At 32.3% G+C, this 132249-nt stretch overlaps 7 protein-coding genes, 1 long non-coding RNA gene, 1 other non-coding gene and 1 pseudogene across 12 annotated transcripts; 4 read left to right on the forward strand and 6 right to left on the reverse strand.

Annotated features, from left to right (window-relative positions):
* Positions 1-3192: 3192 nt before the first annotated feature.
* Positions 3193-3299, reverse strand: LOC112323923 (small nucleolar RNA R71). The gene has a single exon (XR_002977468.2). It is a non-coding gene; the product is annotated as a small nucleolar RNA R71 (small nucleolar RNA).
* Positions 3300-23795: 20496 nt separating this feature from the next.
* On the reverse strand, positions 23796-25020 carry LOC127904176 (uncharacterized). Its single transcript, XR_008057067.1, has 2 exons — positions 24769-25020; positions 23796-24214 (listed from the first exon to the last, which is right to left on the reverse strand). It is a non-coding gene; the product is annotated as an uncharacterized LOC127904176 (long non-coding RNA).
* Positions 25021-28023: 3003 nt separating this feature from the next.
* On the reverse strand, positions 28024-34368 carry LOC18104328 (putative methyltransferase At1g22800, mitochondrial; annotated as a pseudogene).
* A 12599-nt stretch (positions 34369-46967) lies between these two features.
* LOC18104327 (uncharacterized) lies at positions 46968-53051 on the forward strand. Its single transcript, XM_006376088.3, has 10 exons — positions 46968-47565; positions 47906-47944; positions 48212-48338; positions 48682-48743; positions 49708-49775; positions 50141-50190; positions 51231-51300; positions 51378-51501; positions 52154-52270; positions 52644-53051. Exons 1-10 carry the CDS (start codon positions 47263-47265, stop codon positions 52740-52742), a joined length of 1059 nt encoding a protein of 352 aa, XP_006376150.3. The 5' UTR covers positions 46968-47262; the 3' UTR covers positions 52743-53051.
* A 383-nt stretch (positions 53052-53434) lies between these two features.
* On the forward strand, positions 53435-54398 carry LOC18104326 (peroxiredoxin-2E, chloroplastic). Its single transcript, XM_006376087.3, has one exon. The coding sequence runs from the start codon at positions 53506-53508 to the stop codon at positions 54160-54162; it is 657 nt and encodes a 218-aa protein (XP_006376149.1). The 5' UTR covers positions 53435-53505; the 3' UTR covers positions 54163-54398.
* Positions 54399-59596: 5198 nt separating this feature from the next.
* LOC18104325 (glucuronoxylan 4-O-methyltransferase 3) lies at positions 59597-60903 on the forward strand. Its single transcript, XM_006376086.3, has one exon. It carries the CDS (start codon positions 59822-59824, stop codon positions 60734-60736), a length of 915 nt encoding a protein of 304 aa, XP_006376148.3. The 5' UTR covers positions 59597-59821; the 3' UTR covers positions 60737-60903.
* An 8478-nt stretch (positions 60904-69381) lies between these two features.
* Positions 69382-73361, reverse strand: LOC18104324 (uncharacterized). Of its 3 annotated transcripts, XR_008057166.1 has the most exons (8): positions 73162-73361; positions 72981-73029; positions 72615-72691; positions 72137-72284; positions 71239-71385; positions 70881-71105; positions 69633-69869; positions 69382-69472 (listed from the first exon to the last, which is right to left on the reverse strand). XR_008057166.1 is itself a non-coding variant. In XM_052446689.1 (7 exons), exons 1-7 carry the CDS (start codon positions 73251-73253, stop codon positions 69729-69731), a joined length of 879 nt encoding a protein of 292 aa, XP_052302649.1. In that variant the 5' UTR covers positions 73254-73361; the 3' UTR covers positions 69382-69728. The 3 variants fall into 3 exon arrangements, 2 of the variants coding, with proteins under 2 accessions (XP_052302649.1, XP_006376147.3); XM_052446689.1 differs by having other exon boundaries at positions 69382-69869; XM_006376085.3 differs by having other exon boundaries at positions 69382-69869; positions 71239-71367; positions 73162-73357.
* A 12324-nt stretch (positions 73362-85685) lies between these two features.
* On the forward strand, positions 85686-87556 carry LOC18104323 (GDSL esterase/lipase At1g33811). Its single transcript, XM_024583498.2, has 5 exons — positions 85686-86010; positions 86141-86265; positions 86393-86641; positions 86721-86979; positions 87079-87556. The coding sequence occupies exons 1-5, from the start codon at positions 85758-85760 to the stop codon at positions 87294-87296; spliced, it is 1104 nt and encodes a 367-aa protein (XP_024439266.1). The 5' UTR covers positions 85686-85757; the 3' UTR covers positions 87297-87556.
* A 709-nt stretch (positions 87557-88265) lies between these two features.
* LOC18104322 (GDSL esterase/lipase At1g71691) lies at positions 88266-90651 on the reverse strand. Its single transcript, XM_006376083.3, has 4 exons — positions 90302-90651; positions 89669-89790; positions 88745-89237; positions 88266-88652 (listed from the first exon to the last, which is right to left on the reverse strand). The coding sequence occupies exons 1-4, from the start codon at positions 90570-90572 to the stop codon at positions 88417-88419; spliced, it is 1122 nt and encodes a 373-aa protein (XP_006376145.1). The 5' UTR covers positions 90573-90651; the 3' UTR covers positions 88266-88416.
* A 9041-nt stretch (positions 90652-99692) lies between these two features.
* LOC18104321 (agamous-like MADS-box protein AGL12) lies at positions 99693-110891 on the reverse strand. Of its 2 annotated transcripts, XM_006376082.3 has the most exons (7): positions 110546-110890; positions 110186-110273; positions 102743-102804; positions 100942-101041; positions 100805-100846; positions 100047-100088; positions 99693-99958 (listed from the first exon to the last, which is right to left on the reverse strand). In XM_006376082.3, the coding sequence occupies exons 1-7, from the start codon at positions 110725-110727 to the stop codon at positions 99866-99868; spliced, it is 609 nt and encodes a 202-aa protein (XP_006376144.2). In that variant the 5' UTR covers positions 110728-110890; the 3' UTR covers positions 99693-99865. The 2 variants fall into 2 exon arrangements, with proteins under 2 accessions (XP_006376144.2, XP_024439180.1); XM_024583412.2 differs by lacking the exon at positions 100047-100088 and having other exon boundaries at positions 110546-110891.
* Between the last annotated feature and the right edge of the window lie 21358 nt (positions 110892-132249).

The raw sequence follows: 132249 nt of genomic DNA on the forward strand, positions 1-132249 counted from the left end.
TATTATTATTAAATCCTAATTTTCATATAATTGAAGATAAAACGAATAAAAATAAGAGTGGACATTTCCAAGGAACTCAGGGAACATATTCAAGACTAGCGCGCACGACATCCACCGAATGATCCAAGCTCATGAAACGCCCACATGAGCTCATTGTGTAAAATAATTTTTCTAACATTGAGGATAGAAAAAGAATAAAAACTAACAGAGAAAGTCAGGTGTACTTTTCCAAATAAATTACTAAACAATAAACACTAAAGGAGGCCCTGCCATGAACTTATTATCTAGATGCACTAAACACACTAACTTTGGCTACGACTTGCATGTAATAACAATCCCTCTATGTTTGATTTTTTTTTTATTAAATCCTAACTTTCATATAATTGAAGATAAAAAGAATAAAAATAAGTGTGGACATCTCCAAGGAACTCATGTAACATTTTCAAGACCAATGCGCCCGCCTTCCGCCGGATGATCCAGGCTCTTATTGAACGCTCGCATGAGCTCATTGTGTGAAATACTTTTTCTAACATTGAGGATAGAAAATAATAAAAACTAACAGAGAAAGTCGGGTGTACGTTTCCAAAGAAATCACTAAACAATAAACATTAAAGTAGGCTATGCCAAGAATTCATTGTGGAGATGCACTAAACACAATAACAGCGGATACGACTTGCGTGTAATAGCAATCCCCCTTTGTTCAATTTTTTTTAATTAAATCCTAATTTTTATATAATTGAAGTTAACAAGAATAAAAATAAGCGTGAACATTTCTAAGGAACTCAGAGAATGATGCAACCATATTATTTGATAGTTTCACCTATATTTAACTAGTGTTTTGCCTTTGTTATATATATAAAATGCCTTGATATTCTTTGTTTTATGTTTTGAATGCACGATGAAAGATGCAAAAAAGAGTAAATTGGAGGTAATTGGTAGATTTGACCTTCAGTTGATGTTTTTGTGCTGAATGTGAGCTCTAGAGGTCGAAATGAAGTGATTCTAATGACATTAAAAAGCTAACATCCATACCTTTTTGGAAATCTAAGGCAAGAAAATAAAATAATGAAGAGCATGGAAATCGCAGCCTTAAAAGTCAAATCTCGCAATCTGCCAGTGTTGACCTTTGATCATTCTAACTTGAATATCTTGAGCTACAGAAGTTCATTTGATGCAAACTCAATTTTGTTGGATTTCTGACTCAAAGACCTATCCACGTACCAAATGTTTAGCCAAAAATGATCTCATATGAGGGAAATGTGATTTTTCTAAGATGACAAATGAATTCTGCCAGCAAATTATGTCCCAAAGCATCCAAACCAACATCCAAGTTTTTATTTTAGTAATTTAGCTCCTCTAAGTCAAAGCTCGGAGATTTCATATAAACTAATTATTGAAGTACTTAAATGTAAACTATCTACTTAAGAGGATTATTTTGTAAAATAGAGACTAGGGTTTTCTAGGATATAAAAAGAATGAGAGATGAGAAGGAGGGCATCCAGCCAAATGAGAAAAAAATGCCCCTTCTCCTCCACAAACCTGAAATCATGTTTTCTTCTTTCTTTTTGATTAGTTGTTCAACAAATATGCAAGGTTAAACTCTTTTTCTTGGTTGCAAGGATATAGAAACCTTCGGATTTCAAGAACTGTGAGATTTATTCCACCTTTTCTTTTCAGTTTATATTATAAATGAATATGTTTGTTCTCCTATGCTTATTTCCTATGATTGCTTATTTTAATTGCTAGAGCGGACTCTAAGTTATTATTATGAACAATTTATTGCTAAGTTTGCTTTCAAAACCGGAGTTGTGGTATATAAACTTGTGAAGCAACTAAGATTAATAATTATGGCGAATCCAGATTAGTAATTTTAGGGAGAGCATTCGATTGATCAAAGCAAACATGGACTGCGAACAATTATGTTTTCTAGATTAATCAACTCATTTAGTTCTTAAGGCTGCCATTAAATTAAATTACTAGTGCGGACACTGTGGTTATTTGATGGTTAGGATTAGTTATATAAAGGAATATGTTAACTAATCAACATAAGAAAAGATAGATATTCAAAGTATAAATTGACGTTTCGTTTCTATGACCAGTTCTGATTTCTGTAGGTGGATGTTTACTTGCGACTAAGGTTTGTTCTCTTGATAATTTTTTGATTTTATTTCTATTTTCTTTTGCTTTAGCGTAGATAACGTCCACCCCCCCCTAAATTGCATATCATGTAGCATAAAAATCTGATTTGAACCTTCCTTGTGGGATTGACCCCTTGCTTGCTCTATACTATCTTGTGTGTTGTGTTTTAAGCTAGAATAATTAATTTGTGCGATCATGACATCGCAACAAATTTTGGCGTTGTTGTTGGGGAGATGATTTTAGTTGTTTCTTGTGCTGTGATTTTTATTTGTTGTGATTGTTATTTCTTTTGTTGAGAAAAAAAAGAGATTTTTTCTTGCGGTAGTACTGTACAGTATGGTACAGTTACTGTTCAAAACCAATTTTTTAGTGGAATTAGGTATCGGCCTTTTGTTTTCTAAAGGGAAACAACGTTCTGAACAGGACTAGTGCTTATAGCCACTAGCCCCACCCTATCGAGGCCAAATTCCACTGTTTTCTAGGGTTTTTAGGCACTTTTAGTTTTCTAGCGTAGGATTTTTGTTCAATTTAGATTGTTTTCAATCTCTTATGTGGCTGGTTTCTTTTGAGTTTCCTTGACGATTTATGCCTATAACCCGTTCTACTAATCAGAGTCAAGTGCAGGTAGATCTTGAAATAGAAAACACTTTACATGGGTTATGAAAGGAAGCTCGCGTCAACACTATGGTTATTGCACGACAACAGACACTTAAGGAGCTTCCTACTCCTAATATGAAAAATCAATCATTATGCATAAACATCGACAACAATGTCAACTTCGAGCTCAAGTCCGGTTTTATACATTTGCTACTAACATTCAATAGACTTGTAGGAGAAGATCCTCATACTCATCTCAAGAAGTTCCATATGGTTTGTGTTGGTATGAAACCAAATGGAATTGATGAAGAACAGGTTAAGTTGAAAGCTTTCCCTTTCTCTCTAAAAGGGACATCAAAGACATGACTTTTCTCTATTCTCCCAGGTTCCATTGGAACTTGGAATGGCATGAAGAAGATTTTTCTTGAGAAGTATTTCCCAGCCTCTTGATTTGCCAACATAAGGAAAGAAATATGTGGGATTTGACAGTCTCATGGGGAGACACTCTCCGAGTATTGGGAAAGATTTGAGCAACTATGCATTCAATGCCCTCATCATTAGATATCCGATTAACTGCTCATTCAATATTTCTATGAAGGACCGATGCCTACTGACCGCAGTATCATTGATGCGACAAGTAGAGGGGCATTGGTAGATAAGACACCTGAGGTAGCACGCCAATTAATCTCAAATATGGCAACCAACTCGAAACAATTTGGCACATGTGGAGACTTCTCAGGCAAACGAGTAAATGAGGTAAGTATTTCTAACCTTGAGAATAAAGTTAATGATCTTACTTCTCTTGTGCGTTCTTTGGCTTGTGGAAATATACAGTAGGTGAAAGTTTGTAGCATATGCTCCTTACAAGGACATGCTTCGGATATGTGCCCAACAATGCAAAAAGATTACATTGAACAAGCTAATGCAGTTGATGGAGCATTCAATGGACAACCCCAGTATAAGTATGATCCCTTTTCCAGCATGTATAATCCCGGATGGAGAGATCATCCCAACTTAAGCTATGGGAACCCGCCTCAACAAGGTAATCAAGGCCGACAGTTCCATCCCCATGGATTTCAGTCCCAACAGAATTATCAAGCGAGACAGCAACCACCTCTATTCACAAACTCCAATGTTATGGGGTCGTCATCCAGTGATGATCTTCGTTAGATGATGAAAAATTTGGCTTCTAATACAATGACATTGCAACAAAATGTCATGTCTTTTCAACAGGAAACAAGGTCAAGTATTCACAACTTAGAGAAGCAAATGGGGCAAATAGCTTCTAGTATAGAGAAATTGAAAACACAAATGAATGAAAATTACCCTCCCAAACATTGAATCCAAAAGAGAATGTTAGTACGATCATGTTGCGAAGTGGGAAAGAACTTGAAGAGCAAAGGTCGAAACAAATTGAGATGGAGGAAGAAGAGGAGATAGAAACCGAATTAAATATAAAGAAGAAACATCCTCCTCCTTCACAAATTGAAACCACGACCAACACTCCAAAGGTAAGTCCTCACTCAATGAATTCTAGTTTTAAAACAATTCCACCCTTTCCTGTGAGTTCTTCTAAGTCTAAGAAAGAGGATAAAGACAAAACATTTTTAGAGGTTTTCAAGAAAGTAGAACTCAACATTCCTTTAACTGATGCTATCAAGCAAATTCCCAAGTATGCCAAATTCTTGAAGGAATTGTGTACCACCAAGAGAGCCTACAAGCTAAAAGGCCACAAAATGGTAAGTATGGGTGAAGTTGTATATGTTGTTGTTCAAAAGAATATGTCTTTGAAGCAAAAAAAAACCCAGGTGTGTTTACTATCCCATGTATTATTGGTAATGCTAGTTTTAAAAGCGCCTTATATGATTTATGTGAATCTATTAATGTTATGCCTAAGCATATTTATGATTTTTTTTATTCTTGAGTCTTTGAATAAAACTAGTATTGTAATACAACTTGCAGATCGTAGTTTTGTTTATCCACTTGGTGTGATAGAAGATGTCCTAGTCAAGATTGATAGTTTGGTTATTCCATGTGACTTTTATATTCTTGATATGGAACATGATTCTTGTGATTCATCAAACAACACTCATATATTGTTTGGGAGACCATTCTTGAAAACTACCAATACAAAAATTGATTGTGGTAAGGATACTTTGTCCATGGAAGTAGGAGATAAAAAGATTGAATTTAATTTTTATGATGCAATGAAATATCCTTATAGCAATGTTTATTCTATCACATACTATGACCAAGTTGATAAGTGTGTACAACAAGTTTTTGATTTTGATTGCGAGGATGGATTAAGCGTGACTTTGAGCTATGGCTATGATTTTACTGAGATAGAAGAGATGGAAAGGCACATATATGTTCCCTAAAATATGCACGAATCAACATTGACTTTGAGCTATGGCTATGATTATGGTAATGATACTTTGTCCATGGAAGTAGGAGATGAAAAGATTGAATTTAATTTTTATGATGCAATGAAATATCCTTATAGCAATGTTTATTCTATCACATGCTATGACCAAGTTGATAAGTGTGTGCAACAAGTTTTTGATTTTGATTGCGAGGATGGATTAAGCGTGACTTTGAGCTATGGCTATGATTTTACTGAGATTTAAGAGATGGAAAGGCACATATATGTTCCTCAAAATATGCACGAATCAGCATTGGCTTTGCAAGCTTTGCAAATTGTTCCTATGATAATGTTTTTGTTGATTTAGTACTTTCACATAAAAAGCTTTTGCCATCTATTTTACAGGCCCCCGAGTTAGAATTGAAATCTTTGTCCGATAATTTGAAGTATGTATTCATTGGCGACAATAATACACTTCCCGTTATCATAGCAAAAGGTTTGACAAATGCCCAAGAGTAAAAACTTGTGAAGTTGTTGTGCGATCACAAAACAACCATTGGATGGACTTTAGCCGACATCAAGAGCATTAGTCCCTCGATGTGTATGCATCACATACTATTGGAGGACAATGCGAAACCAATGAGGGAAATGCAAAGGAGGTTGAATCCGTTTATGATGGAGGTAGTGAAAGCTGAGATTTTGAAATTATTAGATGCGGGAATCATTTACTCCATCACGGATAGTAAATGGGTGACGCCAATCCATGTGGTGCCCAAAAAGACCGGAATCACGTTGGTAAAGAACAAAAATGATGAACTCATTCCGACTCGCATCTCGAGTAGATGAAAAATGTGTGTTGATTATAGAAAGTTTAATCTTTCTACACGTAAAGATCATTTCCCATTATCATTCATGGACCAAATGCTTAAACGCCTGACATGTAAGTCTTTTTATTGCTTTCTTGATGGATATAGTGGATATAATTAGATTGTTATTAATCCTAAAGATAAAGAAATAACTACATTTACATGTCCATTTGGTACATATGCATATAGGAAAATGCCTTTTGGTCTTTGTAATGCACCTGCAACTTTTCAAAGATGCATGATGAGTATTTTTTCTAATTATGTTGAAAGAATAATTGAGGTTTTCATTGATGATTTCACGGTGTATGGTGATTCTTTTTATAAGTGTTTAGAAAATTTATCTTTGGTCTTGAAAAGATGCATTGAAACTAACCTTGTCTTGAACTATGAAAAGTGTTATTTTATAGTAGAATAAGGAATAGTTCTTGGGCATCTTGTGTCTTCGCGTGGATTAGAGGTTGATAAAGCTAAAATAGATGTCATTTCGTCATTGCTTTACCCTTCATGCGTGAGGGAAGTTCGCTCTTTTCTAGGCCATGCAGGTTTCTATCGACGCTTTATCAAAGATTTCTTGAAGATTACGACATCCTTGTGTAAATTATTGTCTTGAAAAGATGCATTGAAACTAACCTTGTCTTGAACTATGAAAAGTGTTATTTTATGGTAGAACAAGGAATAGTTATTGGGTATATTGTGTCTTCGCGTGGATTAGAGGTTGATAAAGTTAAAATAGATGTCTCGTTTCATCATTGCCTTACCCTTCATGCGTGAGGGAAGTTTGCTCTTTTCTAGGCCATGTAGGTTTCTATCGACGCTTTATCAAAAATTTCTTGAAGATTATGGCATCTTTGTGCAAATTATTAACAAAAAAAAAATGGATTTTGTATTTGATCAAGCATGTAAAAATGCTCATGATGAGCTTAAGAGGCGTGCCACATCTACCCTTATCATCCAACCACCAAATTAGGATGACCCTTTTGAAATAATGTGCGATGCGAGTGATTTTGTGATAAGGGTTATGTTAGGGCAAAGAATTGGGAAGAATTTGCTTGTGATCGCATATGCGCCCCGCATGTTGGACATAGTGCAATGCAATTACCATACAACTGAAAATGAACCTTTTGCTGTGGTGTTTGCTCTTGAAAAATTCAGGTCATATTTACTTGGTAGAAAAGTTGTTGTATATACTGACCATGCAACTTTAAGGTATATTTTGAAGAAAAAGGAGTCCAAACCAAGATTAATTAGGTGGATCTTGTTTTTACAAGAATTTGATCTTGATATCAAAGACAAAAAAGGTGCCGAAAACCATGTGGCTGATCACTTGAGCCGATTGAGGACCGAGGATATACCCACCGAAACAATAACAGAGACATTTCCCGATGAGCAGCTGTATGTGTTACATTCCTCTACAAGACCATGGTATGCTGATTTGGTGAACTATTTAGTCACCAAAGAATTCCTTTCAGATTTGTCTACATCCCAAAAAGACAAGTTACGAGCTGATGCTAAATATTATTTTTAGGACACTTTTTATCTGTAGAAATTTTATGTGGATCAAGTATTTAGGAGATGTGTACCACAAGATGAATTTCATTCCATTCTTAATTTTTGTCATTCTTATTTTTGTGGTGGGCATTTTGGAGAAAAAAGAACGGCCCACAAGGTACTTAAAAATGGTCTTTGTTGGCCTTCTATTTTTAAAGATGCATATCACTTTTGCAAATCATGTGAAAAATGCCAAAGAACAGGTAATATCACTCATAAGAATTAAATGTCTTTAACGAATATTCTTGTAAGTGAAATTTTTTATGTTCGAGGTATTGATTTTATGGGTCCCTTTTCTTCTTCTTTGGTAATCTTTATATCCTTCTTGCTGTTGATTATGTGTTCAAATGGATTAATGCAAAAGTTGCACGAACTAACGATGCTAAGTTTGTTTTAGATTTTGTTAGGACTCACATATTAGACAGGTTTGGAATTCCTAAAGGTATCATTAGTGATCATGGCACTCATTTTTGCAATCATTCAATGGAAGCATTACTCCGCAAATACCATGTGACTCATCAGACTTCCACAACCTACCATCCTCAAATGAATGGTGAAACTGAAATTTCAAATCGAGAAATTATGTTCATTTAAGAGAAAACAGTGCAACCTAACCGATGAAATTGGAGTCTATGACTTGGTGATGCACTTTGGGCTTATCGGACTGCATACAAATCACCTATAGGAATGTCACCTTATAGGATGATTTATGAAAAAGCATGCCATCTACCGGTGGAGGTTGAACATAAAGCTTTTTGGGCCATTAAACAATGTAACATGGATTATGATGCCGCTGGGATTGCGAGAAAGTTGCAATTGCAAGAGTTGGAAGATATACAAAATGATGCTTATGAGAATGCAATGATTTACAAAGAAAAGACTAAGAGTCTTCATGATCGAATGATACGAGAAAAGAGTTTCATGTTGGAGACAAAGTCCTCCTTTATCATTCGCGTTTGAAACTATTTCCCTGGAAAGTTGCGCTCTCGTTGGATTGGACCCTTTGTTGTTTCTAATGTTTTTTCTTATAGTGCAATTGAAATTATGAGTTTAGAAACAAACAAAATGCTCAAAGTCAATGGGCATCGCTTGAAACCTTTCTATGAAGGTTGAACGACAGAACTCACCACTTCTGTGGAGTGAGCTGAACCAATCTATGAAGAATGAGCATGCCACATGTTGAGCCAATGAAATAAAAAAAAAGGCGCTTACTAGGAGGCAACGCAGCACAAAAAGAAAAAAAGAATCAGATTTGCTTTCTTTTTCCCTTATCTTATATTTTTCACATTTTACTTTATTTTTGTCCTTCTCTTATATTCTTTTTCTTTTATTTCAACATTGAGGACAATGTTGTGTTTAAAGTGTGGGGGTATTGAGAGAATTTTGTTTTTTTTATTGCGTAAAAAAAACAAAAAAAAATCCATGTTTGATCTTTTTGAACTCCCATTGGTTTATGAGAATATGAGTATTATGTATGAGAATTAGTTGAGATAGATGAAGATATAAATTGAATGAATGAGTGTGCATGCAAGTTTTAACGTTTAATTGGTTTAAGGATTGACTTTGAAAATATGTCATGTTGACTTTATAGTGTTATACCAATGTAAACTTTTGAGCCTTTAACATTATATTCTTTGATTGTGCATTCTTTTAATGATATGTATCTTTAGAACTTGCTTTGTATCTTATTGATATTACATTCACATTACATGTGTGCATGAAGATGATAAAGGATATTAGGAATTTTAACCACTAGAGCCAAAAAGCTAACCTAAAGCATATTATCATTAGTGAGCCCCTTTTGACCTTGTTTATCTTTTATTTGCTTAACCCATGTGTAAGCCTTAACTTTTTATATGTTTTCCTTTTCCCCTGGCTAAGGATTAGTAGAGCATATACTTGTTGATATCTCATGGATTATGGTTGGAAATTATGTGAAAAGAAAAAAAAAGTGATGCTTGATGAAAAGATGGGCAAAGTTGCCAAAGGTGAAAGAAAAAGAAAAAGAAAAGAAAAAAATAGAAAAAAAAGTGGTCCTTTTAGTTCTTAAAATTTTATGTTAATGGAGCTTAAAATCAAATGAAGTTAAGTATTGGTGCTTAAAGATGGAAAATCTATGTGCTTTGATGGGATATCTTGTTTGAAAAATCAATTTTTTTTAGAATGCTTTACTTCCTTTGGTTTTAGCCTTTTGTTTTCCTTTCTTTTACCTCATCTTAACCTTAGCCCCATTGCAACTGAAAAGTAAGACCTTTTGATTCATGCATTGCTTGTAAAATTTTAATAATGGAGATGAGATTGAAGAGCAAGCTTATGGTAGAACATATTCATTGATTGCATTTGAGAGATTTAAATACATAAGTCCTAAACACATAAGTGTTGGAGTGTATATCAATGAGAGGACCTATCACTTTGACATGACATAGATTCATTTAAATCCCAATGATTAATTGAGTTTTGAAGTTTGCATATAAATGAATTCATGAAAATCTATACTCTCTATCCTTCTTGATTGTATTCTTGTTTATAATGCATATATTCTTGACATATATTCTTGGACATTGATGGGAGATTAAGAGATTGATCATATTTATTTTCAATTTGATTTTATTGATAATTTAGAACAAAAAATGAGATGGGTTAGTTAAAATAAAATAAAATGGAATAGTATTGAATTATTAGAAAAGAAATTTTAGAGAGGGAGATTTTTCATATGGTATTTTAAAAACGGACTGAGAAAAGGCATTTGGTTGAACGAAAAAGGTACCCAAACTTGATATAAGGGTGTTGTAGTAAATATGGATATATTTTCTATATAAATACAAAATTATGATGAAAATACCTAGGACGACTGAATGAAATGAAGAGAGAGAGAGAGAGTACCTTGAGAGCAGAATCGCAAACGGCCATATCTCTATATTTCACCATTGAATTGAGTTAGGGTTTGGATATATTATGCTCCTCACCACCCTCTAACATCGGACTGTTGGGATTTGAAGGCTCTGGTTTAGTGTGAGAGATATAACCCTCGCAACATTTCAAGGAAAACCTGTCTGCGGGCCAATCACGTCGCTAGCGGTTTCCTTCTCCGTCCACCATTGGATCCTACTCAATTTTGGATATGTTGGTCATATTGATGAGCTCTACGTTTTGCACGGTGGAGATCGGGATTAGAAAATCCAACAAGTAGTTATTTATTGGTGAACAATATATTGTCAATTTTCAGTTCAGTTCAGTTTTGTTCCGATCTAGGAAGATCTATCCGTTAACATGCTCTTATTTGTTGGTATGTGTTGCATGAGATAATGATGGTTAACTTCACCGTTTGGATTGTAATAGTTCTGATTGAGTTAGGAGAAACTTTAACCTTACTAAAATGTATGTTTAAATTGGGTTAAAAAGAATGAAATAAATGGAAAATGAAATGAAAATATGGTGATGAATTCATGTGAATGATATTGTAATAGTATGAGAACGCACATTGTGATAAAATTATAAGAGGGTACTGATTGTATCTCTTGATTCTCAAATAGAAGAGATGTCTGAAGCAGGGTCGTCAATAGTTGAAGGGAAACAGGTAGGTGCATCGTGCCTTGTCTTTTTAATTTGTGTAAACTTATTGATAAATTTTAGAATTTATTATTTTATTGCTTCGATAAATATTAGAATGAATATGAGTACCTTACGTATATTGATGTGTATCAACTAGTTATGATATAATTGGAATGAATATAAGTACCTTACGTACAATAATATGTATCAAACTTGTGATGATATTATTGGAATGAATAAGAGTATCTTTTATGTACAACAGTATAGATAAATTAATTAGGATAATGTTTAAATGAACATGTGTATCTTGCGTAAAAAATTAGATCATGTTAGTTAGATTAATATTTGAACGAACATGAGTATCGTGTGTGCATTGTTATGTATCAAATTAATTATGTTATTATTAGAATAAGTACAATTACCTTGCATATATTGATAGGTATCGAATTAGTCATGATAACTTTGAAATATACGTGATTATCTTACATACCTCGGTATGGATTGGGTATACACAATGACTTAGAGATTAGAGTAGAAATGATAGATAGGTAGTCACCATTGTGTCAGTTGCTAAGAATACATTACGATGATACTTAGCACCATGATGAGGGTGGCTAACGGCATAAATTGATACTTGGCATTGTGATGAGGGTGGCTAACAACATAAATTGATACTTGGCATTGTGATGAGGATGGCCAAGGTTATGTGAATGATGTTTAGTGACCGTAGTATCAGTAACTAAGGTTGTATGTGAATGATACTTGGCAACCGTGGTTACAATATATATGATATTAATAAGAAAAATGAAAAGGGATCGGTATGAATGGAAGGTTGAGAAGACATTCATTAGCTATCCAGGTTTGGATAGCAAATGGAATCAATAGGGTTCCATTGGTACCGGCATTTCAGATGACATTGATTAGCTATCCGGGTTTGGATAGCTAATGGTATTAATGAGGTTTCATTGGTACTAGCATTTCAGATGACATTCATTAGATATCCGAGTTTAGATAGCTAATGGTATCATTGGTGTTCCATTAGTGCTGACATTCCTTAAATTGATTGGTCGATCCCGAGTAATTGGGTGACTTATGATGTTTGTAAAGATTTCTAACATCGGCATGGTTTCTCCTGGTTAAAGGAAAAAGATAAGTTGATCAACTATTCTGGATCAGGAATAGTTAATGATATCAATGAGTCACATGGTATCGACAACCATTTCTGGTGTGATTAGCTACTCTAGGTAAGGGGGCTAATGATGTCAATGGTTTTTGACATCAACAACTCTGATGGTAAATCAAATGTGAATAATAATTTATTAACTATTTCGGGGTAGGAATGGTTAATGATATCAATCGGTTGTATTGATATCGGCACTTGAATGAAATTGATTTGTCTAACCCGATATTGGTAGACTAATGATACTAATGAGATTCATTAGTATCGACAATTACCTTCTGAAAAATAAAATAAAAAGTATTGATTAGTTATCCCAAAGGAATGAGATAAGCTAATAATACCAAGAGAGGAAAATCTTGGTATCAAGTGAGAATTGATTCATAAGGAGATGGTATTTGAAACCATCGAGTTGTGATGAGATTTTCAAGATGAAATTATTCTCAGCAAATGGAATAGAATATTAGATGGATATTGGTAATAGATGAAAAATGTATGTTGTAAAAGAGGTTTATGCTTAATTTTATGTATCAAAAGAAATTCCATGAAAATTATTACCTATAATTATTTGTTACAATCGTTTTATATTTATATGTATATGTTAATTTCTATTTTCAAATCCATCAAGGTTGCGTTAGGAGTAAACTTAGTTTAGTTACCTTTTGCTTTCAACCATGTAATTATTTATAAATTAAGAGACTTATCTCCTAAAATTTGAAATGTAATATTAACCTGTAAATTTGAATGTATGACTTTAATCTAATGCTTGTAATTCTAAATACCTATTTAACCATGCATTTTATAGTTGAAATCAAATCCTTCACTTGAATTACATTATATGATGTTATTATGCAAAATATAGTTTATATGATGATATTATGTGACAATTGAATTATGCATTGTTATTTTGTGAACTTAAATTGTATAATGTTATTGAATAAGACTTGTTATGTTGATGATGATAAGTTGGGTTGAGATCCAAGATGATTGAATCGGGTTGTGAAATAAAATTGAAAATATAATATAATTTTATCGATAACTTGGGACCTCCCAATATAGGGAAAACTCTACTGAATTTTTTGTAGAAATTTCGATGGAACTTGTATAAAAATAAAATTACTGAAAATTTCCAATATATCGTGAAAAAATGATGTAGAAAATCAGGGTTGTTACATTACTGCAGGTGTAGGTCTACTTGACTCCTCGTGTCTTCATGAATTATTCGTGTCTGAAAGAATAAAAATTTATATTAGCTTGAGTAATACTTTGTTAGTTGTATTTTTATACAATTTTAATAACTTACCCAAATCATGTTGTCATGTATGATTACTTTCTTGGAGCTGATATCCCTTTTCTTTCTTTATCTTCTAACAAGAGACAACAAAATACATAGATGACTTGCACAGATTTACGTAAATTATCCTTGCATATTCCATTGAAGTAACAAACAGGTTTAATTAGTGATACACTTACACTATTTGCAATAGATTTTTCATTTAGGACGTCGAAAAAGTCTTCCAATGATAAAAATTTCTTCCACATTTCTTCTCTCATCCATATACAATTGTTGTAACCCAACATTGTTAATGAAACAATAAGACAATTCAAAAGTCGACAATGATAGTTTAAAACTAAGAGAGTAACAGTTCAAAATTAAGACTGTAATAGTTTAAAAGTTAGATTTTATTAGCAGTAACAGTTCAAAACTAAGACATTAACAGTCAGATATTATAAACAGTACCAGATCAAAATTAAGAGAGTACAAGTTCAAAATTAAAACAGTAATAGTTCATATTTTGCTACCATGTTTTGTACTTGTCCTGTTGAATTTTGTCAATCAAATTCAATGTGTTTTTCTTCAAAAGTTTCACTAGTTAAAGATCTTTATTCAGTTGTGGTAGCTTAGTTTTTATGATGTCTTCATCCTTTTTAGTTTTTGTTTTTCCTTCCTTCCTTTTTTTCCTTTATCTTCATTTCTCTAACAACGCTTACCATTGATATGGTTTTAGAGACTTTTAGGGATAACTCCTTTTCAACTTGCTTTTCTTTTTTTGCCATTTCAAAAGTTATTTAAGGATGGATGCTTGCCCAAATGTTTTCTTGGTGGGCCTTTTCATGGTGTTCTCGGAGGTGAAGTAGGCAACGTGGGAGGTGGAGGCAGCATCATTGGGGCGGCGGCAGCCGGAGGGGGGGCAACATCCATGTCGAGATCAACTACATTCATTGGGACCTCTCTCAAAATGATGAAATCAATGTGCTTTGCACCACTGGACAATAAAAACAAATTCATCAAATTAATATAAGCAAAACTGCACATCATAAACAACATGCCAATATAAGAAAAATAGCAGCAACTTACTTTTGTTCCGAGAATGTCTGCAATGAGATGCTCCTAGGACATCTCTCAGGTAGGACTACCACATGTCCTCTTATCAAGCTTTTTTCATTGGTTATTTCAAGCTCCCCATTGTGAAAACAAATTGTATCTTCCAATAAAAATGGTAGAAAAACTAGAAGAAGCTTCTACCATTTGAAAATAATATAATATGAATTCAAATGAACTGAAATTACAAAAGACACCACTTTGTCGCGCCTTAACATAGATTGAAACAATGACAAAACAAAAGCTCAGATTTCTTGTGAGAAAAGATTGAAAAAACACAATCGATAACATCTAGAAGGAATGATTCACAAGACAAAACAAAAGCTCACCAATCTCTCTATAACACCTCTGCACAGACAGTGATACAGAAGAAATTACTTTGCTCATCGTCCCAGATTTCTTGTGATCATTACTGATCATGCTCTCTTAGCGTTACTGTTGTGTTCCTTAGTCATTGTGAAAAGTGGTGAATAATATATGAAATTTATTGGTTAAGGGAGAAATTAGGAGATACCAGTTATTGAAAAATTGAAGCTGTAGTGGTGATAGAGGGCTTTATCACCTCTGCAACTTTAATTTTTCAATAGCCGGCGCCTAACATATACTAGATGATCCAGGCTCATGAAACGCCCACTGGTCGAGATTGACATGAGCTCATTGTGTAAAATATTTTTTGTAAAATTTAAGATAGAAAGAATAAAGAATAACAAAGTAGGGTGGATGTTTCCAAAGAAATCACTAAACAATAAACATTAAAGGAGGCTTGCCATGAACTCATTGTGTAGATGCACTAAACACATTAACATCGGCTACGACTTGCGTGAAATAGCAATCCCTCTATGTTTGATTTTTTTTAAAATCCTAATTTTCATATAATTAAAGATAAAAAGAATAAAAATAAGAGTGGACATTTCCAAAGGAACTCGGGGAACATATTCAAGACCAGTGCGCACTACATCCACTAAATGATTCAGGCTCATGAAATGCCTGCATAAGCTCATTATGTAAAATAATTTTTCTAACATTAAGGATAGAAAAGAATAAAAACTAACAGAAAAAGTAGGGTGTATGTTTGCAAAAAAAAAAAATCACAAAACACTAAACACTAAAGTAGACTACCATGAACTACTTATGTAGATGCACTAAATACACTAACATCGTCTACGACTTGCGTGTAATAGAAATCCCCATATGTTCGAATTTTTTTAATAAATCCTAATTTTCATATAATTGAAGATAAAAAGAATAAAAATAAGAGTGGACATTTCCAAGGAACTCAGGGAACATATTCAAGACTAGCGCGCATGACATCTACTGAATGATCCAAGCTCATAAAATGCCTACATGAGCTCATTGTGTAAAATAATTTTTCTAACATTGAGGATAGAAAAGAATAAAAACTAACAGAGAAAGTCGGGTGTATGTTTCCAAAGAAATTACTAAACAATAAACACTAAATGAGGCCCTGCCATGAACACATTGTATAGATGCACTAAACACTAATTTTGGCTACAACTTGCGTGTAATAGCAATCCCTCTACGTTCAATTTTTTTTTATTAAATCCTAATTTTCATATAATTGAAGATAAAAAGAATAAAAATAAGTTTAGACATCTCCAAGGAACTCATGTAACATATTCAAGACCAATGCGTGCGCCTTCCGCTGGATGATCCAGGCTCATGAAACGCCCGTATGAGCTCAGTGTGTGAAATACTTTTTCTAACATTGAGGATGGGAAAGAATAAAAACTAACAGAGAAAGTCGGGTGTACGTTTCCAAAGAAATCACTAAACAATAAACATTAAAGTAGGCTATGCCAAGAATTCATTGTGTAGATGCACTAAACATAATAACAGCGGCTATGACTTGCGTGTAATAACAATCCCCCTATGTTCAAATTTTTTAATTAAATCCCAATTTTTATATAATTGAAGTTAACAAGAATAAAAATAAGCGTTGACATTTCTAAGGAACTCAACGAACATATTCAAGACCAGTGTGCACGACATCCGCCAAATGATCCAGTCTCATGAAACGCCTGCATGAGCTCATTGTGTAAAATAATTTTTCTAATATTAAGGATATAAAAGAATAAAAACTAACAGAGAAAGTAGGGTGTTTGTTTCAAAAGAATTCAATAAACAATCAGCACTAAATAAGGCCATGCAATGAACTAATTATGTAGATGAACTAAACACACTAACATCGGTTACGACTTGCGTGTAATAGCAATCCCCTTGTGTTTGAATTTTTTATTATTGAATCCTAGTTTTCATATAATTAAAGATAAAAATAATAAAAATAAGCATGGACATTTTCAAGGAACTAAGGGAACATATTCAAGACAAGTGTGCACGACTTTCGCCGGATAATCCATGCTTATGAAATGCCCACATGAGCTCATTGTATAAATAACATTGAGGATAAAAGAGAATAAAAAGTAATAAAGAATGTAGGGTGTTTGTTTCAAAATAAATCAATAAACAATTAGCACTAAAGGAGGCCCTGCAATGAAAACATTGTGTAGATGCATTAAACACACTAACATCGGCTACAACTTGCGTGTAATAGCAATCCTCCTGTGTTTGAATTTTTTATTATTAAATCCTAATTTTCATATAATTGAAGATAAAAAGAATAAAAATAAGCGTGGACATTTCCAAGGAACTCAAGGGAACATATTCAAAGTAGAGGCTCTGTCATGAATTCATTGTGTAGATGCACTAAACACATTAACATCGGTTACGACTTGCGTGTAATAGCAATCCCTCTTTGTTCAATTTTTTTTTATTCAATCCTAATTTTAATATAATTGAAGATAAAAAGAATAAAAATAAGTGTGAACATTTCCAAGGAACTCAGGGAATATATTTAAGACTAGTGCGCACTACATCTACCGGATGATCCAGTCTCATGAAATACCCATATGAGCTCATTGTGTGAAATAATTTTTCTAACATTGAGGATAGAAAAGAATAAAAAGTAACAAAGAAAGTATGGTGTACATTTCCAAAGAAATCACTGAACAATCAACACTAAAAGAAGCCCTACCATGAACTCATTGTGTAGATACAGTAAACACATTAACATCGGCTAAGACTTTCATGTAATAACAATCCCCCTGTGTTTAAATTTTTTTTTTATTAAAACCTAATTTTCATAAAATTAAAGATAAAAATAATAAAAATAAGCTTGGACATTTCCTAGGAACTCAAGGAATATATTCAAGACTAGAGCGCACGATTTTCGCCAGATGATCCAGGCTCATGAAACGCTCGCATGAGCTCATTATGTAAAATAATTTATCTAACATTGAGGATACAAAATAATAAAAAGTTACAGAGAAAGTAGGGTGCACATTTTCGTAGAAATCAATAATCAATAAACACCAAAGTACGCTCTACCATGAACTCATTATGTATATACACTAAACACACCAACATCGGCTACGACTTATGTGTAATAGAAATCCCCCGGTGTTTGATTTTTTTATTAAATCCTAATTTTCATTTAATTAAAGATAAAAAGAATAAAAATAAGCGTGAAAATTTCCAATGAACTCAGGGAACATATTCAAGACCAGTGTGCACGATATCCACTAGATGATCCAGGCTCATGAAATACTCGTATGAGCTCTTTGTGTAAAATAAGTTTTCTAACATTGAGGATAAAAAAGAATAAAACGTAATAGAGAAAGTAGAGTGTGCGTTTCCAAAGAAATCACTAAACAATAAACACTACTTTCTCTAAATGTGCGTTTCCAAGAAATTACTAAACAATAAAACACTACTTTCTCTAAAACAATAGCCTACTTTAATGTTTCTTGTTTAGTGATTTCTTCTAAAACATACACCCTACTTTCTCTGTTACTTTTTATTCTTTTCTATCCTCAATGTTAGAAAAATTATTTTACACAATAAGCTCATGCAGGCATTTCATGAGCCTGGATCATCAGCTATGACTTTCGTGTAATAGCAATCCCCTTGTGTTCGGATTTTTTTTATTAAATCCTAATTTTCATATAATTGAAGGTAATAAGAAAAAAAAAATAAGCATGGACATTTCCAAAGAACTCAAGGAACATATTCAAGACAAGTGCACACGATATAAATCGGATGATCCAGGCTCATGAGATGCCTGCTGGTGGGGACTGACATCAGCTTATTGTGTCAAATAACTTTTGTAAAATTTAGGATAGAAAAGAATAAAAACTAAAAGATAAAGTACGGTGGACGTTTCTAAAAAATCACTAAACAATAAACACTAAAGGAGGCCCTATCATGAACTCATTGCATAGATGCACTAAACACACGAACATTGGCTACGACTTGCGTGTAATAGCAATCCTCCTGTGTTCGAATTTATTTTATTAAATCCTAATTTTCATATAATTGAAGATAAAAAGAATAAAAATAAGCGTGGACATTTCTAAGGAACTCAGATAACATATTCAAGACCAATGTGCATGATATAAACTAGATGATCCAGGCTCATGAAACGCCTGTTGGTCGGGACTAACATGAGCTCAGTGTGTTAAATAATTTTTGTAAAATTTAGGATGGAAAAGAATAAAAACTAACAGAGAAAGTAGAGAGGACGTTTCCAAAGAAATCACTAAACAATAAACACTAAATGAGGCCCTGTCATGAACTTATTGTGTAGATGCACTAAACACAGTAACATCGGCTACGACTTGCATGTAATAACAATCCCCTGTGTTTGAATTTTTTTTATTAAATCCTATTTTTCATTTAATTGAAGATAAAAAGAATAAAAATATGTATGAACATTTCCAAAGAACTCAGGTATTTCATTTTTTTCAACTAAAACAAGGAAAATGGCAGGTCATGGGGTTCTTTGTCACCCTTATAAAATATTTAGCAAGTTAGCACTGTTTATCTTAAATATCTTATGCTAATTTTATGTAACTAAAACAAGGAAAAATACAAATGCACTGTCAAATTTTATCAGTTACTATGTCTTTTGAATTGTTACTGTTTTATTGTTTAAGGGTTTCTACTTCATGTATTTCATTTTTTTCAACTAAAACAAGGAAAATGGCAAGTTTATAGGGTTCCCTGTTACTCTTATAAAATATTTTACAATCCAACACTCTTTATCTGAAATATCTTATGCTTATTTTATGTAAATAAAACTAGAAAACATACAAGCGTTACTATCAAATTTCATCTGTTACTCTCTATCTTTTGAGTTGTTATTGTTTTATTGTTTAAGGGTTTCTACTTCCTGTATTTCAAGTTTTTCACGTAAAACAAGGAAAATAGCAATGATGGGGTTCCTTGTTACCCTTATAAAATATTTAGCAATCTAGCATTCTTTATTTGAAATATCTTATTCTCATTTTGTGTAACTAAAACAAGGAAAAATACAATTTTTACTGTTAAATTTTATTTGTTACTGTTGGTCCTTTGAACTGTTTCTGTTTTATTGTTTAAGGGTTTCGACTTCATGTATTTAACTTTTTTCAACTAAAACAAGGAAAATGGTAGGTTATGAGGTTCCTTGTCACCCTTATAAAATATTTAGTAATCTAGCATTGTTTATCTGAAATATCTTATGCTCATTTTGTATAACTGAAACTAGGAAAATTATAATTGTTACCGTCAAATTTCATCTGTTACAGTCTGACTTTTGAAATGTTATTATTTTATTATTTAAGGGTTTCTACTTCATGTATTTTATTTTTTTCAACTAAAACAAGGAAAATGGTATCTTATGCTCATTTTATGGAATTCATTATTTTCTTTTTTCTTCTCATATTAATCTATATGCTTTAGAAAATATATGCAAAATGAAGAGTGAGGGTTGAGAAAATATAGAAAATATAGAATGTCAATTCAAATTCATAGAAAATTCATAAAAATCCATATAATAAAATTTATTTGTTAAAATATTTAAGAATGGATGTTTGCCAAAAAATTTCTTGGTGGGCCTTTTCATGGTGTGCTTGAAGGTGAAGTAGGCAGCACAGGAGGCAAAGGCAGCATCATGGGGGGCGGCGACAACCAGAGGGGGGCAACATCCATGTCAAGATCAACTACATTCATTAGGACCTCTCTCGGAATGATGAAATCAGTGCGCTTTGCACCACTGGACAATAAAAATAAATTCATCAATTAATAGAAGCAAAATTGCAAAATCATAAACATACCAATAGAAGAAAAATGACAGTAACTTACTTTTGTTCCGAGAATGTCTACAATAAGATGCTTCTAAGACATCTCTCAGGTAGGCCTCTCACATGTTCTCTTATCAAGCATTTTTCATTGGTTATTTTAAGCTCCGCATTGTGAAAACAAATTGTTTCTTCCAATAAAAATGGTAGAAAAACTAGAAGAAGCTTCTTCCATTTGAAAATAATATAATCTGAATCCAAATGAACTGAAATTAGAAAAGACACCACTTTGTCGGGCCTTAACTTAGATTGAGACAAAGGCAAAACAAAAGCTCAAATTTCTTGTGAGCAAAGATTGAAAAAACACAATCGATAACATCCAGAAGGAAAGATTCACAAGGCAAAACAAAAGCTCACCACTCTCTATAACACCTCTGCACAGACAATGATACAGAAGAAATTACCTTGCTCATCGTCCCAGATTTCTTGTGATCGTTACCGATCGTGCTCTCTTAGTGTTATTGTTGTGTTCCTTAGTCATTGTGAAAAGTTGGGAATAATATATGAAATTTATTGGGTTAAGGGAGAAATTAGGAGACACCGGCTATTGAAATATTAAAGCTGCAAGGGTAATGGAGGGAACATGTAGAGATGTTATTAGCACATGTAGGTTATTGATTATTGCTCTCTTATTGTTATTGTTGTGTTGCTTAGTCATTGTAAATAAAAATTGAGGAATAATATATGAAATTTATTGGGTAAAGGGAAAAGTTGGGAGATGCCAGCTATTAAAAAATGGAAAAGCTGCAGAGATGATGGGATGAAAACTGCAATGGAATGGAGGTGATGGATGGAACACGTAGAGATGTTATTAGCACATGTAGGTTATTAATTGGTTATTACTAGATACTTGACCTGCGTTTCGCCATAGGTTAGATATTGTTTTCTAAAAAAAAACTTTATACTCAAGCTTCTTCAACACGGTTTTGTATTTAAGAAATTCTAAATGAAAAATAAATATACATACATGTGATCAAATAAATTGAGAACTGCTATCAAATTTCATTCATTGCTCTCTGTCTTTTAAACTGTTACTGTTTTATTGTTTAAGGGTTTTTACTTTATGTATTCCATGTTTTTTTAACTAAAACAAGGAAAATGAAAGGTTATGAGGTTCCCTATCACCCCTATAAAATATTTTAGTAACCTAGCATTGTTTATCTGAAATATCTTATGCTCATTTTATGTCAATAAAACAAGAAAAAATACAAGCGTTACTGTCAAATTTCATTTGTTACTCTGTCTTTTGAACTGTTACTGTTTTATTGTTTAAGGATTTCTACTTCCTATTTTTCAACTAAAACAAGGAAAATGGAAGGTTATAAGGTTCCTCATCTGATGCGATCCAAGCACCAAAAGATCCATTGGAGGTTCTAGTTGGCCTAGTTACAAGGCTTAGAGCTAAGAGGTTCAAAGAGGTTTTCAATGGACTTCTTCAAGATTCGTGGGCTAAGGTGGAGTTCAAGAGGATATTAAATAATAAGGAGCAAGCCGTGATTAATTTGATTCATGTTTAAGAGGGGCTTGTTGGTGGAACCAAGATCATTACACAAGGATTGGGAGAAGAAGACTAAATTCAGTCAGTTTGACCTTTCGATACCTTTTTTATCATAACTGGAGCTACATGTCAAATTTTGAGGCGATTCTAATTGGGATGGAAATTAGACTTCCATATCTTTTCAACGATATTAAATATGGGTGGCACACCTTCTAATTCTTTAAGATGAGAGGGAACCATCCATTTGAAGTTGGGTTTTGCTGCTGCCTGACAGAATACAAAAATAACCAAACGTGTCTTATTAAATTAGATGGTCTATTAAATTTTCTTTATTTTGTGAGGAAACACTTGTTTGGGTTTCAAACTTGTTTATTTTATTTATTTTAATTAGTTTAGGCTAGTTTTAACATGAGTTGATTATTATTTAAATTGGGTTTATATGTGACCCATTAGGAAAACTAAGGTTTTTGGCTTGGGGTATAAATATTCTTGAGAATAATTTTCAGATTAGTTTTTGGCTAATAATATTATGATTTTGCCGACTTTTGGTTGTCAATCTTGGTTCTTGATTGAACTTTAAACTCTACAAAGAATTGACCAATCTTTGTTGTGAATTTATACTCCTTTTGCTCGTCTCCAGGTGTAGGCGTTGTGGTTGAGTTGGTATATAGTCTTGTAGCCTTGGAGCATGTCTTCCATTGTGATAAGTTCATCTTATTTTCAGCAAACTTGGATTAGATAGATCTTGGGTTCGTGAATTCCATTTAATTTTGCTAGGATTCACATCACTGTCACCTTTATAAAATATTTAGCAATTTAACATTGTTTATCTGAAATATCTTATGCTCATTTTGTGTAACTAAAACAAGGAAAAATACAAGCGTTACTGTTAAATTTCATCTGTTATTGTTGGTCTTTTGAACAATTTTTGTTTTATTGTTTAAGGGTTTCTACTTCATGTATTTTACTTTTTCAACTAAAATAAGAAAAATGGCAAGTTATGAGGTTCTTTATCACTCTTATAAATTATTTAGCAATCTAACATTGTTTATCTGAAATATATTATGCTCATTTTATGTAAATAAAACAAGGAAAAATACAAGTGTTATTGTCAAATTTCATTTATTACTCTATGTCTTTTGAATTGATATTGTTTTATTGTTTAAGAGTTTCTACTTAATGTATTTCATGTTTTTCACGTAAAGCAAGGAAAATGGCAGGTTATGGGGTTTCCTGTCACCCTTATAAAATATTTAGCAATGTAGCATTGTTTATTTAAAATATCTTATGCTCATTTTGTGTAACTAAAACAAGGAAAAATACAAGTGTTCCTGTCAAATTTCATTCATTATGGTCGGTCCTTTGATTTGTTTCTGTTTTATTGTTTAAAGGTTTCAACTTCATGTATTTCATTTTTTTCAACTAAAACAATGAAAATGCTAGGTTATTGGGATTCCCTATCACCCTTATAAAATATTTAGCAATCTAGCATTGTTTATCTCAAAATATCTTATAATCATTTTGTGTAACTAAAACAAGATAAAATACAAGTATTACTGTCAAATCTAGCATTGTTTAAAGGTTTCTACTTCATGTCATTGAGTGATAGGAGTTGTTTAACTTACGATGAAATTAATAAGACTAATTTGATGGTCGCTTACTTAATAACAGGACTGAAAGTCTTAGAGTAATCAATGTTTTCTTGCAGAGTAAAACCTTTAGCAACTAATCCTGCCTTATATTGCTCAATGTTGCCATCCACATAGCGTTTTATCCTATACACCCACCAACTGCCAATAACATTCATTGAAGGATGTAAAGAATCCAAGGACCAGGTGTTGTTAGAGCGTAAGACTTGAATTTCATCTCGCATAGCACCATACCAAGCCTCATACCTGTCAGCATCAGAGAATGCAATGGGTTCATAGTTAGGGGAAGACATTACTTGACATATAGGAGCAGCAGAGGTGGCTTCAGACGCTGTTAGAAGGGCGATCTTTGGCTATGAAACTCCAGAAATTTATAATTTAAATATTTAAATATACGGATGACTCGGTGGTAACTTTGTGAAACCCCAACAAAAGACTTCACCGTGACGAATTGAATAGCGATAAATAAAATAAAAATGGTGGTAAATTGTAAAGCCCCGATCAAATTTTATAATGTTAATAAAATTATTGAAAATTTAGAACCAGAAATGAGATGGGTTAGTTAAAATAAAATAAAATGAAATAGTATTGAATTATTAGAAAAGAAATTTTAGAGAGAGATTTTTCGCATGGTATTTTAAAAGCGGACTGAGAAAAGACATTTGGTTGAACGAAAAAGATACCCAAACTTGATATAAGGGTGTTGTAGTAAATATGGATAGATTTGCTATATAAATAGCAAAATTATGATGAAAATACCTAGGACGGTCGAATGAAAGGAAGAGAGAGAGAGAGAGTACCTTGAGAGCAGAATCACAAACGGCTATATCTATGTATTTCACCGTTGAATTGAGTTAGGGTTTCAATATATTATGCTCCTCACCACCCTCTAACATCGAACTGTTGGGATTTGAAGGCTCTAGTTTAGTGAGGGATATAACCCTCGCAACATTTCAAGGAAAACCTGTCTACGGGTCAGTCATGATCGCTGGCGGTTTCCTTCTTCGTCCACCGTTAGATCCTGCTCAATTTTGGATATTTGATCATATTGATGAGCTCTACATTCTACACGGTGGAGATCGGGATTAAAAAATCCTACGAGAAGTTATTCATTGGTAAACAATATATTGTCAATTTTCAATTTTGTTCTGTTTTGTTTCGATCTATGAAGATCTATCCCTTAACATACTCTTATTTGTTGGTATGTGTCTCATGATATAATGATGGTTAACTTCATCGTTTGGATTGTATTAGTTCTAATTGAGTTAGGAGAAACTTTAACCTTACTGAAACGTATGTTTAAATTGGGTTAGCAAGAATGAAATGAAAATATGGTGATGAATTCATGTGAATGATATTGCAATAGTATGAGAACGCACATTCTGATAAAATTATAAAAGGATACTGATTGTATCTCTTGATTCTCAAATAGAAAAGATGTCTAAAGCAGGGTTGTTAGTAGTTGAAGGGACTCAGTCAGTTGGGGAAACAGGTAGGTGCATCACACCTTGTCTTTTTAATTTTTGTAAACTTATTGATAAATTTCAAAATTTATTGTTTTATTGTTTCGATAAATATTAGAAAGAATATGAGTACCTTATGTACATTGATGTGTATCAACTAGTTATGATATAATTAGAATGGATACAAGTACCTTACGTACAATGATATGTATCAAACTTGTGATGATATTATTGGAATGAATAAGAGTAATGTACACCAATATAGATCAATTAATTAGGATAATGTTTGAATGAACATGTGTATCTTGGGTACAATGATATGGATCAAGTTAGTTAGGTTAATATTTGAACGAATATGAGTACCTTGTGTGCATTGTTATATATCAAATTAATTATGTTATTTTAGAATAGGTACGATTACCTTGCATACATTGATAGGTATCGAATTAGCCATGATAACTTTGAAATAGACATGATTATCTTACATACCTCGATATGGATTGGTTATACACAATGACTCAAATATTAAAGTAGAAATGATAGATAACTAGTCACTATAGTGTCAGTTGCTAAGAATACATTACGATGATACTTAGCATCATGATGAGGGTAGCTAAGGGCATAAATTGGTGCTTGGCACTGTGATGAGGGTGACCAAGGTTATGTGAATGATGCTTAGTGACCGTAGTATCGGTAACTAAGGTTGTGTATGAATGATACCTGGCAACCGTGGTTACAATGTATATGATGTTAATAAGAAAAATGAAAAGGGATCAGTATGAATGGAAGGTTGAGAAGACATTGATTAGCTATCCAGATTTGAATAGCTAATGGTATCGTTTGGGTTCCATTGGTGCCAACATTCCTTAAATTGATTAGTCGATCCCGAGTAATTAAGTGACTAATGATGTTTGTAAAGATTTCTAACATTGGCATAGTTTCTCTTGGTTAAATGAAAAAGATAAGTTGATCAACTATTCTAGATCAGGAGTAATTAATGATATCAACAACCATTTCTGGTGTGATTAGCTACTCTAGGTAAGGAAGCTAATGATGTCAATGGTTCTTGACATTGACAACTTTGATGGTAAACCAAATATGAATAAGAATTAATTAATTATTTCGATGTAAGAATGGTTAATGATATCAATCGGTTCTATTGATATCGGCACTTGAATGAAATTGATTAGTCTACCCCGATATTGGGAGACTAATGATACTAATGAGATTCATTAGTATCGGCAATTACCTTCTGAAAAATAAGAAAGAAAGTATTGATTAGTTATCTCGAAGGAATGAGATAAACTAATAATACCAAGAGAGAAAAATCTTGGTATCAAGTGAGAATTGATTCATAAGTAGATGGTATTTGAAACCATTGAGTTGTGATGAGATTTTCAAGATGAAATTATTCTCAACAAATAGAATAGAATATTATATGGATATTGGTAATAGATTGAAAATATATGTAATAAAAGAGGTCTATGCCTAATTTTATATATCAAAAGAAATTCAATGAAAATTATTATCTATCATTATTTGTTACTACCGTTTTATATTTTATATGGCCATGTTAATTTCTATATTTCTAATCCATCAAGGTCACATTAGAAGTAAACTTAGTTTAGTTAGTTTTTGCTTTCAACCATGTAATTATTTTTAAATTAAGAAACTTATCTTCTAAAACTTGAAATGTAATATTAACATGTAAATTTGGATATATGACTTTAATCTAATGCTTGTAATTCTATGTACCTCTTTAGCCATGTATGTTTATAGTTGAAATCAAATCCTTCACTTGAATTACGTTATATGATGTTATTATGCAAGATATAGTTTATATAATGATATTATAACAATTGAATTATGCATTGTTTATTTTGTGAATTTAAATTGTATAATGTTATTGAATGAAACGTGTTATGTTGATAATGATGAGTTGGGTTAAGATACAGGATGATTGGATCGAGTTGTGAAATAAAATTGAAAATGTAATATAATTTTGTCGATAACTTGGGACCTCCTAGTATAGAAAACATTTTGCTGAAATTTTGGTAGAAATTTCAGTGGAACTTGTATAAAAAAAATTTACTGAAAATTTCCAATATATCACGAAAAATACGATGTAGAAAATCAGGGTTGTTACATTATTGCAGGTGTAGGTCTACTTCACTCCTCGTGTCTTCATGAATTATTCGTGTCTGAAAGAATAATAATTTATGTTAGCTTGAGTAATACTTTGTTAATTTTATCTTTTCATATAATTTAATAACTTACCCAAATCATGTTGTCATGTATGATTACTTTCCTTGGAGCTGATACCCCTTTTCTTTCTTTATCTCCTAACAAGAGATAACAAAATACATCGATGATCTGCACAGATGTACGTAAATTATCCATACATATTCCATTTAAGTAACAAACAGGTTTTAAGTAGTGATACACTATTTGCGATGGATTTTTCATTTAAGACGTCGAAATGGTCTTCCAATGATAAAAATTTCTTCTACATTTCTTCTCTCATCCATATACAATTGTTGTAACGCAACAGTTTTAATGAGACAATAAGATAGTTCAAAATTAAGACTGTAATAGTTCAAAAGTTAGATTTTATTGGCAGTAACAGTTCAAAATTAAGACATTAACAGTCAGATATTATAGACAGTAACATATCAAAATTAAAAGAGTATAGATTCAAAATTAAGATAATAACATTTCAAAAGTCGGACATTATTGATAGTAACAATTCAGATTTTGCTACCATGTTTTGTACTTGTCCTGTTGAATTTTGCTAATCAAATTCAATGCATTTTTCTTCAACAGTTTCACTAGTTAAAGATCATTATTCAGTTATGGTAGCTTAGATTTTATGACGTTTTCATCCTTTTTAGCTTCTCTTTTTTCTTTCCTTCCTTTTCATTTCTCTAACAATGTTTACCATTGATCTAGTTTTAGGAACTTCTAGGGATAACTCTTTTTCAGCTTGCTTTTCTTTTTTTGCCATTTCAAAAGTTATTTTTGTTAACTGGCCTTCAAAGTCCTTCCTCTTTGCTTTTATTTGAGCATTCTCCTTGATGCATTTATGATTCTCCTATATTCTATTCATAGCTTTTCAATTTCTGCATTTTAAAAATCCTTTTTCTTTTCAAGTCTCTTGACCTCTTATTCGGCCTTTTTGAGTTGATCTTTTAATTTCTAATTTTCACATTTCAACTCATTCTTCTTGTTTAATGCTTTTATGATTTCCATATATTCTCATCGTAGCTTTTTAATTTTTGCATTTTGGAAATCCTTTTTCTTTTCAAATATCTTGACCTTTTCTTCAGTCTTTTTGAGTTGATCTTTTAATTTCTGATTTTCACATTTCAACTCTCTTATCTCTTTTTTCTTCTTATCCTCATGTTCAGCAGAAAAAAAGCTTGCGCCACATTTCTTCTTCCAACAGCTCCACAACTTTTTGAACACCTAACAACAAATCAAATTCAAATCAAATCAAATTTTTTTGCGATAGTCAGGGAGTTTGAGAGTGCAAACATCACAGAAAGACTAAAAAATGAACTCATTAAAACACCATTCTGAACACTGATAGAAAATATCTTGGAAGGGAGTATAGACAAGCATCTATGCAGAAAAAATGACCTGACTACATATCAGATTTTGCAAACATTCGTCAAAGATGAAGAGGTTTTCAGGATTAAGAATAAAGACGTGAAAATATATGCACATGACATCAAATTGATACTTGGAATCAGAGATGAAAACAGGCAAATAGATCTCAATAAGCATAAGGCTGCAAGGATGAGAAACAAGACAGTTTTTGAAATAAGGAGTTTTCTAAAAGTAGAAAGGTTGACAAAGGAAGAAATAAATAATGTGTTTAAAAGACTAAAAAACATAGAAAGTAAAAAAACTCACCAATGAAAATGTTCGAGACATGTGCAGAGTTTTGGTCCTGAAAATTCTTGTGTCCCTTTTCCTGTCAAACAATGGAAGCAATCTCCCATTTGCATACTTGGAATATGTTGAAGACATGAATAGCATTGCGGAATACAACTGGACAGAGCATATGTTTGATTTTTTCAAAAAATCATTGGATGAAAAAGAGGCATCCGAAGTAATTAGTTGCATGATGATGATTCCGGTAAGAAAAACAAAAATTCAAATATTAATTGCTTTTGTTCAAATATAATTCAATAACATTGAAAATTCAAATGAGCAGTATTGGTTTTGCGAGCACACAAAAATCATTGAACCAATTGAAGAAGGAAGAATATCAAGGTGTGCAAAATGGAATTTACTGCATTTGGAAGTAGAATTAAGGAAAAAACCATTCATAAACACAAGTGTAAGCAAGAATTTCAGAGTTTTGAACTTTTACTGTCTGATTGTAAATGTCAATCTGATCTAATTTTTAAATGTCAATCTGTATTAATATATTAATACCTCAACCTCATGCATTACAATCTCAACCTGATCAGTTACCTTTTCAATTTCATCTGTTACTGTATCATTAATAATGTTACAGTCTACACATTCATGCAGTTTTCAGTTATACTTAGAGCCCACAGAAGAAAAAGTTTTGTTGTTGGGTGTTCAAAAAGTTGTGGAGCTGTTGGAAGAAGAAATGTGGCGCAAGCTTTTTTTCTGCTGAACATGAGGATAAGAAGAAAAAAGAGATAAGAGAGTTGAAATGTGAAAATCAGAAATTAAAAGATCAACTCAAAAAGACTGAAGAAAAGGTCAAGATATTTGAAAAGAAAAAGGATTTCCAAAATGCAAAAATTAAAAAGCTACGATGAGAATATATGAAAATCATAAAAGCATTAAACAAGAAGAATGAGTTGAAATGTGAAAATCAGAAATTAAAAGATCAACTCAAAAAGACTGAAGAAAAGGTCAAGATATTTGAAAAGAAAAAGGATTTTCAAAATGCAAAAATTGAAAAGTTACGAAAAGAATATATGAAAATCATAAAAGCATTAAACAAGAAGAATGAGTTAAAATGTGAAAATCAGAAATTGAAAGATCAACTCAAAAGAGCCGAATAAGTGGTCAAGAGACTTGAAAAGAAAAAGAATTTCCAAAATGCAGAAATTGAAAAGTTGTGAAAAGAATATATGGGAATCATAAATGCATTAAGCAAGGAGAATGCTCAAATAAAAGCAAAGAGGAAGGACTTCGAAGGCCAGGTAACAAAAATAACTTTTGAAATGGCAAAAAAAGAAAAATAAGCTCAAAAAAAATTATCCTTAGAAGTCCCTAAAACCAGATCAATGGTAAACATTGTTAGAGAAATGACGATGAAGGAAATAGATAAGGAAAAGGAGGAAGGAAAAAACAGAAACTAAAAAGGATGAAAACGTCATAAAAACTAAGCTACCATAACTGAATAATGATCTTTAACTAGTGAAACTTTTGAAGAAAAACACATTGAATTTGATTAACAAAATTCAACAGGACAAGTACAAAACATGATAACAAAATCTGACCTTTTACTGTGTATAATGTCTAACTTTTGAACTGTTACTGTCTTAATTTTGAACTTATACTCTCTTAATTTTGATTTGTTACTGTCTATAATATCCGACTTTTGAACTGTTAATGTCTTAATTTTAAATTGTTATTGTTTTAATTTTGAACTGTTATTGGCAATAATATCTTATTTTTGAACTATTACAATCTTAATTTTGAACTGTTACTCAATTTTAAGCTATCACTGTCTATAATATCTGACTTTTGAATTATTACTCTCTTAATTTTGAATTGTTTATTGTTTCATTAACAATGTTGCGTTACAATGATTGTATATGAATGAGAGAAGAAATGTGGAAGAAATTTTTATCATTGGAAGACCTTTTCGACGTCATAAATGAAAAATCCATCGCAAATAATATAAGTGTATCACTACTTAAACTTGTTTGTTACTTCAATAGAATATGCATGGATAATTTACGTACACCTATGCAGGTCATCGATGTATTTTGTTATCTCCTATTAGAAGATAAAGAAAGAAAAGGGGTATCACCTCCAAGAAAAGTAATCATACATTGAATCATAAATTGCTGCAATACCAAGGGTTGTTTGTCTCATTAGGACCTGGTTTCATTCACAAACAAAAAGAATTTCCAATAAGATTTGATGATTGAATCCAATTTTACGACGCAAAAGGAAAACTTCAATTGTTACACGTCTTACATTGTTCCTTTGCAGAAGAGCATTAGTTTCACCCATTGCGCAGGTGCTATATCAGCTCCAGAGCTATACCACAGTTAACAAGAATGAAAGAGCACTTTATAACAATGACTAGAGGTGGAGAATTTATTCAAATGAAAAACCATTGCGTTGAAACTAAAATTAATATTCCATGCAGTTAAAAAAGAGACATGTTAGTTCTAGCATAGATCATCAAGCATGCTTGGCTAGTAAAACTACAAGACAATATGTTGAGAGATTTTCTCACCACTGTTATACCTAACTACGTATTCATCAACATCAACTCCAGGAAGGGTGAAGCCTGCCCTGGTCAAAAGATTGCCTGCATCGCAGACCTGAATGATACAAAAAATAAGTTGGCTCAGTGATACCATTTTAGGGTAGATGTTACCCTCTCAAGATATGTATGCAACACAACCATGTGTTTAGTTTCCTAAGGATATATGTACCCCTTATCTCAAGAAGTTCACAAATGGTAATTACCAAGTGACAACATACATACTTGAGCCAGAGGTTGAGCCAGAGGTGATATGCGAGGACTAATGCCTCCTTCACGCTCCATTTGAGCCACAGTGCATGCTATTCTAAGCTCCCTACACATATGTCAGCAAGCAGAAAAATCAGTAGGCAAACTTATTGGTTAACATACTGTTTACTTTCAATCAAAATATAAAAAAGAAGAGACAACTTCAAGGTTTCTCCACCCAAAATAGCTGCTAAAAATAGGCCATCCGGCTTCAATTCTAGTTTACACTGTCATGAAAACCAATGAAATGGACAAGTGTCATAGACATGACCACATCAGGATTTCAAACAAAATGACAAGTAGAGAGATTTCATCACGATAACAACCAAACACAGCTATAAAGAGAGGAGCAATAAGGTTTACACGTCTACTGCTCTGTGTGTGTGGTTGTTGTAGACATCCATTGTACTTTCATTAAAAGTGGATGCCCTTTCAGACTACTGTTGGTGGTCTGAAATGTCAAATTATTTATGATGAAGTACAGCTTTGGTCTTATTTTACAGTCTTATAACTTGATTTATCAAGAGATTATTCTCCTATGCTTCAGAGAATAAAAAAATAGAAAAGTTTTTGGAGTTATAATTAAATTGAAGATAACTTTCAGAGTAGCGCATAGAAAGCACTTCTATATCTTACTATCTGCATGGCAAACATGTATGCTTCATTTTTTTCTCCTTGGGTTAATAATTCTAATGGTTTCCATCTCCTAATGTCACATGCATTTACAAATTCTGGAGGATATCATGGATGAAAAAGATGCTAACGCTGAAAGAAAGTCATAATAAAGAAGTGCATACCTGTATCATGGCTCCTGGAAGATCATTTGTCCAATGGAGTCCCAAGCAACTGATAACCAAATCTACCGAACTTCATAGTCAAATACAAAACATAACATTTAAAACCAGTTCTTCCTGATGACTAGTTTTCACAAGAACCAAATAGATGAAATCCACTTACAGACCTTTCTTTTATAGGTAGAAACTCCTCATCTCCCACCACAAAGGATGTTTCGATATTCTGATTTGAATCTTGTTGAGCAGCTTCAGCATCCTTCCATAATTGAACCATGTCATTTGAAGTGTCCATCATGACAAGCTTTTCAATGGAGCCTGGCATTTAAAGTGGCTACAAGATTAAAGTTTAATATTTATGATATAATTTACAAGATCATGCCTAGCGAAGGAAAATGAGTAGAGAAAGAATAGCAGCTTTTCCTATGTGTATGCTCATTTTCAAATACCACTTTGTGGCATCAAAAACGTGTTTCGAGTATTGTCTTATCAACTGCCAAAATCTCTGATTAGACTTCCATTCAACCGAATCCCTCCCCTCTTTTGAACCTCTTAATTCATGATCACTCAACCTCACAGTTAGTGCTGAACACCCATGTCTCAAAAATTTTGAAATACAACCTTAAAAATTTTCAAATTATCTTCTATAGTTATTGAAACACATAAATAGCAGGAAAAGTCTTAAAATCGATTCTCACCACGACCACGTAACAAACGTCTGACAGCTTCCGAAGAACCTCCTAAACACAGCGCGGTAGGAAATGTTTTCTTGCAATCCTGCAAAACACAAACACACAACAAACGGAATCAACAATCTGGAACTAAGCAAAACTCATCAAACTTCAAAATTTAAACTTCTCAAACTCACCACGACTAGAAAATGCAACTTCACAAAAATTAAAACCTCTCATTTCTTAATACTATAGCATTCTAAACATACTTAAAAACAACAGTAGACAAGAAGGTAACTAGTTACTACCTCCAAGCGATCCAACAAATTGTCAGCAACAGCATCCACAAAAGGATCACTTGGCCTCATCAACCACGCAGCTCGGTCACGCTGCAGCCACCCCACAATTGGACCAATACCCAGAAGCAGATATACAATATCGAATTTGAAAACAAGCAAAAAACACAAAAACAAAAATACCACAATACCACAATACCAAAATGTTCAAATCATAAATTTACAGAGAAAGACTGGATTTTTACCTGTTTTCGTTTGAATTCCCGATCGAAAATCTTGACCCTTGGACTTTGTGGCCCATCGATGGTCTTATTGTCAATGTTTGTGCAATAAGAAATTGAGGGGATGAGAGTGTCGGTCTCTTTTGTTGTTCTTCTTCTTCCTCTAAGTAGCAACTGTGAAGTCCTCTGACACAGAGACAGGGGCCTCTCATTTTCTTTAAAGTTTCAGAAGCTAATGTGGACTGAAGCTAATGTGGACTGAAGTCCTCTGACACAGAGACAGGGGGCCTCTCATTTTCTTTAAAGTTTCAGAAGCTTTTAAAGTTTCAGAAGCTAATGTGGACTGAAGCTAATGTGGACTGAAGTCCTCTGACACAGGGACGGGGTGCCTCTCATTTTCTTTAAGTTTCAGAAGCTTATGTGTGTGGACTGAAGGTTCAAAAACCTCAATAAAAATCTGATTAATTTATTTTGTATTTTTATATTGTTTAACATATTAATATTAAAATAAATTTTAAAAATAAAAAAATATATTATTTTAATATATTTATAAGTAAAAAATAATTTAAAAAATAATATTAATAAGTACACTCAACTTTCTATTAAAACTTAGTTGGAATAAACCTATTAAGAGCTCATTTTATATTTAAAAAAAATTAATTTTTTTAAATTAATTTTTTATTGTGTTTGAATTTTTTTATATGCTGATATCAAAATTAATTTTTTAAAAAAATATATTTTTATATAAAAATCACTTTAAAAAATAATTGTTACTACAATAACATACTATCTAACTCATTCTTGTTTTACTAGCTATCAACAATATATAAAACTAAGAATTTAAATGAGTTTGCTAATTTTCAAATGTTTCATTTGAATTCTCAAACTCTTTGTATATTTGTGTTGCCACGAGAGTATGCATAAGTTTTTGGTCCACTGAACCAACAAATGGACAAAATTAAAGGTAAAAAGAATAAAAAAATAAGCATGTACATTTATAAGGAACTTAGAGAACATATTCAAGACAAATATGCACAATATATGTTGGATGATCTAGGCTCATGAAATATCCGCTAGTCAAGACTGGCATAAGCTCATTGTGTAAAATATTTTTTGTAAAATTTAAGATAGAAAGAATAAAGACAAACAAAGAAAGTTGGGTGGATGTTTTCAAAAAAATCACTAAACAATAAACACTAAAGGAGGTCATGTCACGAACTTATTGTGTCGATATACTAAACACACTAACATCGGCTACGACTTGCGTGAAATAACAATCCCCTATGTTTGAATTTTTTAAAAACAAATCTTAATTTTCATATAATTAAAGATAAAAAGAATAAAAATAAGAATGAACATTCTCAAAGAACTCAGGGAACATATTCTAGAACAATTCACACAACATCTGCTAAATGATCTAGGCTCGTGAAACGCCCACATGAGCTTATTGTGTGAAATAATTTTTCTAACTTTGAGGATACAAAATAATAAAAAGTAACAAAAAAAAGTAGGGTGTATATTTCCAAAGAAATCACTAAACAATCAACACTAAAGGAGGTCATATCATGAGCTCATTGTGTAGATGCACAAAACACACTGGCATCGCTATGACTTGCATGTAATAGCAATCCCCCTGTGTTCAATTTTTTTTTAATTAAATCCTAATTTTCATATAATTGAAGATAAAAAGAATAAAAATCAGAGTGGACATTTCCAAGGAACTCAGGGAACATATTCAAGACTAGTGCGCACGACATCCGCAAGAAGATCCAGGCTCATGAAACGCCCACGTGAGCTTATTGTGTGAAATAATTTTTCTAACTTTGAGGATAGAAAAGAATTAAAAGTAACAAAGAAAGTAAGGTGTACGTTTTCAAAAAAATCACTAAACAATCAACACTAAAAGAGGTCATGTCCTGAACTTATTGTGTAGATGCACAAAACACACTAGCATCGGTTATGACTTGCATGTAATAGCAATCCCCTTGTGTTCATTTTTTTTATTAAATCCTAATTTTCATATAATTGAAGATAAAAGGAATAAAAATTAGAGTAGACATTTCCAAGGAACTCAGGAAACATATTCAAGACAATGTGCACGACATCCACTAGAAAATCTAGGCTCATGAAATGCCCACGGGTTGGACCTGACATGAGCTCATTGTGTAGAATAATTTTTGTACAATTTAGGATAGAAAAGAATAAAAACTAACACAAAAAGTAGGGTGGACATTTCCAAAGAAATCATTAAACAATCAATATTAAAGGAGGTCATGTCATGAACCCATTGTGTAGAAGCAATAAACACACTAACATCAACTACGACTTGCATGAAATAGCAATCCCCCTATGTTCAATTTTTTTTAAAATCCTAATTGTCATATAATTAAAGATAAAATGAATAAAAATAAGAGTGGACATTTCCAAGGAATTGAGGGAACATATACAATATCATTGCGCACGACATCTACCAGATGATCCAGGCTCATGAAAGGCCCTCATGAGCTCATTTTATAAAATAATTTTTCTAATATTAAGGATAGAAAAGAATAAAAACTAACAAAGAAAGTAGGGTGTATGTTTCTAAAAAATCACAAAACAATAAAACACCAAAGTAGACTCTATTATGAACTAATTGTGTACATGCACTAGACACACTAACATCAACTACGACTTGCGTGTAATAGAAATCCCTCTATTTTCGAGTTTTTTTTATTAAATCCTAATTTTCATATAATTGTAGATAAAAAGAATAAAAATAAAAGTGGACATTTTGAAGGAACTCGAGGAACATATTCAAGACTAACACGCATGACATCCACCGGATGATCCAGGCTCATGAAACGCCCGTATGAGCTTATTGTGTAAAATAAATTTTCTAACATTGAGGATAGAAAAGAATTAAAAGTAACAGAGAAAGTAGGTTGTACATTTCCAAAGAAATCACTAAATAGTCAACACTAAATGAGGCCCTGCCATGAACTCATTGTATAGAGGAACTAAACACACTAACTTCGGCTATGACTTACATCTAATAACAATTCCTTTGTGTTTGAATTTTTTTATTATACTAATTTTCATATAATTGAAGATAAAAAGAATAAAAATAAGGGTGAACATCTTCAAGGAACTCAAAGAACATATTCAAGACCAATGCGCATGACTTCTGCCGGATGATCCAGGCTTATAAAACACCTCACATGAGCTCATTATGTGAAATAATTTTTCTAACATTGAGAATAGAAAAGAATAAAAACTAACAGAGAAAGTAAGATGTATGTTTCCAAAGAAATCACTGAACAATAAACACTAGAGAATGCTAAGCCAAGAATTCATTGTATAGATGCACTAAACACAATAACAACGGCTACGACTTGCATGTAATAGCAATCCTCTTTTTTTCAATTTTTTTTTAATTAAATCCTAATTTTTATATAATTGAATTTAACAAGAATAAAAATAAATGGGACATTTTCAAGGAACTCAAGGAACATATTCAAGACTAGTGTGCACAATTTCTGCCGGATGATACAGGCTCATGAAACGCCCATATGAGCTCATTATGTGAAATAATTTTTCTAACATTAAGGATAGAAAAGAATAAAAACTAACAGGGAAAGTAGGGTGTACGTTTTCAAAGAAATCACTAAACAATAAACACTAAAGGAGGCCCTGCCATGAACTTATGGTGTAGATGCACTAAACACACTAACATCAGCTATACTTGCGTGTATTAGCAATCCCCCTATGTTCGATTTTTTTATTAAATCCTAATTTTCATATAATTAAAGGTAAAAAGAAAAAAAATAAGCGTGGACATTTCCAAGAAACTTAGGGAACATATTCAAGACCAAAACACACGATATAAACCAGATGATCCAAGCTCATGAAACACCTGCTGGTCAGGATTGACATGAGCTCATTATGTAAAATATTTTTTGTAAAATTTAAGATTGAAAAAATAAAGACTGATAGATAAAGTAGTATGAACATTTCCAAAAAAATCACTAAACAATAAATGAGGCCCTGCCATGAATTCATTGTGTAATCTCACTAAACACATTAAAGTCAGGTTCAACATAAGTGTAACTAGTTTCCAAAAAAATCAGTAAATAATAAATACTAAAGTAGGCTTTTCCATGAACTCATTGTGGAGACGCACTAAATACACTAACATTGGCTACGACTTGCATGTAATAGCAATCTCCTTGTGTTCCAATTTTTTATTTATTAAATCCTAATTTCATATAATTGAAGATAAAAAGAATAAAAATAAACGTGGACATTTCCAAGGAACTAAGGGAACATATTCGAGACCAATACGCATGACATCAATCGGATGATCCAGGCTTATGAAATGCCCAAAGGTCGGGACTGACATAAGTTCATTGTGTCAAATAAATTTTGTAAAATTTAGGATAGAAAAGAATAAAAACTAACAGAGAAAGTAGAGTAGACGTTTTTAAAGAAATCACTAAGTAATAAACACTAAAGGAGGCTCTGTCATGAACTCATTGTGCAGATACATTAAACCTATTAACATCGACTATGACTTGCGTGCAATAACAATCCTTCTATGTTTGAATTTTTTTTATTAAATCCTAATTTTCATATAATTGAAGATAAAAAGAATTAAAATAAGCATGAACATTTCCAAGGAACTCACGGAACATATTCAAAACCACTGCACACAACTTCCATCGGATGATCCAGACTCATGAAACGCCGACAAGAGCTCATTGTATGAAATAATCTTTCTAACATTGAGGATAGAAAAGAATAGAAAGTAACACAGAAAGTATGGTGTATGTTTTCAAAGAAATCACTAAACAATAAACATTAAATGAGACCCTACCATGAACTCATTATAAAAATGCACTAAACACACTACCATCGAATCTCACTTGCATGTAATTGCAATCCCCTTGTGTTCAATTTTTTATTAAATCCTAATTTTCATAAAATTGAAGATAAAAAAATAAAAATAAGCGTGAACATTTCCAAGGAACCTAGGGAATATATTCAAGAATTGTTCGCACGACATCCGCCAGATGATCCAGGCTCATGAAAAGCCCGCATGAGCTCATTGTGTAAAATAATTTTTCTAACATTAAGGATAGAAAAGAATAAAACTAACATAGAAAGTAGGGTGTACGTTTCCAAAGAAATCACTAAAAAATAAACATTAAAGTACGCTCTTCCATGAACTCATTATGTAGATGCATTACACAAACTGACATCGGCTACGACTTTCGTGTAATTGCAATCCCCTTGTGTTTGATTTTTTTATTAAATTCAAATTTTCATATAATTGAACATAAAAAAAATTAAAAATAAGCATGAACATTTCTAAGAAACGCAGGGAACATATTCAATATAAGCGCACACAACTTCTGCCAGATGATCCAGGCTCATGAATCACCCGTATGAGCTCATTGTGTAAAATAATTTTTCTAACATTGAGGATAGAACTAAATAAAAACTAACAATGAAAATAGGGTGTACGTTTCCAAAGAAATCACTAAACAATAAACACTAAAGGAGGCCCTAACATGAACTCATTATATAGATGCACTAAACACACTACACATCAGCTACGACTTGCGTGTAATAGCAATCCCCCTGTGTTCTAATTTTTTTTTATTAAATCCTAATTTTCATATAATTCAAGTTAAAAAGAATAAAAATAAGAGTGAACATTTCCAAGGAACTCAGGGAATATATTTAAGACTAGTGCGCATGACATCCGTTGGATGATCCAGGCTCATGAAATGTGCACGAGCTCATTGTGTAAAATAATTTTTCTTACATTGAGGATAGAAAGAATGAAAACTAACACAAAAAGAAGGGTGTATGTTTCCAAAGAAATCATAAAACAATCAACATTAAAGGAGGCCCTGCCATAAACTTATTATGTAGATGCACTAAATACACGAACATCGGTTACGATTTGAGTGTAATAGCAATCCGCTTATGTTTGAAATTTTGTTTATTAAATTTTTTTTCATATAATTGAAGATAAAAAGATTAAAAATGAGTGTGGACATTTCCAAGGTACTCAGGTAACATATTTAAGACTAGTACGCATGACATCCATCGGATGTTCCGGACTCATAAAACGCTCGCATGAGCTCATTGTGTAAAAAACTTTTCTAACATTGAGGATAGAAAAGAATAAAAGTAACAGAGAAAGTAGGGTGGACGTTTTAAAAGAAATCACTAAACAAGAAACACTAAAGTAGGCTTTGCAATGAACTCATTGTGTAGATGCACTAAACACATTAACATCGACTACGACTTGCGTGTAATAGCAATCCCCTTTGTTCCTTTTTTTTATTAAATCCTAATTTTTATATAATTGAAGAGAAGAATAATAAAAATAAGCGTGAACATTTCTAAGAAACTCAGGGAACATATTCAAGACCAGTGCACACGACATCCGTCTTTTGAACTATTACTGATTTTTTATTTAAGGGTTTCTATTTTATGTATTTGTTTTTTCTCAACTAAAACATGGAAAATGGTATTTTATGCTCATTTTATGTAGTTCATTTTGTTTTTTTTTATTCTTTTATTATTCTGTATGATTCAGAAAATATATGTAAAGTGAATAGTGAGGGATGAGAAAATATAAAAAATACAGCATCTTAACTCAAAATTCCTAGAAAATTCACAGAAATCCATATTATAAAATTTATTTGTTAAAATATTTAAGGATGGATGCTTGCCCATAATTTGGTGGGCCTTTTCATTGTGCACTTGGAGGTGAAGTAGGTAGTGCGAGAGGGGGGCAATAACATATATGTCAAGATCCGCCATGTTCATTAGGACCTCTTTTGGAATGATGAAATCAGTGCGCTTAATAAAAACAAATTCATTAATTAATAGAAGCAAAATTACAGTAACATAAACAACATACCAGTAGAAGAAAAACAACATCAACTTACTCTTGTTCCGAGAATGTTTACAATGAGATGCTCCTAGGACATCTCTCAAGTAGGACTGTCACATGTCCTCTTATCAAGCATTTTTCATTGGTTATTTCAAGCTCTGTATTGTAAAAACAAATCGTACGTTTTCTTCCAGTAAAAACGGTAGACAAACTAGAAGAAGCTTCTTCCATTTGAAAATAATATAATCTGAATCCAAATGAATTGAAATTACAAAAGACACCACTTTGTCGCGCCTTAACTTAGATTCAGATAAAGACAAAACAAAAGCTCAAATTTCTTGTGAGAAAAGATTGAAAAAACACAATCGATAACATATAGAAGGAAAGATTCACAAGACAAAACAAAAGTTCACCACTCTTTATATAACACCTCTACATAGACAGTGATATAGAAAAAATTACTTTGCTCATCATCCTAGATTTCTTGTGATCGTTGCTAATCATGCTCTCTTATTATTATTGTTGTGTTCTGTAGTCATTATGTAAAGTGTGGAATATTATATGAAATTTATTGGGTTAAGAGAAAAATTAAGAGACACTGACTATTAAAAAATAGAAGCTGCAAATGTGATGAGATGGAAGCTGTAATGGAATGGAGGAGATGAAGAGAACACGTAGAGATGTTATTAGCACAGATAGGTTATTAATTATTGTTGTCTTATTGTTATTGTTGTGTTACTTAGTCATTATGAAGAAAAAAAAGAAAATAATAAATGAAATTTATTGGGTGAAGGGAAAAGTTGGGAGACGTCGACTATTGAAAAATAAAAACGTTGCAGAGGTGATGGGATGGAAGTTGTAATAGAATAGAGGTGATGGACGGAACACGTAGAGATGTTTTTAGCACAGGTAGGTTATTAATTAGTTATTACTAGATACTTAACTTGCGTTTCACCATAGTTTAGATATTGTTTTTTTAAAAAAAACTTTATACTCAAACTTTTTTGACATGTTTTTGTATTTAAAAAATTCTAAGTGAAAAAAAAGATTATACATATAACAAATCAAATAAATCAAGAACTACTATGAAATTTCATCTGTTACTCTTTATCTTTTGAACTGTTACTATTTTATTGTTTAAGGATTTCTATTTCATGTATTTCATTTTTTTCAACTAAAACAAGAAAAATGACAAGTCATAGGGTTCCATGTCACCCATATAAAATATTTAGCAATCTAACATTGTTTATCTAAAATATCTTCTACTCGTTTTATTTAACTAAAACAAGGAAAAAAAGAGGCGTTCCTATCAAATTTCATCTATTACTCTCTGTCTTTTGAACTACTACTGTTTTATTATTTAAGAGTATCTACTTCATGTTTTTCATGTTTTTCAACTAAAATAAGAAAAATGAAATGTTATGGGTTCCTATCAACCCTATAAAATATTTAGCAATCTAGCACTCTTTATCTGAAATATCTTATACTTATTCTATGTAACTAAAACAAGGAAAAATAAAAGCTTTATTGTCAAATCTCATCCTTTATTGTCTGTCTTTAGAACAATTTCTATTTTGTTATTTAAGGGTTTCACTTCATATGTTTCATTTTTTTCAACTAAAACAAAGAAAATAGCAAGTTATAGGTTCCCTGTCACTCTTATAAAATATTTAGCAATCTAGCAATATTTATCTGAAATATCTTATGCTTATTTTGTGTAAATAAAACAAGGAAAAATACAAGCGTTACCATCAAATTTTATCCATCACTGTATGTCTTTTTAATTGTTACTGTTTTATTGTTTACTGGTTTCTACTTCATGTATTTCATTTTTTTCAACTAAAACAAGAAAAATGACAGGTTATTGAGTTCCCTGTCACCCTTAATTTTTTTTTTAGCAAACTAGCATTGTTTATCTGAAATATCTTATGCTCATTTTGTGTAACTAAAACAATAAAGAATATAAGCATTACTGTCAAATTTTATTCGTTAATGTATGTCTTTTGAACTATTACTGTTTTATTATTTATGGGTTTCGACTTTATGTATTTCATTTTTTTCAACTAAAACAAAGAAAATAGCAGGTTATGGGGTTTCCTGTCACTCTTATAAATTTTTTAACAATCTAGCATTACTTATATGAAGATATCTTATGTTTATTTTTTGTAACTAAAACAAGAAAAATACAAGTATTATTGTCTGTCTTTTGAACTGTTACTTTTTAATTGTTTAAGGGTTTCTACTTCATGTACTTCATTTTTTTCAACTAAAACAAGGAAAATGACAGGTTATTGGGTTTCCTGTCATCCATATAAAATATTTAGCAATCTAGCACTGTTTATCTGAAATATCTTATGTTCATTTTAAATAAATAAAACAAGGAAAATACAAGCGTTACTATCAATTTTCATCTGTTACTCTCTGTCCTTTGAACTATTTCTGTTTTATTGTTTAAGGGTTTCCACTTCATGTATTTCATGTTTTTCAACGGAAACAAGGAAAATGAAAGGTTACAGAGTTCCCTCTCAACCTTATAAAATATTTAGCAATCTTGCACTGTTTATCTGAAATATCTTATGTTTATTTTGTGTAACTAAAACAAGGCAAAATAAAAGCGTTATTGTCAAATTTCTTTTTTTATTGTCGGTCTTTAGAACAATTTCTGTTTTATTGTTTGAGGGTTTCTAATTCATGTGTTTTATTTTTTTTCAAATAAAACAAAGAAAATGGCAAGTTATGGAGTTCCCTGTCACTCTTATAAAATATTTAGCAATCTAGCACTATTTATCTAAAATATCTTATGCTCATTTTAAATAAATAAAACAAGGAAAAAAATAATTGTTACTGTTAATTTTCATCCGTTACTCTCTGTCTTTTGAACTCTTATTGTTTTTATTGTTTAAGTGTTTCTTTTTCATGTATTTCATTTTTTTTCAACTAAAAATAAGAAAAATAGAGGCCATATGGTTCTCTATCACCCTTATAAAATATTTAGCAATCTAGCACTATTTATCTGAAATATCTTATGCTCATTTTATGTAAATAAATAAGGAAAAATACAAGCATTACTGTCAAATTTCATATGCTACTCAATGTCTTTTGAACTCTTACTGTTTTATTATTTACCGGTTTCTACTTCATCTATTTTATTTTTTCAACTAAAACAAGAAAATGGCAGGTTATTGGGTTCCTTGCCACCTTTATTTTTTTTTTAGCAATTTAGCATTGTTTATCTGAAAATATCTTATGCTCATTTTGTGTAACTAAAACAAGAAAAAATAAAAGTCTTATTGTCAAATTTCATTAGTTCTTGTTTGTATTTTGAATTGTTATTGTTTTATTGTATAAGGGTTTCTACTTCATGTATTTCATTTTTTTTTAACTAAAACAAGGAAAATGCACTTCATAGGGATCCTTATCACCCTTATAAAATATTTAGCAATCTAGCACTATTTATCTGAAATATCTTATACTCATTTTATATAAATAAAACAAGGAAAAATACCAACATTGCTGTCAAATTTCATCTGTTATTATATGTCTTCTAAACTCTTACTGTTTTATTATGTATGAGTTTTTACTTCATGTATTTCATTTTTTTCCAACTAAAACAAGGAAAATGGCAGGTTATTGGGTTCTTTATCACCCTTAATTTTATTTTTTTTAGCAATCTAACACTGTTTATCTGAAATATCTTATGCTCATTTTGTGTAAATAAAATAAAAAAAATATAATCGTTACTATCAAATTTCATCCGTTAATATCTGTCTTTTGAAATGTTATTGTTTTATTATTTAAGGGTTTCTACTTCATGTATTTCATTTTTTTTTTTAACTAAAACAAGGAAAATAGCAGGTTATAGGGTTCTCTATCACTCTTATAAAAATTTTAACAATCTAGCATTGTTTATTTGAAATATTTTATGCTTATTTTTTGTAACTAAAACAAGGAAAAATATAAACGTTACTGTCTGTTTTTTGAACTATTATTTTTTTATTATTTAAGGGTTTCTACTTCATATGTGTCATTTTTTTCAACTAAAACTAGGAAAATGGTAGGTTATTGGGTTCTTTGTCACCCATATAAAATATTTAGCAATCTAGCACTAATTATCTAAAATATCTTTTGCTCATTTTATCTAACTAGTACAAGCATTATTGTCAAATTTTATTCATTACCCTCTCTCTTTTGAACTTTTACCGTTTCATTGTTTAAGATTTTCTACTTCATGTGTTTCATGTTTTTCAACTAAAACAAGGAAAATGAAAGGTTATGGGTTCCCTGTCAACCTTGTAAAATATTTAGCAATCTAGCACTATTTATCTGAAATATCTTATACTCATTTTGTGTAACTAAAATAAAAAAAATAAAACTGTTATTGTCAAATGTCATCCTTTACTATCGGTTTTTAGAACAATTTCTATTTTATTGCTTAAGAGTTTCTACTTCATGTGTTTTATTTTTTTCAACTAAAAGAAAGAAAATGGCAGGTTATGAGATTTCTTGTCTCTCTTATAAAATATTTAGCAATCTAGCACTATTTATCTGAAATATCTTATACTCATTTTATATAAATAAAACAAGAAAAATGTCAAATTTTATCTGTTACTCTCTGTCTTTTGAACTCTTATTGTTTTTATTGTTTAAGTGTTTCTTTTTCATGTATTTCATTTTTTTCAACTAAAATAAGGAAAATGCAAGTCATAGGGTTCTCTATCACCCTTATAAAATATTTAGTAATCTAGCACTATTTATCTGAAATATCTTATGCTCATTTTATATAAATAAATAAGGAAAAATACAAGCATTATTGTCAAATTTTATCTTTTACTCTCTGTCTTCTGAACTCTTATTGTTTTATTGTTTAAGGGTTTCTTCTTCATGTATTTTATTTTTTTTCAACTAAAACAAGGAAAATGCAAGTCATAGGGTTCCCTATCACCCTTATAAAATATTTAGCAATCTAATATTATTTATGTAAAATATCTTATGCTCATTTTATATAAATAAAACAAGAAAAATATCAGCGTTACTATCAAATTTCATTTGTTACTCTCTGTTCTTTGAACTTTTACTGTTTTATTGTTTAAATGTTTTTGCTTCATTTATTTCATGTTTTTCACCTAAAACTAGAAAAATGGAAGGTTATGGGTTCTTTATCGCCCTTATAAAATATTTAGCAATCTAGCATTATTTATCTGAAATATCTTATGCTTATTTTGTGTAAATAAAACAAGGAAAAATACAAGTGTTACTGTCAAATTTTATTTGTTACTGTATGTCTTTTTAACTGTTATTGTTTTATTGTTTATGAGTTTCTACTTAATGTATTTCATTTTTTTCAACTAAAATAAAAAAAATGGCAAATTATTAGGTTCCTTGTCACTCTTAATTTTTTTTTAGCAATTTAACTTTATTCATCTAAAATATCTTATGTTTATTTTGTGAAACTAAAACAATAAAAAATATATATATTAAACGCTTCAAGTTACTCTAGAAATTAAGTTAGTTTTATGATAAATTTTTCATTTTAAGAATCATTAACCAGGTCTTTTAAAGTGATATAAAGATTATAAATATTAAAATGAATAACAATTAGATCGATATATTAATTAATGAAATCATATAGATTAAAGGCTAATTAATATCAACTTATCACTCATACACCACCCTAGTTATAAGATTCGGCTTTGGCTTAACATGTCAATCCGGTAACTTAAGGCTCGGCTTGTGGCGAGTGGCTCACGGCAAGTCAGTGAAAAAACATATTTTTTGCTTCTTTTTTTTAAAAAATAAAACTGAATTAACCCTGAACCCAGGTGGTGTTCGTCACATGGCATAAATTTAATTACCAGAAACTGTATATTATAAAAAAAAAAAAAAAAAAAAATTTGAAGGATTTTATTTGAAAAGTGATAATTGCATTAAGAGCATTTCAACCTTTTAAGAATTTTTAGTATTAATCAATTGAATTCATGATTTCTATTGTTTTGCCATAAAAGTGATCGTTGGTCAAATGCATTTGGTTCCTTAAACCAGTAATGAAACATCTGATTTGTTTTCGGGACAATAACAATCCAAGTTTTTCGTTGTTTCATTTGCACTTTCTTGTTTCCATGGCTGGTTTTTGCTCTGCATAAAAATCTTCTCACCTGGGCCTACTTCGTGAGTATCTTTCTTCCATGTTTGGTCCGCTTTCAGCATAACCACCACACAAAATCATGTCCTTGTTATCTCCAAAATCCTCTCCTTTCTCCCTCCATCCCTCCACCACTTCACCCGCCCCAAACAATAGTTTTTCTTTCCCACTCACTTCAATTCCAGTTTCCACACTAAACCACAAACACCCACTTAAATTCTTCAGCAATAGGAACTGGGTTTCTCTCAGAAAAAGATTTCATGTCAAATCTCCTGATTCTGATACAACTGAAAGTGTCTCAGCTTCAAGTGATGGCTCATCATCATCATCATCAAGTACAAATAGTTTCTTGTCTTTTCTTTGCCCTCTTCTCAAGCTCTTTTCTGTAAGTGTCTTCAACAGCTCCTAACTAAAGATATCAACATTTTCGTTTCACTTGTTCAACATTTTACATGGATTATGCTGAAACTCTCATGTTATTTACTAAACTGGATTGGAACATGAAAGTTTTGATCTTGGCTATGAAGGTTGAAACTTTTTCTTTTTGTTGGTCCATGTGCAATATATAAGAAAACTTGTGTTTTTATAGTGTATGCAATACATACTTCTGTTGGGATTGAAATTTTATCGTGTATGGGCATAATCCTTATAATCATTCAGAAATTTAGGGGTTTAAAATGATCTTTTTGTGCTTCATTTTATTAGGGTCTGGTTCTTTCTTGCAGGGAGGTGATCCTTCTCAAGAACGGAATTATACTTTAGAGGTAATCTCTTCGGACAGTTCCCTTGTTTTAGCATCCATTGCTTGCTGTTAACAGTTCATTAACAATAATTATCTCTTTTAGCCCCGTCGCTATTGTTGGTTTCAGTCGATATTCCTGCTCAATTTGTATTAGAAGTGTTTGAAATGACATGCACCATAGTCTCAAATTTTTTTATGGAACTTTCCAGTGTAGGAATTGAATGCATGATTAGGAAATGCTTAAATTCCTGAACAATTTTATTTATTCGTATTTGTTGTTTAATAGTAGGTAGCAACGTCTTCCTTGTCTACCTTGGCACGACTTCCATGGGGATCAAGATCGTTATCAGAGAATTTGAACAACCAAGAGACAACCATTTCAGATCCTCCTAAACCTTTGCAACTGTATGAATTTGGTATGTTTCGTTCCAAGTGCATGGTCAGCATTCCAATAACACTGTTGTTCATACTGCATGATATGTAGAGAATGTACCTTTTCTTCCTCTTTTTAAGTGGATCAACAATATTTAACCATATGATCTGTGCCATTGTAGTGTATAATCGATAGACCATGACTAAGTAGCAAATTATTTACACATCAGATTCTAGTATGTGCTAGGACTTGCATGCTTCTAACTCTTTTTTTATGCTATGTAGTACATTTATGATTAGTGATGGCTTAATATTTTGAAAAGGGTTATTGCTTGTTTTGTTAGGATTGGGATTTTCAAATTAAAATCGAATGTTCTTTTTGTACAGAAGCATGCCCCTTTTGCAGGAGGGTCCGAGAGGCAATGACTGAGCTGGATCTTTCCACAGAGGTGAGGAATGACCTTCTATTTATTTCAGGATGGCTTGGTTGTGATGTTGATATAGGTTGTAGCCTTGTAGGCAAGTTTAATTGCTGTCTTGTTATCCCAATAAAGTCTCATAGTTCACATTTTATCTTTCTATTATGAGCTAAGCACACATTCCTTCCCAATTTCCTGGTATTTCCCACCTTTCAGTGTTGAATACCCAAGAGCTGATTTGCCTTGAGGCTAAGACGATCATGGCATTTTTCATAATCTCCTTCTGGTGAACATATTATCATCCTGATTAAGAATAGGAAGTGAATCTTTTCATAAGATTTGAACTCAGTTATCATCATTTTACATTCTAGGCTCCAAAAGAAAATCAAGATAAAATAAACATGCTGTTTCTAAAAATCAATTCCTAGATTTTTGTGCGACACTGACAATCAGCATGGAGTCTTGAACGTATCCAATTTGTGCTGTAGCCCCTTAAACTAATTAAATGTGCATTTGCAGTGTATCATACACCATCTGCCTATCATATAATAAGTCTATGTTTGTGGTGTCATACTTTAACCTTTTGAGTTGCCCTGGTATACCACAATAATGTAGTTATGATATTGAAAATATGATATAAAATCAGTTGGATTTTAAAGTAGTTTGTTTCTGAAGAAGGTCATATCTTCAGGTTGGATCCAATTGCACCTCAGATTATAGTGAATCTTGTTCATTTTCAGCCTTGAATACTTTCTATGTAGAGAAAGTGAAAAGGCCAGAAAAATGACAGAACACAATGATAAAGTCTAGGGCTTGCTATCACAGAGTGCAGGTTTGACCTAGCACTCATCTTTAGAAAGCAAAATAGACATGGAGTTGAATTTATTTGTTCTATCTCAAGTCCCTTCCCTGTTTCGGTAACTTAAATATGAACTCTTTGAAGAATGGTTTTCATATAGTTTTTCTCATTTAGTCCTTTGACATGTATGTACAGGTATATCCTTGTCCTAAAGGCTCTGTAAGGCATAGGGAAATAGTCAGAAAAATTGGTGGTAAAGAGCAGTATGTGATTCCTTCAGTAAGATTTTATATTATGTATTTGTGCTTTATGTGAATTTGTGATAAGCTGTATTGCTGTCGCATTAAGTCACAATGGGTCTCTGGACTTTTTTGATCCTTTGTCTGGAGTCGTGGCTATTCATATCAATGCCAGTAATGCAAAAATTAAGTACATACCACGTATTTAACATGCCATTTGGTGGAAGGTTGCCTTTTCATGGTGTTGATTTCTTAATCTCTATTTCTAACTTGTGTTATTGAAGCTCAGGCATGAAGCTTATTTGTTTGAATCTTGTTTTGTTTGCATTATTTCCTCTTTTTTTTTTTTTTGCTTCTAATTGCTTTAGTCGCTAAATTTTTCCATGCAGGTTTCCTTTTCTTGTTGACCCAAACACTGGTGTTTCAATTTATGAAAGTGGTAAGTGATGAAGCATCATTTTGTGCAAGTTATGGGGCCTAGATTAATAATTACTAAATAGTTGGTCTTCCAAGTATTGTTGCTTCTCCAATTGCCAATACTAAATAGTTGGCCTCAATGATGCATGACAATAAAAAAAAAAGTGATTAATTATGGGAAAAAAGCTTACCTCTCCCTGTATTTCAATCTGTGGTTTATCAATTAATTTGTTGCAAACTATAGGTCTCTTTGGTCAGCAAGATTAAAAATTTACACATTAATATTTAAGTGAACTCGTTTCCTCTCCTGGGGATTGCATAAAGAGGAATTATCATCGTGTATGCTAGGGCTGTGAAGTAGGATAACAGGCAGCCCAGAGATCTAAAGATCCCATGTAGAGCGGTTTTGTAACTATTGGCTATGCCTCATGCATTAACTGAATTTTTGTTCGAAGGTCCATCTAATAGGTTTTTCGGTATAGTAGTTCTGGAAATAGATATTCCTTTAAGAAGTCAGGCCGGTATGTTACGAGAGTCCTATTTGCATTACCTTTTAAATGATTACTCCTTCAACTGTGGTAAATTCTTTGCATAGAATAGGTGCAATCATCTAAAAGATGATCAGGTTTCTGCATAAAATGCTGATGTTATTGACCATCGTATGTTTTACTTTTTGGGTTTGTTTGGAGTTTGAATAAATTGCTTAGGAATTGAGAAGGAAACATAATTAATGGATATAGTATGTATATCTAATAGATCCTTCTATAGATCCTTCTTTCCTTTCCCTTTTGTTTTGTTTTGTTTATCTTTTTTTTCCAGTTAAAGTTTCTTTTGTGTTTTTGGGCGCTAAAATGCAAAAATCTTTGGGCAGGGAAAAAAAAAGATATGAAATTAATCTTCTCACCATTGTCATTGGTTATGAGCACTGAATGTATGTAATAAATTTTGTGAGGGGACGTAACACGAACCTGGTGGTGTTATCAACGTCATTGTTATGGGAGAATGTTACATATTTTCACAGCCTAGTTGTATGACACATTATTTTCATACTCGTTTTGATAGGTGACATTGTGAAATACCTATTTCAGCAATATGGTAAAGGTAGAAGTCCCTCAATGGGTCTTTTGGAAAGGTAATGATCTCCAAAATTAGTGAATTGGTCATGGTTCTGTTCTCTTTTCGCTTGTCTAACTTGACTATTCTCTCTAGCACATTGTTTACAGGATGGATGCCAACAATTCTTCGAGCAGGTAGAGGAATGACCTTGTGGGAAAAGGCCAGACTAGATCCACCATCCAAGAAGCTGGAACTTTTCTCATTCGAGAACAATCCGGTAAGCAAATGGTTTTGAATTCACTGTTGACATATGACTGAGTAATGAAACTGACATTGCAGTAACTGGTATCTTGAAACACTAGTTCCCTGCTCTTGAGTTTGAGACGGCAAGTGCTAGGACCTATTTGGTTCATATTTTATAACTTGGTTTCCTGAAACATGATGAACTCTTCATGGATTTCAAAACTCAAAAGAAATTTAAATCTAGTGATTATCAAACTTGATTCAGAACCCTAGCAGTTTCAGATTGCATTGTTGATTGAAGCTCCATTAAGAACTGTGTTTTTGACAGAAAGAAAAACTTAATTTACTAAGGAAAGGTAACGAGGAGAAGTTATCATGAAATTAGAGCAATATTATTCCAAAAACATTTTCTTGACCTTTGTTCGTATACTTAAATTAAGAGCTACATTCCTGCTCCCAATTTTGCTATCATGAGATGACAGTTTTATGGATTAACTTTGCAAGTTTTGCAACTATCAGATGGATAATTGGGCCAAAATAAATGCTAATTCTCAAAAGCACATGTTGTAATATACAGTATACTCACATTTTTTACCTTTTAATACCCGGCCAAAATAAGCAAGAATTTTGCATCAATTTTGTGCTGTATATAATATGTTATCTTCCTGACTTTTCCTTCTTTATAGTATGCAAGACTTGTGCGTGAGGCACTATGTGAATTGGAGCTTCCGTATATCCTTCAAAATGTCGGGACAGGGTCTCAGCGAACAAAGTTACTAGTTGATGCATCTGGATTCCAAGAGGTCAGCTTCAGCCTTTGCAGAATATCTACGTTATTTACAATTTTTTTAGTCAGTCAGTCTCTGTTTTTTGTTTGTCTAGAAATGTATTTTTATGCTTGCCATAATGCTGCATCATATGCCTGCTGCCTGCATTAGTTAATGATTGCAGTGCCCTACAACACGCTCAAGGCTCTTGAACCTAACTTGGAAGCAGTGCTTACTGCTTACCTCCTGGCATAGCCATTATAAGTGCTTCCCATGCATGATCTATGGAGTATTTGCCTATGCCATGAAAAGATTACTAACAAAAAGTATTCATTTATCTTTCTTTGCATATATTATTTGGGACCGGGCAATAAATACACAAATTTTCTTTCCCCTTTGTATCATACAGGTGCCATACTTGATTGACCCAAACACTGGTGCGGAAATCGGTGACTATAAGAAGATACTGGCTTATTTGTTCCAAACATATTCAGCAGCAGCAACATAGTTTCAAGTTCAACACCAGAGTCCTGAATGTGAGAAAGAGGAGCTTTTTCACAATTGACAAGCCAGTGTTGCTGCGCATGTGTAGACGAAACAAAATCAGCTACAAAGAAGTTGTTACATGGATAGAACGAGACCCACAAACTTATTGTACGGAGATGAGAGAGAGATCATGTTCTTCCGCTTCAATTTTGTGCTGAATATGCAAGGTAGATGGGACCAACAAACGAGTAGAACCCATTGAACTTGGTTCCAGCAGAGGTTGTATATGCACCCATGTAGTAGTATAAGATAATCAAATCGTTCACTTGCAGCTCTGGCATCTGCTCATCACTTGTCGAAACATCATGTGAATCACAACTTGGTTTAAACAACATAAAGATCGATCCTAGGCTGGAAGGTTAGATGAATCCATAATCAATCCAATACTCCTCTCTCACTGGTTTGCCGAACGCATTAGTCAGGCACTAGAACGAACACAATTTCAGCGAAGTACCATCATGCTACACATTGAACCTTTGGGTTCCACACATAAGGGCGAGACAGTGTTAAGAAATCTCAAGAAGTAGGGATCGAAGTGTAGAATTTTCTAAACTATAGGGTCAAATATATACTTTGGTCGTGTCCCCCCACCTCACCACCTTGGTTGTATCCTCCGCCCAACACAGCACCAAATCCATATATATATAAATACATAATCGTAGTCAAATCAAAACCACTCAAACTCAAACACTTCTTTCGTCAACCAAACCCTAACAGAGCGTCCAATGGCCGCCTCGTTCTCGATTTCCAGACTCATCCTCTCCTCTCCAACCCAAATATCCACCACCGCCGCCACCGCCAAATCTTTCCTCTCATCTCTCCCCCTCAAACCCAACCGCCTACCCAAGCCCCTGAGAACCACCACCAGAAAATTCTCCACTATCTCCGCCACCATTTCTGTCGGGGACAAACTCCCAGAAGCCACCCTCTCCTACTTTGACTCCGAAGGAGAGCTCCAAACCACCACAATCTCCTCCCTAACATCCGGGAAAAAATCAATCCTTTTCGCTGTCCCGGGCGCCTTCACCCCAACATGCTCCCAGAAACACCTTCCAGGTTTCGTGGAGAAATCGGCAGAGCTAAAGTCAAAAGGGGTAGACACAATCGCGTGTATATCAGTGAACGACGCGTTTGTGATGAAAGCATGGAAGGAGGATTTGGGGATAAAAGATGATGGAGTGCTGCTTTTGTCTGATGGGAATGGGGATTTTACAAAGGCAATAGGGTGTGAGTTGGATTTGAGTGACAAGCCAGTTGGGCTAGGAGTGAGGTCAAGGAGGTATGCGTTGTTGGCTGAAGATGGGGTTGTCAAGGTTCTTAATTTGGAGGAAGGTGGAGCTTTTACTTCCAGTGGAGCTGAGGATATGCTCAAGGCTCTCTGAATCTTCTTTTGCTTTCGGGTTCCTCTCTTGTCAATAAATAATAAAAACTTGAATCCCTGTGCTGTGTTGTGCTCTGTTTTGATGTGGAGAATCCTCTGTTTCCATATTTGAAATGTGATGGGATCAAGTGCATCTTCTACTTCTGATCAGCTTTTAAGTGCATCTTTTCATAAGATTGGAACTCAACTGTTGGAATGCAAACATTTTTTAATTACACACCATGCCATTTGGAGGAAGATTGCCTCTCTTTTTTCCATGGGGTTTCGTTTCTAACCTTTGCATCATTGAAGCTCAAGCGTGAAGCTTGCTGGTTTTGAGTCCTGCTCTGTTGCATTTCTTATTTCCTCTTTTTGTGTCTTTAATTGCATAGACGCTAGCGCAAACACTCGTGTTTCAATTTCAAAAAATTCAAAATTTGAACAAATAATGTTTTCATCGCACTGCTAAACACCCTCGGTGGTTGACAATCAGTAGTTTTTTTTACTTCGTAAACATCATCAAAATCCAAATTGTATCCATGGAATAAACCTTTATTGAAGATTTTATAAAAGTAAAGAAAAAACCAAAATAAAATAAAATCATGAACTCCAAAGAAAAGATCATCTAGCATAACACGAACAGGGTCAGCAAAACTTTGTTTATAGAGCAGATTCATGGTGATAAAGCACATAACGAGCAACATTGTTAAGAGCAGAAAAACATTAACAAGCTCAACTCTCTTGTTCTTGATGATGAGTGAACTCCTGCTACAGCCACAAGATTTTGCTACAACAACATTCCACTGCATTACTCTTATCTCTCGTAGATAATGAAATTTATGCCATTACTTGACTATAACAAATTATGCATTGTGCACATTAAATCCTCAACATCTCTGCATTTTTTTTTCACTTTTGAGATAAGCTTTTCCTTTATAATTGTAAATCCTCAACATCTCTGCACAGTAAATTTTTTCTTTTAATTTCTGTAACATTTAACATATAATAATTAAGTCCTTAATTAGTGTCTTTATAATACCTGTTAACTTAAAAGGGTATATCTTGTAATTAATTTTTTTTTTACAAAAACCTAGAGAAAGAGAAGGTTTTACCATACCTCTGTAAATAAATCATTATTCATTGAAATAGTTATTTGAAAAAATTACCGTTAGCCTAAAAATTAATCTTTTCACCGTGATACAATTATTTTTAATAATTTATGCAAGGTTAAGATAGTAAATTTGTTTTTTTAGGTAATATTATTAATTTAACCCTAGAATAAAAAAAAATAGATCGCCTTTCAATCAAGGATGTTATTATTTTTTTAATTTTTTTTTTAAAATAGTAAAATTACTTTGTTGTCTTTAAAAACAAAATCAACATAACTTTCTCTAAAAAAGGTTTTGCTGTCATTTTACATTGGTTTTATTGTCAATGTAAATGCTACTTAGAGGCATTATTGTATTTGATCATATAATGAATATTATTTTAAAAAACATGCTATTGCGTGTTGAGTGAGAGGCCCCTGCGCCCATAGTTTTCAGACTCAGCCCGGTCCAAGGGCCGGGTTCCGGGTTTTGACCGGGTCACCGGATCGCTTGGGTCAATTTTTTTTAAAAAAATCAAAACGACGTCGTTTTAGTAAAAAAAAGTCAACGGGTTGTAACCGGGTTTTTGACCGGGTCAACCCGCTAGGTCACACCGGTTTTTTCTTCCTCTATTTTTTCTTCAACCCGGCCCGGTTCCAGCCCCTGGTCGGCCGGGTCCCGGGTCTATCTGCCAGGCTGAGCCGGGTTTCAAAACTATGCCCGCGCCTTTTAGATAACATGTCCAAGACCTTCTGGTCACCAAACACTGCCTTTCATGGTCGCGTTTGAAAGGTCTTCACGCTCCCTCCATGATGGGGTTGTGTTTGCGCCAAAATCGCCTTTAGTTTGACACTAGAATCTTTTTTTTTCTTCTTCTTATCTCCCTCCTCCTTGAATTTCATGTCAAACCCTTCAAGATTTCAGACCCACCCCTTTAATTTTTTTTTCCTTCACATTTGATATTCATCTTTTAATTTTACATTGAAAAAAAATCTGGTTGGCCCGCATCAGAGTGCGGGCCACAAATCTAGTATGTAACTAAGGTCGTGTTTGAAATTATGGTGCACGATACTTTTCGAAGTTTTTTTCACTTGAAAATATATCAAAACAATATTTTTTATATATTTTTTCTATTTTTAACATTAGCACATCAAAACGATAAAAAAAAACACTTAAAAAATTATTTTGAGGCTTTAAAAAACAATCATTTGTTTTTTAAAACCAACCCCACCTCAAAACGATGCCTAAGATCTCAAGTTTTGAAGGTTCTATGCATCCATCCTTTTTTGTTGGACTAAGGCTGTGTTTGTTTTTTGGAAAGTGGTTTTCGGGAAACCACTTTCCAAACTTTTCTATGTTTGTTTGTCCATAGAAAAGTTGGTCAACGGAAAACACTTTACAGTCAAAGAAAAATTTGGCTCAGTTTTCAGGAAAGTGTTTTCCTTTTATTTTGGGCGGAAAAACTTTCTGGAAGTTGTGAAAAATTCAGAAATGTCATATTATTTGCTGATTTTATCAAATTTGGTCCTCAAACTTTTGATTGCTATATATATATATATATATATATTTTTTTTTTTTTGTTTTGAATATTTATTTTTCAGTTTCATCACTTAAAATTTAATTTTTATATTAACTTTGGTCCTCATTTTTATAATTGTTATTTGCTTTTTCCTTATGATTTTTTTTATTGAAATTTTTTATCTATTAAATTTAGTCCTCATTCTTTTAATTGTTGCTTATTTTATTTGAAATAATTTATGAAATGTTAATTATTATTATTTTAATTTCTTCATCTTTTATTTTTTTTATTTTTTAGATTTGATCTCTATTATTTTTACTATTATTTATTTTATTTGAGATAATTTAGGAAATTATATTTTTTTTCAATTTCATTCTCATTCAACTTTTTAATTTGCAAGATGTGTTCCTCATTATTTTAATAAACTCGAGAAAAATAAAACATTAATAAGTTATTTTCCAGCTCATTTTTATAACATAACCAAATACTGGAAAATGTTTTCCAACTTATTTTTCATTATACTACCAAACATCGAAAAATAATTTACTTTCCCGAAACTCACTTTTCAAAATAAAACTACTTTCCAGCAAATAACCCGGTCTAAGTTGAATAATAATTTTAAGAATCACGCAGAATTTCTAAGAATAACACTCGTTTTGGACAAGCTTGGGCAGATGATCGTTTGTTGTTCAAATTGAAAGTTTAAGGACGTGTTTGAAAAGACTTGGAGTACTGGATTCGGTATGTGAGAAATGGTTAACAATAGGGATCGAGAATGTTATTGGACCAGGCCTAAAGCGGCCTCTTATTTAAATATGGGCTGGATTGTTTTGCTTTAAGTTGGGCTCAATAAGCCCATTATAAAAAGGGCAAGAAAGCGGCCTTTTGGGACCTTTTCTCGCTCTTTTTTCCCCCTTCATTTATTATCTTCTGAATTAAGTTATTTTCTTTTCTTTTTTTCCTCCTGATTAACTCCTACGAGTTTTGAATTGAACAGTGGAAGGTAGTCTGTCCCAATTTCTATATTCCCACAAATCTTTCATGGATGTAAGCTTGAAACCTTCAAAGAAAAATTCCAAATTTTTTACTTAGCGTCTCTTTCAAGGATGATTATAGTTTTTGTTTGAGGGAATATTCAATAATGTTTTTTTTTTTTAAATATATTAGAGGGCTAAGTTCTAACTCCTGAGAGTGGGAGATGTTGACCTCTGAACCAATCTATTCTAGTGGAAAGAGAAATTTTAAGAGCACATTTGCTTTTGCAATTCAAAACTATTTTTAAACAATTTTTTTTTATTTTAAATTATTTTTTTATGTTTTCAATTGTTTTAATGTTCTAATATTAAAAATAATTTTTAAAATATAAAAAAATATTATTTTAATATATTTTCAAGTAAAAAACACTTAAAACAATAATAACTTTAACAATTATAAATGCTAATTGTACCTTCACTATATGCTAGATGTTCTCAGGATGAGTCAAAAATATGAATTTTGGTAAAATATAATTTAAATAAATAAAGAAAAACGGCTCTACTAAAATTCAAATAGAACTGGACAAATTAAATATTGCTGGAGGGTGCATAACACACAAAGAGTTAAATCTTTATAAGTTAATATTTTTATATTCATGAAAATTTATTAATTAATCATTCAAATCAAATAAAAATATTATATAATCAATATTATTAATTTATCAGATTTCTTCCTCCTTTTCATCCATCATCAATTACTCCGAGATTGATGAATGAGACCGAGCCTAGAAATCCCAGTAATTTATTTATGCATATTTTCATCTATTTAATTCATAATTTGCTGTAGATTTGTAAGGAGAGAAAAAATCAGTCCAACAAGCATTTCTTTTCTTTTATATATATATATATATATATATATATATATATATATATATATATATATTAGTTCGCAGTTATGATTACTTTACTTACATTTCATCCCAATCTCCAATAATTAATTAAGCAGACACAAAAATAAAGTAATCGATCTCGAGAGATAAAAATAAAATAATCAAACTCGAGAGAGATTTAGGTCAACTAGTTAATTTCTAGATTTATTTTTTAGAAGTAATTGGTTTGAATTTCATAAACTTTAGAGTTACTGAAGATTTATATAATCGTTAATTTTAGAATCCTCAGGCAAACTAGTTCTAAAAAAAATAAAGTAACTGAAAAAAATAATATAAACCTCAAAACAAGACCTCTCATATTCAAAGAAATAGAAAACAAAAAATCCTTTTCAGCTCTTAAAATATAATAATAAAGGGCTTAAAGACAGCACATATACCCCTTTTTTATGTGGGAGAAATAATCATGGTACCATCATAAACCTCCTCCAACTACTTCACATGAATCTATAAGATAATAAGAAATAAAAATAAAATAAACATATAATTATTGAACCACACCAACAGATACACCAACCATGCATGTTATTTGCTTTCTTGTCAGCATCAAGCCCTCCATGTTTCCTACCTTCCTTGCTTCATTTCGAAGATTAAGATTGTTTTTGCGATTTTTTTTAATATTTTTAGATTATTTAAAAAAAAGCTATAAAAGCTATGTAAAAAATAAAATTTAAAAAATAAAAAATATTATTTTAATATATTTTCAAATTAAAATATTTGAAAATCACTCATTACCCCCGTACCAAACACAGCTTAACATCCAAGAAAAAATAATTGACCCACCTTCCATTTTCATGTCACTTCCCTTCTTGTTTCTCCAATGAAATGTCGCCAGAAATCAATCTCCATTATCATGGGTTGGTGCTACTTTTGACCTTACAAATTAATAATTAATTGAGTTTTCTTCAACTGCCAATATCTTCACATACAAGAACAGATCATAGCATTATTTTATCACCTATACCTTTCTCTAAGAAAAAAAAAAAGAAATAATTTCTTGTCTCCTATCAGCTCCTTTCATCAATATAGACTTGGATGGCCTCAGTTCATCATCAAGTACCCACCACAAGAGCCTTTTCCTCTCTCCCTCCTCTCTCTCTCTCTCTCTCTCTCTCTCTCTCTATCCAAAGAAAAACCAGAGACGTCAAGAACCATGAGACCCAACAAAAACCAATCTCCCATTAACATCAAGATCATCACCCTCAGTTTATTCTTTCTTCTCTTCCTTGTGCTGGTAGCTTGGTCAAGCTTCTCATCTCCGAGATCAAATCCATCCCCCAAAGCAGAAAATGATGACCTAACAAACCCATCATCAAGTCTGTCCACTGATGAAGAAGATCAGCCCAAACCATCAACACCAGCCTGCCCTTCTCTTCCCCTGACACCAACATGCACCAAAACCCCACCTTCTTTAGCCAATGCTCTTGTCCATTACGTTACAACGAACATCACCCCACAACAAACCCTCAAAGAAATCTCGGTCACATTAAGGGTCCTGGAGAAAAAGTCACCTTGCAATTTCCTAGTCTTTGGTCTTGGTCATGACAGTCTAATGTGGACATCTCTAAATCATGGTGGCCGAACTGTTTTCCTGGAAGAAGACAAGGCTTGGATTGAGCAAATCACAGAGAAACTGCCCTCTTTAGAGGCCTACCATGTGACGTACGACACCAGAGTGCATCAGGCAGATGGGCTCATGGAGACAGGAATGGGAGATGAATGCAAAGTTGTAAGCGACCCCAGATTCTCCAAGTGCCAGCTTTCTCTTAAAGGGTTCCCTAGTGATATTTATGACATGGAATGGGACTTGATCATGGTGGATGCACCCACTGGGTATCATGACGAGGCACCAGGGAGGATGACTGCAATCTACACGGCTGGATTGATGGCTAGGAACAGAGAGAATGGAGAGACTGATGTGTTTGTGCATGATGTTGATAGAGTTGTGGAGGATAAATTCTCCAAGGCTTTTCTTTGTGAAGGATACTTGACTGAGCAGGAAGGGAGGTTAAGGCATTTCATCATTCCTAGTCATAGAACTCGTTCGGGCAGACCTTTTTGTCCTTAGAGTTCCTCATCTCTCTTTTCTGCTTAGATTTGTTGTTATTGTTTCTCCTGATCTTGTGTCTTGTCATATAAAATATAAATTTCTGGGCAAAGGGTTTTTTCTTTTCATATATGTATTTTATATTGTTCCCAATTAATTAATTTCTCTTCCCTCGGATTCTCTTTTAATTAATTTGGTTAGTTTATATATATATATATATATATATATATATATATATATATAATCGGATTGCTGCAGCGGTTTTTTTTAGAAGACCAAATAAATCAAATTGAAATAGTAATGAGTAAAAGATGGTTATTGTTAATTGAATATATTTTACAGTAAATAATTTGTATTATAAACTTTTTTATATTAGCCTTGTCACATGAGTCTGTGTTAGCGAATAACTAATTTGTCTAATTTTAATATATTATCAACTTAACTTAAAGTGTAAAAAAAATTAATTAAAAAAAACCAATTAAAAAAGTCAATCATTGATTAACCAAAAAGAGTTTGGTTAAATCGTTGCGGTCACACATATAAAATATTATTTTTTTGTTTATGTTTTTTAATTTCACACTTTACTAACTTTTTTTATTTTCAATTTATTTTAATATTAGATTGTTTTGAAATTTATACTTAGTAATTTTTTTCTTATTTTTTTAAATGGGCTATATACCGGTCTCATAGATTTAAATTTTTTTTTTAATATCAAGTGTTCTTAAATATCATTATAACGTTAAAGAATTTAAAATAAATGCAGATAAAATTAAATATAAATGCTTCATAATTTATTTTGATTTACTTTTTATAAGATTATTCTAATCTCATGAACCGGGTCATAAATTTGATAGGTTAACCCGTACTGACTTATATTATTTTTTTAATATGTTTTTTAATTGAAATATTTCCAATGTCTTTTTTCAATATTAGGTTAACTAGGAATTAAATTTTATAATTTGTTTCGATTTGTTTTCAATGAGGTTATTAAAGTCTCATGATCTAGGTTGTAGATTTAAAATGTCAACCTAGATTAATCCGAATTGATTCAATATGTTGTCGTCTCAATATTTAACAAGAATATCATTTTCAATTTTTTTAGTCAAACTATATTTATACTAGTTATCTGGGTTGTTTTTAGACTCGTCAGTTAGATCGAGTCACATCAAATCAATTTCCATATAATTTAAATAATTTTTTTACAAGAAAATATATTACCAATATCTAAATCATTTTTATTTTTTTACATTCAAAAGAATTTATCTCACCCGCATCATAGCTTTAAAAAAATCATATAATATATACCTGAAAAAACATAGATGGCTATAATAAGGCCACCTAAGGCATACTTATTAGAGGGAAAAGGACAATATAAGGTAAGTAAGTATAAAAGGAAAACGTTGAGTAATGTAGGACACATGCACACATTTAACAAAAATATATAGTGCAGAGTTTTTTTATTTTATTTTATTGTATCACTGTATATAATTTATTATGAATTATTACAGTAAAATTATTATTTTATCCTTTGATAGAAAAAATGATGCCCTTGGTTGTGGGGGTAATTTGATCTTTTTTTAGTGGTTCATTGGTCATTATAAGATCGTTCAAGCATATCCGAGTCTTTTTTATTTTTGTTTTGCACGGTAAAATTATGTTATTACCCTCAAAGTCAACAAAAAATATAATTATTGACCAATTGTGTTTTTGTCTTTTCACAAACATTAAAACAATAAATATACTTCTTTGCCCTTAAAGTAAAAAAACTTGAGTTGTTGACCAATAGGTTTTTTGGTTTTTCCCTTATTAGGCTATAATTAAAATACAACTTTGCCCTTAGAAAAGACAAAAAAATAAGGTATGTATTTAGGAGTGTTTTTGTCATTTCACATGAGTTTATTTGTAATTTCCAAGGTTAAGAGGGGCATTTTGATATTTTTATTTTGAATTTTGAATTTTTTATTCTGAAAAGTTGTTGGTGTATGCTCAACACGAGCCAACGTGTGGGTGGCGTCCGCACACTTTGGACAACATGTGCGGCGCCATTCGATGGCCAAACTTGGCCTTGCACTGTGTCTTTAGAAGTGCCACAACATCCTCTTCATCTTGGTGCAGTGCGTAGTGGATGTTGATAGACAATTTGTTACAGGTGGTCGTTTGTTTTTTCTTTTTTTCTCTCTCTACTAGAGAAAGTTCATGTCTATCCTCATTTCTTTTTGTTTTTCAATTTCAGTCCTTATGTTTTTTATTGCTTATTTTCTTCCTTAGTCATTTTAGAAAAGTTTTTTATATTTTCAATTTAGTCCTTAAATTACAATTTGTCATATTTTTTTTTTCAATTTGCTTCTTATTATTTTGATTTCTGATTTTTTCCCTTGACTCTTTTATTAAAATTTTATTGATTTTCGATTTCATCCTTCAATCAAAGTTTATGTTGTTTTATTTTTTCCAATATATCCCTCATTCTTTTGATTTCTTTTTTCTTTTGTTAAAGTTTTTTTCTTTTCAATTTAACCCTCTAATTTATTTTTTTATACCCTCTAATTTACTTTTTATTTTGATTTTCACCACATTCTCTTAATTACATATTTTTATGTAACTGATTTTTTTTCCCGGTTTCATCCTTCGACATTTGAGTTGTTCGGGATTAGGTTTTGTAATTTTTTTATTTGTCATGTTTCCGATCTAATAACACAGGTCATGAATTTTAAGAGTTAACACAGTTAGGGATCCATTTTTTCCTCATTTTCTTTTATGATTTTATCATTCTACATTAATTGTTTTTTTTATAAAAAAATTATTTTGTGGTTATCTTCAATTTCTTTTCTATTAGTTTATCCCAGTTTCACAACTTAAACCATGAGTTTTGCAGGCCTTTTTTGGATATAGATTTTTTTTTAATATGTTTTGTTTTGTATTTGATTTTTGAAGATTTGTTTTAATTTTATACAGATAAGCTTTATTTTATATAAAAAATATTTATTTCAAAATAATATTTTTGATATGTCCGGCTTTGTATCATATTTTTTTTCCTTTTCTTTTATTCACTCACTTTCATATGTGTTTCTAATTCTATTATCTTATATTGATTTTAATAAAGAAATCTAGTAGACACCAATGAGTAAATGTCTCATTTTACAAAATCAAATCTCTTGATTTATATCCCTCTATCAATTTTTCTAGTTTCTCTTTTAGTTATTGTCAATGACTTCTTTTTTATTTACATAGATGATTATTAATTTATTTGATTTGATGTCTAGATAAGCTTTTCAGTTTATACTTTAGATTTTTTTACGTAAAACAAAATATCAAAATAGATTGTATACTCAGGTTTTTTTCTTAAAAAGAAATTTATGACTCACGATGAAACGCGAGTCAAATAGCTAATAATTATATATGTAACATCCCCATTTTGTTTTTTTCAAAACACCGAATACTTTAAACATAGCAAAATACAAGTTTTTTTTTTTGAAATTTCTCATTAAAAAATTTCTACCGAAATTTCAGCAAAGTTTCCCCTATATTTAAAATATTTCAAGTTATTGACAAAATCCTGTTTAACACTAAATATATTTTCAACCTTTGATCCAATCATTCCAGATCAAAACAATCATCACATCAACAATACCTCAAGCATAATGTCTTAATAACATAATAAGGCAATGTATATCAATTACATTGTTGTTCATGTATAATTCTCATAAAAATAAGATAAGACAAATTATACTACTTTTTAATTTCATTAATGCTTAATTCACAACCATAAAATAAAACTATTTAGAGAATTTAAAGGAGATAAATGATTAATATCAATTCCAAAATAGTTAAGTAATAAAAAATTATCATCCAAATGTTTTTACATAGATTAGATTCTAATATTAAGGTTTACATGTTTTATTTAAAATTCATTACATATCCAAAAGAAAAAAAATACATCTAGTCTATAAGGACATAGGTATAACTAAATAGATCTACTCCAGTTAGGAAGATGAAAGCCCTGAAAAAAAAATCATAATAAAAATTTAAATCTATTTATATTTTATATACCTTCTCAAATTCAATGTATTATATTCCACCAATACACGACTACATTTTATATGTTTTCCCACATATCATCCGCATTGTTGATTGATTATTATTTTCTCTTCTTATTTTCGGATAACTATGTCATTATCATCTTTTATCATAATTTGTAAATGCTGATATCAGATGCCCTGATATCATTGGTCATCCCTAATCCGGATAGACCAATCAATGTCAATATCACTTCTAACACCGATATCATTAGCCATCAACACTTAGATGACTAATCAGAACATGCCGACACCTTTTCCTCTAGGTATCATTAGCTACCACCACCTTGAGCTACTAATCAATTCAAGTGTATGTCAATGTCAATGTTACCTTATTGACATCATTAGCCCACATCACTCGGAACAACTAATCAAGTAATAGTTTTGCCGACACCAACGCAACCTTGTTGGTATCATTAGTTATTTTATCATGGTTTTGCTGATATTAATGTGCCACATGGGTATCATTGACTTTTCAACTTTGGAGTAGGTAATCGAGATTCCAGTAAATGCCGATGTAGATTTAATTTCATCGACATCATTAGCTCTTATTAATCGGGACAGCTAATCAATTCCACTTTTCTTCCATTTCTTTCTCCTTTTACTCTTTTAAACTAAATACATAGTCTATCCATATAATAAGTTGACATTTTGACACTACAAGCTATTATAAATAAAAATTAATAAGTTGTATACACCTACCTGTCAATCACGACGTGCTTGCTCTTGCTCCATGCTCGGGGTCTAGCTGCAGTAATATCCCTTATGAATATAAGACCCATATATTACTAATCCTTTTTAATAACTTGGAACCTTAATTAAATTATCACAAAATCAATACTTAACTTAATATGATACTCTTATTCTAACTACGCAAGCATCTTCCCTTAGTTATCCATGATTCCCCGTTACCTCATGAAATTTCCTTTTATTTCTTGTTTGTTTATTTTTCTTTCACAAGCATAGTTTTGAAACCCGACCTGGTCTGACGGGTCGACCCGGGACCCGGCCGACCCGGGGCTGGAACCGGGCCGGGTTAAAGAACAAATAGGATAAGGAAAGACCCGGCAGGTTGACCCGATGACCCGGCAAAACCCGGTTGCAACCCGTTGACTTTTGTTTTTTTTGTTTTTATACTAAAACGACGTCGTTTTGATTTTGAAAAAAAAAGAATTGACTCGGCCGACCTGGTGACCCGGTCAAAACTCGGAACCCGGGCCTTGGATCGGGCCGAGTCTGAAAACTATGTTCACAAGAATAGATTTAATTTGTCTTAGTCAAGTTTATCTACTCTAATATAACCCAATCTTATACGAAAATATAAACTAATTCCATCATTCTTATCAATGTCATATTCCCTCCTCCTAGCCAAAACCTTCACCTAATATGGGTTATGGTATTTGTTTAAAATTTTGAGCAATTTAATTCTTATATATTCTTAAACACTTGTATTAATACTTACTAACAAGATTTCCTAATCAATTGAGTTCAAAAATCTCATCCCTCCTTTTACTAGTGTTGGTCAAAATCCATATACAAGGGAAGGTATAAATTTTTTTTAAATCTCCAACATTTAATACTTTACCCATCATTTTTCATGTCACTAACCATCAATAAACATTAATATCATCATTCAAACCATTTAATGCATTAAAACTCTAAATTCCATAATATACATTACACTAATTCAAGCTCATTGCATGGAAAAATCACAATCCATCATGTTAAGCATAATACTTGCTAGAAATTTAGAGTAAATCACATAAAAAAAATTCAAGTTTTTCTTTACCTTTTCCTCTTAGCTTCCAAGTACTTTCTCAAACACTAAAACTTCCCAATTCACTTAATTTAGGTTTTTTGATCACTCAAAATCTCCTTTTAACACTTTAATCTATCCCTTCTTAAGTGTTTTTAATGAGATTTTTCAAGAAAAAAATATATGAAATCTTCCTCTCTACTTTCCTTTCTAATGGCCGGCCACCTTGGTTTTCAAAGGAAGCCAATGGCCTTTTATACCCGTCCCCTTTGTCTCCTCCAAAATTACTACTATGCTTCTTTTTAATTAATTTGAGTGTTTTTCATTTAACCGGATATCCTATTTCGATTAATATTTAAAATAATTATTCTAAAAATTTATTTATTTATTTTCTTTTTAAAACCGGGTGTTTACAATCTACACTACTTCAAAAATATTATTATTTTAATATAGTGAATCTAACTTATTATTAGAAGGGTCAATTGAAAACACATTCCTAATTTATCATCAAACTCTTAAAAAATTATAATTTTTTACTTCAGTTGCTAAAAAGGTTTAATCTACCTATTTTAAATATTTAATTATAATTTTTAACAAAATAAAATAAAATTTATTTATTATTTAGGAAGAATTTCTATATTTTGTGAATTATTTATAATTAGTTTCTTAATCAAAAAAATATTTAGAATATTTCTTACCTTTTTGGAAAATGGGTTTGCTCATTTTATGGCAATTTAATATTAATTTCAAGTTCAATTCACGGGGCAGCAACTTTTTTTTTTTTAATTGAGAGTAAACTTATTTTTGTCTTCATAATTTCATCAATGTTACATTTCTCCCCGTTTACAATTTCCTAATCTTATCTCTAAAATTTTGAAGAAGTTTCATTTTTGTCTTTTACTTCAAAGCAACTAATAAAAAACTCACTTTTTCATATTTATTTATTTATTTTCTTATTTTTTATAATTCTTTATTTAAAATCTCCATAACTATTATAATATCTAAAAAAAACAATAAACTGAATTAAAAAAAATTATCTAATAGTTAGCAATAACATTTTTACCATTTGGGATACTAGAAGGTAATTAAAAAAAAACTAATTGAGGTGGGGAAACACTGTTAACCTCCTCATAAATTAATATTTATTGGAATAATTTTTAGTTTTTATTTTTTTTTGAAATTTTTGAATTTTTTTTTCAATTCCATTCATTAACATTGGATTTTTAGGGGTTGAAATTTATAATTTTTTTTTTCTATGAGGTTATCGCAGTTTTATAACATGAATCACTAGTTTTGCGGGTTTACTTGATTGACTTGAGTTTTTTTTGTTCTTTTTTGTAATTGAATTTTTTATTTCAATTTTTTCATTTACTATTTGGGTTGATTGAGAATTAGTTTTTATAATTTATTTTAATTTACTTTTTATGAGGTTATCACAGTCTTATGATCCGAGACAAGAGTTTTGTGGGTTAACCTGCGTTGACTCGAGTCCATTTTTTAATTGATTTTTTTTTCAATCTCATCTTTAAATGTTGGATTGATTAGGAATTGAGTTTCATAATTTATTTTTATTTGTTTTTTATTGGGTTATCATGGTTTCATAATCCATGTTTAACCCGAGTTGACTCTAGTTTTTTTTTTTGTCATTTTATAATTGATTTTTTTTATAATTTTATTCTTCAATATTGAGTTGATTGATCAATCGATATTTTTTTTAATTTGTTTTCTATAAAGTTATCATGGTCTCATGATCCGAGTTACAAATTTTGCATGTTAATTTGAGTTGATCCGGATCGATCAAATATAATGTCGTTTCAATTTTTTTTTAAAAAATATTTTCTTGAATTTTTTATTATCCAAACTATATTTTTTTTTCTTCTAATTGTTCAAGTTGTTTTTAAATTTGTCAAATTGACCGGGTTATATCGTATTAATACCTATACAATTATTATTTTTTCTTTAGAACACATTACCAATACTTAAATATTAATATTTAACATTTAAAAAAAAACTGAAATAAACCATAACTTAGCATGGGTAAATTATGTAGTAGTGCATCTAAACGTGAAAAATAAAAAGTTTACCGGAAACAGAAAAGAAAAGACAAAGCTGTTTGCTTGTCGCTTATCAAAAATAAAATAAAAGTAATTCGGGGTGGGGAGATCCTGAACCGGGCCGATTCCCATTCCATCCACAAATGAAAACAAACTAGGATTTAGTCATTCATACAACCAAACACCATCTTATCTTTTATTGACTTCCAATGTGAGAAATGCCTCAACCAAAGCTCCAAACACGAAGGAAAACCAGGAGTCATGCTTTCTGTTCATAATGAAAGTTTGAGACAGAAATTCGTGGATCAATTTAATTTTCACAAGCCCTAAGCATATGACAGCAGAAACTGCTGGTCAGATGCAAATTGCTTTTCAGAGGCAAGTGGAATCCAAAACAAAAATTATTAGAAAGATGCTCCTTTTGCGATGGTTTATCAGAACATAGCCCACTTGAATCCCTGCCAGGAGTCAATTTAAGAGACGAAGGCATTTTGAGATTGATTGGTCCGGCAATTCTACATTTCAGTTTGAGCAACACATTAACGTTCCCAGCTAATCAATCATCTATAAGCCTGAGTGGTTCTATATTGCTTTCCAGAAAGGAAAATGAATCCTCAGAGGGAGGTGCTAAATCTTCAATCCTGTACTGTCTCAACTTCATGAGACAGAAATTTATGCTGTGGCTAGTACAGCACGGCACTTGTTGAACACATATGTTGTTTTGCCTGCAGGAATGGTAGTCATGGATGCCTATTTCTAGCGTGAGCAAAAAGACTGCAGCGATGGGAAAAAGAGCAGCTTTTAACAATTTTTATACATGACATGTAAAACCTAAACAAGCTGTTTCAGTCAAATTTACAGTTTTGTAGTAAATCTTTTGCCGTGCCTTTTCCTATTCCTATTATCCCTGGAAGGGAAAATCACACATTGCAAGCAAACTAGTCAGAAATGAAGCCTAACTAGTCCTAAAGATATGATTCACAATCTTCAAGCCTCATTACATTCTTCAACACTCAAAACAACAACGAAAAAACTTACAGAACTGTACAAAGGATTCAATCATTGCAGATGACAATGAGATTGTATGGTAAATTTTGGTACCAAGAAGGATGAACAGCACTGTATTGATTTTAGCCGGTAGAACCTCCCCGCCAGTATCCCGAGTTGCTAATTCCACATTCTGATAAAAACTTCTGATATTCATGTTCAAGTTTGTCGTATGCATGAGAGACTTCTTCAAATGAATTTTGATCTTGATCTGCAGAAGTACCCTGCACAAGATGGAAACCATCATAGCAAGTACTATCTCTTTTTTCATTCTTTCCTTTTTGAGGCATTCAAATTAAGCTTCTATTGACAATTCGAAGAATAAGACTATTTGATGAGGAATTTAAGACTTGTTAAATTCCATGTCTGTCCAATTAAGAAATTATCAAGCCATGTGAACCATTTATCAAGAGAATAATAATAAGATTGTAAAGATAAGAAAAGCTTATGCAAAGTAAATAAATCAAGAAAATAAAATATAAAATAAATTAAGTATCATATCAATAATCTTAGGTCGTAAATATTACTCTGGTAAAAAATAATTTACACAATCACGAATTCTTCTGTATTCACTCCTGCAGTTTCCATTTCACAATTGGTAATCAAACTTGTGCAGTATTCATTTGATAGGATAAAAGTACATCATTATAAAGCAACAGAATGTTGGCAGCCTATGAGCAAGAGAAAAAGGACACAAGATGGCAACAATGCAAACAAATCAATGCAAACTCAGCAAAACTTAATGAGGGCAAAGCAGCTCCAATTAAAAATCTTGATATAAGGCATCTAATTTGACAAGAAACATGCATCTTCAAAGAAAATGAAATCAAAGTCATGAATGATCTTTATATAGTATATCAATACTTTCTTCATTCAAAGTCCTAAATGCTCTCTCTCTCTCCCCCTCTCTCTCCAGTGCATTTGTAGCTGGGGAGAGAAGGGATGGTCATTGAATAACCAACCATAACCAGGATGTTAAGCTTTGTCATATCAAATACTCATGTCCAATAATCCTAAATTTCGCAGCATGACACGAGCTGCAACATGTAATAGAATTGAAAAGAAAAAAAAGAAAGAAACAAGTACAAAACCAAAGTAGAATATTAAGATTTAGGGTATCCATCAAACCTCAACCATAATAATTTGCATCATCATAACTCCATCAATAATGTGACATACGCTTAACTGTTAAAGGAAGATGGCAAATGAAATTAAAACCAAAGCGATGAGCTTACAGTGGAATTTAGTATTGGTTCACCATCCAAATTATCTGGCTCCCTTATGTCACTGAGAGCATGTTTCCAACGCTTACTCTCGGGCACATCATGATGCCTCCTTGATTCATTCGAAGCTTGGCATCCCAAGTTTCTACGAGCTCTAGTGTGAAAGGCACCAATTATGCATCTGATGCAAAATGCTAATGCAGGAACCAGAACTAGAAAATAACCAGTGGCTTTAGCCTGATAATAGAGTGGACAAGGCTGTTGAGGTCACTACTATTGATGAATTTATAAGACAAAATAAGTTGGGATATGAAAATGAATGTCATACTATGAAAATCAATGAAGCAAAGTGTTTTACTACTGAGCTTACATGTGGCAAACGGAGGGTGGTTACTGTGATGAAGGGCTTTTGGTTTAGAACCCCATCCATAATCTTCATAAAGTTCTGAAGCCTTTCCAGTTGATCAAAGCTAGGCGATTCACATTTCTTGATCTGATACTGATTGAGGCACAAATACTAAGTACCTTTAGAACCCAGAAAACAAATCAAAACTCCACAAAACACAGCTTATGACTTCCAAGCGTGCAAGTCAACTTGGATTAAACTTTACTGTATAGTTACGGCTGCAATGGTGAATTCATTCCTTAACTATTTATATCATATGTCAACAAACAAGACAACCTGTGTTACGATCTATCTGCAAGTCCATGTAAAAGTTAAAATTATAGTTTCACTGTCTTTGAGCTCTCCTGGAGTCGTAACTGAAGAAAAATGACTTGCAGATTGAACTTTTTAAATACATTCTGTACAGTTGTGTCGCATTGAATAGCCTCAACTCATAATGAACAATCAATAGATCATAAGCTAGTTAAAAGGAAAGTGGTTTCTGAGTACGTGGTATTTCATATATATTTCCGAGTGGCTTCTCATTAAGTGTAGAGCGGCAACTATTTCACAAATGACTAAAATTGACAATCTCATTGCTAAAACAAAAACGTCAAAGCAAAATCTTGCTCTAGAATGCAGGAGGAATACAATGGTACCACCAGCATTAAGGAAAAATAGGACATGACTTTGAATGATGCAAGAAGTGCATTCTAACATACATGTATTCACGCCACAAATATCATGTCTACAACAAGTTTAATTATTAGATATATATTGCAGAGCATGATTGCAAAAGAACCAGTTTCCTTTTTCTTCTTTTTTTTTGTCTGTCTATAACAGTAATTAATCCATTTGTAAATGATAATGCAACTCTGCTCACCACTTGAGTGCCTGCAGGGGCAGCTGCAGGAATGTTAAGAAGCTGTCCTTCGAAAACAAGATCAACATCCAATATATTCTTATTAGCTGCAGCAACAGAATATATAGACACCCCATACTGCTTGGAAATTGAAGTTAATGTTTCACCCCTGCCATAAAATTTCTTCGAGTAAATGGGCCAGTATTGTAGAACCACAACAACCATCCAAGTTTTCAACACACATTTTCATAGTGAATGGTCAATCAGCAGTTAAAATAGTTCAAGAAACAAAAAATTGCCCTTAGCTTTGTATGTTTTATCCTAATCAAAGAAAAAAGTATACAACTCAACTTCCCAGCAAATGAAAAGGAAAATCTCCATGCCTTTTGAAACCAGTTACAAACAAAATATATGAAGCATGCCATTCACATCTACTTAGCTAACTGTCAGCAATGTGCAGCAAATAGATAAATAAACAAATTACTATTTCAGTTATTACTCTTTGACCACATGAAGCAAGTAGGGATTGGTGGAGCTTTGACCCTTTGAAATATCCTGAATATGAAATCTCCATCTCTGAAACCACAAGACTAATTAATGGCTCACTACAAAAATAAGCAAAATGCGAGACTGAAATCAAGTATAAGCTTCTTCTCTTATTCTTCTTTCTTAAGTAGCAAGAACATCAATCCGATAAAAAAGAGAAGACATGGACTTGCATAACTTTGAAACCCATCTCTTATATTCCAAAAAAATGCAAAGTTTATCAACATAACCAGAAGAAATATGTCATCACTTCTCTTTCTTTTGTACAAATTTCTTGGCAACCAAACAAAGCAAAATAACAGGGAAAGAAAGATTGTACCTCTGCAAGAACGGTAAAATGCTTCTTACTGTTAACCCACCATTTCAAACTGCAATTGAAACACACACACACAACAACAACAACAACAACAAAAAAAGAAAAGAAAAGGATCAAATCTTTAGCGAATAAAGAGAGAAAACAATGAAAGTGCATTAATGGGTCAGAAGAAAAAAGAAGAAACCTTTGAGATGGGAAGGTAGTTTTAGGATTTGGAAAATGGAATCTGGGAAGAGAAAGATCAGAGAATCGTCTATGGCTAAGCTTCACTTCCATCACTCATACTCAAAAGTGTAAACGAATAGATTCCTTTTCTGTTTCAATTGGATTTATTGGCGCTACAGGTTAAACCGGATGCATGAGCAATCACAATTCACATCGTGTTCAATTGGATTTATAGACAGACTAGGCACGTCCCGCGTTACAGTGCGTGTCGGTAATGCAAATGCATAAAAAAAGAAGTAAATAAGGTTAATAAGTCGGATTTATTTTAATTAATTATATTAATTAGATAATTTATTTTAAAACAATATCACGATATCTTGAAAATAAAAAAATAGGAGCACGAAATTTGATAATAAAAGGATAAAAAAACTGGGCCAAGTCAATAAACACTAAAAAAATATAACAAGAAAAAAATTAACTATACAAAAGGATTTAAAATAAAAAATGGTAATTAAAATAATGAGGGAAAAAATAAAAAAAATAAATTAGAGAAAAACTATTTTTTTATTGGAGAGTTAAATTGAAAAGAAAAATAAATAAAACAAAAAAAAATAATGAGGAAGAAATTGAAAAAAAAAAACAACATAAACTTGGTTTGAAATGTGAGATTAGAAACCAATAAATTTTTTTCATAAAAGAGTTAAGGAAAAAAAAAATTCAAAAAATATGGAAGAAATTAAAAAAATATGAAAAATTAAAATTGAAATAGTAAATCAAAAAGAAATAACATGAGGGCAAAGGATGAAAAAAAAAATTAAAAGAAAAAAAGGCTCAAATTTTTGTTTGGAGGGTTAAATTGAAGATAAAAATAACTCTAACAAAAGAAAAAAAAAAGTAGAGGACCAAATTGAAAACAATAACACAAAATAAACTTGGATTTAAGGGTGAAGTTGAGAAAAAAAAACTTATATAAAAGGGTCAAGTAAAAGAATAAAAAATCAAAAGAATAAGAACCAAATTGAAAAGCATAACATATAACAAATTAGAATTGGATGACTAAATTGAAAGGAAACAAAACTCCTATTAAAAAGTCAAGGAAAAAAAATAAGAAGTTAAAAGAAGAAGGACCGAATCACAAATATAAAAAAACAAAGAAAACCAATCAGCAATTTGTAGGGGAGAGGAGAGAAAAGAATATTTAAAAAGAAATGTTCGCTGACGACAAACCACCCACCCATTGATGACATGCACCACACCAGCTGAAAGAGGACGTGACAATGTATCTAACTACACGAGAGATGGTTAGGTTTATCTAAGGGGAGGCGCCGCATGCACCGCCCAAAATGTGTGAGTGCCTCTCACGTGTTGGTGCGTACAATGCATGCGCTATCAACATTTTGAAATCTAATATTATTTTATTCTAGTAAAATATGATAATTCCCTTGATAAAATATAAAAATAACGACATAACCAACGTGAAAATACATAAATACCACTTGATCGAAAGCTTTGATTGTTTTGACTTAAAAGATATTTTAGTAATCTAAACGTAATCTAAAATAGAAAAAAACCGATAATACCCCTAGATTAAAGGCATATAATTTTTTCTCTCGAAGGAAAATTTAGTATTTTCATTGTTCATATAGAACAAAAGGACCATAATATCCTTTTAAGCAAAGCCATTTGTTATTTGAATGAGCGACAAATTAATAATTTCATTGTTATAGTTCATAGTGAAATGTCTCTAGAGCTACAGTAAAACCACTGTTAAAACCCTCCTTCCTTTTTAGTATATTTTTATATGCTATCCATTTGACCCACTGTTGAATGTAAGATATTTAAAAAAAAAACTTATATAAGCAGCTTTTTTTGATATGTGTTTGTACATAAAAAAATTATAAGTGTAAAAAAAAACCTGAACATACATGTAACCAAATAAATTCAAAACTACGTATGTTAATAAATGAAAAATAAAAGTCATTAATGATAAATAAAAATAAAAATAGAAAAATCAAGAGATATATATAGATAAAGATATTTGACCTCACAACACATGCTTTTGACTGGTTGTGTTTAATGAATCAAATTTTTATTTAATCAAACAAAAAATAAACACACATGAAATTGATTGAATAAAAAAAAAAACAAAATATATTATGTAAGGGTACATATATTAGAAATATTATCGAAAAATAAATATTTTCTATTTATCTAAAACATAAAAATAAAATGTTATAGATGAATTCGAATAATTTGTCAAAAACATTAAATGCATATAAAATAATTAAAAAAACATAATTTAAAAGAGTCTAAATAAACAAAAAAAGAGCGAAAGTATTATTTTACATATAAATTAAAAATTTATTTTGAGAAAAGACATCCAAAAAAGCATAAAGTAAAACAAAATAGAAAAAATAAATAAAATGTTAGGTGTTGCTGGGATTGGCTAGCCAGGAGAGTGCTTGGTCCATTTAGTAAGGGCTCGCATGCTTGGGCCTTTATTTTTTTTATTGGTAGATGGGGCGTAATTTTTTTTGACAAAAATTCAAACGCGTGTCATCTGATTTTACTCAGATTCTTAAACATAAGATCATGCATAATTTTTGAAGAAAAAGAAAAACACACTAAAGAATTCTTGACCAAACTTCAATTTTATTGATTGATGGGAATAATACATCAGGCATAATATTTCTTTATAACATCAAAGTTTACAGGTTTAGGTAGATCTTCTCTGTCCATATTGGTTAAAATTAAGGCTTCTCCCGAAAAAGCCTTTCTCACCACATATGGTCCCTTGTAGTTTGGTGTCCACTTACTCTGATCTTCTCTTGATGCTAGTGAGATCTTCTTCAACATCAGATCTTTTTCTTTAAACACCCTTGGCCTGACCTTTTTGTTGTATACTTTTGCCATTTTACTTTGGTATATCTGTTTGTGGTAAATGGTTGTTAGCCTTTTTTCATTGATCAAGTTTAACTATTTAAATCTTAACCCTACCCACTCTGATTCATTAAGCTCTAGATCTTTCAGAATTCATAGTGATGGAATCTCTATTTCTAAGGGTATAACCACCTCCATCCCATATACTAAAGAATATGGGGTTGTATTTGTGGAAGTTTTGATAGTGGTGCGGTACGCATGAAGTGCGTACGAGAGCATCTCATGCAAATCTTTGTAGGTGACCACTATTTTTTGAATGATTTTCTTGAGATTCTTATTAGCTGCTTCGGCCACTCCATTCATTTTGGTTTGTAAGGGGAAGAGTTGAGATGTTTAATCTTCTATTTGGTGTAGAGTTCCGCAATCAACTTTCCATTGAAATTTTGAGTGTTATCAGTTACCAATCTTGCTAGTAAACCATAAGGATCCTTTTCAATGAATCTCTTGACTACTTTCTATATTACGTGGGCGTAAGAGTTGGCTTCTACCCATTTAGTGAAGCAGTTAATGGCCACCAAAATGAATTTGTTCCCGTTGCTCGCTTTGAGATTGATTGACCCTATGACATCTAAACCCCACATATCAAAAGGCTCAAAGCGAGGTCATATTGAACAGTGGTGCTGAAGGTGCATTAATCTTATCACCATATATTTGACACTTATAGCAACTTTTGACATAATCTGTCTCCGTGGTCAACCAGAAATACCCTGATTTTTGCATTTACCTTGCCATTATATGTCCATTGGCGTGGGTGACACAAATCCCCTTGTGGACCTCCTCCTTCAAGGCTTGCTTAATTTTTCATTCAAACACCTAAGCAGAGAGTCCCGTCAAATGACCTTTTATATAGGATTTTATCGTCCAAGTAAAAGTTCATAGCCATTCTCCTCAAAGTCTTCTCATCTGTCTTAGAAGCCCCTTAAATGTATTCTTGGTGATAGAGAAACCTCTTGATATCACTGTACCATGGTTTCCCATCTAGTGATTCTTTAATTATGCAGCAATGAGCTTAGAGGTTTCTAACTTCGATATCTATTGGTTAGATCCTACACCCAGTAACAACTTGTGTCATTAAAGCCAGGGTTTCCAAGGCATCAACAAATTGATTTTTATCCCTGTTCATGTGGGTGAATTTAATCTCTTTAAATCCATTGGCTAACTTCAAGAGATAGTTTTGATATGGCTTTAACTTTTTATCCTTGGATTGCCATTCCTCTTTTACTTGGAAGATGATCAGTAAGGAATCCCCGAAGACTTTAAGCTTTTTAGCTTTGAGTTCTAAAGCAGCTTCTAGACCGATGATACAGGCCTCATACTCAGCCATGTTATTGGTACATTCGAATTGTAGCTTTACTGAAACAGGGTATTGCTTTTTTTTTTGGGAAAATTATTACTTTTCCAGCCCCATTTCCTGATATGTTTACTACATTATCAAAGTAAAGGGTCCACCAATCACTCTCCCCACTATCATTCTTGTTGACCAGCACATCTTCATTAGGGAGGTCAAAATTTAATGGCTCATAGTCTTCCACAACATGATCTGCGAGATGGTTGGTAATTGCACTCCCTTTTATAGCTTTTCTTGTCATACAAGCAATGTTGTATTCCGCTAACAACATTTGCCACCTTGGTATTCTACTTGACAAGTAAAGCTTTTCATAGATAGATCCTCCTTCGAGATCAACCAAGTTGTGTAGTACAACATATACTTTCTGAGTCTTTTTGTGCTCCACGCCAAAGCACAACATAACCTTTTAATTGTTGTGCACTTGGACTCACAATCATTGAATTTTTTACTCAAGTAGTAAATGGCTTGCTCTTTCCTTCCTGACTAGTCATGTTGACCTAACACACAACCCGTGGCCATTTCTATCATTGTAAAATACTATATCAAAGGCCTTCCTAGTGTTGGAGGTACTAACAATGGTGGATTTTGCAAGTACTTTTTTTTTTTTTATCTTATCAAACAATTCCTGACAATTGTTATCCCATACTCATGGATTTTATTTTCCTATGCAAGCAGAAAATTAGCTCACATGTCACCGTTAGCTGAGATATGAACCGATTTATATAGTTTAGATGCCCAATGATACTTCTTACTTCCTTCTCTGTCTTAGGTGCCAACATTTCCTGGATGGCTTTGGATTTATCTGGATCGACTTCTATTCCTCGACCACTTACTACAAAACCTACCGGTTTTCCTATCTTTACCTTGAACAAACATTTTGCAAGATTCAGTTTCAGCTGGTATTTTCATAGCCTTTCAAATAGTCTCCTCAATACTCGCTCGTGATCTTTTTCTTTCTTTGATTTTGCAAGTATATCATCCACATAAACCTTCACTTCTCGGTGCATCATATCGTGAAATAGAGTGATCATTGCTATTTGATATGTAACCCTTGTATTCTTCAGTCCGAATGACATCACTTTATAGCAGAATGTTCCCCAAGGCGTGACAAATGTGGTCTTCTCTTTGTCTTCTTTTTCCATTTTAATCTAGTTGTAGCCAGGGAATCCATTCATAAATGAATACGTGGCATTCTTTGCACCATTATCAACCAGAATGTCTATGTGAGGTAAAGGAAAGTCGTCCTTTGGGATTACCTTATTCAAGTCTCTATAGTCTACACACATTTAGATCTTGCCATCCTTTTTAGGGACTATGACCACATTAGCTACCTATTAAGGATAAATGACCACATCTAGAAATCCTGCATTCCATTGTTTATATATTTCTGCCTTTACCTTAAGTAGTAAATCTGGGTGTATTCGTTTGTTTTTCTACTTAACTGGTTTACTTTCCTCTACCAAAGGAATCTTGTGTACCTTTATATCAGTATCTAGACCAGACATATCTATATAAGTCCAGGTAAAAATATTTGCATACTTATGTAAGAGAGAGACCAACCTTTTTCTTTCCTTGGCTGTAACAAGAGTGTCAACCTTCAACTCCTTCTTTTCATGCTCAATTCCTAAATTGATAACTTCTAGCTCCTCACTAACAGGTTTCCAAGGTTTCTCAAAGTTTTCTGCTAACCTAGTAAAATCTTTCATATCCTTTTTCTTCCCATTCTTCATCACCCATTACAATAATATTATCAAAGTTTAGCCAATTATTCTTAGTGCAGTGGTTTTGTGAATCGTTGGGACTTTTAGGATTTCTGAAAGTGTAAGGTGTGCTCGTGTAAGTGTGTTGTTTGCGAAGAGACAAAAGGGTGAAGGCACTTTATGGACATAAAAAATGCATGATCTTATTAAAACAAAAGTGCTCATTTAACATAAAAAATCTTGCGGCATCATGAACCAAATTATCGAAAAGACTTGAACAAGTAAAAACAAGGTAAAACAAGTCAGAACATTCAACATGATCAAATAAGAGTAATTACTTTTTGAACACAATAGGAGCAGGCTCCATCTTCCAGTTCTGGTACACCTCTTCTTTAGCCAATCTTCGCACAAAAGCTCTTGTAAAGGGTTTGATAATTGCGTGGATGGAAAGCTATAAGAGAACTTCATCATTTATTCCAACATCTGCTTCCTCTATCTGTCCTTTTTTTTGGCACTCCAGGTTGCTGATGTGAAGATTTGTTATACCAGCTATAATCACCTTTGCAGACCTTGGAAAAGATGCTGAGAGTAGTGAGATGACAAGTTCCTCTTCCTTTGGCTCTTTCCCTTCATTTTTATGCACATTCATCCAATAATGATTTAATTTGATCTTGAATCTGTATTATCTCTTCAGTTTTAAGTATAATAGGGGTGCAATTATGCTCCCCTTATCTCTTCTTCTCCTTCTTTTTTTTCACCCACTATGATTTCAACTCCTGCATCCAAAACAATAATTTATTCTACATGTTGGAGACAAAATTAATTAACATGGTTGCTGGCCCGGGTCATCAACCATGTGGGCTATGGGTTGGACCCATTTAGGCCCAGCCCAGACAGCTATGCCGGGTCTAGCCCATCCAAAAAAAGAATGGTTTGTTGGGCCGTTAGTCGGCCCACCCGACTAAGTTAGGGTGGACCTGTTTTGGCCTAGCCCATATGGCTAGGCCGGGTCCAACCCAATTTATAATTTTTAATACTATAATATTATTAAAATATTAAAAAAAGGAAAATTTCAAACTTTTCAAAGGGTATTTTTTAAAAAAATATTTATGGATCCCTTGTAAGTATTTAACGTGGTTGCTTGCCCAGCCCAACAACCACGTTAATTATTTGTGCTGCATGTAGAATGAATTATTGTTCTGCATGCAACAACCTTGCTGCAAAGAAAGGGATGTAGAAGAAAAAGAAGAAGGGGGAGAAAGTTACTTGGCATAGGGGCTTCAACTACAATGAGGAGGTCTGACTGGTGGCCGAGGAGGCATTAGTGGAGGAAATGGTGGCTGATATTAGTTGTTAGGGAAGGAAAAAGAAGAAACTTGTAGAGGAGAGAGAGAAGCTAGCAGTGGTTGTCTTTGTTGCTGATGAGGTGATAAATTGGAGGAGGAGGTTGTATTGTAGTCGTTCACGGTGGTTCTGAGGTTGTGGTGGCTGAGGAGGTAGTAGAGAGAGAGAGAAAGAAAAGAGAGAACTGATTATGGAGAGAAAAAAACTAGGAAGGGAGGCTAGTTTTTTGTCAACTGTACACCTGATTTTTTGTCACTGTTTTGGTCAAAACACGCTGTTTCATTTAAATGAAGCAGTGCCATTTTGGCTTTTAGGGTTTTAATTTAGGGATTTGGATAAAATTTAATTTGGTCCTCCGACTTTTAATTTCTTTCAATTGCACCCTTAATTGACCCTAAACTTTCAATTTTATGCAATTTTGCCCCTATCGAACTTCAATTCCAACCCCATATTTTAGTGCCTTTTTCACATTAGTCCTTGGTCTTGATTTTATGCATTTTGACCCTTAATTGACCATTAAAATTTCAATTTGTTTTAATTTCACCCCTGATTTCAATCAATTGAGTCCCTATAGTTCGATGTCTTTTGTAAAATAGTTATTAGTTGCAAATTTCTTCAATTCAACTCCTAATTGACCCTAAAACTTTGATTTTCTTGCAATTTTACCCCTAATTTGAACTTGTTGACTATGTAAAAATTAAGTTTGGTCTTCTAAATTCCAATCTTCTCAATTAAGCCCAAATTAGGCTCTCAAACTTAATGTTTCACCAATTAAGCCCCTCAAAAAAATAATTTGACTCATTTAAAGTACAATTAAGTCCTTGCACCTAATTAAATCCTTTAATTGGACTCAAATTAATTCTTAAACATAATTAAATGTTAATTTGGCCCATAATTAAATCAAATTGACCTATTAAAAATCCAATTATGTTCTTAGACTTAATTTTTATGCACATTCATCCAATAATGATTTAATTTGATCTTGAATCTGTATTATCTCTTCAGTTTTAAGTATAATAGGGGTGCAATTATGCTCCCCTTATCTCTTCTTCTCCTTCTTTTTTTTCACCCACTATGATTTCAACTCCTGCATCCAAAACAATAATTTATTCTACATGTTGGAGACAAAATTAATTAACATGTTTGCTGGCCCGGGCCATCAACCATGTGGGCTGTGGGTTGGACCCATTTAGGCCCAGCCCAGACAGCTATGCCGAGTCTAGCCCATCCAAAAAAAGAATGGTTTGTTGGGTCGCTAGTCGGCCCACCCGACTAAGTTAGGGTGGAACTGTTTTGGCCTAGCCCATATGGCTAGGCCGGGTCCAACCCAATTTATAATTTTTAATACTATAATAATATTAAAAAAAAGGAAAATTTCAAACTTTTCAAAGGGTATTTTTTTAAAAAATATTTATGGGCCCCTTGTAAGTTTTTCCAATAATTTTGCATAATATCTGGTTGTAGACTTACACTGTAAGATACAGACTCGATATTAAAAATGCCTAATTTCCTCCAAAACTTAAAAAAAATAAAAAATTTTCATTTAATTTTTTTTTGTTTTTGTGCATACGGCCAAATCCTAAAAGTTTTCCAATCATATTTTCATAAAAAACAAAAAATCACATTTTTACCATGTTTTAAAAATACAAAAATAAATATCGTAACCAATTTATAATTATCCATTAGGATTTGACCTAAATACAAAAAATACAAATTATTCTGTGCAAAATGTTAGGAATTAGTTATATTTAAGAAATAAATGCAATTTTAAAATTTGGGCGTTAGAACAGCTAGGCTTTTACCCAATAAGGTAGAGACTTCCTTACGAAGAGAGATTTACCTTGAACCTTAGACAAGACCAATGGATAGAAATGCGACTTAGAATAACAATCAAATAACAGTGCAACTTATCTTAGGTAGGGTGCACTGGGGTGATGCGTCTTCTCCTTGCAGAACCAATCCCTTACCCCGACTCTCGCAGACCATAGGTTTTCTAGTTACTAAAATACTAGGTGGTGACTCTTGAACTCATAATCATAATTTTATAATTACCCTCAAGCCTTTTTCCCAACACACTTCTCAGAAGACAGACCCGCCGTCGCACATGCCCCGTGACAACATGCAAACTCATCAATAAATACATAAAGTCCATTATTTATAGCCTCCTCAAATGAAACATTTCAACCTCAATTTAAATAACCAACCCATCCTATGACAACTTGTTTAAAATATGGCATTCATAAGCCTAAAGTCTTGATAGCTACAAAACATCTAATTGTAGAATGTCACTCCTCTTTATTAACTACTACAACAAATCATATTTGTTACTCCTAATTAGTTAAATATCTTCATTGGTAAACAAAAATGTTGGAAAGTTTAATGCTTTGATTTGAAATGGCATGTTGTCCATGGTTCCACCTATATCATATCTTAATGTTATTGGTTGCAAATAGATATTTAAGACCAAACATCATTCAGATGGGACTATTAATAGGCATAAAGCTCACCTTGTTATAAAGGAATTTCATCAGCAACAAGGCATTCATTTTGGAGAAACCTCCGATCCTATTGTCAATCTCTAACTATTTTTTTGATATATACAGAGTAAATGTATATTTTTAATTCTCCATAGTGATGATATTTTCATTTTTGGTAGTGATACAAAGGGTATTGAGAGTCTTATTTAGTACTTATCATCTCATTTTGATATAACGGATCTTGGTTCCTTAATTTTTTCATGGGAATGGATTTTTATTATGACTCTCAATCCATCACTATCACTCAAACAAAGTATGATATGGAGATTTCAGAGCGTTATTTTATGATTAGTGCTAAACCAGTTTTCATATCAGTGGCATGTGGCTCTAAAATGTCCAAAGTTTATGGTGATTCTCTTAATGATGCTACATCATATCATAATATTATTGGAGCATTACAATAACTCACCATGACAAGACCATATTTATCCTATGCTGTAAATCAAGTCTACCAATACATGCATTCTCCCACAATAGTACACTTTGAGGCTGTCAAACGGATATCACATTATCTTAAAGGTATTGTTGGCTATGGTATCACTTTTCTCCTAGTATCTTCTTTCTCTCTTAATGTATTCTTTGATTCAGATTGAGATGGATTACTAGATAATCATCGTTTAACAACAACTGGTTGTTTATTTCTTGGTCTTAACCTCATATCATGATGCTCTAAAAAACAATTAATAATTTCACGCTCCACCATTGAAATTGAATATCGGGCACTTATTGTTACAATAAATTTATATTGGATACAATCTTTAATTTGTGATCTAAGTATGTTCTTGGCTAATACTCCCATCTTGTTTCGTGATAATATCAGCACTACTTATCTTGTTCTCAATCCAATACTGCATACACACACAAAACACATAGAAGTTGATTACCATTTTATATGAGAACATAAAACACACAAGGAGCTCTTCATGTTCAATTTATTGGAAGTGACAATAGATGGATTTACTAAAGTCTTGTCCTCATCTCGATTTTTAAGGTTTTGAAACAAACTCAACACATCTCTCTACCGATTGAGTATGAGGGAGGGTGTAAGAAATATCACTCCCACATATGCAGTCAAGAAAATTGTGCCAATAATAGAAATATTCAAGCAAGGAAAGGAACATCTCATGATCCCTTTATAGCTGCAAAACAATCCCATGACAATTGCAAAATGCTTCCTTGACTAGAGCTATTGGATCTTATCTTGTGATCATTCTTGCAATTCATTGTGATTATTTACTTCCATGTATATCTATACAAATCTTATATAATAAAGCTGCTGACCACAATTGGTTCAAGTAGAAATGTCCACTTCATATCTTGTTTCTTCAATGACTAAGGTGCCGTTTGGTATTGTGGCTACGGGTGAGGTTCACCCGCAGCTACAAATATTGTTGTTTGGTATTGCAACAAAAGCAATTTCTTACTCGTAGGACCCACCATCAATTGTGGTTGTGCCACAGGTTTACAAGAAGCAGCTCTTTGCTGCTTCTTGTGTGAAGAAAACCCATGAACAATGGAGCCATGCTCCACTGTTCCGGCTGGACCGGATCCGGTTCAAAGCTAAAAATGCATTGAACCGGGTTCGACCCAGCAAAATAAAAAAAAATTTATTTTTAATTATGTTTTATTCAAAAAACTAGTGTTAAATATTATTCAATGACAATACATAAATTAGACGGAGATCGCTTGATGACGTAGCATTTGCAGAATTTGATCGCAATCCTAATTTTGTTCATGATTATATTTTACCTGATGTTGTTGCGCTCTTAAGAAATTTATGAAAACTATAGTCCTTGTCGGATGTATTTTATACGTGATGGAATTATAGATAGTTTAATGGAACAATAAAAAATATTTTATATAAAATATTATTTATTTTATGATGTAATAGAAATAGTTAAATCTATAATATTTAAATTAAAAACCATCAATATTAATATATATATATTTTAAATTATTTTATAACCTCAATTTCAAAAGCATTCTTAACTAAATACATTAAACTACTCAACCTTAATTTCAACCACAGTTTTAACCAAACATATATTTTTCCAAATCAACCTCAACTAAAAGTAATTTTTACAAAACAACTTTTTTCAAACAACAACCACAACAGCTACCGTAATACCAAACACACATGTCACGAGTACGTACCACTGTTTTTTCTTTTTCAAGTCATGTATTATGAGTTAGCTTTCATATAACTTCAAGTTTGTTTGGCATTTTTTCTATATGATCTCAGTAAAACCATCTATAGTCAACGATCTATTTTACATTCTAGCCTTGCCTAGCCTTGCCTTGGCATTGCTATTTTGGTTATTTTTGGTACAATATTACGAGTAATTGCCAATAAGTACATGTATTTTCTCATAAACTGTTGACCAACACATCCATGTATGTTTTTAATTCTACTTGACTGCTTACACCTATATAACAATGTAGTTGACAGTTGCAAGTATGTTGTAGCCTTGATAGATCACGAGATTCATCTCCCCTGTCACCGCAACTTCTCATTGGTTCATACTTTAACAATTAACACATGACTACAACTAAAAGTTCTTCCAATTGCTTTTGTATGATCTATTTTATCTCATATGATATGCTATGTCGAATAGCTTAAAGCAACAGCACCTGTGATTCCAATAATAGCGAATTCGAATCCGAACCCATCTTGGTGGACTATAAATTGAGCACCATCACCATGAGGATACGTACCTTCATATCATAATCAAGCATAAGGGGAAACATGAGGAGTTTCAGTACAGATTTGGTTTTGTCAGTCACTTTAATATTAGTGTTGTTAGCCACTCGAGCTTGTGCACAGCCACAGCAAGGCCAAGTACCTTGTTTTTTCATTTTTGGGGACTCATTGGTAGATAATGGAAACAACAACAGGTTGCTTACACTTTCTAGGGCCAATTACAGGCCTTATGGCATTGATTTTCCGCAGGGTGTCACTGGTCGATTTACCAATGGTCGAACATATGTCGATGCCTTGGGTAAGTTTCGTTTTATGATATGCACTTGGAATTTTAGAAAAGAATAACAACCATGGAGGTTGCTATATTATGCCCACAGCGTGAAAATGTATATATATCTAACTTAACTATATTGCATGTATTTTTGCAGCTCAACTTTTTGGGTTTCGAAATTACATCCCACCCTATGCGAGAACCAGGGGCCCAGCGCTATTAAGGGGAGTGAATTATGCATCTGGAGCGGCTGGCATCAGAGATGAAACTGGAAACAATCTGGTACTTGGCCACATTCTTACCATTAATCTCTTGATGCATATGCAAGATGGAGCATAATTTGACAATATGATTAGTAAATAAGATTGAATAAAAAGAGCTCAGTAACCTTATGTGCATGTTTTGATAGGGGGGTCACACCTCAATGAACCAGCAAGTAGCCAACTTTGGCATGACAGTGGAACAAATGAGGAGATATTTCAGAGGAGATAACAATGCACTCACTAGCTATTTAAGCAAATGCATCTTCTATTCTGGGATGGGAAGTAATGATTATCTCAACAACTATTTCATGTCCGACTTCTACTCAACTAGCCATGATTTCACTTCAAAAGCTTTTGCGGCTGTACTTCTTCAGGATTACACTCGTCAGTTGACCGTAAGTAGATAGATTATCAATTTTTTTTTTCAAAATATTTTTCTCCGAGAGAATGAACATGTTCTCCTTCGAATCTCAGCAACTATATGCCTTGGGAGCTCGGAAGGTGATTGTAACTGCAATTGGCCAAATTGGCTGCATTCCATATGAGCTCGCCAGGTATAATGGTACCAACAGCCGCTGCAATGAGAAAATCAACAATGCTATTTCTTTATTCAACTCAGGGCTCCTCAAGCTAGTTCAAAATTTCAACAATGGCCGATTGCCTGGAGCCAAGTTTGTTTACCTCGATTCGTATAAAAGCTCTAATGATCTGTCTCTCAATGGAACCTCCTTTGGTAATTATTACTTGCACGTTAATTTGTCATAGAAACCTCAAAATCCTGCTCAATTATCCTACAAGTATGCATGTTTTGAATTGTGAGAATGATATACAGGATTTGAAGTAATAGACAAGGGATGTTGTGGAGTGGGGAAGAACAATGGGCAGATAACATGTCTTCCTCTTCAACAGATATGCCAGGATCGCAGTAAATACTTATACTGGGATGCCTTTCACCCGACAGAAGTGGCAAACATCTTACTCGCTAAAGTAACATATAATTCACAGACTTACACTTATCCAATGAGTATACAACAATTGACAATGCTATGAGAGAGGGATCAAATTCAACTCTTTATGCCCGTCTTCCTGTAATAGCACTACATATGTTTGGTTGGTTTTTAGTATCTTGTTCGAAGCTATTGAGTTAATGCTTAATGTTAATGTGTGGAAGATGGTGTAATTGTTTCCTTGTTTCTTAACACCAATTCAGTGCTACCACCTTCCATTCCTTCTGTAATAAATGTGGTGAGATTGAGATAATAAAAGCAATTGAAAATTTCCTACTGCTTCATTATAGCAACGGAAACACGTTTTCGGGAATCCAAGGCAAGTATCTTTCCTTTCAAGGCTGAGTTTCCTTGAAACAAAGTCTCCAAACATGGTCCCCAAGAATCGCCAAAACTAATGCGTCTCTAGAAGTTCAAGTCTCATTGTAGCAGAGAAAAGTTTTTAAATGTGCAAGGAAAAACAAAATGAAAAACAGCTAGGCCTCTTATTTTGGACACGGGAAAAGGAGTCAGTGTGTTAGCTGGGTTCCTATTTGATTGATCAAATACAAGATGTCTTGTAGTGAACACTTGCTGCAATTAGTCACCGCAGTTGGAAGTTAGACGTCTAGGGTCAGGATACGATTTGGGGTGGGGCACCAGTTTTGAGCTCGAGGGAGCATAGTTCCACTGCGTGTCAGAGCACATAGCAATACCAGTGATCAGCTTACAATGCTTGCACATTTTGATTGAAGATATTGATTTTAGAATTTAAGACTCACCATACACAATACACTGGTGAAACTACTGCAAACATAATTGTAGACAGAAAAATTAAAAAAGGCAACATTTCTGTTGAAATTATTTCAACTGCATTAAATACTGCTCAGTATCAAGAACTAGACTGCGGGGCAGCCTGTTCGTTCTGCTTTCTTTCTCACTTATTCCGAAACATAGACAATCACACCAAAAGAGCAATGTATCCAAGATAGAGAGGTTTTTTTTGTTTTTTTTTTGAAAGGGATAGGGAACAAAACCAAATCAAAGTAGTTGCATTAATGGTAGCAATTAGAACATGCACATGCACAACAGTTCCTTGCTTTTAAATACAAAATAAACAACGACTCTCATAGATCAGTGATGAAATAAAAATTATGATGGCATGAATGAAACAAGGATTCCTGTTAATTGGATTCCATTTCAAGATTGGCAAGCTGCTCTATGTTCATAGGATAGACCTTGCTCAAGTCCCCATTGAAGGCCTTTCTTCCCATCAAAACATTCACAGCTTCTGTTGGGTGGAATGCATCCCAGAACACATACTGTTCTCTGTTAGGACAAGGTGTTTGGAATGGAAGACATGTAATTTGACCTCTATTTCTCCCAATGCCGCAGCATCCACGGTTTATAACACTAAATCCTACAAAGAAATATCAGCGAAAATTAAAAAAAAAAAAAAAAAACTACTCAAGATACAATACACACAATTTATTAGAGCCAAGAGGCACATACCATATGCTGGGGAGTTGGTGAGGATTTCCCGGAACATATGAGCAACATCAATAAAAATGAATTTTGCTCCTGGCAACTGATTGGCATTGAAGTTTTTGAGCATAGCCTTCACATTTTCATTGAAAGGTTGAACTAGCTTGTTAACTGAATCAGAGCAGTTTCCTGCAGGGCTCTGGGCCAAGATGCTAGGAATACACCCCATCACTCCTAACCCTGCAATAACAAATTTACGTGCTCCAAGATTGTAAAGTTTAGTTAGTTGCCGGCTATATTCTTGAGTCAAGAGATCTGCAAATTGTCTGCCATTATACCGATTCCTCGTTGGATAGTTAGGCATGAGATAGTTATTAAGGTAGTCATTGCTGCCCATCCCTACAAAAAATAAGCTCCGTCCAACTTGCCTAGCTACATCATCTGCTCCAAGTGTATCTGTAATCTGATCGAGCGTGTTCTGAAAATTCCTTATCTGTTCATCAAATGGTATGCGACCAACCTGATCAAAACAATAATACATCCAAAAAAATTAGTCCATGTTATATCAATACCAGTATGCAGGTTTAATTTGGTCATGTGTGATGGCCAACCAAACATCTACTTGATTATATTCTATTCCTGTGAATACGAAAGGGTCATTTAATGTCTGCCACAGACACTGTAAATTGCTTGGTTCGTAGGCAACGTAGAATTATATTGCATTCAATACAGAAACTGTAAATACACAAGAAGGTGCCAGAATAACTAGATCAATGGTCCAAGTATAATGAACCATGTAAAGAAATCCAATAGGTTTGAAAAACATAAAATTGGTATCAAATGACCCCCTCGAAAAATGATTCAGCAACCATGCTTGCATATCTTTAAGGCTTCATTAATATGTGTGATGATGCATACTACTTAATTCTGTATGTATGTGGATATGCTTACAAAGTTTCTGCCTGTGACATCAAGGATTCCGGCAGCTGCAGAGGCATAGTTGATACCATTAAGCACTTGATCTCCTGATGCCTCAGAGTAAGCAGGAATCAGAGGAAGTCCTAGTTGTTCAGCTGCGGAAGAAAATGGACAAAAGCAAAATTTGGTAATCACAAACAGGAGATCAAAACAGGACTGCATTATGGTGTCATCATACTGTTGGTCAAATGCCTTGTATTAACAATCACAAATGTGTGTGCTTAGCCAACTTCATAGAGCATGCTGCATTGCAATATTTGTAATTATCATTTGGAGAATGAAAAAAATGACTTTTCCTTTCAAGAAACCAAAGAAAAAAGTAAATGAAAGGTGTAAAAACCGACCCTAATAATATGGAAAAGAATGTGCTAAACATCAAACTACTGTCTCCATATTCCAAGTGGTTTAATTTAAGTACAAAAAATATAGAGGTCTGTCTCCTATAAACAATTTTTCGTCTGACTATCAAAGAAGATGAAAGAAAGGAAACAATGGCCATGAAGAAAAATATATTTTATGTCTGCATGGCATCCTGAACTCAAATACTACATGAAAGCTTAACATAAAAGCAAGGAAAGCCAAAGAAGAGGGCAGTGAGAGGTTTACCAATTTCATCAACCATGGTGTAACCATTGGAGAAACGACCAGTAGGACCACCATTGAAGTCAATACCATAAGGGAAATAGTTGGCCTTGGCAAAAGAAGGAAGGTTATTGTTATTGCCATTGTCAATGAGTGAGTCTCCAAATATAAACATAGCAGGCACCATCTCCCTTCTCCTTCCTACTTGTGATCCAAACGGATCCACATTTTGGCCTAAACCTACACCCAGCACGAAGAAAATCACCAGCATGCAAGGCAGCTTGAAGGTAGCCATCTTGAGCTGAAGAGAGGAAGTAAGACAGTAGGAGTGATAATTGAAGAGTTGTAAAGTAAGAGTTGAGATCTCTGTAATCGTGAAAGGAGCTTTAATACAGGATGTAAGGTGGGTAGTTCAGAACTAGTAAATGTAGTCATCTGTTTTCTCCATTGCAGTAATTACTAATTACTCTCTGGTATGTGCATGGCCCCCAAATACATGCAGGCATTTTCACACTTGTGCATCTTGGTCCCTTCTTTTTCCCTTCTGAAAAAAAGAAACTTGGAAAAAAACCTTCAAATTTATTGATTCAAATATCACCAATGTAAACTCCAAATCTTGTTTTTCCTTGGAATTCGAATTGTATCTTCTTAACCTAAAACGCCAAGGGTGGCAATATCTGGGGAAAACAATGCTAATAGGGGTGGCATTAAGCCATTAACAAAGAAAGAGCATGCTGCCCCCCTAAACAACCAAGCCAACCACTCATGTTATTGAAGGAAGGCCTTGAAATCTCATTATACAAATATCATGAAAGTTTCATGACTCGAAGCTTTTGGAATAAATGCGTTTTTGTCCATGCATTAGTACAGTAGGTGATAATTTCTTCCCAAACAAAAATGTTGCAGCGAGCATTTTATTAAAAAATAATATAAATTATATTTTAAGATCTAACAGTTTAAATTATTAATTTAAGATGATTTTTTTCATGATATCAGAGTTTTGATGACCAAGCAGTTACGAGTTCAAGTCTCACCATTTCTATTTATTTAATAAAAATTAAGCACAAGATAATATGAATTTGTGCAAATTTCAAGTTCAAAGAGCTTTCGCCTGAAAGGATGTGTTAGAAAATAATATAAATCATATTTTAAAACCTCACCTAACAGTTTAAATTATTGAATTGAAATGATTCTTTTACACACTTAAACTCCCTGATAAAGAAAGAAATGTTATACGTACTAAAATCATACCTTTGGAACTAACAATCTTATGCCCCCCTTTGCTTTCATACATCAGCTTTGAAGCTCCCACTTTCCAATTTAGGCATTAATGTCGAACAATACTGATTATATTGCATTAAGCAAGGTTTTTTTGGATACTATATAATTTGGTTTGCTTTCAAGTACTCAAATGGAAGCTCGAATCTGACAACACAAGCGGCTCTGCAGGATTTAATTGAGGCATGCAAATTACCAGAGACCGATAATTGATTATGGTCCCCATGTCTACTAACTGCGCAATAATTAATTTATTTATAGTTTTAACTTTGCATTCTACACTTAATTTGATGTACCTTAATTACAATGTCATATACTTTTTTTTTTATTATAAAAAGATATTCGAACTCGAAATTTCTTGAAACACGAAGAACATTAATGCATGTAGCTCCATGATATATATTTTAAGTTCACAATAATCCTTAACAAGTAGATTTTGGACACTCGATAGCTAGACAAACCCTTTAATTATTTTTATAATCCACATTTGCTTGATGATTCTATAGTAAGCTATCTATAGGGCGGGAAAATTAACCGAATTATCCAAAATATTGATAAAAATAGATCCGAAATTAACTAATGGTTTTTCAAGTTTTTTTCCGGATAATTTCAATTTGAAAATTTTAAAAAAAATTCACTTAGCACAATTCGGTTTAAGTTTAAAAAAAAAAAAAAACCAAAATGAAAAAACACATTATAAACTAAAGGTTTATTAAATCAAAGCCTATGAAAAAACAATCCAACTAACTAAAAAGTATACTAATTAAACTGAACTTATTTGATTTTAAAAATATAAAATCGAATTCCAATCTTACCACTTTGGTTCAGTTATTCAATTCAGAATTTTAAAAAACAATTCGGCTTGATTGGATCTTTTGGTCCAAACCGAGCCATTTGAACCGGTAAGCTATCAAAAACCTGATTTTGGAGATTTCACAACTTGATGGGCGAAGAAAGCTAGCATTAGTAAACTAAGCAAAAAGTTGCAGGCAAGTCTTGATCGAAGGCAATCATGTTTCATTTTGGTAACACCTCGAATACACACGGATAAAAGAATCAGAAGGTCCAAGTCATTTTAATTCTTGTAAAAGGGAAAAAAAAGAAATAAAGTCAGTTTATAATCGATGGGTGGAAATGGTTGGGAACTTTATCTACTCCTTGGAATTGTATACAAGATCCTCTTGGGGTTGAGAAGAAAAGGAATTCCTTCCCAATATCACTCAGACAAGGATTTACTGTGCAACAAAAGTCAACTCCTTAAAATAAAAAAAAAGGGCTGAGCTAGCTAGTAAGGTAATAATAATACTAGTTATGTCTTAAAAATCAGAGAGGTATTCTTAGAGCAAGATGGCATTTGCATGTGAAAGGAAACTGAAGGGGTCCTGTCAGACCCCAGACAGACAGATGCTCATTCAATTCCTCTTCTGTAGTTTCAACTTTCAACTTTCCCTCTGTCGATATTGGTATTCCCTAGATAACCATTAGTTGACTCATTAAACCACATTTGCTTTTTTGGTGGACAATGAATACTTCTTTTTGGTTCTTATGCTACAATAATGTTTCATTGTGAAATAGTTAGGGTTTAAGCTGCAAACACAGTCACTGAAAAGAGTACTCTATGGGATGAACTTACAATCTTGAAGTCTTCTTTTGATGTACCCGTGTTAGGAGATTTCAATGAAACTTTACGTGCTTGTAAAAGAAGAAGTGGATATCTTAATTTGAATGACTCTAAGGCTATACTTGGTTTCATGGAAGATCTATGAGTTATATTGATCGAACCTTTGCATCTCTGAATTGTCATCTTCAATTCCCCTCCATGTTCTTAACTTGCCACCCTAGAGGTTTTATCTGATCATTGCCAGTTAGTTCTAGGATCATCAGCTCAGAATTGGGGTTGGAGACCTTTCCGCTTCATCAATTGTTGGGTCAATGCTACTCAAAGCGTCCTAGCAATTTCAACCTGGTCAGGAAACTTAGTTATTTGGCAAATAAATTTCAGAGATGGAATCATTTAGAAGAGGAAGGGGAGTTTAAACAACTATCTATAGCCGAGAGGACTAAATTGAGTAATCTGATAGCATAGCATTGGGAAGTCAGTAAATATATGGAAGCTATTAATTTGGAGACGAAAGTCCAGACAAAATCAGTGCAAGTTAAGAGAAAAAAAATATAGATTTTTCCATTTTATCGCAATTGTTTGATAATCTTTTTTTTTTTTTCCATACTCATTCAACCATTCCATCTTGTCACACTTTATATAACGAGCGAGCCTATAAGAACAAAAATTTATTTGAGAATGGGATAAAAATAGAAAGAAAAGTCACCAACTAGTATTATAGTTACTACAAAAACCTAACAAGTCAATGTATATTTATTGTAAGAGTTTGGTTATGCTTAAGAAAAGATATTATCACCCTAAAACGTCCTATCTAAAATAAATTGCATTGCTAATCTTCTCTTTTATTCCTAATAGTTTGTTAAGTCTAATCTACTAGTTATAATGAGTCTAGCTATTGCTTTTAGTTAAATCCTATTTGGTTGGTTTATTCATAGCCATTCTAAAGTCTAGTTTATTTCTTCCACTCTTAGTTTTACCCTTTGGATAACACTCAGTGAATCGATAATTCTAAGGTTGGTAACTTCAAATCATAACCTATGACTAATTTTCAATCAAGTCATATTAATGAATGATCCATGAGCTTATATTGAGCTCATGAAACCCGACCCAAATCCTAGAAAAGGTTCATGGAAGGTTCCTCAATGAAGTTCACTTATCCTATATAGCACTTGAGTTCATTCGCAATATTTATTAAATAAAAACTTAATAGTCCCAATTCATACTCAAATGTGATTGATGAATATTATACTCAAAAGTTTTTTAATACTCATAATTTCATTATCGGTGAATACTAGACTGAAAATTTAATACTCTCAATTTTTGTCACTGATGAATATTAAACTGAAAGTTTTGTTGTTTAAAAAATAAAGATGATGCAATACTTCTTTTAATATCTAAGACAACCTTAAATACTAAGAGTAAATAACAAAACAATTGTTTTTTTCTTGACACAATTTTTATGAAAACAAAGATGGGTTTCAAAAGGCTTGGAATGTCGGTCTAATAAGCCTTTTAATGTGGGTTGTAACCTTAATGAGACTTATTAAAAAGTTATAAACCCCAACAAGGATGCATGTATGAATTAACATTGATTTTATATTATTTAAAGCAAAAGACCATGTCAATATATATTATTGAATCAATGTTCATACGTCAAAAAAACAAATATTGTGATGTTAAGGATGATGATTAAATGCCCATGAACATAAAAAAGATCATGATTAAAAATTAAAGGATCCATTCAAATGCATTCAAACACAAATATCAATTTCATAAATATTATTCAATCTTAAAACCTCATCACAATACATTAAAATCAACAATAATCTCAAAATGCAAGATTAAATTCATTCTAACATAAATATTCATTCAATGATTAGTGCCTAATCAAAACCTTATAAAAAAACACATCAAAATCATCGAATAGACAAAATATTTATTCAATAGATGTTTAGGTTTGAAATAGACTTTTAGAGTGATCAAGGATGACTAGAAGAAGCTGAAACAGTGGTGAAAACATGATGGAAAGAAGAAAATCAATGGTGGCGTGTGGCTAAAACACCCCTAGAGGAGCTGTCATGGTTAACGCGTTGTTTCACATGCCACCAATATTTGACTAGGACATGGATGGCTCTGTAGGATGCGCTAGGCCATCCTCCTTCATGTGATGGCGTTGTAGGCCACCATCTGCTGGTGGGGGAGATTTGATAATGGAAAGCCACGAAAGTCCTTTTTTTTTAAACTTTTAGATCTATTCAAATTGAGATTATAAGATTACGAGGCTTATATGGTCGTGTAATACTTTTTAATAGGAAAACGAATAATGATGAACTCGCTGGTTTGGAGGTCAAATGAGGAAGAAATTAAAAAGAGAAGTTTTTAATGTTGTTCTCTTTCTCTCTTTTATTGAAGATGATGCATTAGCTATTGGTTTCAATTAATTAAGGGATTTGAGTTACAGTGATGGTCTTATAAAAAATAAAGGTTGAAGGTAAGAGAAATCAAAGCAAGAAATTTCAGGTTTAGAGAGAGAAAAACAATATTGGATTTTTTGTGGGAAAAAGGAAGGAAAAAACGAATAATGTTTTTCTAGAGTTTATTTCTTCATATTTTAGCTCCATTCTCATAAAAATATTATGGTGGCTAGGGCTTTGTTGGAAGAGATGATGAATATTGAGTTTTTTGTGGTCAACCCCTTTCTCTATAATTCACTTATTTATTTATAGCCCATAAAATTTGTTATCTTTTTTTTATTTATATGGTCCACAATAACTCAATTTCTTTTTGCTCCCTTATTTTTTTTTATTCTGCACTTTAGCCCTTTTTTCATTTTGCTCTATTTTGATTTTTGATTTTCACATTTTCTTTGTATTTTGTTTTTTTTTAAATAACATTAACGTTGACTTAATAAGAAAAGTAATTAAGAAATACATAATGGACTTGAATGTATCAAAAACATATTTGATTGAATATGATTTTTTTAATGATGTCAACAAGAGAAAAATAATTTAAAATTTTAAATAAGGTGTGCAAATGGTCGAAATGTATCAAAAACATATTTTTTGAATTGTTTTGCTATCTTTGGATTTTAGAAAAATATTTTTAAAATGAGGGTAAAAAATTAGGTTATGACATAACTTATATGGCCTATGGTGTTTTGAATTAGGAAGATTTAATTTTCAACTAAAGTAGTGCTAGCTATATTGGCACAACTTCCCATATTAATAATCATGCTATATACAATGTTATTGATGTGGCATCCTTGTATGAAATATGTTTTTCTTTTACTTCTCTAACTCATTCTCCTTGATTTGAGCACTCAATGAATGCCTAACAAAAAACAACTCACCCTTAACTAGATACTCTACTCAATCATTACCAACATCCTTCAAATGGCGGCATTTGATCATCGTCATTATCACATTAAGTTTTCATTTCCTCGTTATCATGCATAATCATAACTTTTTTTTTTTTAGATATTAAGAAGCTATTTATCCTATCCTAAAACATCAAAAATATTTTATATCATGATTATGAGGTGGTTGGTGATCAGAGTTACATCTAATATTAGTGGAGACATTTTTCTTGCCCTTCGGTGTTTTAGAGTTACTCTTTTGGGTAGTCCTATCATCCTTCTTTTAATATAGACTCTATGATGAAAACAAACCAGAATTTAGCTTAACTTTGAATTTCCCTTCCTCTTGAGTTATCATTCTGCATTCATAGCCATATGTATCATGTCTTCTAATTCTATATAATGTTGTAATTCCATGACATTTGTTATCTCTTGGTTCAAACCATTCAAAAATCTTGTTATGGTAATTACCTTATCCATCTTTTTTCTATATTTTACTGAATCATAGCTACCATTATTTTTTTTATTGTAATCCTTCATGCTCTTAAAACCTTGATAAGGCTTTGAAACTTATGATATAACTCCTTATAGTAATGGCTAAGGACAATTTTTTTTCTTATAACAACATTCATTTCATCCCAAGTCTCAATAGACCCTTTATGATTTCTCTTTCTATTTAACACAAGATAATTCCACCAAATAACTTCATAATTAATAAACTCCATCACAAATAACTTAACTTTTTTATCCTCAAAATAGTTATGGCAATCAAAGATCAACTATACTTTCTTCTCTTACTTTAGGTAAGTTTTTGGATAAGTCTTTCATTAGAAAGAATTGTTTGAGAATTAAACCAGAAGAATCTCTATGGGTAATGAGTCTTTATTTTAATAATCCTAAGGTTTTTATCTATACCATCATAATCTCTAAAATCTTTTCTAAACTCTCTGTCTTTCAAATGGTTCGACTAAAACCTCTCATTATTGTTGAATGATGCTTGATCAAATTCATTCGCGTCTTCATCCTCATTCTCAACATCAAACACATCTATAGGTGTAAGAGTATGTCTCTCTTGCCTTTTGGTGTTAGGGACCATTTAGGATTTTCTATCTTGCAAATTAGCAATCATAATATCTTGTATATCTATCTAATCCCTTGTATTATCAAACAACACATTTATATGCTCAAACTACCGTTGCATTGCCTATAACACAAAGAAAGTGTTTTTCTTCTCCTTATTGGGGTGATGATTCACCTTTGTAAAAAACATTTTAAAATCTAAAAAAATAATGTTAGTAATAGACCTCACACACTCCTTTACGTGTTTACACCTATAGATATGTCATGTCACTCGTGTTTCATTCCTAACTTGGCATTTATCGATGTTGTTCTCACACCCTCTTGCCTTTTGCTAGTCTTAACTCCTCTTTTCGATTCTTTAGTGAACTAAACAAAATAAATCAGATCATAGAGTTCAAACCACCAAATTCAAAACAGCAAAGACAAACAAAAAATGAAAAGGAATTTAGGAATAACTCAACAAATCTTAGTTCGATATGGAATTGACTCAAGAAACTCATATTCAATATGGAATAACATAACAAATCTGAATTTTATATGGACTTTTAATTTGATTTTTTAAAAAAATTTGACGGATCACAATCTAGTAGATAATTTGTTTTTTTAATTAGATCATAAATTGGAAAAGTAAAGAAAATCTAATTCAAGAAAAAGATGAATTTGCACTAACTATCTTGAATATGCGCACAAGATGAATCTAAACTTTATATGTGCGATTTTGATGCAAGGAATAAGTAAAAACAAGATCAAAATAGAATTTAAAAATAAAAAAAATTGATTTTAGAGTCAAACTTTGACACCAACTAATGCGAACCCAGTGGACAAAACCATTTAATCCATAATAAAAAATTGAAATACTTACCTATTAACTTTAATAAAAAATCAAAGGTATATGGTTATGAAGCCATAACGATAATCTCATTTATAAGTTCTGAAAAGTTCAACGAAAAACAAAAAGCAAGAATGCTTACATAATTTTTATTAAAAAATAATATGTTTTTCACATCCTGATATAAAAGGTATTTATATGTTTGACTTAAATAAAAATAAATCATAATTAACCATGAGCTGAAAATTAAACTTAAATAACTAACTAAATTAAGAATATGGGTAAAATAAAATACAAAACTCAAGTCTTGTATAAATAAAAGTCCAATTCACATATTCTTAATTAACAAATTTTAAACCTTATTAGAAGGCCTTTCCAATGTCTGCTTGTAACAAAATCTTAATTTTATAGAAAATAATACCTTAACAACTTTTAGATAAATGATAACCTGATTCAACAATTAAATTAAAAATACATTACAAAATAATATATTATTGTTTGAGCGATATTGGACATTATAGTGTGTTAATGGTGGAAAATTATACAATTTGATTTAAATAATGCCTTTCTTAATATTATTTTTATTCTTTTAGGAGCTTTTGAATAGTTGACATTAACTAGGCCTATATATCTATGGTCGATAAGTAGAGTAAAAGGCAAGTGATTCATGACAACATGGAAAAAAGAGAGTATGCAATGCATGTAAAACATCCATCACGGATCCATGACAAAGCCAGCACATAAAAGAGAGAGCAAGACTGCCACTACTTTATCTTTAAATGTGGAAACGTGACTAAAATTATATTTTTAAAATTTTAAATTGTTTTTATTTTTAATTATTTTTTTAATATTTTTAAATTTTTTTAATATGTTGATATTAAAAATATTTTTTAAAAAATAAAAAAAATATTATTTTAATGCATTTCCGAGCAAAAAGTATTTTGAACTGTAATTTTTCCCACACTCTCAAATACCTTTAAATTCTTCAATCAACTTGTGGTAAAGGTGAAATATACAAAATATAGAAAATTGAGCTATATATCTATATGATTCTTTGGATAGTAGATAACTTAAGAGAAGGTTAGAATCTACAACATATATATTGATTAATAATATTAAAATATATAAATATTTGTGAAGGAGTTCTAGACATAATTAATATATTGTATGTGGAGAATAAATTGTACTTGATAAATTCGTAATAGGAAAGGAGAAAGTAAAATGCAAACACAACAATTAATTTCTTGTAATCAAACAAAAACATATATTGTCTACTGATCATAAGCAAGCAAGTACTCACCATACAATTGATAATAAATACGTAACAATTTCTCAAGTTTGTTCCTTATGCAACACACTGCAGGATTATGTAACCAATCATTGCTTATAAGCTAAACATAACCCATATATATATGATATCTATTCCTAATATTGAAATATTTCATTTTGTATAGTTAGTGGGTACGGAATATTAGTGGTTATTGGTGCAGAGTTAGTAATCACAATGTTCTCCTCTACCTGCAAAACAAACTCTTCATTGTTAGACCAAATAGCTCAAAAAAAAAAAAAACAATTCTGATAAGAAAGTTAATAATCTTTCATTAACCTTATCTTGAAGATATTGATTTGCAGCCTTCAATATTCCTTCCTATAAAATTAAATTCACATATAATAATCTCAAAAAAAAAAAAAAGTGAATTGAGGTAGAAATGAGTATTTTTCACGAACATAGGTGTAAATATAAGAGTTTTGCCTAAATGTTTTAAAAACTAGGGCTATATTGAGGCTGGATTTTGTGTACCCAGATGAAATCTATAATTTTGGTTCGGTCAAAGGTAGGCTATCCATATCAGTATTGGGTAATTGATCAATATTTTTCTTCACACAACCATACATAGGTGTTTGACCTCATTTTTAGAGGTTATGATCTCAATATATCTCCTACATGTTTAATTGTACATAATAATTAGTAATTTGTAGAGAAATTCCCAATAGATCCTTCTATTATGTCCCTAATTTGTGGGGTTTTTTTTTGACATTTTTCTAATATTAAAGACATAATAAGTATAATTAAAAAGGTAAAGACGTAGGTGACAAACATTTATTTACATGGACAAATTAAACTATTTATAAAATAAATAAATAAAACAAAAATTCATGCAAAATGCTCCAATTCTTTTTTTTTTTCCATTAAAAAAAGATTTTAAATCCGTTTTCCCACTACTCTCACACGCAAACACATTTTATATGTAAATAAATTGACAAAATGAAATCAAATATATAACAAAAAAGTAATTTTGGAAAGTACTAAATAGCTATGTTAATACCTATAGTTAATTAGAAAATGGATGATTGAGTACTAACCTTGTTCCTCAGCTGTTGAATCTCTTTAAACATGATGTCCATCTGCATGTGTGCCATTAATTAATTAGTTAAACTTATGACAAATATAATTATTAGAAGCTCGAAGAATAATAAATTTGGCTTAGAAGTATTTACACCTTGGTTGAACGAATTTGATAAATCCAAATTTCAAGATGTTTTTCAAGTTCAATCAATTCATCTAAGGTCATTTCAGCAGCACGCCCTCCAAACATGTACCTGTAATCCAAATTAATTTCAAGATGTTATATCTCTTTGATACAAATATTCTTTTTACATGCTTTTTTTATTTTTTAACATAAGATTTTATATAAACAGTGCAATATGCTTGTTTTTATGAGCTCTTTTTTATTATTATTATTAGAGGAAATGACTTCACATATTATTTTAGGAGTTGTACCCAAGGTTGTCAATTCCGTTCCGTTCCGCCTGGAATGGCCGAAACATTCCATACCAATTCAAAAAACGGAACAAAACGGAACAAATTTCATCTCATTTTAAATCTCGGTCCGTTCCGGATTTTTCGGCTAAATTCCGCCCGGAACGTTCCAGTTCCATTCCACATGTTCCATTCCGCTCTTGAAAAGCCGTTGAATCAAATTGAACCTTATTCAATTTAATTAATTAAACCACCCAATTATAAAAAGCTCTTTTTTATTACTATTTTCTATAACAATGATATTAATAATAACATTGAAAATTATTATTACTATTTTCATTAACAATAATATTAATTTTTTAAAATTAGATTTATCACTAATATATATGGTTTATATTCATGTTATTTTTTTTCATGTTTATACTTTGTAGGAATTTGAGCAAAACAAGGGATGCTTTAGATTCCATTAGCCTTAATAACATTGACCTAACTTTATATTTAAAATATTTGTGTTAAAACATTTTACTTTCATAATATTTTGATATTTTGTTTAAGTTGAATTACTTTAAGTTAAAGATCTATTTAATCTTGACTATTTAGAAATATTTTAAATTTTGAAATTATATTTGTTTGGCATTGTGTTTGTATTACATAATTTATAATTAATTTATCTTGAATTTGAATTATGTTTGTTGAATATATATATATATATATATATATATATATATATATATATATATATATATATATGAACAGTACAACCCCGAAACGGCACGCCGAAACACTCCGAAACTGAAACATTTCGTTCCAATTGAAAAAACGAAACACCTACCGAAACGGAATTGACAACCTTGGTTGTACCCAATCTATCATGATAAAAAGATTCTAGCCTTTTTTATATTCAATTGCATTTGATCTATTCTTGAGAAAAAAATTCTAGCCTTTTTTATTTTTTTTATTTAACTTTATTTTGGATATATAAAATCTAAACTTGGTCATATGCAAGTCATATGATACACTTCTATTAGTTTTGATGGTGAAATCTCCCTAAAGGATATATTACAAGTATAACAACTTTTAAAAGATAAATGGGATGTAATTAAACATAAAATGGATATGTGAGGCAATTTTTCTTTTATTATTATATATTATAAATATACTGATCTTTTACATCTATTCTAAGGACTATGACATATAACTTTTTTTTCATTATAAATGTGACATGATATGCGAGTGTTTGATTTTACATTATAATTTGTTTTTTTTTTAATTTTTATTAAATTATTTTTTGTTTGAAAAAATATTAAATTGATATTTTCTTAAATGTTTTTATATGATTTTAATGTACTGATGTAAAAAATTTAAAAATATATATAAATTTTTTTTATGCATTTTAAATTGAAATTCATTTTTAAAAGTATTTGCACCATAAAATCAAGCGCATGATTCTATATGCTTTCAATGCAGCTAATTCATGTTAAGTACAAGTCACTTCAATAATCCATTAGACAAGCAGAACTATAAATATAATTGATACAAACCTCAGTCCTTTTTGCAATATTTCAATCTCTTGCTTCAACATGTTGATCTCTTCCTTCACATCCTGATTATAGATTATTTTCCCATTAATGAAAATATATTTAGAAAAATATAAAGTCAAATCGTAGAATTTTTATAACTTATGGAGCGTTCAAAGATGGAAAAACATATAATTAACATGCAAATTGGTTTCCAATTATTTGGTGAAAATTAAAACAACAACTAAAAGATTAACAAGAAAAGAAAATAGAAGAGAAAAAGCTCCAAAAATGTTATAGAAAATAATAAAATTGTCTTTATGCCAATGCCACTTTGATTTAATCTCATAAAAGTTAATCATAATTAATTCTAAAGTTAACATAAGAATCGTTAAATATGAATTGTTAAATATAGATGTGCTCTTTTTTGCTCTAATTACTGCTTCATCAAAAACTTTGAAAATATTAGAAAAACCTTATTTTGTTTTTAAAAAAATGCTTTTAATATAAAAAAACAAAATATTTAAAAATATTAAGAATATTTTGGATATAAAAGAGAATTTTTGTAACCGATGCCATAACCTATTTCTGGGTGATTCTCCAAATTCACCCTTTTTTCATTCCAAAATAAAAATAAAAAAATAAAATATTAATAGCAAGAAAACTCGCATTTTGACCAAAGTAAGCTAGCAGGATGTCAAATGAAGAAAAATCAAGCTGCAATTTTGGATGGAATTAGGAGTCTAATTGTGCCCTATTTTACCCAAAACTAAAGAGACAATATAAATTCAATGTCAAATTAAATCATTATTAAATGAATCTACATAAAAATTAAGCTTATGGACATAATTAGATTTTTAATAGGCCAATTTGATTTAATCATGGGCCAAATTAAAGTTTAATTATATTTAAGAAATAATTTGGGTCCAATTGAAGGATTTAATTAGGTGCAAGGACTTAATTATACTTTAAATAAGTCAAATTAATTTTTTTAGGTGCTTAATTGGTGAAATATTAAGTTTGGGAGCCCAATTTAGGCTTAATTGAGAAGATCGGAATATTAGGAGATCAGATTTAATTTTTATCAAGTCAATTAGTTCAAATCAGGGGTAAAATCGCAAGAAAATTAAAGTTTTAGGGTCAATTAAAAACTAAATTGAAGATATTTATAGCTAATGATCATTTTGCAAAAGGCGTTGAACTTTGAGGATTCAATTGATTGAAATCAGGAGTGAAATTGAAGAAAATTGAAAGTTTAATAGTCAATTAAGGATCAAATTGCACAGATTATAGAACATGGACCACAATAAAAAAATGCGCTAAATTTGAGGCTGATATTTAAGTTCAGTAGGGGAAAAATTGCTTGAAATTAAAAGTTCAGAGTCAATTAGGGGTGCAATTGAAAGAAATTAAAAGATGGAGGACCAAATTAAACTATGGCTAAATCCCTAAATTAAAACCCTATTAGTCAAAATGACACAGTTTCATTTAAATAAAATAGCATGTTTTGACTAAAACGACACCAATTTGACCAGTAAAAAAAAAGGACCAGATGATGCGTCGTCTAGTGACTTGTTCATCATCTTCTTCAGTTAAGTCAGGAAAAGCTGCTCGAATGATCTCCTTCTCAAAGCATTTAATGCTTTATCTCTCCATCAAATTGGATAAAACTTGATGCAAATGATGGTCTGACATCTGACTACACCCTAGTGTGGTCCGTTCTAGCCGATTAACACTACAACGGTTGCGGCACTACTGTAAAGTAGCCAACCCGACTATCCCCCTTTTCCAGTAATTTTGTCAAGCCATGATGGTCACTTTGAGCCAACAGTTGGGTTCCTTCTAGGTCGAATCAAGGGTCAAGATTTGACACCATTAGAGATAAAATATCCCTCTTTCACTCCTTATAAATCGGGTCCAAAGCTAACAAAAAAAACCAGTCTTAATTCCCCCAGTATTTTATCTGCCATTATCACTTTCTTTCTTCTGCTTCATTGTCGTGACTTTGACTCCTTCCGCCACCACTACCTCATCAACAACGTGATCGTCAGTGGCCCATCACCCTTGCCACTCCATTTCCTCACCGGTAATAGAAGTAGCCATTATGAGCTCCTTGATTTTCCCCTACATAATAACCTCTGGAATCCTTTTCTTTCCAGACTAGCAATGACCCCTGCACCTTTGACCTCTAGTCATCGACAATAGCAGCAGCTCCAACCACGCTGACTGCTTCTTCTTCTTCTTCTAGCAGCCAACACCGCCTACCGGTACCTCCACCAATGCCTCTTTAGTCGCTAGCTGAACCTTCTCCTCACAGCTGACGCCTCCATGCTAGGTAACTTTTCCCCCTTCTCCTCCTTTTTTTTCTTTCCTCCCGCCATCATCACCTTACATGCAGAACAAAAATTTGTTTTGCATGCAGGGTGCAAAATAATTATCCCCTGAGTTGGGTTAGACCCATGTCAGGTAGGGTGCACTAGGAGTGATACGTCTTATTCTTGCACAACCAGTCCTTTACCCGAACTCTCGCAGACTATAGGTTTCCTAGTAACTATAGTACTAGGTGGCGACTCTTGAACCTTATAATCATAAGTTTATGAATAAATCCAAAACTCCTTTCTTTTCCAACACAATACCTCTCAGGAGGCAAATAACATGTTGTTTGACGTCGCCCCACGAGAATTGATATCATGAAAGCTTTACTAGGTGTATTGGAAGCAAATAGTTAAGGAGAAAGATTGGGGTGGTCTTAGTGTGGGCTCTTTGATTGAAAAAAAAAAGGCATGCTTTTCAAATGGCTTTGGAAACTAGGAGAACCACATACATAAGGCTCTCTTGGGTATTTAAATAAGAAGTATAAGCCTACCTTTATTAATGGCCTTCCTATCTTTGATTGTTCTTTATTAGAGACATGGGCAAGCATCTTTTCAATTGTTAATTCTTCTGACCCTATTTGAAATTCCTTATGAAAAAACTATTACTTCAAACTAGGAGATGGGATAATAATTATATTTTGGTTAGATTGCTAGTTAGCTGAGACACCTCTAAAATTCTTATTCCCTCAACCTTTTGCTTTGTCTTGAGATCTAAGAACAAGTTGTTGATTTATGTGTTATGGATAGTAACACTATTGCTTAGCAGTACACATGAAAAAGAAGATTACAATAAATAGAAATAAATCTAGTTAGTGATCTTTTTTTTTTAGTAAGAAAAATAGTTTATGCCTATTTTTTTACAACAGGACCATGAGAATCTTTTGACTACAACTAAAACAATCAAAATTCCAACCCCTACCATTGCTTTCTCCTGATCACCAACCCAACAGTTTCAAAGACTTTAAAATTCCAGCATCTATCTTATAAATTTGTAGAGGCCAAGGATTAAGAGAATGGAGGTTGAAGCAACTTGACCAAAACGAGGCATAACAAGAGGAACATATTTTTAAGTGGAGAAGCAACCATACTTATTTGATCAAACAAGAAAATCACAGGTAAGATCATACCATCCACTATAACACTTCAGATGATCAAACCTTTTATAATCTCAAATCCATGCCATAAGCTCCTTCATTTTATTTACTCTTTATTTTGCAAGGGACTTAGCCATGAAGTTTGCTTCTTAAAAGTTTACTTCTTAAAGGGTATGATAGAAAGAAACATTACCCAAAACAGAAGCAAACCGAGAAGCTTGAATAATAAATCATGGAATTTGATATGCTAGTTTTTTTATTTTAGGAGGACGACACTCACGACTAAAAGGAAATCTTCAAAGCTCAAATCCAATACCAATTAGAAGCTCGGTCTAGAACAAGGTTTATTCATCCAATTTACCATGGAAGAAAAGTAAAATTCCATTAAGAAATTTTTCCCAATAAAATCATTCATTGAAGAAGACAATTCTATAGCTTTTACAACCATAAACAGTTCAACTTGATTAGAGTCTTTATTACCCTTTGAATAAGAGAAGACACTTATTACAACTCTAAAATGGTCTCTTAATACTCCTCTAATACCTGTAGGCTCATGTTTACCCTTAGAAAAGCCATCAATATTCAATTTTAGGGAGTTGTTGTCAGGAGGGATCCAATATAAATAGGGTCTATTACTCTTGACATTTGTCCAACAAACCAGTCCCCCAGTCGAGGTTAATAAATCTATTACAGAATAATGAAAATCTAAATAAATAATTTTGACCAAACACATAATCTTATTAAGATTAATAAAAAAAAATTATATCATAATCAGGTACTCTGTTATTGAACACCTTATCATTTTATAGAATCTATAGAGACCATGAAATATCAAAGAATATCATGATCCATACCTTCCTTTAAAACGTTCCATAAACTAAATCAACACACTAATTAAAAAGAGATGACATGTCTTTTGGGCAACACTAGGACACCCCTTACCAATCTGCAAACCTGGACCAGACCCTCTAATGTTTATAGCAGTGTAAAAGAGCATGATCTATGGTTTCCTCACAAAGCATACATAATGGACAATTAGCCTCATTAGAATCAAGAATGCTTCTTTTAACCAAAATTCCCCTTGTGTTAATTTTGCCAAGAATGGCCATCCAAAAGAAGACTTCAACCTTAGGAGGAACTAGCCCCTTCCAAAACCCAATAAAAAAGTTATAGTTATTTGCAATACCTTGTGGGGCATGTAAGAAACTTAGAGATTTAACTGAATATTCACCATTGTTGTTATGTTTTCAAATTAGTCTATCATTTGTTTCTTCTTTCAAAAACACTAGTGGTAGTTTCTTATAAAAGGTCCTCATTCAGCTTTGGAGGAGGTTTTTCTATTGCCTCATAATTCTGACATGAAAGTTTGGAGGAATGAGCCAAAAGATTGTTGTTCAATGAAATTAGGAAGTACAATCATATGGAAGGGTATTGTCCCATCAAAATTTGATATTTTTCTTTGAGTATTAGCTCAAAACAAACTGTGTATAAGAGGATTTCTTGCAAATAGAAATTTAATTGGCCATGAGAGTGCAATTTGTTCTTTTTATATTGTTGAAACAAATTTGGTTGGTCATCTTTTTCTACATTGCATACATATTTGGATTTTGTGGAACAAACTGAGGTTTTTGAACTAGTTAGGTATTCAATGTCATATGCCAGAAAGTACTTGTCAGATGTTAACTAGTGGAGTGATATTGTGAAAGAAAAAAATTCAAAGTTGAGCAATTACTTTTACATTTTATGGAATATTTAGGGGTATTTGGCTAGAAAGAAATAAGATAGTATTTAATGATCAATTGTCAGATTAGGATTCAATATTTGAATTAATTCTTTACTATCTTGCTCTTTGATTAAAGATTTTTAAAGCTAACTTTATATATACAAGTTTCGATCTTTTTAGAGGTCTAGAGATAATTTTAAAATAGACCTACACGTAGAACTGATTTGTTTAGAACATTCTTATTTGTTTTGCTTTATTCTTTTTAATTTCTATGTAACCTAGACAATTTTTCACTTATTTTCTAGTTTGTCATCCCCTTAATGCCCTTAAATCCTAATAATATTTCTTTGATTACTATATATATAAAAAAAATTAGACAATGACTACGACATTAATAATGGTGGGGCATTATAGCTATCATTGCTTTGAATCACTATTATGAACACCGTAACACCAAATAATGATATTAGGGTTCTCCAAATTCATTAAATGAGTAACTATTATGAATGATATTTAAAACCATGATCCAATTAGTTGATGTACTATGTATTGAATCCAGTGATCATCACCCCTACATCATCCACACTTGTATAGTTCATATTGGAGGTATTTAGACAACATGACTCGATTATTCTTTTCCAATTTCCATGCATACAACCTGTAACAGTGTCAAATGTGTACGAAGTGTACACTTCAGCAAGCTGTCCAAAACAGTGCCTAAGGGTGCTAGCAGCCATGCCAATAGTGGGATAAATTAGCAGCGCAAATTTGTGCAGTTGTAGGTTCGTCAAAGAAAAGTCGACAGCACAGATTATTGAAAAAAGGGCTGGACGATGGAATGTCCAGGCCAAGCAGGAAAACTCGTCAGGGGGATAGGCTGACGAGAACAGGGGCTGTCGTGAAATTCAGCAGCAAAGACATTGGCAGCCTGCACGTAGATGCGGATTCAACAGCGCAGACATTGGCAGTATGCTCGCAAATGCGAATTTGACAGCGCACAACAGCTTGTGCAAGTTATGAGTTCGACTTGGCACGATCTGAAACGACATTGGTAGTCTGCACGCAGATGCGAATTCGGCAGCGCACAATAGCTTGTGCAAGTCATGGGTTCGACTTGGCACGATCTGAAACTTGAACGAAAGACTGTCTAAGGCATACGAGTGACTCAACAGCTGACGCGGCAAGAACTGGCAGTTAGGGCTGCCAGGTGGGCATGCAGAACGTGGGTTAGTGGCAGTTATGGACTTGCTAGATCATGGGATCATGGGGCAGAACGTGGGAGCTGATCAGAGGATTGCTCTACAAGCTGCTGAGATCATGGGATCATGGGATCATGGGAGAGTAATGTCCACTACTTGCTGGAAAATAGGCCATTAAGATCATGGAGACCATGGGGGAGAAAGTGCCTCACTATGTCCTGAAAAATAGGATCATGAGTGTGTCTTTCAGCTCACATACTTGGCTATAAATAGTTGTTGTAGCTCTTGGTTGTAGATAGGATGCATAGAGAGGAAATAACGTGTGTAAGCGTGGCTGTGTAGCACGCGATTTCTGTGCATAGCACATACATTCATTGTGTAATCCTTTGTTGACGAGATAAATAAAGGTTAAGAGTCCTTCTTGTATTCTCGGTGTGCTTTGCTTTGTGTTGTGCAATCTACTTGTGTATTCCGCTTGTCTTTTAACTTGGAAAAGTGGGAAAACCTCTCGGGTGAGGAAAACACTTAGTTACTAGGCAAACACGAGTGACATTGGTAAGGAAAGGCTGAGTCTAGTGGGGGGACTAAACTGCCGCACGGGTTTATTCGCGAAGCGAAAAATTACCCCATGACACAACCCCTTCCACTCACTAATCTGGCTTAGAGTTTGCCATAAAGTCTAAGCATGGATTTATTTTCATCTAATAAAGTCAGGAATCAAAACCGAGACATGGATCTAAGTAACTCAACTCGAGCTAGATCTCGACGACATGGCTTAACCTAAATAACCTATCAAAAAAGAGGTTCAAAAGTGTAAATCAGGATGTTTGGTCGTCAAGCTACGATGAGAATGGGAATATCTTCATCACCAACATTGCGCATAAATTACAATGGTATATTTCTGTAAGTATGCTTTTACGACCATTAGAACCAGCATCTGATGCTGTGGAAGCTTTTGAATAAGAATACGAAGATTATGTTTGTCTATTTGTTATCTACTTTTGCATGCATTCAATATAGTTATTTATCTGTATAATTAAGAGAGAGAGAGAGAGAGAGTTAATTAGATTACATACCATATCAGGCTGGGTCTCAATGGCAGCTGGTTCAGGTTGGGTCCCTCGGCTGGACTTCATGTACCTCTCAATAAGCCCTTGCATGGTTCTTAAACAATAAAGAAAGAGAAAAAGTAACTCTCTAGAGATGTGTAAAAACTTTAAGAAAAGCTTATGAAGAGTAAATTATATCATATCTAACGCGTCACTCATGAGGAAAAATGTCCATAATTTCATGTAAGGTTACATGCATGCATAAATCGACACATGTTTTTCGTTCGTGCAAGCAAATTTATGAGTGTGACCACACATGTATATGCATGCAATATTGTTTATGTGAATGGAAAGGGAGAGGGAGGGGAGAGAGAGGAAGAGAGAGACCCTTTGGTGGCTAGTTCATAGAGCTTTCCATGGGCGGAGAAAATGAAAACTCCAATTTCAGCATCACACAGCACAGAGAGCTCCTTAGCCTTCTTAAGGAGACCAGATCGGCGCTTGCAGAAGGTAACCTGCCTGTGCACAGAGTTCTCAATACGTTTCATCTGAACCTTTCCGCGAGCCATTCTTGATCTTCTTTTCTGATTTTTTTTATTTTTTTTAATTATTGGAAGTTTTTCGAAAGCTTCCAAACAGACAACCGTACACTAGTTTGGACTAGCTTAAGGTTGCTGCAATCCTCCCTTCTCTCAAGGAGTTGTCGTCCTACAATTGCTTCTCTAGTATGGCCGCTTCAAAACTTATATATTCTCAAAAGAGAATGGGAATCCATGTCGTGCAGCTGCCTTTATTCTTCACTCAGTTATTTATTCAGGGTGTTTTAGGGTCCGGTCGAATCATGTTTTTTTAAAATTTTAAAATTTGAATTGTTTTGAAATTTTAACATCAAAATTAAATTCTAAAAGATAAAAAAGTATTATTAATTTAAAATTTAAAATTAAAATGATTCTATCATAATATTAAAGACTTTAAATCATAGTAGATTTACTAATATAAAGTTTTAAAAACTTTCATATTAAAGGAATTATTATAAAATCATTTCCAAATCTTATCTATCAAGTTAAAGATGTTTTTAGATCAGGATGACTGGCTGACAGCATGAACCATAATGCATTCCCAACTCCAGGAGACTTGGTGCACATGAGGCGTGGCCGAGCAGATAAAAGCTTTCACATTTCACATGCAACCCCTTGTTTTTTAACTCCACAAGACTTGGTGCCCATTGTTGTTGGTTGCTTTCCATTTGCCCCGCCACGTTTCCTTGTTTCCTGGCCTTTTCTCTCCTTTCACCTTTTGTCTTTGTAACAAAGATGCACCTTCTCTGCTTTCAAGGCCTTTCCGATCTTCAGAAACAGTACACTCCCTCTTTATAGAGCCAGAACATTAAACAAAACCCTAGCACCCTACACTCCCTCTTTTTGGAGCCAGAACATTAAACAAAACCCTAGCTAGCACCGCCCACCACTCATTCATCTTAACTCTGAAGACAAGAATCTTGTCAAATCACTTGCACTCAATCGGAAGCCATAAAGAGAACTTCACTTTGATTTCTGTGGCTGCTTGGAGAGGCTCAAGCAGTTGGCACGTGGATATTCTCTTGTCGATCTTCTATGATTAACATTTTTTATCTGTGATATAAAGGTGAGGTTCCACGTTATCTTTGAAATGATGGAACTCAATTTTATGGATTAAATGGAAATAGGCTCTTGTCAAAAGATGTCAATTTTTAATTTGAATGGTGCGCATGCGGGAAGAAATCGTCTGGAAGATACAATTGTTATGATTCATGCTGCTTGTTAAAAATGGAGCATGTTAAAATTATGGTGTTCACGAGTATACTCCATTTGTGTTATTTAGTTTTCATTGGAAGGCTTAATTACTTGGACTCACGGTCCAAATTTTGAGTATCCCTAATTTAAGGATGATGAAAATTAACTAAAACTAGATACTGCGGCTTGATTTTTTTATTAATAAAAAAAATCATGTTCAGATACTACAAACATATTTAAAAAAGGAGAAAACAATCCTCAAAACGAGTCATAGATTACTAGATCTATTAAATAGTTTCATTTAATTATATGATAAAAATAAAACGATAATAAATGAATTAAATTTAAAAATAAAATGTGATGCTACAAAAAAAAAAACACATGTCAAAAGAAGAAGAAAAATACTACTAAACCTGATCATAAGACCGAGAAAACTCTATAAAAAGTAAATCAAAATAAATTATAAAATTTAATACCCATTAAACCCAATATTGAGGGACTAATTTTTTAAAAAAATTAAGTTTTAATTAAAAAAACTTTAAAGACCAAATTAAAAAAAAGTGAAAACAATATGAAATTCTTTTCTACTTGCAATAAATTGGGAAAAATAGTGATTTATATTTAAGGTTTTCTAGATTTGCGCGTGAGAAGTAGAACACACACACACGTAGAAATTTAAAGATATGTGTGTGTACGTGTACTCCATTAAATTGCATTATGTTTTAAATTAGGAGGATTGATTTGGAAATATTTAACATGAAACATTCTGGAAACCATATAATTAAATCTCCTTTATTTTTATTTTCCTTTGAGAGTGTTATATATGCTAGATATCATATCACGATTTAAAAACTCAACCGATCGAGCAAACAGCATGGCGATGAACAGTACATGAAGATCATTCAATGATGAACATATATAGAGGATTCCAGTCAAAGGGATGCTAGAAATGGCACCACCTAACGTGTCTATCTTCTAAATAAAGTTTATTCCAGAGATGAGAGTGGACCACTAAGCTTAAGTTCATGGATTCCTCTATTTCTGCAATTTTTATTTTTATTTTGTATGATTCCATATATGAGAGTGGACCGCGTTGAATTGTAGTAAAGTTTAACTAGTATTGTTTCTTCAATATATACATACATGGTAATAAAGTTTAACTAGTATATTGTTTCTTCAAAAATTCTACAGCTGATATTCTTAGAAAGTGATTTATGGAAGAGATCTTTTAGTAAAATAAGTGTTATTCTAAAAAGAATTATGGCTTGGGACCCGCTCACTCTAGCAGTTGATGGAAAGTAAATAAATAAAAATGTGAAGTATTTATGGCGGCATCTAGGTTTGTGTTTCGATCCTTTAAGAACAAGTATGGTGTCGTATGATGAATTAGTTTTTTAATTTGTTGTGTGACAAAAGCGGTTAAGCTGGAATATGTTTGTTTTTGTGTTTTAAAAGTATTTTTAAAATAAATTTAAAATTATATTTTTGTTTGTTTCAAATTAATTTTTTTATGTTTTCAAATCATTTTAATTTGTTGTTGTCAAAAATAATTTTAAAAAAAATAAATAAATATTATTTTGATGCATTTCTGAGTAAAAATTACTTTAAAAAACAACCACAATCATACTCTTAAACACCTTCTTATTCTATATATTAGATTAGATAGAGGGATACTCTTTCCCTTTTGTTTTCAGAAAGAAAAAAAATAAAAATAAAAACAAAAACAAAAACATGTATCCCTTCCTACTTCTAGGCAGTGATTCTTCGTTCAACCTCAAGTCCTTCCTTGCGGGGAAAGAAATTAAATTAAAATTCCATTTTAAAATCATATTCATTTTCACATCATGATCTATTACGCTAGGTCCTATCATAATCTTTTTGAATGTGATTGAAAAACTTACCTAAAGATTTGAATTTCTGACCAGTAATTTTTATTTTTATTTTTATTTTTTTTACACTTGTAAGATATTAATTTGATTGCTATCTCAAGAATTAGATGTGTTTTCTATTTACAAGCCACGGATTTTGTTTTAATCGTTGAGATTAAATTTCTTCTCGTAGACATGTAATATGGCTTCTTGGCTTATAGCTAGAAATTATCTTCTGAAAACCTATTCTAAATTAACTTCGAATTATTGGGGTTATTGCTTATTAATAATTAAGTGTCCAGCATTAAGGGTTTATTATTATATGTGATACAATAAAACAATATAAGAAAAACAATAATTTTTTTAATTTAAAATTTTATTAATAAATAATTTTCTCTTTAATTAAACCGTTGACTCTCTAAAAGGTTTAAAAATTCTTAAACCTTTTAGGAAGTCGGCTTAATTGAAGAGAATTTAAATCTTTTAAGGAGTCAACGGCCTAATTGAAGAGAAAATTACTGGTTTAAAAATCCTAAATAAACCTAAAAAAGCTATACTAAATAAATTAGAAAATTCAAAATTAAAAGAAAATGTAATAAATTCCTAAACAAACTAGGAAATAAAAAAAACAAAGATGAAAGAAAAAATAAATAATATCTTCTGGGCTTGATTTGGAGATCTTATAGACTACGACTGGTTACAACTAGATAACCCTTTATAGAAATGAACTATAGAATCTCTTAATATAATTTAAATATAATTCAATGGTCAAATTAAAAGTTATAAGTTTTTTTTATCAAGTTTGCTAACATATATCTCTTTTTAAACTTAATCTTGTCTCGTTAGACAATAAAATAAATTTAAACAGTATTGTATACTTTTTTTTTTTAAATAATGAATTAAAAACATTTCATAAACTATACAACAATAGTTTATAGTTAGAATACCACTATACATTGTGCCAAATATTTAGGCAGTCAAAGATAAGGAGCTAATTTTGTCCTCCTCTTGCATGAGATGGAGCCAAGTCTTGTTTTACTACCTTTATTAAGAATTGAACCGGTGACCTTTTGATAATATTGAAAAACCATTATATTGTGGAAACCCATTGATTATTAAGTCAATATATACATTAAAACATAAATTACCATAAATTGCAAATTTCTTCTTTTTTTTCTTTTCTTTTTTCTTACTTTGGTAATTAATAGAAGACCACTCATCCAGTACTTGAGAAGGTAGAATGAGTGCATGACCATATAGGAGAAAAAAATAAAAAATAAAAAAAGAAACAGTCACAAATGAGCAAACCATAATGAAAATTAGGGGTAATCATTTTTGGTTCGGTTTGGTTTTTATTAAAAAAAATAACCAAACCGAAATTAAAAAAAAATACCGAAACCGGTTCAAACCGACTGGTTTCGGTTTGGTTCGGTTTTTTAGGACAAAAACCGGTTCAAACGGGTTTGGCTCGGTTTTCCCAGTTTTGGCTCGGCTTTCCCGGTTTTGGCTCGAATTTTCTCGGTTTTGGCTCGAATTTTCCAGTTTGACTCGGTTTTGGCTCAGTTTTTCTGGTTTGGCTCTGTTTTGATTCGGTTTTTTTCCGGTTTTTTTTTATTTGGGTTCGGTTCGGTTCAGTTTTTTCGGTTTCAGACTTATAAAACCGGAACTGAACCGAACCGGCTGATTTTTTCAAAATTTTAATCTGTTTATTTTCACGGTTCGGTTTTTTCAATTATTTTTTTTTTAGTTTTTTTAGTTTAATCTGTTTTTTTATTTTTTTTATCATTCCTAATAAAAATGCAGATTCTCGATACAACAGTACTGCTCCACTAGCATCCACGTGGAGAGTCTCTAATAAAACAAGAAAGTTATTTTCTTTTCCTTTTGGCTTCCACTATCGACCATAGTTATTAAACCCGGCCCGGGGGTTGACCCGGCCAAGGGGCCGGGTCCCGGGTTTCATGGGTCAACCCGGGTCAACTCGGGTCAACCCGGATTAACCCGGAAAAATTTAAAAAAAATTAAAATTTTAATATTTCATATAAAAAAATCCATGTAAATATAGATTATACATATTATAAAGTTTAAAAGAATATTTTAAAATTTTTTTTATCCTACATTAAAAATATATTATGTTAAGCTTTTAAGTTAAAGTATTTAAACTAAAATTTTTTTTTATCCCACATTAAAAAAACATAATTTTGTTCTTGGAAACATAGAGTATATATACTAATGAGTTTCAAATCCCACATTGAAAAGATAATATATTATCCTTTTAAGTTGAAGTATTTAAACCAAAAGGTTTTTTATCCCACATTGAAAAAACATGATTTTTTTCTTGGGAATATAGAGTATATATACTAATGGGTTTCAAATCCCACATTGAAAAAACATGGTTTTTTTCATGGGAACATAGAATATATATATGAAAGGGTTTCAAATCCCACATTGAAAAGATATCATGTTATCCTTTTAAGTTGAAGTATTTAAACCAAAAGGTTTTTTTATCCCACATTGAAAAAACATGGTTTTTTTTCATGGGAACATAGAGTATATATATGAAAGGGTTTCAAATCCCACATTGAAAAGATACCATGTTATCCTTTTAAGTTGAAGTATTTAAACCAAAAGGTTTTTTTATCCCACATTGAAAAAACATGGTTTTTTTCATGGGAACATAGTGTATATATATGAAAGGGTTTCAAATCCCACATTGAAAAGATACCATGTTATCCTTTTAAGTTGAAGTATTTAAACCAAAAGGTTTTTTTATCCCACATTGAAAAAACATGGTTTTTTTCATGGGAACATAGTGTATATATATGAAAGGGTTTCAAATCCCACATTGAAAAGATACTATGTTATCCTTTTAAGTTGAAGTATTTAAACCAAAAGGTTTTTTTATCCTACATTGAAAAAACATGGTTTTTTTCATGGGAACATAGTGTATATATATGAAAGGGCTTCAAATCCCACATTGAAAAAACATGGTTTTTTTCATGGGAACATAGTGTATATATATGAAAGGGCTTCAAATCCCACATTGAAAAGATACTATGTTATCCTTTTAAGTTGAAATATTTAAACCAAAAGGTTTTTTTATCCCACATTGAAAAAACATTGAAAAAACATGGTTTTTTTCATGGGAACATAGTGTATATATATGAAAGGGCTTCAAATCCCACATTGAAAAAACATGGTTTTTTTCATGGGAACATAGTGTATATATATGAAAGGGCTTCAAATCCCACATTGAAAAGATACTATGTTATCCTTTTAAGTTGAAATATTTAAATCAAAAGGTTTTTTTATCCCACATTGAAAAAACATGGTTTTTTTCATGAAAACATAGAGTATATATACTAATGGGTTTCAAATCTCACATTTGAAAAAAAAAGAAAAAAAGAAAAAGAAAAAGAAAGCCGGGTCTCGTCCGGGTTCGCCCGGGTCACCCGGGTTCCGGGTCGACCCGCCGGGTCGCCCGGGTTTGGCCGGGCTGTTGCAACAGCCGGTCTTTTATTAAACCCGAACCGGTCCAGCCACCGGGTCGACCGGGTCCCGGGTCGACCCGCCGGGCCGGGCCGGGTTTAATAACTATGCTATCGACGATGCACTCTCTTTGCTTTTGAGCACCAATTTCGGAGAGGTTCTTAACTTCTTAGCAGCATAGGTTCATAACTTTGATTATCATAGTATTGATTATTTTTCAAAAGAATTTTTATTTTAAAATATATTAAAATAATATATTTTTTTATTATTTTTTTAATTTATTTTTAACACCAGTATATTAAAATAATCTAAAAAATCAAAAATAATTAATTTAAAATAAAAATAAAATAAAATAATTTTTTTAAAATCACTTTCAAAATACAAAAACAAATAAATTCTTCAAAACATATCCTTTGATTTTATTAGATATTAAATGATATTTATTAGATATTTTTAAATGAAAATAGATTGAAAAATAATTTTTTAAAAAAATAACTAACCTCATTTTGCAACTAATTTTTTAGTGGTTGGAAATTGGTACGCAAATAACACGTAATATAATTTTATTTTTTAAAGAAAAAACGTAGACAAATAGCCAAGCAAAAAACAATGGAAAGGCTAAGTGCGTAGGCCTCGAAGTGGTTTTTATGGGTCAAGTGCGCACTAGGACACCAAGGCCTAGATGCATGGTATATTTTTGGTTTTTAATTTTTTTTTTTAATTTAAATTTAAATTTATTAAAATAAATAAATTAAAAGTATATTTAGAATATTATTTTTTCATAACGCATTTTTTACCCCCAATTATTTCATGTATTTAAAAAAAATAAAAGTTTTGAAAAAATATGTTTTCAATAAAGTTCAATCAATATTTATTTTGTTAATAGAAAATTTAATTAATTAGTAATCCTTTATATATATATATATATATATATATATATAAAGAGACACCCTTGCAAGGAGAGAATTTATCCAACTAAAACAAAAGTAAAAGGCAAGCAAAAGAAGCCAAAAAAAATGAAAAAGACAAAAAACCGTAGCCCCAAAAATGTCATTCTCCATAATAATCCAGCTATAATCAGATTTCGACCATTATCACCAGCACCGCAGCGCTGGCCATCTACTGCCCTTCTCTTCCCCACACAACGTTGCTTGATCATTAGCACGAATGCCAACAGTAGCGACAACACAACCCAGAAAAAATCAGCAGGATATCATTAGCAGTGAAGAAAACAACAATAGAAACTTCTTCACCAGCGATCTCTCTTGATCGAAGGAGATGGATTCCACCGCCGATATAGTGTGGAAAGAGAAGACGAGAAGTAGATGATCAGTAGGTCCACACGCCACCCAGACTCGTTAGCGCATGAAATGAAGCCTCGCAATCCAACCCGTCCTTCCGCGTGTAAACACCATTTGGTCCAGTTCCAATCAACCCCAATAACTCGCAAAAGTCAATTTTGAATCCTAATGTTCTGATTTCCTTATTGTCAGAATTCTTTGCAATATATATTGGATTTTGATTCTCGAATACATGTTTGATTGTTGGTAATTCTTTATCTTGTTTCGAGTAATTTGTGATTTATGTTTTATATTTATGTATATGGGCGCTTGTGGGGTTATTGTGTAACTTGTGTTTATATGGACTGACTTTGTTGTGAGATGTCGAATTTTGTCGTCTAAAGGATGTGATTTAATTTTCCTAAATGATGTGAGAATAATTTTGTTTTTCTCCATTGAATCAGCTTCTGAATGGTATAATACTTAAAAGGTTTTGTCAACAAGTTGAATTTTGTCATTAAAAAACATAATCTTGTTTTTCCCCCAAAAAAACTGTAATTGTTTTTTTATTCATTAAAGAGTTGTGAGTGCTAAAATCCTTATAAAGTTTGTGTTCTTGAAAAGTTGAAATTTTATGGTTTTTTAGAGAAAAAAAAATATGACATTTTATTTTTATTAAAGAATTGACTCAAGTATGATAAAATCATTAAAACGTTTATGTCCTCGTGAAGTTGATATTTTATTTAAAATAAAAATTCAAATTGCATAATAAGAGGAAATAGGCCAAATTCCAATTTATATTTTATCTTTCTTTTAGATCTCGTACCCATATTTTAACAGTAAAAGGACTCAATTAGATTTTGTTGAAAGATTAATTGAGTTATAAAGGGTTTGATTGCATGGAAAATTGATTTTTTAGTCAACTTAAGCTTTAATTAGAAAAAATAAAAGTTTGGGGGTCGAATTATAATTTTTAAGAGTTAATTTGGTCAAATCAGGGGCTTAATTGCATAAATATTAAAGTTTGATGAACAATTAGGGACTTGATTGAAGAAATCCAAAACCAAGGACCAAACTGGAAAGGGCGCGTGAATATAAGGGTTGGAATTGACCAAATCAAAGGCTAAATTGAAGAAATTGAAAGTTTGTTGATCAATTAAAGGTCAAAATGCACAAATTCAAAACCAAGGACCAAAGTGGAAAGGGCGGCCAAATTCAGGGCTGGCGTTTGAATTTGACAGGGATGTAATTGAATTGATTTTTTAAAAATTAAGGACTGATTTGGGATTGACACTATTTGACGCCTTTTTATTTAAATGAAACGGCGTATTTTGTACAAAACGACACCGTTTCATGCATTGTTCATAAAAAATCAGAGAGACAGACGAAACAGTGTCGTTTTAAACAACATTGTACGCCATCTTCTTCCCCTGACGCGCAAAGGCAGGGGAAGAACTTCTTCCCCTCCTTTCCAACTTTTGTTTCTCTCTCTCTCTCTCTCCCCCCATTCCATTTCCCCAAAAACCTCGACATAACCCACACCCCCTCATGGCCTCCCACAATGATGAAAAAACCAGGAGAGTCATGCCTTATGGGCGACTCTAAGATGGCTTCACAAAGGTCGCCCTAGCAACCCGACCCCGCCACCATGACTAGACAGGGCTAGGGTAGCTCCCGCTCCCCCTGCCTTTATAAATACCCCCTTACCAGGCGGTGAGAGGGGGACAACAATTAGAGAGGAGAGAAAGAGGGGGGACAAAAGAGAGGACAACTAAGGGAGACAAAAAGATGTAGAAAAACAGAGAAAAAAAAGAAGGAAAAGAAGAGAGAAACAGAAGAGAAAGAAAGAGAGAAAGAAATAAGGGAAAACAGAGAAGGAAGAAAAGAATGAAAAGGGACGAGAGAAAAAAAAACAAAAAACAAGGGAGAAAATGAAAGAAAGAGGAATGAAAGAAAAGGAAAGGAAAAGGGAAAAAGCAGGAAAAGAGAGAGGGAGAGAGAGAGAGAGAGAAATAAAGAGAAATAAAAATGAGAAAAGAGGAAGAACAACCGCGAACCACCACCTGCTACCACAACACCGCCACCGTAAATGACTGCACCACCAACACTACCGCCAAGTCAGCCTCCCCTCTCCTCCTCCTCCTTCTTCTTCTCCTTCTTCGGTTGCTCCACTATTCTACAAGTGAAAAGTGAAGAGTGAATTAATTCACTCTCCACTGTTCATGTGAACAGTGAAGAGTTCTTTACTATTCACTAGGTCAGACTAGTGCCAGCCCGACCAAAATAGCTAGCTCTGGTCCGGCCCAATCCAAAAAAAAAGAAAAAAATATCTTTGGGCTGACACCGGCCCAACACTCTTTTAGGCCGATGTTAGCCCAACACCTTTGGGCTAACCTCGACCCAATTTCTACTGGACCAATTTAGGCCCAGTCAGGATGGGCTCAACCCATATATTTGGGCCAGCCCATCCCATTATATATTAATAACATTATATAATATAATATTATTTATTAAAAAAATCCAAAAACATCCTTTCAAACTTTGTGATTTTCCCGTGTATTTTTTTACCAATTTTGATTCATATTGGTTTGTATTTTTATACTGTAAAGATATAAATTTGGTATTAAAATACCCAGTTTTCTCCAAAATGTTGCAAAAATTATATATATAAAAAATATGTTTTGTTTTCATGCATATGGCCAAGTCTCTTAAGCTTGTAAGAAATTTCCAAAAAAATATGTATTAGCATGCATTTTGAGGTTTAATAACCAATTTATTAAAATTATGAGAACTAGGTCAATATTTCAAAAATACCAAAAAAAATATTTTTTTTAATATCTGGGATTACAAACTTATACGTAAGATGTATTTCAAATATTAAATAAAAGTTAATTCTTCTTTTTATCGATATTAGAACGGTTGAGTTTTACCCGATAAAATAAGGATTTTCTTACCGAGAAGGACTGTTCTTAAATCTTAGACAGACCAACCATTAGAAAACACGACAATACCTTAATTTATATTAAACAATTAAATAATGCAGCTTACCTTAGATAAGACGTATTTGGGGCACTAATACATTTTCTTTATGCAACCAGTCTATGTGCCCGATCTCTAAGACCAATTAGGGTTTCTAGTTATCAAAATATTAGGTAGTGACTCTCATTTTCTCTTTCCACTGATAAGACAAGAAATCTTTGTCTTCTCAATTTTCAGATCCTAGAGAGGACGATCGCCGCGACGTCGCACACATGCGACAAAACTTATAATTTTATCATTATTAGTCCTCAAACTTTCAATTTGTGTTGTCTTGACCACATTCTTAAATCTTTTTCAATGTTTCTTCAACAAGACTCTAGTTTATTCATTCACCTGTCGTTCTGAATAATTATGCATGTCTGATTAATCTAGATTATATTTTTATCATTATTATTATTATTATTATTATTATTATTATTTCAGGGAAACTCAAAATTGTGTTTTGACATTTACTATCCATTGAATAAAAAAACATTACACGCCGTCATTTTTATTCAACATAATTGTTATATAAAAAATAAGTAGATTTTATGAATAGGATTTGGTAGTGATTTTGGATGATTGGATTGTTGTAAAGGTAATATTTTTTTTTTTAGTTTAACGTGGGTGTCCGGGCCAGCTTGCACGCACCTCGACTAATCCCACGGGCCCTAAAGTTAACGACCATGTAAGTCTCTAGTGGCCATCATATGAGCAACCACAGGCTCGAATCTGAGACCACAGAGGGAGCAAACCTCTTAGTCCCAAGATCTTACCACTGGACCACCACGCATCATCTGTGGAGTTTCAGGATTACGAGGTATCATGCTGTGTGTTGGATATTTATTAATTTATAAGAAAAAACTTTTAGGTCGAAATGTAGACTTGGATGTTAAACTTCTCCACCAGAAATAGCTAGAGATGGGATTAAATTTCTTTATAGATGGGAAAAAAAGCATGAAAGAGGATAAAAATTAAAAATATGTTTATTTTTCAAATTGGAAAAAAACGAGACAAATATCCACCGTTAGAATTAACAAAAACAAAATCTAATGGTTGGAAAAATAAGCTCACAAAATGGGAACATGCTTATGTTTTGATTCTAAACATTATTTCATTTATACTTAAATCCTGGATAGTTGAAAGATGAGTGAGAAAACCATCTAAAAATAAGAGAAAAAATAAAGCTTTGGATTGACCACTTTTCATAAAAAAAAATTATCTTAGTGCCCATGATTAGAATGAATTTATCGATAGACCATTGTTGTCCCACTCTTGAGAGAGATCAATAGGTTCATCTTAGAGAGAAGAGTTAGATAAAAGTGGTTTTGACCTTTAAACATGCCCCAAAAAAATATAATTATTGAGAGATGTTTTGGATTTGAAAATGGGGTTAACTTAAATCTTCATCTTTTGATCATAGGAAGTGACAAAAAAATATTTTAGTGAATGATAAAAAATTAATTTTTTATATAATTTTATCAAATTAATTAATTTTTATTTTTTCATATGGTTGCTCTTAACTTATTGAGTTATGATTTTTTTTTAACTGAAACTAGCTTTTCATGTCATGATATATTTTTATTTTAAGAACATTATTCATGATAAACAAGAATATGTTTTTCAAAAAAAAAAAACAGAGAAATATATGATTAAAGAAATGGAGTTTTAATTAAAAAGATATATTTTTCCCTTAATTTAAATCATTGAAAGTTTTTACTAATAATTATTTTAGTTTTATTTAGCTTTTGTTTTAAAAAAACCCTTGCTTCTAATAAAAAAAACATATTTTTGTTTAAAAGAAAAATACATGAATAAAAAATGGAAATTCAGACTAAGAAATATTTTTTTCTTCAAAATTTAAATTATTATTATTTTTTAATAAATATCCATTTTAATTTTAATTATGTTATAATTAAAAATAAAAATAAATTTTAAAAATGTCTCTCGACATCATCATGTCGATGACACTCACAAAGACAACTTAAATCCAATACAACTCTTAAATAAATAAATATAAAGGAAAAGTAAATGATGGTAATGCAAGCATTCGCTTCCACGTTTTTTTATTTTTTATGTTTCATGTTCCTGTTTTTAAAAGTAAATTAGCAATGTTTCAAGTTCTTTAGTTATTTTTTAAAAGTAAATTCAGCATAGAAGCGTGATAGACTCATTATTATAATTTCAACTAATCTAGATTCCAAAACCATCTTGTAATAAAATACAGAAAACATAGAGCATAAGAACTTCTTCAAAAAAAATACAAAAAAAAAGGAAAACGAAAAAGAAAAAGAAAAAGAAAAGGTGAGGGCATAAGAACCAATGAGCCAAATAAATCAAAAAGATTCTATACGTTAACCAAAGTTAAACCCCTTGAAAAATATTATTCATCCTATACATTTGCATGCTTCATTGAAAAAGTGTAATAATATCTTTGCTTTTCTAAGAAAAAATGGCATCACTAGCTAGATATTGGAGTAATTTAGTCTTTTTATATATATATATATATCTTTTCTTAATTTTTAAACTCAATAAATTATCTAATTATCCTCCATATTAAAAACAAATTATACTAGCAAACATGAATATTAAAGTCTTTTCATGTTTTCAAACACATTAAAATAACAACTTTTTTCCTTAAAATAAAAAATATTAAACCATGTGACTAGGACCCTTATGTTATTTTCACCATGTTTTTTTTTTTTTTTTTGTTATTATCGGTTTCATGAAAGACAATGTATCTTTTTGCATAGATTAAATATTATTTAAATGGGAAAAGGTAAAGGCGCATGAGAAGTGGCCACGCACATCTGTAACATCTTCAGTCATTAAAAATGCGTATCCATTGTGTTATTAGAAGCCTTGTCGCTCCCTCTTACTAATAGTGTGACGCGTGTTGATGAAAGTAGGGTGGTTTGTTGGTGGGAGACTTTTCATTTTAGTTTCTTCTTTTTTCTCTCTCATCCCTTGAAAATTATAGCTTGACCTTCTTTGTTATTGGTATTTTAACTTCAGTTCTTATTATTTTGATTTTAAGTTTTTGTTCTTGACCTTTTTTTAGAAATTTTATTTATTTTTAATTTTATCCTTCAATCCCAATTTATCATATATTATTATTATTTTAAAATTTCATCCTTCAAGCCAAAAAACCATGTATCATTAAAATTAAGGCACCTAAATTAACATCTATTATTAATTTAGATAACTTGAATCGCTAAAAACTTTATATTGGAAGAACCCAGGCATTTAACACAAAGATAAAGCTTGAAAACTCATTTAGCACTGTTGGACTAATAATACTACTATCTCTTAAAGATTTCTCCCAAAACCCAAGTTGCCACCATAATTTGTGAGTATTGTTAACACTACTAATAATTTCTAATAATTTCTGGAGATACCCCACTATGCTAGAACCCCTAAACTATAAGAGCAAAACTAAAAGCTTGAGTACCAATATTGGTTGTTGTTATAGGCTTAGTCTCCACTATTGTTGTCCAAAACAAGGCCACCCTGACACGACCAAAAGATTGATGTCTTCTCCCAAGTGCAGGAGTGTCGAAGTAATAAATAACCCGGCAAGACCGGGGTCGAACCACAGGGAGGTTAATTGTATAAATTATAAACAACAATAATACAACAACAATAGTAATAATACAGAGAGCTTTGAGATGGAGATCAATATGAGAATTAAACAATGATAAAAAAACAGATTTCAAGGTTAGAGGATCCACTAATGGTATTTCAAACAAGTATAGTATAAACTCTTTTTATTACTCAACTGGAAACCACACACAAAGGAGGTTCCAATCGGATTATAAATTGTTAACATGATTACATTAGTTATCTTATTCGAATAATGCTAATACTTGTAAATGTTGTCAGGCATTCATGATTATAACTTATGTTAACAACAAATCAAGTTCCTTTCATAGCTCAGGTGTCGGTTATACCATACAGTATGGGCTATGAAAGTGCCAAGTATTTGTTGTACCAAGTGTTATACAACATAAATCTAGATTAACCATTTAACAAGCAAAGTATTAAAAGTGAACAAGATAACAAATATAAAGCATGTTAGTATCCAACATTAAGGTCCATGTTAAGTTTATATTATACTTATTCTTACACCATTAGTGTACCCTTTTCACCTTGACATAATTAACTTAGCAACACATAATGAAAGAAAGAAACATAAATAAACAAGGAAAGGAAATGAAAAGCATAAGCAAGAAATTAATATAAGCAAAACTTAAGCATTACAAAATATAAAGAGAGAGCAAGAGCATGATCTTGATCTGAACACCAAGATGCCTAAATACATGGCAAATGCCTCCTTTTATAGGCCAAAATTCGGAACTATTGATTTGTTGACTAATTGATGAGTGGGTGGCCACATCTTGACTTGGTGACAATTCTTATCTTCTTGTCTGCCAAAAACGTCATTGATGACGTCATAATCTGAACAAACTTCAATCATGAAAGTTCTAGAGAATTGTCTCATCTTTCCAGGGTAAAAATTTGAGATCATTTGGACTTCTAGAACTCGAGATATGGGCTGAACACTAAACAGTGTCTGGGCTGCAGGACAGATTCGGACTTCTTTGTTGTTGCTGCAATTTGGACTTGAAAACGGCCTTTTTAAATCTTGGGCTCCACATGAAAGTTGTAGGCCTATGTCTTATCTTTCCATCCATATAAAATGGACCTAAATCCAAGATCTACAGCTCCAGATATGACGCAATTACCGAACAGTGTTCCAGTTTGGACTGCACCAGCATCTCTTTTCTAAGTTTGGCCATCTCTTTGTCCTTTCAATTTCAGTACTTCAACTCATCAATCAATTCTTTCATCTATGTGATAGGCCTGCATTTAAGATGAACATTTACCATAAATTAAAGGTATCTTATATTATTAGATATGTTATTATAAAACATGCTTTAGTTAAGGAGTTATTGATACTTCAAGTGCAAAATGATGATATAAAACCTTGATAAAAATGCACTTTTAAGTACTAATCACACCCCCCAACCAGCTTATTACTAGTCCCTAGTAATCAAAGCGTTAAAATAGAAAAAATATTTGCAAATTCCACAAAGCAAGGCATTCATCATTCAACTTCCATTAATCTATCCAGATAAACAAACTCTCATTAAATTTATATATCTGCTCAATACCTCTTAAACAAGATATTAATAAACCTTCCTTTTTATGTGTTCAATGTATGAAAACATAGATGATGGGGCTTTTATTGGAAGAAAACAATATTATGTTCTAATGTTTAAGGTTAACTTCCTTGGGTTGGGATTATTATCTTCTTTTTTCTTTTTTTTCTTTTTTTTTTTAATATATATATACACAATGCATCTTTAACCCATGTAACGAGCTTTCGGCTAATGACTCCCAGACCAGTTGGTCTTAGGGCATTAGGTGTTGAGACACCCCTACGAGCTTAGTAACTCGGGTTGCAGATACTGATACGTAGATAGTGTAATGTTTGATTCCCTTAAGCTTTTCTCCTTAACCCATGTAACAAGCTTTGGGCCAATAGCTCCCAAGTCAGTTGACTTTAGGGTATTAGGTGTTAAAACACCCCTTCGGGCTTAATTGCTTAGGTTAGGGAGGCTACGAAATCAAACTTATCTACGTTTTTATTATCATCATTTTCTTTTTTTTTTTTTTTTTTTTTTTTTTTTTTTGCAAATTATAGACTATCCCTATCCCTTAGTTGTTACCTTTAACAAAAGAACATAAATAATGTAATAATCCAATGTGCAACCCACAATCATATGTTAAAGTGTGTGTGTGAAAATGAAGGTTTAAGAATACTTGTTAAATGAGTATATGAGCAGAATCAAGTGATAATAATGCGAGAGTTTGTAAACCTGAATATTTCAAGAAGTATTCTAATAGGCCTTGTTATGAATATTGCAAATGACCATTAGAAAATGTTTACTAAGATGCGTCTCAAGAGTCAATAAAATTCCCCCTTACTCTGCCATCCTAGTAAGAACAGTTTAGCCAAATGGTTTTTTTTTTTTATATACTACTACCCTCTCCCCCCAACCAAAACGAGACATTGTCCTCAATGTCCTAAGGTAGAAAGATAGAGTATAGAAGACATCACCTGAAACAACGAACACTGACAAACCTGAAACATACTTAAACAAATATAAGAAATAACAAAACAAAATAATATGCTAATAATAAAACCAAAAGACACAAGGATTCACAAACGAAGGCTCAAATCCAATCTAAGCTTTTTACGGCTTTCTGTAGTTGACCAATTTATGCGACTCATGGAAGGATCAATTACAGGGGTAAAAGATTGTAGTTTGTCGATCAATTGTTCAGCAGTAGCAGCAGAGATTATGATTTGTCGTGCCGAAGATGTTAGAAATTCCTGTTCCACAGCTTGATCAAGAAAAGACAACAAATTATCATAAAAACCATTAACATTGAGCAAACCTATAGGTTTATAGTGAATGTGAAGTTGGGCCCAAGAGGAAATATGAAAGATCTCTTCCAATGTGCCCAAACCACCTGGTAAGGCAATGAAGGCATCAGCATGGTTAAACATTGCATTCAATCGATCAGACATTGTGGAGACCTGTAGTTCCTCTCCAATTGTTCTTCCAATGATGTCCCCTTTCGTTAAAGCTTCGGGGACGACCCCCAAAACTTGACTACCTCCTAAAAATGCAGCTATTGCTACACCCCCCATTAACCCAAGGCTGCCTCCCCCATACACTAAATGAATCTTTTTCTCAGCTAGTACCTGACCAAGATGATTTGCTGCTTCCAAAAAAACTATTTCCTTCCCAGGACTGGATCCACCGAAAACACAAATATTTTTTATGTGATAACTTGAGGGACCTGCCATTTCTACACACTTCTATATCTGTCTAATGTAAGGGTTGAGTAGAAATGAGGGGAAGGAAGAGAAGATTTTATAGATGAGGATTTGAAAATGCAATCATATCACCTAGATATAGGCCAGCTGGAGTCTCACACTCTCTCTCTCTCTTTATGTATTTATTTATTTATTTATTTTGAAAAGCATGTGTATGTACAGGTAGTTGTGATTGTGGCTCACATCTTCTCTTGGTTTTACGTCCAAGAACGGCTTAAACGCCCTCTATGGGTCGGGGATAGGCTTCCCATCCAGTTTTCTTAAAAACTGGCAAACAGGGTCTTTTTTAGTCAGATTCCCAAGACTAAGTCGATCATGTTCTTTATGAAAATGGGGCCATAAATCATGAATTGCACGATGCACATCTCCACTAGGATGCGTCTCAAGGGTTAATAGAAGATTATCTAAAGACCCCTTACTCAGGCCATCCTTAATGAATTGTATTTTATCTTCACGATTTATAGATACCATTCCTAAAGAACGACATGTTGCATTACAAGTCCATCTGGCACATCGGTGACAGACTTTCAGTCGTTTTGCACGACGTTTCTTTGCAAAAGTGCTTTTACCTGTTCCAGGCATGTGTGAAATGAAAGAATTAGAGGACTCACCTGATAATCGGACCTTTGCTTCAATCAGCCAACGAATATCTTCAGGAATTCCATGATTCATTAACAACCTTAATCTTGCACACCTAGCACGGTAAATTTTTGTAATCGCATTCTGAGGCAGAGCGGGAAAGTACTTTTTCAATTTTTCAAGAGTGGTGTCCATTTTCAAATGAGAATTGGAGAAGAGAGTCAAAGAAGGGAGAAAGAGCAAAGAATTGCACAAATATACAGATATCAGTTATTATGGGAAACTGAAAGAACCGACTGAAGTCACGGAGTACCGTTATCCGCCATTTGACCGGGGTGAGAGAGACTAACAAAACAAAATTCACACCAAAAAGAAACACAAAACAATGTGAGAAAAACAAAATAATCAACCTTTATCTATAGGATCATTCAAACCAATGGATTCATTTTCACTAGGAAAATTATCAAAGTAAGCTTTCAAACGATGTCCATTTCCCTTAGAAACATTGTCATTCTTTGGATTCTCAATATCAAAGGCCCCATAAGGATACACATGTTTCTCAATAAATGGACCGCTCCATCTTGATCTTAGCTTTCCAGGACATAAATGGAGTTGAGAATTATAAAGCAAAACTTTTTGACCAGAATCAACTTTTTGACAATTTTCACAAGTTTTGCAGAATGCATGTGTGTCCTTGAACATGGTGGGCCAATAAAATCCATTTTGTAAAATTTTCGCAGCTGTCTTTTTTGACGAGAAATGACTCTCACATGCTTCAGAATGACAAAGTTTAATGACATTACTTACCTCATTGTCAGGAATGCATCTTTGAAATATTTGATCAGGACAATATTCGAATAAGTAGGGGTCATCCCAATAAAATTTCTTCACTTCGTTCAAAAACTTACCTTTATCTTCGGTACTCCAATGAGTTGGCAAATCACCTGAGGCAAGGAAATTGATATTTTTAGCAAACCGAGGCATTGAACTCAGAGAAAGTAAGGATTTGTCAGGAAAGTAATCATCGATTGGTGTGATGTCGGATGTCGAATCTGTTGTCACTTTTGACAAAAGATCCGCATCAACATTTTCGGTGTCTTTTTCATCCGTGATTTCTTCCTGATAATAAATCATTTGCAAATCTTCAGATTCATCTAATTCAATTTTACTCAAAGTAGATTCAAGTTGATCATAAACTAATTCTTCAATAGAATCTACTTCTTGTAAATCATTATCATCTCCAGGTTGCTTGCAAATGTTGAAAATATTCATCTCCAATGTCATGTTCCCAAATGATAGCTTCATCAGTCCATTCCTACAATTAATCAATGCATTAGAAGTTGCAAGAAACGGACGTCCTAAAATAACAGGAAATGAATTACATGCTTCAACAGGTTGTGTGTCCAAGACAATAAAATCTACAGGGTAAATGAATTTATCGACTTGTACTAACACATCTTCAACTATTCCTCTAGGCACTTTTACAGATCTATCGGCAAGTAAAAGAGTCATAGAAGTTGGTTTTAACTCACCTAGATTGAGACTTTGAAAAACTGAATATGGAAGTAAATTCACACTAGCTCCAAGATCAAGTAAGGCTCTTTCAATTTTATGTTCTCCAATAAAGCAAGAAATTGTAGGACAACCAGGGTCTTTATATTTCAATGCATTATTGTTCTGAAGAATGGCACTTACTTGTTCGGCTAAAAAGGCTTTCTTTTTCACATTCAATTTTCTCTTCACAGTGCACAGATCTTTCAAAAATTTAGCATAAGAAGGAACCTGTTTAATAGCATCCAACAAAGGTATATTGATCCTTACCTGTTTGAAAGTTTCAAAAATTTCAGAGTTGTGATTAACTTTCCTTTGTTTGGTCATGGCATGAGGAAATGGAAGTGCTGGCGGAGAATCAGTCTTTTCTTTGCAATGATCAGATTCAACCCCTTCCTTACCCTCAGAGATTGACTCATCATCATTCTCACAAGGTTCAAGAATGGGTTTTTCAATAACCTTACCACTGCGAAGAGTGATGACTGATTTTACGTGATCCATATGTTGGCTTCCCGAACTACTTGCATTTGCATGGTACTGCCCCTTGGGATTTTGTTGTGGTTAAGATGGAAACTTACCTTTCTCTTGGAAACTGAGAGCAGATGTGAACTTTGCAAGAGTATCTTTAAAATCTGTCATGCTTTGAGCAAGTTGAGTGTTAATTGCCTCTTGCTTTTCCATAAATGCATGCAATGTTTCCTCAAGATTTCCTCTAGGAGGCGGAGCATAAGGAGGTGCATATCCATGAGAATTTTGGAAATTATGGTGTGCTTGAAACGGTGGCTGTGAAGTTTGAGCATTATTGTTATCACTCTTCCAATTGAAATTTGGGTGATTTCTCCAACCAGGGTTGTATGTTTGCGAGTATGGGTTATGATTGGGCCTTTGGAAACTGTTTAATGCATGGGCTTGTTCATGGAGACATTCCCTAAAAGAGGGCAAAGTTGGACAGTCATGGGTTGAATGTTCATTGGTTTCACAGATTTGACACACAATGTCTTGAACAGATTTTAGTTTACCACTCTTTTTTAATTCTAATGCCTCGACTTTTTTAGCTAAAGATGCAAACTTGGCTTGGAGGTCATGATCTTCCCTAAGGTTGTACATACCTCCACTAGATGTATGAGGTTGGGTTTTACTTGGTGCCTCATAAGTTCCTGTAGTGTCCCAATTTTGTGCATTTTCAGCTATCAAGTCTAGGTATTCCATGGCTTCATTGGGGTCTTTATCCTCAAAAGTTCCATTGCACATTAATTCAACCATTTGCCTATCTCTAGGAGTTAACCCTTCATAAAAATGTGAAACTAATCTCCATGTTTCAAAACCATGATGGGGGCAAGTATTAAGCAAGTCTCGATACCTATCCCAACATTGGTAAAATGTTTCTCCTGGTTTTTGAGAGAAAGTGATTATTTGTCTTTTGAAAGAGTTTGTTCTGTGAGATGGAAAAAACTTCTTTAAAAATTGTTGTTGCATATCATCCCAAGCACGAATAGATCCAGGTCTCAAATTTTGTAGCCAAGTTTTAGCTTTATCTTTTAGTGAAAAAGGAAAAAGCTTTAACCTAATGGTGTTCATGCTACAATTTGAGTTATTATAGGTGTTACAAACCTCCTCAAATTCC

Source organism: Populus trichocarpa, chromosome 13 (genome assembly GCF_000002775.5).
Source record: "Populus trichocarpa isolate Nisqually-1 chromosome 13, P.trichocarpa_v4.1, whole genome shotgun sequence".
Taxonomy (NCBI): Eukaryota; Viridiplantae; Streptophyta; class Magnoliopsida; order Malpighiales; family Salicaceae; genus Populus; species Populus trichocarpa.

Coding starts and splice junctions, on each gene's coding strand:
- LOC18104327 (XM_006376088.3), top strand. CDS start 47,263: ATGTCCTTGTTATCTCCAAAATCCTCTCCTTTCTCCCTCCATCCCTCC. Junction 47,566..47,905: donor CTCTTCTCAAGCTCTTTTCT/GTAAGTGTCTTC, acceptor TCTTTCTTGCAG/GGAGGTGATCCTTCTCAAGA. Junction 52,271..52,643: donor ATGCATCTGGATTCCAAGAG/GTCAGCTTCAGC, acceptor TGTATCATACAG/GTGCCATACTTGATTGACCC.
- LOC18104326 (XM_006376087.3), top strand. CDS start 53,506: ATGGCCGCCTCGTTCTCGATTTCCAGACTCATCCTCTCCTCTCCAACC.
- LOC18104325 (XM_006376086.3), top strand. CDS start 59,822: ATGAGACCCAACAAAAACCAATCTCCCATTAACATCAAGATCATCACC.
- LOC18104324 (XM_052446689.1), bottom strand. CDS start 73,253: ATGGAAGTGAAGCTTAGCCATAGACGATTCTCTGATCTTTCTCTTCCC. Junction 72,692..72,980: donor ATTTTACCGTTCTTGCAGAG/GTACAATCTTTC, acceptor TTGTGGTTTCAG/AGATGGAGATTTCATATTCA. Junction 72,285..72,614: donor TTGCTTCATGTGGTCAAAGA/GTAATAACTGAA, acceptor ATTTTATGGCAG/GGGTGAAACATTAACTTCAA.
- LOC18104323 (XM_024583498.2), top strand. CDS start 85,758: ATGAGGAGTTTCAGTACAGATTTGGTTTTGTCAGTCACTTTAATATTA. Junction 86,011..86,140: donor AACATATGTCGATGCCTTGG/GTAAGTTTCGTT, acceptor GTATTTTTGCAG/CTCAACTTTTTGGGTTTCGA. Junction 86,266..86,392: donor ATGAAACTGGAAACAATCTG/GTACTTGGCCAC, acceptor ATGTTTTGATAG/GGGGGTCACACCTCAATGAA.
- LOC18104322 (XM_006376083.3), bottom strand. CDS start 90,572: ATGGCTACCTTCAAGCTGCCTTGCATGCTGGTGATTTTCTTCGTGCTG. Junction 89,791..90,301: donor CACCATGGTTGATGAAATTG/GTAAACCTCTCA, acceptor TTTCTTCCGCAG/CTGAACAACTAGGACTTCCT. Junction 88,653..88,744: donor CACCAACTCCCCAGCATATG/GTATGTGCCTCT, acceptor ATTTCTTTGTAG/GATTTAGTGTTATAAACCGT.
- LOC18104321 (XM_006376082.3), bottom strand. CDS start 110,727: ATGGCTCGCGGAAAGGTTCAGATGAAACGTATTGAGAACTCTGTGCAC. Junction 101,042..102,742: donor ATATTGCAAAAAGGACTGAG/GTTTGTATCAAT, acceptor TTTGGATTACAG/GTACATGTTTGGAGGGCGTG. Junction 100,847..100,941: donor ATCAAATTCGTTCAACCAAG/GTGTAAATACTT, acceptor GCACACATGCAG/ATGGACATCATGTTTAAAGA.